This window comes from Sphaeramia orbicularis, chromosome 14, assembly GCF_902148855.1.
Source record: "Sphaeramia orbicularis chromosome 14, fSphaOr1.1, whole genome shotgun sequence".
NCBI classification, from domain to species: Eukaryota; Metazoa; Chordata; class Actinopteri; order Kurtiformes; family Apogonidae; genus Sphaeramia; species Sphaeramia orbicularis.
This window is the reverse complement of record NC_043970.1, coordinates 51,850,056-51,994,234: the sequence shown is the minus strand read 5'-3', so window position 1 is coordinate 51,994,234 and position 144,179 is coordinate 51,850,056. Positions and strand designations below refer to the sequence as shown.

The 144,179-nt window shown below is 37.1% G+C and overlaps 5 protein-coding genes across 9 annotated transcripts in view; 3 read left to right on the top strand and 2 right to left on the bottom strand.

Annotated features, from left to right (window-relative positions):
- The window catches only part of LOC115432516 (E3 ubiquitin-protein ligase TRIM39-like), a 4,577-nt gene extending 74 nt beyond the window's left edge, over positions 1–4,503 (top strand). Inside the window, exons 1-2 of the mRNA XM_030153385.1 lie at positions 1–45; positions 2,141–4,503. The exon at positions 1–45 is cut by the window's left edge and continues 74 nt beyond it. Of these exons, the coding sequence (XP_030009245.1) occupies positions 2,143–3,783 (1,641 nt within the window). The 5' untranslated portion in view covers positions 1–45; positions 2,141–2,142 and the 3' untranslated portion in view covers positions 3,784–4,503. The remainder of the gene's footprint in view (positions 46–2,140) is intronic.
- Positions 4,504–15,697: 11,194 nt separating this feature from the next.
- Positions 15,698–20,012, top strand: LOC115432517 (E3 ubiquitin-protein ligase TRIM39-like). 2 transcript variants are annotated; one of them, XM_030153386.1, is made up of 2 exons: positions 15,698–15,828; positions 17,901–20,012. In XM_030153386.1, the coding sequence occupies exon 2, from the start codon at positions 17,903–17,905 to the stop codon at positions 19,541–19,543; it is 1,641 nt and encodes a 546-aa protein (XP_030009246.1). In that variant the 5' UTR covers positions 15,698–15,828; positions 17,901–17,902; the 3' UTR covers positions 19,544–20,012. The 2 variants fall into 2 exon arrangements, with proteins under 2 accessions (XP_030009246.1, XP_030009248.1); XM_030153388.1 differs by lacking the exon at positions 15,698–15,828 and adding an exon at positions 17,145–17,817.
- A 10,895-nt stretch (positions 20,013–30,907) lies between these two features.
- Positions 30,908–47,420, bottom strand: ei24 (EI24 autophagy associated transmembrane protein). The gene is made up of 11 exons (XM_030153397.1): positions 47,308–47,420; positions 46,622–46,758; positions 43,519–43,664; positions 40,493–40,553; positions 37,876–37,942; positions 37,656–37,780; positions 36,222–36,341; positions 34,681–34,792; positions 34,483–34,594; positions 33,240–33,314; positions 30,908–31,922 (listed from the first exon to the last, which is right to left on the bottom strand). Exons 2-11 carry the CDS (start codon positions 46,661–46,663, stop codon positions 31,760–31,762), a joined length of 1,023 nt encoding a protein of 340 aa, XP_030009257.1. The 5' UTR covers positions 46,664–46,758; positions 47,308–47,420; the 3' UTR covers positions 30,908–31,759.
- A 2,301-nt stretch (positions 47,421–49,721) lies between these two features.
- Positions 49,722–77,675, top strand: LOC115432514 (beta-galactosidase-1-like protein 2). 2 transcript variants are annotated; one of them, XM_030153382.1, is made up of 19 exons: positions 49,722–49,842; positions 51,527–51,712; positions 53,093–53,161; positions 54,403–54,498; positions 58,523–58,631; positions 58,726–58,818; positions 60,754–60,835; positions 60,915–60,979; positions 61,250–61,334; positions 64,389–64,526; positions 64,653–64,733; positions 69,194–69,300; positions 69,991–70,137; positions 72,313–72,384; positions 72,519–72,597; positions 72,696–72,783; positions 72,877–72,988; positions 75,923–76,039; positions 77,282–77,675. In XM_030153382.1, exons 1-19 carry the CDS (start codon positions 49,751–49,753, stop codon positions 77,366–77,368), a joined length of 1,905 nt encoding a protein of 634 aa, XP_030009242.1. In that variant the 5' UTR covers positions 49,722–49,750; the 3' UTR covers positions 77,369–77,675. The 2 variants fall into 2 exon arrangements, with proteins under 2 accessions (XP_030009242.1, XP_030009243.1); XM_030153383.1 differs by lacking the exon at positions 75,923–76,039.
- Positions 77,676–84,048: 6,373 nt separating this feature from the next.
- On the bottom strand, positions 84,049–114,268 carry b3gat1b (beta-1,3-glucuronyltransferase 1 (glucuronosyltransferase P) b). Of its 3 annotated transcripts, none has more exons than XM_030153401.1 (7): positions 114,033–114,268; positions 101,322–101,411; positions 97,806–97,957; positions 95,963–96,474; positions 92,642–92,938; positions 89,189–89,294; positions 84,049–85,016 (listed from the first exon to the last, which is right to left on the bottom strand). In XM_030153401.1, exons 3-6 carry the CDS (start codon positions 97,915–97,917, stop codon positions 89,208–89,210), a joined length of 1,008 nt encoding a protein of 335 aa, XP_030009261.1. In that variant the 5' UTR covers positions 97,918–97,957; positions 101,322–101,411; positions 114,033–114,268; the 3' UTR covers positions 84,049–85,016; positions 89,189–89,207. The 3 variants fall into 3 exon arrangements, with proteins under 3 accessions (XP_030009261.1, XP_030009260.1, XP_030009258.1); XM_030153400.1 differs by having other exon boundaries at positions 97,806–97,944; XM_030153398.1 differs by having other exon boundaries at positions 97,806–97,948; positions 114,033–114,267.
- Between the last annotated feature and the right edge of the window lie 29,911 nt (positions 114,269–144,179).

The window sequence follows — 144,179 nt, the reverse complement described above, 5'->3', positions numbered from 1 at the left end:
TCATCAGATCTGTTTCCAGTCTCAGCAGAGTCTCTACAGACAGTGGTGAGTCCAACTGATCTACAGCTTTAACAGCACACTGCAACTGCAAACACACAAACACTAGTTCTTCTGTTCATTTCACACCAACTCTCCTGAAATGGTTCCTCTCACTGAACCACATGGAGAAACCAACAGGATTTACATGGATTCTAGATGATTCCAGCCCATGTCCTTTAGATGGTCTGGACTTGGACTGTTGGTCTCTTCCTGGTTTTGTCACCACTAACATTTTCTACAGTTACACTTCAATGAACTTCCTGAACATTTCAAAGTCAAAGGGTCTGATTTACTAAGATCGCACAAACCTTTAGGAAATCAGACCCAAAGGATTGGACTGACGTCATGGATTTGAAACATTGCTGTAGAGTCATGTGACTGACCAGTCACACTTATATGAAGACCTAAACGACTTTTATGACCTTATTGTAAATGATCACATTATGATAAACACTGATAATAGAATTAAAAATATTTTAAAGTTCAAAGTTCAAGGTTCACTTTATTTTCTCCCATGGGAGAAATTTGGCTGAAACAAAGACAAAAAGCAGCGGCACTGCTACATAAAACAGAACACATGCTGCAAAAAACACATAACACATAAACAAGTTAGAATATTATAAAGAAAAAAACCTAAAATACACACATACATACATACATACATACATACATACATACATACATACATACATACATACATACATACGTATGTACATACATACATGCATACACTACTGGTCAAAAGTTTTAGAACACCCCAATGTTTCCAGTTTTGTCTGTAAATTCCATCAGTTCCAGTCCAGTGAACAGCTGTAAATGGTCCAAAGGTAAGACTGAACTGCCAGGGGTAAAAAAAAAAAAAAAAAAAGGTAAGGTTAAACCAAACTGAAATATAATGTACATTTCAGAATTATACAAAAAGGCGAACAAGAAATGTTTTAACAACTGAAAGCAGTTCTGCAGCAATGGAGGTTGATCGAGTCTGGAAAGTTGGTGGTTCAATTCCTCCAGGTGTCCCAACGTTTGTGAATTTCTTCAGCCCCCTGTGTCTGCAGAACAGGAGTGTGGAACACACTGTGGTACCATACCCATGGAGCATTATTGGAACAGGACTGGACTGAAGAAAGGAGTGTGTTACTATAAAAATGGAAAAGAGGAAAAGGAATGAACCAGAGAAGAGAGACAGAGCATCAGAAGAGTGAAAACTGTAGGTGTGTCCTCCAGAGAAATGTCCAAGAACGTCCAGTTTTCTTCAGCATCCAAAGGCACTGAAACTGGACTGGAAATGCAGACAGAAGAGGTCTGGAAGAAGCAAAGACACAACAGAAGCAGAAGAAGAGTTTAGGACAGAAAACAGCTGAAAGAAGAGAGAAGAGAGAGGAGGAGGAAGAGAGGAAGAGTTTCCACTGGGAACACTGGACTGAACTGGTGCAGGTGTGACCAGTCCAGAACCCCTTCTTCCAGTCTTCAGTAGTTCCACTGGTGCTGGTTCATGGCCCAGGAAAGCCTCTTTTTCTGATTCTGAAGCCTCAGCAGTGGCTTTAGCTGAAACTGGACCCATCCAAACAAACAGACTCAAAAACAGATGTTATCCAACAACAATAACCACCCTCAATGCCATAAAAAGCACAGTTCAGCACAACACATATATACAGTAATGGAGATCATGCAGTGATAGAATGAATGGCTGTGTGTGTTTGATTTTTATAATTATTTATTTACTATTGTGAGGTTTGTGTCTGTTGTTTTTATTTTGCACTGACTGGTTGACACTTTTTAATTTCGTTGTACGTTTCATGTTACAATGACAATAAAGACTCTTCTATTAATAACCTTGATTGAAAGGAGGATAAAAGAATGTTTAAACCGGTTGAACCTGCACAGCAGGACTCTGTACCTTCTGTCTGAAGTCAACAGAACACACTCTGGAAACAGGACATGTGATGGTGGTCTGTATTTAAGCCTTGCGTCATGAGTGGACCAGAGGTCCCCATGGTCTTCCTTTCCATCTTCACCAGGTTATGAATGTGAGTTTTGGATTTGACTGTCAGAGCCCAAACCTGCAGCTGATTTCACTGATGTGTGTTCTGTTGGTCCACAGATATGGCTGCTGCCGGTCGGGTCCAATCTGAAGACCAGTTCCTGTGTTCCATCTGTCTGGAGGTCTTCACTGATCCAGTCAGCACACCATGTGGACACAACTTCTGCAGATCCTGCATCTTTGAACACTGGGATAAAAATGAAATCTACCAGTGTCCCATGTGTCAAAAAGCTTTTGACCCACGACCTGAGTTGTACGTCAACACGTTCATCTCACAGATGGTGGCTCAGTTCAGACTTAAAGTTCAACACAAACCAAACATCTCCAGCTCAGACCAACAAGCTGCCAAACCAGGAGAAGTTCCCTGTGACGTCTGCACTGGAACCAAACTGAAGGCCCTGAAGTCCTGCCTGGTGTGTCTGACCTCCTACTGTCAGACTCATCTGGAACCTCATCTGACACTTTCAGGACTGAAAAGACATCAGCTGATCCACCCTGTGGAGAACCTGGAAGGCAGGATGTGTAGGAAACATGACAAACCTCTGGAGCTGTTCTGTAAAACTGACCACACATGTATCTGTCACCACTGCACCTACTCAGACCACAGAAGTCATGATGTTGCTGCTCTGAAAGAAGAACATGAAGAACAGAAGCCAGAGCTGAAGAAGACAGCGGCTGAAATTAAACAGATGATCCAGGAGAGACGACTGAAGATCCAGGAGATCCAACGGTCAGTGGAGCTCAGTAAGAACGCTGCAGACACAGAGACAGCAGAAGGTGTGGAGGTCTACACTGCTCTGATGGAGTCTGTTCAGAGAAGTCTGGACCAGTTCTTAGAGAAGATCCAAGAAAAGCAGAGGAGCACCGAGAAACAGGCTGAAGACTTCATCAAAGAGCTGGAACAGGAAATCTGTGAGCTGGAGAAGAGAAGCACTGAGGTGGAGCAGCTCTCAGGCTCTGAAGACCACCTCCACTTTGTCCAGAGGTTCACATGTGTCAAAGCTGCTCCACCCATGAAGACCTGGACCAAGGTCAGTGTCCGTCCACCATCATATGAGGGGACTGTGGTGAGAGCTGTGTCTGAGCTGAAGGACAAACTCACAGAAGACATGAAGAAGGTGGTTAAAGCTGAGCTGAAGAGAGTCCAACAGTATGAGGTGGATCTGACTCTGGATCCAGATACTGCACATCCTAGACTCATCCTGTCTGATGATGGAAAACAGGTTCATACTGGTGATAAATGGAAGAACCTTCCAGACAAACCACAGAGGTTTTCTGAAGGTGTTTGCATCTTAGCGAAGCAGAGTTTCTCTTCAGGCAGGTTTTACTTTGAGGTTCAGGTTAAAGGGAAGACTGGCTGGGATTTAGGAGTGGTCAGAGAGTCCAGCAACAGGAAAGGAGGGATCACAGTGAGTCCTCAGAACGGATACTGGACCATTGGTTTGAGAAATGGAAATGAGTACAAAGCTTGTGCTGGTCCTTCTGTCCGTCTGTCTGTGCAGTCTGGTCTTCAGAAGGTGGGGGTGTTTGTGGATTATGAGGAGGGTCTGGTCTCCTTTTATGACGCTGGTTCTTCAGTTCTCATCTACTCCTTCATTGGCTGCTGCTTCAATCATCAACTCCTCCCATTGTTCAGTCCAGGTCTGAATGCTGGAGGTCCAAACTCTGCTCCTCTGATCATCACTCCTGTCCACACTGAGTAAGAAACTCATCAGATGTACAGATTTTCTCTGATTTACTGGAGTCACCAAACTTAGTGATGATGTAAACTGTCTGAACGTGTATGAATCTGGATCCAAATGAACTGAAATATGAACATTAGTGCTGAGAAGAATCCTGGTTTGACTCATTCTGATGCCTGTGATTTAATCCAATGATAATGATGGTGTTTGAATGTGAACTGGAATTCAAGTGTTGGGATTGGGAACGTGTTTCCATGATGGGATTGATTTTAAACATTTAAATGATAGAAGTGTTCAGGAGAATTCACTATTCAATAATAACAGTAAAGATTCTGTTCATCAGCTGTAATAAATACACTCATATACTGTCTTCATTTGAAATCAGAAAAACCATTAAATATTAAATGTTTGCTGAGTTGTTTTCTATTTGTTCACAGACAAACACATGTAATTATTGTAAACACTGTAATTATTTTCACATCAGTTCAGACGGAGGTTATACGGTAATATTTAAGATATTGAAATGATTCATCAGTTCTTCAAATATTTTCTGATTAAATTGACTGAGGTTGAAATTCAATCAATCCAATTTGATAAATCACAAACCTTTGACTTATTTGGATGATTCTGCTCAAATATCTGAACTATGGATTTACATGGAAACGATGAAGAAATAGATGAAAATATTCACATTATTTCCTCTTTGTCTCTGAAATGTCAAACTTCAATAAATATATCAAACTGTAAACAGATTTGTCTGGAGTTTCTTCTTTTTTTATCTTGAAATATATTTTTAATTTAGATATTGAAGTTTTAGGATGAATGGTTTTAGTATTAAATAGTTACTGTTTTAACACAGGATTCTTTTGTTTAATCTGTTTTACTTCTATAATGTTACGTATTACATCTGCCCATTTCAACTGTGCAGTTATTTCCCCAACAGAAATCACCAAAATAAAATTAGTTCTTGTAGACCATGGATGTCAAACTCATGTCAGTTCAGGTGCCACATACAGACTAATATGATCTAAAGTGGACCAGACCAGTAAAATAATAAGAGAAGAACCTGTAAATAATGTCAACTCCAAAGTTTTCTCTATGTGTTAGAGCAGGGGTCGGCAACCTTTAACACTCAAAGAGCCATTTCGACCCGGTTTCCACGGAAAAGACAACACTGGGAGCCGCAAACACTTTTTGCCATCTGAAATGAAGATGTTAGCCTATATATACCATAAATTCCGGACTATAAGCCGCTACTTTTTTCCCACACTTTAAACACTGCGGCTTATACTCCAACGCGGCTTATACAACGATTTTACCGGTACCATGGCTTGGTGCTGCGGCGCACCTCGGTGGTGCCAACGCTAGGTGCCGTTGCACCGCCGTACCATGGCTCGGTACCAGGTGCGGTGCCTCGGCTCGAGGTGCCGGTGGTGCCGCGGCACCGGTGGCACCCAGTTGTGGCACCGCGGTGCCATGGCACCTGACACCGAGCAGTGGCACTGCGGTGCAACGGCACCCGGCACCGAGACCTGGTACCGCGGTGCCACGGCACCTGGCACTGAGCCGTAGTACTGCAGTGCCACGGCACCTAGCGTTGGCCCCGAGGTGCAATGGCACCTGGCGTCATTAAATGTTCTATTTTCTTCAGATATTTTTCTTTTCTTAGATTTCTCCATACTTTGCCTACCTGGGGTTTGAAAGTCTCGATAAATGTACGGCGTTTTGGCGGGCTGTCGGTGAGTGTGACGCATATTTTGAGCGACGAAAAATACTATATATACATATATATATATATATATATATATATATACACACACATATATTTATATATATATATATATATATTTTTTTTAATATATATATATAATTTTAATATTTCGAGATCACAATAATCTTACAATTTACAACTACAATTAAACAAACGAACAAACACAGATAAAATACTTTGTTCAGATATTGTGCAGTTTTGGTGTCGCAGGGCATTCCGCACATGCCGGCTGCCGGCTGACACGTCAAGTGCTGTCAAACATCTCTGAAGAAGGTGAATGCTTATCACCGAAATTGCACAAGGTCTGAAGAAAAGTTAAAAACTTTGACTTAATAAGAAGACATGATACACGTTTTTGAGACAAATAACATACACTTCAATCGGACACTTATAATTTATTTTCCCAAGCCACGCAGAGCCGCAACATAAGGATGAAAGAGCCGCATGCGGCTCCGGAGCCGCGGGTTGCCGACCCCTGTGTTAGAGTGAAAAAAGTAAAATTACATTATGAAAATGTTTACATCTATAAACTGTACTTGAACATAACACAGACAACCTGAAAAATAAGTGCAGTTTTAATAATATTTTGCCTCCTTTTATAATTTGCACATAATACAACTTACAAAAACATGTAATAAAAGACAGAATATTGTTAAAATTCCACGTACTTCTCTTAAGACATTTTGTGCTCTTCATATTTGTTCAGGTTATTCATGTTTTTTGTGCAAGACTGGTTTGTAAACATAAACACTTTCATGTCATTTTTAGGGGTGTAAGAAAATATTGGGTCTGCAATATATTGCGATATTGCATTTCACAATACTGTATCGATATTAAAAACTACTGTATATATATTTTAAGGTATTTATTCAAATGTAGATATTGTGGAGGTTAATTTATGTTTTTTTGTTTTTCTTTTTTGTTTATATTTTATTTATTATTATTCAACAGTCTTTTATTAAATAGTATTAGTTCCTTTGCTGGGATCGCACAAAAATACTGTTCTGATGTTAGTTCTGAACTAATAGAATCTGAACATTTGAACAGGATCTGAAACTGTAATGTCTGTAAAATATAATTTGAGTTTGAACACAGGAACATTTTGTGATAGAACATTAGATCCTGTTGGGATCAAATAAAAATGTCTAGTATTTGTGCAGATTTCTATTGTAATTCAATTCTTCAGGGAAATAATCATTTAAAAAAAAAAAGAAACAAAAAAATTGCCCTTTTAACAGTATCATGATATATATGTATGGTGATCCTAGTATTGTGATTCATATCGTATCGCCAGATTTTTGCCAGTACACAGCCCTAGTCATTCTACTTTCTTACAATAAAACAAAATCCACTTAAAAAGATCGAACTGTTCTGTATTTGACCTGAACTAAAATGATTTTGACATCCTTCCTTGTTAATATCTTCTGTGTAATTTTTCCAGTTCACAGATTCATCGAACAGGTCGGATTGGACCCTGTAGAAGCCAATAACGTAATAACGACCCATAACGTAATAAATTTGCCATTTTTAAAATGTAATGGGCCAATAATGTAATAAAAGTCCTGAACTGATAATACTGGTCTACAATTTTTTAGAACTGATTTGCTTCAGAGATTAAATGTGCTAAATGCTACGTATTTTAAAAAGATTAACTTAATCTGTATTTAATCAATTAATCCTCCGGTATCCCGTCCAGCAAGGCCCTTACTAAGCACCAAGTGTGCCTTCTTGGCACACTTGTGGAATAATGTCAAAAAATTTTTCATACAGTTTGTTTTTAATTCTTTTACACTTTTCTATTTCATCGACTTGAGCCGTAAATAAAAATACCAAATACTCAATAATTATCACATTTTTTAACCCTTTAAATGCTGTGTTTGTAATGTAAACAAACCATTTTTTTTTTGATGCAAAAAACAAAAAAACAAACAAACATTTTTTCAATATACTACATTGTAATGGGTCTGGTACAAAGGCTGAACCCAAATGCAAGACCAGAAGACAGATGTAAAGTCGAATGTGTTTATTGAACACAATTACAAAGGTTAAAGCACTGCACAGAATGAGTAATAAATCTGTGAGGACGCTGAGTTCGGAACTAGACGTCTGGGCCGTGAGCGCGGTCAGCGGGCGGCCAGCGTGGCCGAGCTGGAAAAATCCCAACGGCAACCCGACTAGGAGACAACAGAGGGATGTCAAACAACAGACCAGGTCATACACGGGAAGGCAATACAGAAGGCAACGGGACATGAGGGACAGGCTAAACTCACGGTCAGTAATCCAGGCGATGGGTCGAACACACAGGTAAACGTTGGAGGCTGAGGTACACAGGGGTTAGGCAGAAACGGTAGTCGGGAACACGAACCAGGTCACAACAGACGAGCAGGCAGAACAGGAACAGGCAGAATCGGTGGTCGGTAGAAAAAACGGGTCACAACGGGCAGACAGACTGACAGGATCCAAGAAACACTGGTGAGTAAGTACATGAAGGAGCAAACAAACTGGGAAAGAAACAGGGGAAGACACAGGGTTTAAATACACAAGAGGGAGGGAAGACAATTAGACACAGGTGGAACCAAGGTTATAATAGTTTTGGATTTTTAATTATAGTTTAGTTTTAATTAGTTTTGACTTTTTTTTCTCTTATTCAGTTAGTTTTAATTAGTTATTAGAGCAGGTTTGTTCGTTTTTATTAGTTATCGTTTTTTTCTGAATGCTTAGTTTTAGTTTTAGTTTAGTTTTAGTATTAGTTTTAGTTATTTGATATATTTTATCTTCCTCATCATCCTATTCAAAGAAATTAGTGAGGCGTGGATATGGGTTACCCTGGACACTTTATTTGGGGGTCGGGTTAGGGCGGCTCATGGACTGAGCAGAGACACAATGTACCGTACAATGTATAAATTCCCTATAGCAGGTTGAGGGGGGGTGCAATCCATACACAACGTCACTTACGTGAAACAATGCGAAGATGTGCAAAGCATGAGAGGAGATGCACAAAGCAGCCAGCAGTTAAACCAGATAGAAACATATATAACCAGCTAACCAGCAGTTAAACCAGATAGAAACATGTATAAACCAGCTAACCAGCAGTTAAAGCAGATAGAAACATATATAACCAGCTAACCAGCAGTTAAAGAAGATAGAAACATATATAAACCAGTTAACCAGCAGTTAAAGCAGATAGAAACATATATAAACCAGCTAACCAGCAGTTAAAGCAGATAGGAATATATATAAACCAGCTAACCAGCAGTTAAAGCAGATAGGAACATATATAAACCAGCTAACCAGCAGTTAAAGCAGATAGAAACATATATAAACCAGCTAACCAGCAGTTAAAGCAGATAGAAACATATATAAACCAGCTAACCAGCAGTTAAAGCAGACAGAAACATATATAAACCAGCTAACCAGCAGTTAAAGCAGATAGAAACATATATAAACCAGCTAACCAGCAGTTAAAGCAGATAGAAACATGTATAAACCAGCTAACCAGCAGTTAAAGCAGATAGAAACATATATAACCAGCTAACCAGCAGTTAAAGCAGACAGAAACATATATAAACCAGCTAACCAGCAGTTAAAGCTGATAGAAACATGTATAAACCAGCTAACCAGCAGTTAAAGCAGATAGAAACATATATAACCAGCTAACCAGCAGTTAAAGCAGACAGAAACATATATAAACCAGCTAACCAGCAGTTAAAGAAGATAGAAACATATATAACCAGCTAACCAGCAGTTAAAGCAGACAGAAACATATATAAACCAGCTAACCAGCAGTTAAAGCAGACAGAAACATATATAAACCAGCTAACCAGCAGTTAAAGCAGATAGGAACATATATAAACCAGCTAACCAGCAGTTAAAGCAGACAGAAACATATATAAACCAGCTAACCAGCAGTTAAAGCAGATAGGAACATATATAAACCACGTATAAACATATATAACCCAGTTCCTCATCAGTAAACCACACCTTAGCAGATCTCTCATCTCTTAATCATCTCCAGTTCCATTATTAGCTAACTTTGCTTCAGTTCAGTTCAGCTAGCTGTAGCTAGTACCATCAAACGTTTTTGAACATTCTAACAGGTTCCATCCCTCTGTAATTGGATTAGTTTTCATCCTCCTCTTTTCTCCTCTTCTAAACTGTGCAGTTCAGGGCTTGGAAGGCCTCTTCATGGTGATAAACTGTCCAGTTTTAACCTGGATGCTAGTTCAACACTGACTCTGTCCTTTAGCTCTGCTCTGTCTCTGTCACTCGCGCGCACACACACGGTACGCCAAAAAAAAAAAAAAAAAAAAAAAAAAAACAGACCCATGTATCACTCCAGTAAACCCCAGACAGGACTGTGCTGCTGTGTCCCAGCTTTAGTCTGTATGTTCCAGGTAGAGTTAGGACCAGAAGACCACTGGAAACCACAGTGACCACACATGACAGACTGGGAAGTGTCACCAGCTCAACCTGCTGGAGCCAAATAAATTAATTTCATATCAATCCGACATTGACAAAGACGAAAACGAAGGGAATTGTATCCATAATTTTTATACGTTTTAGTTAGTTTTGTAAGCTCACGATACAGTTTCAGTTAGTTATCGTTTTTTTCTTTTAATTAGAGTTTTTATTTATTTCAGTTAACGAAAATATTTTTTCAATTTTAGTTTTCGTCATTTCGTTCGTTTTCGTTAACGATAATAACCTTGGGTGGAACACATCAGGGCGGAGGCAGGTAATCAGGAACAGGTGGAACAATCAAGGAGGGGAAGTAAAGACACCAGACACGACACATGAGGGAAACTTAACAAAATAAAACAGGAAATGACAGCTGAAACAGAAAAGACAGACAAGACAAACAAAATCCAGACACCGTCTGGGAGCCGACATGACATACATAAAAAGTGGATCACATATTATTTGATTTTTTCCTCCTGGCATATGTCAATGATTAACTCCAACACTGGTTAATTTGCATTATTATTTTTGGCACTAGGTCAAATGTTCAAAAATACGGGCATCTGTCACCAAGTGTGCGTAAAATGCACACCTATAAATCAAACTATTAATAGAATAAGAATTTTAAAGATCATGCAAAAATGAACAACTTTTGAATTCTAACCTTATTTAAATTGTGAAAAATAACATGAAGCTTTTTTTTAAAACGAAGTGTAAAGTGTGCCTAAAAGGCGCACCTGGATACTGGAGGGTTAAACCCAAATCTACAGCTGTTTTTATTGGGTTAACAAATAAAGAAATGACATTGAATTCATTTTTAAGAGGATTGTTCTGTAGAAGAATAAATACTCTATATCAGGGGTGTCAAACTCATGTTAGTTCAGGGGCCACATGAAGCCAAATTTGATCTGCACTGGGCCGGACCTGTAAAATAATAACATAATAATATATAAATAATGTCAACTCCAAACTTTCCTCTATGTTTTAGAGTGAAAAAAGTAAAATTATGCAATCATAATGTTCACATCTATCAACTATCCTTTAAAATAATGTGAATATCATGAACAAACTGAAATTTCTTAAGAAAACTAAGTGCAATTTTAACGATATTATGTCTCAGTTTATTATTTACACATGTAAATTACAACTTACAGATCACAGTGGATCTACAAATTCACAAAACATTTAATAACAGGCAGAATATGGCAAAACTTGCACTTCAGACATTTCAAAATGCTCATATTTGTTCAGGTGATTCGCATTTTTGTGAAATGGTAGTTTGTTTTAGTGTAAATACACTAAAATGACACGAAAATTTTTACATTTACAAAGACAAAAATTTGGAGTTGTGAGTATTTATAGGTTATTCTGACAGTATTTTACTGATCCGACCCACTTGAGATTAAATGTGGAACCTGAACTAAAATGATTCATATCTTAGTGTCATTTTTGCATTTCACAAATTCGTCCCAGGGGCCAGACTGGACCCTTTGGCGGGCCCGATTTGGCCCCCGAGCCACATGTTTGACACCTGTGATCTATATCAGTGGTGTCAAACATGCAGCCCGGGTCCAAAACCGGCCCGTCAAAGGTTCCAGTCTGGGCCGTGAGATGAATTTACAAAGTGCAAAATGCAAAAATTACCCCGAAGATATTAACAGTCAAGGGCATCAAACTCAAAAATAACAGCATAATAACTGAGAAATAATGAGTCCACATTTTCTTCTTGGTTTAATGTGAGAAAAATAATATGACATTATGCCTCTAAATAATGGCAACACCAATTTATTGCAAAGAACATTAAATTCTGATATCCTTTAACAATAAAACATCAATAACCTGAACAAATATGAACAACCTGAAATGTCTAAAGAAAAATAAGTGTAAATTTAATAATATTCTGCCTGTTTTGTGTCTTGGTAGATATGATCTGTAATGCACATGTAGAAATCATAAGTTCAGGCATAATACTGATAAAATTGTACTTACTTTTCTTCAGAAATTTCATTTTTTTCAGGTTATTCACATCTTTTTTGTTTTGGATAGTGTGTAAAATGAAAATAGTTTAATCATTATTTTTTGCACTAAAAATCTGCACTTCATATCTGTTGTAAATGATTTACTTTTTCATTTAACTAAATTTGTTGGACAGCTCCATTTCCTTTTTCAGATTTACAATTCCCCATCTTTTCTGTCAAGTAAAAACAGCTCTCTAAATTACTTCAAATGTTAATAAACTGGATGTTAACGTGTTTAGGAAAAATCACAACAGCGTATCCAGGCTGTATCCAGGAAATGAGGAGACTTGAAGATATTTTTTTATTGTAAATTTGAGAAATTTTTGTTTAATCTCAAAGAATAATTAAGTTGTTTTCCTAATAAATGTATAATTTCAATCTTAAATTGATGATTTTTTCTAGTAAAATTATGACTTCATAATTTTGGAGTATGTAATTTTTTTTCTTGTAGTTTTGGGGGATTTTTCTATCAAAATCTTTCAAAGATGTTTTTCTAATAATGTTACAACTTCAATCAATATTTTTTCTTGTAAGTTTATAATTCTATAGTGTCGAGGATAGGTTTTTTTTTTTCTTGTAATTTTGAGTTTTCATCTCAGAGAACATCATGTTTGTCTTTTTTGTAAAATTAATGAGTTTAATCTCTTTGAACTCTTTCCTTTAAATATTACCTGTCTTCCCCAACTCTTAGTTTTCTTTAGTTTGATCTAAAATGGCACTAATATACCATTGTATGTCATAAGAGTGTTGAATATTTTTCTGCAATACAAGGAATTCAATGACTTATCACGGGTCTGGACCCTTAGTTTGGGAAAAATGAGTCCCATATGATAAAACAAATGAACCAAAGATGATACTAAATTATAAGGTTTTTGCAGAAGGACCTCCGACCTCCAAGAATCTAAGTCACAAATAAATATAAGGTTGGAACCCAAACAGCCTCTAAGTGTCTGAAAATAAAGAAAAAACCCCGTAAGTTAATTCAACTAATCAAAGGAGTAGGTTTGATTTGGACATTGGTGTGGACGCTAAAGTGCTCCAAGGCAGCACTCACTCCTGAAAGTTGATATTTTTTTGCATTTGCGATCATAATTTCACGTCTTGTTGAGCTGATCAAACAAGTAAACAATCATAGTCAGAAAAATAATTCAGTAATTGACATGTTTATAATGCATATCTGAATATTTAAAGACAATGCAAGAATTTAATGCATTCTGCAAAGTTATTCTAATGACGAACATATCCATCATTATTTAACCTCAACTGTGAGTTTACAGCCTCTCCTCTTCTACCTCCTCCTCTTCCTCCTCCTCTTCCTCCTCCCTCCTCTCTACTGTCTGTCACCTGACATAAGTATGTTGATTCATGACATATGAACAGATTATAGATACAATGATCATAGAGTTTGATGGTACAGTTATTTCAAAGGTTTTTACTTTCAATCATTATTATTGTAATTTATTCCCCAAAAATACAGATAAAATCACATGAGCATCTAGAACCTGAGGTTTTATTGTATTTTCCCCACAAATTTTCTTTATTTGTGTTTTTTTATACAGTTGCTCTCTTCTCAATATATGAAAATAATAAGTAAAAGTAACTTTAAAAAGTGTATCTGTTTGGTATTAAATATTATCTTTTATTCAGTATCTGTGTTGTTAAGCCTCTACAGTTCTAGACCCTTGAACTAACTTACACTTTGACTCCTAAAGGAATGTCTTATGTCCAGTTTTGTGCTTTGTGCTTGTGCTTTATCACCTCACAGGTTTTCCCAGGATCATCTCTGGTCCTGCTGCTGTGGTCCTGCCTCTCTCCACCTTCATTGCCATCACTCCCTTATCCATATAGTTATGATAGAGTTTATTATATATTCCATAGATGTTCTAGTTCAGTTATCTGTGCATCAGCTGCACCCATGTGTCTCCCCCTACCTCCCCCCTCTCCCCCAGTCTCTCTCTATCTCTATCACTCTCTCTTTTCTCCTCCTTTACTTTCTCTCTTTAACTCCAACTGGTCCAGGCAGACGTCCATCCTTCAGGAGTCTGGGTCTGCTACAGGTTTCTGCTGTTAAAGGGAAGTTTTTCCTTCCACTGTCACCAGTCACTAGTGTTTGCTCCTGGAGGATTCTGCTGGGTTTCTGTAAATTGGCTTAAAATTTGATTTGATTCGATCTCTCTCTCCTTTATGTGAAGCACTTTGTAACATGTTGTTTTAACCCTTTCATGCATGAATTATGAGAACCTTAATCAAGATTTTTTTCCTGAGTGTTTTTATTCCTCTTTAGGCATGAAAAAAACAATGCGACTGAAAAATTTCTTATGAAAAATAAATAAATAAAAAAAAAAAAAAAAAAAAAAAAACATTTAAAAAAAATAGTAATAATAATAATAAAAAAATTCTTAGGAACCTATTTTTCATAAAGTTGCAAAAATGTCTAATATTTGTCAAATGTCAAATATTAAATGATTTAACTAGTAGTATTGTGACTGCCTCCACCACTACCGCTGCCACAATAATTCTAGCAAATTAGGCTACTGGTATTATTAAATATTTTTGTATTATTACAATAATTATTATTTTCCCCCTCACTCCCCCCCTCTCTCTTTCTCACTTTCATTTACACCCCCGTCTTCCCCTTTTCCCTATCACCCCTAACCAAGCGATATGGTTTAGTTGCTATTTACATTTATGATCTTTTTCTTTTTAATATGACTTTGTTGTTGTTGTTTGTCAATACTCTGTCATTATTGTTGTTTTTGGTTTGTTTGTTTATTTGTTTGAGTTTCCCTTTGTTTATGTGTTGTTTTTGTTTTTCTGTCCACATTGTCTTGTTAACTATCACTAATAAAAAAAAAGTTGCAAAAATGTCCACTCAGCTGGACACCATGCATTTAATTTTTGAAGCGAAGAAACATGCATTTACTGATAATTGTGTGAAAACTATAAGTTTTACACTCAGGGGAGATCTACACAATGTTACCAATTCATGTCAGAAACAATATGTAATGTCTTAAAACTTTAATAAAGATATGTGTAAAAAAAAACAAAACAAGAAAATCCATGAATATACAAGAGAACAGCTGTAGGATAAGTGTCCACTGTAGTGACCAGTATACATGAAAGGGTTCAAAAGTGCTGTATAAATAAAGTTTTACTTACTTACTTACAGTTTTCTTTTCTTTGACATCCTTCACATCCTAATTACCAAGCACACACACGAACACACAAAATCAATTCGCGACCCCTGTTGGCATCTCATGACCCCCTGGGGGGTCCCGACCCCCACTTTGGGAACCCCTGAGATAGACCACAACCCAAAGGAACAACAGACCTGAAGTCCATGAGAGTCACACAGAGCCAAGTCATGTGACTCCACACTAATGATGACAGACAGTCATGGAAAACCAGTTCAGTACCAGACGTGTTCATTCATGTGACCCGCCCACAAATAAATGGATCCTGTGAATATTTCAGACCCTAACCTGCAGGTTCAACAGCTGACTGGGCAGATCATGCTCTTCCTGCTTTTTCTAAACATCCACACTTCCACACATGTATTTACAGAACCAGAACCCTTCTACATGTCGTCTGTGCTCTGTGATAAAACAACACACACTTGGATTTCACCATCACATCAAACAGGAAACAGATCAGAGGTGGAACCACATTCCAACAACAAAGATCATTTCCCAGAAATGAATGTGACAGTAGTTCCCAGTGTGAGCAGAGCTGCAGACGTGTGTGTGGAACCGTTGAACAAACCTTAAACCCACTTCATCAGATCTGTTTCCAGTCTCAGCAGAGTCTCTACAGACAGTGGTGAGTCCAACTGATCTACAGCTTTAACAGCACACTGCAACTGCAAACACACAAACACTAGTTCCTCTGTTCATTTCACACCAACTCTCCTGAAATGGTTCCTCTCACTGAACCACATGGAGAAACCAACAGGATTTACATGGATTCTAGATGATTCCAGCCCATGTCCTTTAGATGGTCTGGACTTGGACTGTTGGTCTCTTCCTGGTTTTGTCACCACTAACATTTTCTACAGTTACACTTCAATGAACTTCCTGAACATTTCAAAGTCAAAGGGTCTGATTTACTAAGATCGCACAAACCTTTAGGAAATCAGACCCAAAGGATTGGACTGACGTCATGGATTTGAAACATTGCTGTAGAGTCATGTGACTGACCAGTCACACTTATATGAAGACCTAAACGACTTTTATGACCTTATTGTAAATGATCACATTATGATAAACACTGATAATAGAATTAAAAATATTTCAAGGTTCAAAGTTCAAGGTTCACTTTATTTTCTCCCATGGGAGAAATTTGGCTGAAACAAAGACAAAAAGCAGCGGCACTGCTACATAAAACAGAACACATGCTGCAAAAAACACATAACACATAAACAAGTTAAAATATTATAAAGAAAAAAACCTAAAATACACACATACATACATACATACATACATACATACATACATACGTATGTACATACATACATGCATACACTACTGGTCAAAAGTTTTAGAACACCCCAATGTTTCCAGTTTTGTCTGTAAATTCCATCAGTTCCAGTCCAGTGAACAGCTGTAAATGGTCCAAAGGTAAGACTGAACTGCCAGGGGTAAAAAAAAAAAAAAAAAAAAGGTAAGGTTAAACCAAACTGAAATATAATGTACATTTCAGAATTATACAAAAAGGCGAACAAGAAATGTTTTAACAACTGAAAGCAGTTCTGCAGCAATGCAGGCTGATCGAGTCTGGAAAGTTGGTGGTTCAATTCCTCCAGGTGTCCCAACGTTTGTGAATTTCTTCAGCCCCCTGTGTCTGCAGAACAGGAGTGTGGAACACACTGTGGTACCATACCCATGGAGCATTATTGGAACAGGACTGGACTGAAGAAAGGAGTGTGTTACTATAAAAATGGAAAAGAGGAAAAGGAATGAACCAGAGAAGAGAGACAGAGCATCAGAAGAGTGAAAACTGTAGGTGTGTCCTCCAGAGAAATGTCCAAGAAAGTCCAGTTTTCTTCAGCATCCAAAGGCACTGAAACTGGACTGGAAATGCAGACAGAAGAGGTCTGGAAGAAGCAAAGACACAACAGAAGCAGAAGAAGAGTTTAGGACAGAAAACAGCTGAAAGAAGAGAGAAGAGAGAGGAGGAGGAAGAGAGGAAGAGTTTCCACTGGGAACACTGGACTGAACTGGTGCAGGTGTGACCAGTCCAGAACCCCTTCTTCCAGTCTTCAGTAGTTCCACTGGTGCTGGTTCATGGCCCAGGAAAGCCTCTTTTTCTGATTCTGAAGCCTCAGCAGTGGCTTTAGCTGAAACTGGACCCATCCAAACAAACAGACTCAAAAACAGATGTTATCCAACAACAATAACCACCCTCAATGCCATAAAAAGCACAGTTCAGCACAACACATATATACAGTAATGGAGATCATGCAGTGATAGAATGAATGGCTGTGTGTGTTTGATTTTTATAATTATTTATTTACTATTGTGAGGTTTGTGTCTGTTGTTTTTATTTTGCACTGACTGGTTGACACTTTTTAATTTCGTTGTACGTTTCATGTTACAATGACAATAAAGACTCTTCTATTAATAACCTTGATTGAAAGGAGGATAAAAGAATGTTTAAACCGGTTGAACCTGCACAGCAGGACTCTGTACCTTCTGTCTGAAGTCAACAGAACACACTCTGGAAACAGGACATGTGATGGTGGTCTGTATTTAAGCCTTGCGTCATGAGTGGACCAGAGGTCCCCATGGTCTTCCTTTCCATCTTCACCAGGTTATGAATGTGAGTTTTGGATTTGACTGTCAGAGCCCAAACCTGCAGCTGATTTCACTGATGTGTGTTCCGTTGGTCCACAGATATGGCTGCTGCCGGTTGGGTCCAATCTGAAGACCAGTTCCTGTGTTCCATCTGTCTGGAGGTCTTCACTGATCCAGTCAGCACACCATGTGGACACAACTTCTGCAGATCCTGCATCTTTGAACACTGGGATAATAATGAAATCTACCAGTGTCCCATGTGTCAAAAAGCTTTTGACCCACGACCTGAGTTGTACGTCAACACGTTCATCTCACAGATGGTGGCTCAGTTCAGACTTAAAGTTCAACACAAACCAAACATCTCCAGCTCAGACCAACAAGCTGCCAAACCAGGAGAAGTTCCCTGTGACGTCTGCACTGGAACCAAACTGAAGGCCCTGAAGTCCTGCCTGGTGTGTCTGACCTCCTACTGTCAGACTCATCTGGAACCTCATCTGACACTTTCAGGACTGAAAAGACATCAGCTGATCCACCCTGTGGAGAACCTGGAAGGCAGGATGTGTAGGAAACATGACAAACCTCTGGAGGTGTTCTGTAAAACCGACCACACGTGTATCTGTCACCACTGCACCTACTCAGACCACAGAAGTCATGACATTGCTCCTCTGAAAGAAGAACATGAAGAACAGAAGCCAGAGCTGAAGAAGACAGCGGCTGAAATTAAACAGATGATCCAGGAGAGACGACTGAAGATCCAGGAGATCCAACGGTCAGTGGAGCTCAGTAAGAACGCTGCAGACACAGAGACAGCAGAAGGTGTGAAGGTCTGCACTGCTCTGGTGGAGTCTGTTCAGAGAAGTCTGGACCAGTTCTTAGAGAAGATCCAAGAAAAGCAGAGGAGCACCAAGAAACAGGCTGAAGACTTCATCAAAGAGCTGGAGCAGGAAATCTGTGAGCTGGAGAAGAGAAGCACTGAGGTGAAGCAGCTCTCAGGCTGTGAAGACCACCTCCACTTTGTCCAGAGGTTCACATGTGTCAAAGCTGCTCCACCCATGAAGACCTGGACCAAGGTCAGCGTCCGTCCACCATCATATGAGGGGACTGTGGTGAGAGCTGTGTCTGAGCTGAAGGACAAACTCACAGAAGACATGAAGAAGGTGGTTAAAGCTGAGCTGAAGAGAGTCCAACAGTATGAGGTGGATCTGACTCTGGATCCAGATACTGCACATCCTAGACTCATCCTGTCTGATGATGGAAAACAGGTTCATACTGGTGATGAAATGAAGAACCTTCGAGACAAACCACAGAGGTTTTCTAAATGTCATTGCATCTTAGCGAAGCAGAGTTTCTCTTCAGGCAGGTTTTACTTTGAGGTTCAGGTTAAAGGAAAAACTGACTGGGATTTAGGAGTGGTCAGAGAGTCCATCAACAGGAAAGGAGTGATCAGACTGAGACCTCAGAACGGATGCTGGACCATCTGTTTGAGAAATGGAAATCAGTACTATGCTTGGGCTGATCCTCCTGTCCGTCCTTCTGTGCAGTCTGGTCTTCAGAAGGTGGGGGTGTTTGTGGATTATGAGGAGGGTCTGGTCTCCTTTTATGACGTAGGTTCTTCAGTTCTCATCTACTCCTTCATTGGCTGCTGCTTCAATCATCAACTCCTCCCGTACTTCAATCCAGGTCTGAATGCTGGAGGTCCAAACTCTGCTCCTCTGATCATCACTCCTGTCCACACTGAGTAAGAAACTCATCAGATGTACAGATTTTCTCTGATTTACTGGAGTCACCAAACTTAGTGATGATGTAAACTGTCTGAACGTGTATGAATCTGGATCCAAATGAACTGAAATATGAACATTAGTGCTGAGAAGAATCCTGGTTTGACTCATTCTGATGCCTGTGATTTAATCCAATGATAATGATGGTGTTTGAATGTGAACTGGAATTCAAGTGTTGGGATTGGGAACGTGTTTCCATGATGGGATTGATTTGATACATTTAAATGATAGAAGTGTTCAGGAGAATTCACTATTCAATAATAACAGTAAAGATTCTGTTCATCAGCTGTAATAAATACACTCATATACTGTCTTCATTTGAAATCAGAAAAACCATTAAATATTAAATGTTTGCTGAGTTGTTTTCTGTTTGTTCACAGACAAACACATGTAATTATTGTAAACACTGTAATTATTTTCAAATCAGCTCAGACGGAGGTTATAAGGTAATATTTAAGATATTGAAATGATTCATCAGTTCTTCAAATATTTTCTGATTAAATTGACTGAGGTTGAAATCCAATCAATCCAACTGTCACATCAGTACCGGACTCTTTTATGTTTTGTCTGTCTTGTTTGTCACTTCCTGTTTTATTTTGTAGTTTTTCCTCATGTGTCTTGTCTGGTGTCTTTACTTCCTTTTGGGTTCCCCTTTCACCTGATTACCTTACTCCTCCCTGAGTGTCTCCACCTGTGTCCAATTGTCTTCCCGCCCTCTTGTGTATTTAAACCCTGTGTCTCCTCTTGTCAGTTGCCAGTTCGTATTCCTTCCTAGTGTTGTGATACCTACCAGCGATTCTCTGAACCTGTTCGTCTGCCTGTCTGTTCGTTCCTGACCCGGTTTGTTTCCTCGTTTCCTGAGCCTGCCTGATCCCCTCTTGATACCTCTGCCTGATTCTGCCTCACTGGTTTTGACCTTTTGCCTGGACTCACGGTTAGTACTGTGCCTTTCCCCCATGTACCGTTGCCTGTTTTTTGGACCTTCTGTGTATGACCTGGTTTGTCCCCTGACTCTTCTCTGCTTTATCCTAGTCGGGTTCCCCTCGTGTGCTCCCGACCCGGGCAGAGAGATTCCCTTGCTGGTTTCAGACGCCGTGACGAATTCACACAGTCTAACCTGCGAAGACTCCTTAAGGAAACCTTTTGTGAACTGTTAATTTTGTCCGTGTTTAATAAACACTCTTTAACTTTAGTCCTGTTTGTTGGTTGTGCATTTGGGTCCAAGTCTTGTGTCTCTGGTTCTAACAGTACGAACTGGCACAGCATGGACCCAGTCAACCTAGACCAGGTTAGGGAGGCCATCCGCTCACAGGGGCAACGGTTGGGGGGGCATGAGCAAGTACTACACTCCCTCATGGACAAGATGAACCAATTATCAGTCCAGATGTCCCAGATTTCCAATACCCGGTTTCCTGAACCTAGCCTCCCTGTTGAACCAGTAGCGGCGGCGTCTACGGTTCGTTCCGCCGACGAACCTAACATTCCCCCGCCTAACAAGTATGCTGGAGATCCAGATACCTGTAGAAACTTTTTTACCCAGCTCCAGCTGGTTTTTGAGGCTCAGCCTCGCCGTTTTTCTGGTGACGCAGCTAAAATAGCTTATGTGGCAAGTTTACTGGAGGGTCCCCCATTAAGCTATTTTAACGCTTTGTTTGAAAGTGGTTCCCCGTCCACACGCTCTTTTGACAGTTTATGCTTGGAATTAAAGCGTGTGTACGATCACCCTGTACGGGGGCAGCAGGCGGGGCAACAGCTTATGAGGTTAAGACAAGGAAGTATGTCTATCAGGCAATATGTAAGCCGGTTCCGTTCCCTGTCTGTCGAGGCTGGGTGGAACGAACTATCTCTAATAAGTGCTTTCCAGTCTGGTCTTAATCGCACCCTCGGCTGGGAAATGGCTCTCCGGCAGGAGCTGCAGACGCTGGAGGAGGTCATCGCGGCGGCCATCCACACCTTGGACCAGATGTCGGTTTGGCAGGCTGAACCCGCAGACGAACGACCGGCTGCCAGTCCCTCATCCTCACATCTCCCTCTACCGGCGGCTGGGGCCGGTGACGGCGCCAAAGGAGAGGCCATGCAGTTAGGTCGCACCCGGCTTTCGGCGGAGGAACATCGGCGCCGACTGGCAGCGGGTCTCTGCCTCTACTGTGGTCAGGAGGGTCACCGGGTGAGAAACTGTCCTAACAAAAGAGAACCCTCTTCAGGTGAAGATAAGCTGCTTAGTCGGACCCTGTGTATGTCCAGTTTATCCCGTCAGCTTCCCCTGGTCTGCCTCTGCTCTGAATCTCTGTCTTTACAGCACCCAGTTCTGATAGACTCCGGCTCGGACGCCAACCTGATGGACGATCAACTCGCCCTTAAACTGGGCCTCTCCCTATCGTCCCTCGAGCGACCACTAGAGGCATGAGCACTGGATGACCACATCATCTGCAGGATAACCCATCAGACCCAGCCTGTGACTGTCCGTTTTGCCGACGGACATACGGAGTCCCTCTCCTTCCACGTTTATCACTCTGCGGCTCACCCGCTCATCCTGGGTTTCCCCTGGCTCCAGCGACATAACCCCCAGCTGGACTGGAGTACGGGGGAGATCCAGTCCTGGGGTAAAGACTGTTTTTCTTGTGGGATTGAACACAATGACTCTGATTTTTTGTCCCCAGCTGATTCTGTCTCGGTGGCTCCGGTTCAACTGGTCACTGAAGAAGTGACGGATTTTCCAGCGCTGAATAAGGTACCTGTACATTACCATGATCTGAAACAGGTATTCAGTAAATCCAGAGCCACGTCTTTACCCCCGCACAGACCCTATGACTGTGCAATAGACCTTCGCCCTGGTTCCTGTCCCCCTAGGGGAAGATTATATTCTCTGTCTGGTCCTGAGACTTGCTATGCAGAAATATATTGATGAATCTTTAGCAGCAGGTCTAATTCGGCCCTCCTCGTCCCCGGCGGGGGCGGGGCTCTTTTTTGTGGATAAGAAAGACAAGACTCTGAGGTCCTGTATTGATTATAGGGGACTCAATGATATTACTATTCGCAACCGGTATCCACTTCCTCTGATGTCATCGGCATTCGAGCTGTTACATGGTGCTCGAATCTTCACCAAATTAGACCTCAGAAACGCTTATCACCTGGTTAGAATAAGGGAGGGGGATGAGTGGAAGACCGCTTTTAACACCCCTAGCGGCCACTATGAGTATTTGGTGATGCCTTTTGGCCTGACGAATGCTCCTGCTGTTTTTCAGGCTCTGGTCAACGATGTCCTTAGGGACATGTTAAATCAGTTTGTTTTTGTATATCTGGACGATATTCTAATTTTTTCCCCAGATGAAGAGACACATGTCCAACATGTCCGACAGGTTCTACAAAGGCTCCTGCAAAACCAGCTTTATGTCAAAGCTGAGAAGTGCGAGTTTCACCAGACATCGGTGTCTTTTCTGGGATTCATCATCAGTGAGGGAAGCGTCCAGATGGACCCGGACAAGATCAGTGCGGTGAGGGACTGGCCGACTCCTGCTTCTCGAAAGGAGGTACAGAGGTTCTTAGGATTTGCTAATTTCTACCGCAAGTTTATTCAGGGTTTCAGCAATGTGGTGGCCCCTTTACATGCCCTCACCTCTCCCAAGACTGATTTCAGGTGGACCCCGGAGGCGGAAGAGGCGTTTGTCCGTCTCAAGAGGGTTTTCACTACGGCTCCCATCCTGTCCGTTCCTGATCCTGCTTTGCAGTTTGTGGTTGAGGTTGATGCCTCTGATGTGGGGGTGGGGGCCGTTATTTCTCAGAGATCCCCGAGTGATGGCAGACTTCAACCATGTGCCTTCCTCTCACGAAGGTTATCTAAACCGGAGAGGAATTACGACATTGGTAACCGGGAGTTGCTGGCCATTAAGGTGGCGTTGGAGGAATGGAGACACTGGCTGGAGGGAACGGAGATTCCGTTTTTGGTGTGGACGGACCACAAGAACTTGGAGTATCTGCGGTCAGCTAAACAGCTGAACTCTCGTCAGGCCAGGTGGGCTCTTTTTTTTTACCCGGTTTAATTTTTCTCTTTCCTATCGGCCGGGCTCTAAGAACGGCAAACCGGACGCTCTGTCCAGGAGATTTTCCCCCGCTAAATCTGTCTCTGAACCTGTCACCGTTCTACCTGATTCCTGTGTGGTGGGGGCTTTTCACTGGTCTATTGAAAAGACTGTTATGGAGGCTCTTAAGGACGGTGATGTGCCGGTGGGGGTACCTCCTGGTCGGCTGTTCGTCCCTGTGTGTGTCCGTCCTCAGGTGATCCACTGGGCTCATACCTCCAAGATGACGTGCCACCCAGGGGTTCAGCGCACCATGTTCATCATAAGGCAACGTTTCTGGTGGCCTAGCATGGAGAAGGAGGTTTCTGAATATGTGGCGGCGTGTCCCACCTGTGCGTTGTGCAAAACGTTGCATTCGGCACCGGCGGGCCTGTTACAACCCCTGCCGGTCCCCAAGAGACCCTGGTCGGCTATCTTGCTGGACTTTGTTACTGGTCTCCCATCCTCAGATGGCAACACTACGGTACCCACTATAGTTGACAGATTCTCTAAAATGGCTCATTTTGTGGCTATGCCCAAACTCCCCTCCGCTAAGGAGACGGCGGAGGCGGTCCTGTATAATGTCTGTAGGCTCCATGGTTTTCCCAGAGACGTGGTCTCTGATAGAGGACCTCAGTTTGTTGCCCGCTTCTGGCGAGCCTTTTGCGCCCTCATCGGGGCATCTGTTAGTTTGTCTTCTGGTTATCATCCCCAGACCAACGGCCAGACGGAGCGGGTCAACCAGGTGCTGGAGTCCGGTTTACGGATTTTGGCCTCGCACAATCCAGCGTCCTGGAGTCGCCAGCTCATGTGGGTGGAGGTTGCGCACAATACTCTTCCCAGCGCCTCCTCAGGGCTATCTCCGTTCCATGTGGTCTACGGTTATCAGCCACCCCTGTTCTCTGCCTCTGAGAGGGAGGTCAGCGTTCCCTCGGCCCAAGCCCTCATCCGTCGCTGTAGGAGGACCTGGTTACAGGCCAGACGGGCTCTGTTAAGATCAACCGGCTACTACAAGACCATGGCTGACCGACACAGAACCCCGGCACCGCCCTACTGCCAAGACCAGCGGGTGTGGCTTTCTACGCGCCATCTACGTCTGAGGGTGGAAAGCCGTAAGCTGGCGCCCAGGTTTGTTGGACCTTTTCCTGTCTCAAAGATTATTAACCCTGTGTCTGTCCGCCTAAGACTACCTAGGACCATGAAGATCCATCCTACGTTCCACGTCAGTCAGGTCAAACCTGCCAAGGAGAGCCGACTGGTACCCCCCACCCAGCCTCCACCACCACCCCGGATCGTCGATGGAGGACCAGCATACGCCGTTCGGCGACTCCTGGCGGCCCGTGGCCGTGGTTTCCAGTACCTGGTGGACTGGGAGGGCTACGGTCCGGAAGAACGGTCCTGGGTCCCAGCGTCCTTCATCTTGGACCCAGACCTCATTAGGGACTTCCATCGGCGCCATCCTGAGGTTCCTGGGCCGTCTGGAGCCGTCCCCTAAAGGGGGGGGTACTGTCACATCAGTACCAGACTCTTTTATGTTTTGTCTGTCTTGTCACTTCCTGTTTTATTTTGTAGTTTTTCCCTCATGTGTCTTGTCTGGTGTCTTTACTTCCTTTTGGGTTCCCCTTTCACCTGATTACCTTGCTCCTCCCTGAGTGTCTCCACCTGTGTCCAATTGTCTTCCCGCCCTCTTGTGTATTTAAACCCTGTGTCTCCTCTTGTCAGTTGCCAGTTCGTATTCCTTCCTAGTGTTGTGATACCTACCAGCGATTCTCTGAACCTGTTCGTCTGCCTGTCTGTTCGTTCCTGACCCGGTTTGTTTCCTCGTTTCCTGAGCCTGCCTGATCCCCTCCTGATACCTCTGCCTGATTCTGCCACACTGGTTTTGACCTTTTGCCTGGACTCACGGTTAGTACTGTGCCTTTCCCTCATGTACCGTTGCCTGTTTTTTGGACCTTCTGTGTATGACCTGGTTTGTCCCCTGACTCTTCTCTGCTTTATCCTAGTCGGGTTCCCCTCATGTGCTCCCGACCCGGGCAGAGAGATTCCCTTGCTGGTTTCGGACGCCATGACGAATTCACACAGTCTAACCTGCGAAGACTCCTTAAGGAAACCTTTTTGTGAACTGTTAATTCTGTCCGTGTTTAATAAACACCCTTTAACTTTATTCCTGTTTGTTGGTTGTGCATTTGGGTCCAAGTCTTGTGTCTCTGGTTCTAACACCAATTTGATAAATCACAAACCTTCGACTTATTTGGATGATTCTGCTCAAATATCTGAACTATGGATTTACATGGAAACGATGAAGAAATAGATGAAAATATTCACATTATTTCCTGTTTGTCTGTGAAATGTCAAACTTCAATAAATATATCAAACTGTAAACAGATTTGTCTGGAGTTTCTTCTTTTTTTATCTTGAAATATATTTTTAATTTAGATATTGAAGTTTTAGGATGAATGGTTTTAGTATTAAATAGTTACTGTTTTAACACAGGATTCTTTTGTTTAATCTGTTTTACTTCTATAATGTTACATATTACATCTGCCCATTTCAACTGTGCAGTTATTTCCCCAACAGAAATCACCAAAATAAAATTAGTTCTTGTAGACCATGGATGTCAAACTCATGTCAGTTCAGGTGCCACATACAGACTAATATGATCTAAAGTGGACCAGACCAGTAAAATAATAAGATAAGAACCTGTAAATAATGTCAACTCCAAAGTTTTCTCTATGTGTTAGAGCGAAAAAAGTAAAATTACATTATGAAAATGTTTACATCTATAAACTGTACTTGAACATAACACGGACAACCTGAAAAATAAGTGCAGTTTTAACAATATTTTTGCGCCAGTTTATAATTTACACACAATACTACTTACAAAAACATGTAATAAAAGGCAGAATATTGTTAAAATTCCACGTACTTCTCTTAAGACATTTTGTGCTCTTCATATTTGTTCAGGTTATTCATGTTTTTTGTGCAAGACTGGTTTGTAAACATAAACACTTTCATGTTATTTTTAGGGGTGTAAGAAAATATCAGGTCTGCAGTATATTGCGATATTTCATTTCACAATACTGTATCGATATTAAAAAGTACTGTATCGATTTTTTAAGGTATTTATTCAAATGTAGATATTGTGGAGGTTCATTTATGTTTTTTTGTTTTTTCTTTTTTGTTTATATTTTATTTATTATTATTCAACAGTCTTTTATTAAATAGTATTAGTTCCTTTGCTGGGATCGCACAAAAATACTGTTCTGATGTTAGTTCTGAACTAATAGAATCTGAACATTTGAACAGGATCTGAAACTGTAATGTCTGTAAAACAGAATTTAAGTTTGAACACAGGAACATTTTGTGACATAACATTAGATCCTGTTGGGATCAAATAAAAATGTGTTTAGTATTTGTGCAGATTTCTATTGTAATTCAATTCTTCAGGGAAATATTAAATTTTTAAGAAAAAGAAACAAACAAAAAAATTGCCCTTTTAACAGTATCATGACACACTATATATCCAAAAGTATTCCCTCCCCCATCCAAATAATCAGACTCAGGTGTTCCAGTCCCTTCCATGTCCACAGGTGTATTAAATCCAGCCCTAGACATGCAGACTGCTTTTACAAACATTTGTGACAGAATGGGTCTCTCTCAGGAGCTCAGTGAATTCCAGCGTGGAACTGTGATAGGATGCCACCTGTGCAACAAATCCAGTGGTGACATTTCCTGGCTCCTAAATATTCCACAGTCAGCTGTCAGCTGGATTAGAAGAAAGTGGAAGTGTTTGGGAACGACAGCAACTCAGCCACCAAGTGGTAGGCCACGGAAACTGACGGAGCGGGGTCAGCGGATGCTGAGGCGCAGAGTGCGAAGAGGTGGACGACTTTCTGCAGAGTCAATGGTACAGACCTCCAAACTTCATGTGTCCTTCAGATTAGCTCCAGAACAGTGCACACAGCTTCATGGAATGGGTTTCCATGGCTGAGCAGCTGCATCCAAGCCATACATCACCAAGTGCAATGCACAGCGGTGGATGCAGTGGTGTAAAGCACGCCTCCACTGGACTGTAGAGCAGGGGAGGAGCCTTCTCTGGACTGACCAATCACGCTTCTCCATCTGGTGATCTGATGGACAGGTCTGGGTTTGGCGGTCACCAGGAGAACGATACTTGTCGGACCACATTGTGCCAAGTGTAAAGTTTGGTGGAGGGGGGATTATGGTGTGGGGTTGTTTTTCAGGAGCTGGGCTGGGCCCCTTAGTTCCAGTGAAAGGAACTGGGAATGCTTCAGCAGACCAAGACATTTGGGACAATTCCATGCTCCCAACTTTGTGGGAACAGTTTGGAGCCGGTCCCTTCCTCTTCCAACATGACTGTGCACCAGTGCACAAAGCAAGGTCCATTTGGACATGGAGGACAGAGTCTGGTGTGGATGAACTGGACTGGCCTGCACACAGTCCTGACCTCAACCCCATAGAACACCTTTGGATGAATTAGAGCGCAGACTGAGAGCCAGGCCTTCTGTCCAACATCAGTGTGTGACCTCACAAATGCACTTCTGGAAGAATGGTCCAAAATTCCCATGAACACACTCCTAAACCTTGTGGACAGCCTTCCCAGAAGAGCTGAAGCTGTTATAGCTGCAAAGGGTGGACCCACGTCAGACTGAACCCATAGACTAGGAATGGGATGGACCTGAAACTCATATGAGAGTCAAAGCAGGTGAGTGAATACTTTTGGTAATATAGTGTATATCGTATGGTGATCCTAGTATTGTGATTCATATCGTATTACCAGATTCTTGCCAGTACACAGCCCTAGTCATTTTACTTTCTTACACTAAAACAAAATCCACTTAAAAAGATCGAACTGTTCTGTATTTGATCCGAACTAAAATGATTTTGACATCCTTCCATGTTAATATCTTCAGTGTAATTTTTCCAGTTCACAGATTCATTGAACAGGTCGGACTGGACCCTGTAGAAGCCAATAACATAATAACGACCCATAATGTAATAAATTTGCCATTTTTAAAATGTGATGGGCCAATAACGTAATAAAAGTCCTGAACTGATAACACTGGTCTACAATTTTTTAGAAATGATTTGCTTCAGACATTAAATGTGCTAAATGTTACGTATTTTAATCAGATTAATTGGAAAATAAATGACAAAAGTACCGGTTTGCTGATGTTTTCAAGGTATATGACTAAGTGTTATTACACATATATATTAGTTTATGTACATTTATATAATAGTTTTATAAATCTTCCACTAAATAGAACCTGTAAAGTGAATGTATTCTAATGTGCAGACAGTGTTTTGAAGTAGATCTTGTAGCTCTGAGACAAATATTCCTTTGGAGTCAAACCCATTCTCTCGTTAATTCTTCAGTTTCACATTTTGACCCAAGGCTGTAACTTGGAAAGTTCAGCCAACCAGCATTTTTGACTGGATTTTTCTTTATCAGTGACTCTCATGTGGTAAAACTTCATTACTTTCATTCTGGAAGTATTTTCCTTGTAGACCAGTGTAACGTAATAACTTTTGGACAATAACATAATAACTTAAGAATTTTTTTTTTACCATGCCAATAACGTAATAACCAAAAGATATTACGTTATCGGTTCAGGATTTTTATTACGTTATTGGCCTATTATATTTTAAAAATTGCACATTTATTACGTTATGGGTCATTATTACATCATTGGCTTCTACAGACCCTTTGGCGGGCCGGGTTTGGTCCACGGGCCGTATGTTTGGCTCCCCTGTTGTAAACCCTTCCTCTTCACTGTTTGATCCTTAAGTGGCAGCAAAACCCTGAACGCAGTGATCCAAATGTTGAATACTGATCAATTTTATTGAAATAAGATGTACCAGTATAACTTTTACAAAACCTCACTCACAAACATCAGTATCAGTCTCTGCACAAACACTGTGCTCTTCTTGCAGTTTTTTTTTTTTTTTGTTAAACACACAAAGTGGTGACCCCTCCCTGTGGTCGGGGGCTTCGTAGAGTGAACGTCGAGGAGGTGAAGAGTCGGGACACGGTCTGGGGTTTGTGGCAGAACATTCAGAATGTTTTAATGGAACAGACGCTTAGAGACCTTTTTCTATTCACTGAAGCTCCAGAGGAAAAGCGAGAGCGAGCAGGTTAAGGAAACTCATATCCTCAGCCTCATACGCTACACGGACAAAAGTATGTGGACACGTGGAATTCAGGTGTTCCTTTTCTAACAGGGGTCTAGGATACAAAACGATAATGATAAATATGATAACAGTTTTATATTGGGATAAATATCATTACATTAGACTGGTTTAAATTGTTATCTCGAAGATGGTTTTTACTTAATCTCTCTCAACATTGATTTTTATTTTTTTACCCATGACTCTGATTTTAAGCGTTCTTCCTCTAAATTTCTAAAATATTTCTTGTACTCTGACTGTAAATAATAATTTTCTACCACAACTAACCATCTACTTTCTTCACATCTCACTGAGGACCCATTAAACTTGAAGGAAATATTGATGTTTTTATCTCAAATCATCACGAACAGGACATCTTACAGCTGGATATTACATTACATTACATTTATGCATTTGGCAGACCCTTTTTTCCAAAGCGACATACAGGGGGAAAACCAAAATAAAAGAATAAAATACAAGAATAGGTTAAAGACATAAAGCAGCTGTACAATTAAAAACAGTGTCGCACAGAAGAATAAAAAAAACTAAATGACAGACTAAAATACAAGAATAGATTAAGAAGGCATGATGTGTCCCAAAACTTTTGTCCATACAGTTTATAAATGATGTGAAGACAGTAGATAGTTAATTGTGGCTGAAAATTATTATTTACAGTCAGAGCAGGAAAAATATTTTAGAAATTTAGAGGTAGAACATTTAAAATCAGAGTCATGGATTAAAAAAACAACAAAAAACTAAAATCAATGTTGAGAGAAATTCAATAAAATCCATCTCTGATGCATTTGGAAGCAAAGGTAACAATTTAAACCAAATGCAGTGATATTTATCCCATTATAAAACTATATTATAACATTAGTCATAATTGTTTTGTATCCCAGACCCCTGTTAGAAAACAAACACCTGAATTCCACGTGTCCACATACTTTTGTCCACATAGAGTATGACTTTTCTGCTATGAGGCTAACGATATGCGTTTCCTTAAAGGTCTGAACTACTGTGAATACGTCCCTACGGAGTTACAGCTGAACGTGGTTAAAGTGAATTAAATAAAAGCAGCAGCAGTTTGGCAGTGTCGTCTCGTCTCCTGTTCATCCACACCCACTGAAAACTCTTCTCCTTTACTGGTTTCAACTTTTTTTTTCACAACATCTGCATCAAACCAGACAGCAGAGCGAGGTTTCCATTAAAGTAGACACACATTATTATCTTTTTTTGTCTACACATGACAAGATTTCTGTTATTTGGTTTTCAGTACTAGGTCACCAATCCTTTTTAAAGAGCAGCTCCTGAAAAGATTTAAAAATTCTATTAAAAATCAAACTCTTCCACAATAAAAAAGCATTTCTTTGTCAGTTCTAGTGCTGCGAGGACGCCACGAATCGACAGAGAAATATATTTATCTGCAAGAAAGCATTCAGACGATGAGGAATGAATGTTACTTGCAACACAGAGGAAACATGTACTCCAAGTCAAACCAACAAACAAAAGAAATGGCGTCGTTTCTGAACGCACTCAGGCCTCTTCAGAGTAAAATCCTCCATTTTTCTTTTTTTTATAAAGTTTGTTTCAACATATCAAACCTCTGTGTGATTTCTTGTGCTGTAATTTATTAAAGGAGAGTCACTCAAATGGCACATTATACAAAAAAAAACAATCAAATAAAAGAAAACAAGTCACGAACTGTGTATATAATGTGTTTGAGTGTGAGGCACAGGGCAGTCGATGGTTGCGTCTGGTGGGCGGGGTCAGTGGGGTGGGGGGGTGGGGCTTCGGGGGCTGTGGACAGGCTGAAAACATGTAAACGTTCCTCCTAAACTGCTGTTCGTCTTCATTAAAGAAATCCTTCTGAAACACGTGTTCACATCGAGTGAAGCCGTTCGTCAGTTGTCGTCTTCTGCGAGGGGGCGGGGCGTCACTGGATGGGCGGGAGGCGCTGGCGGCTCGGCGAGGTGTGGGGGGACGCCAGCCTCTCGGACGACGCAGACGATGTCAGGGTCGACTGCAGGTGGACCGTCTTATGGAAAAGTTTGTTGCTGATCAACACGACCAGAGAGAAGAGACGCAGCTGGAAGTGACTGAAAAAAAAAAAAAAAAAGAGAATGAGACGAGGAAAAAAAAAAACATCCAGATCGGGATATTTATTTATTTAATCTGTATTTAATCAATTAACCCTCCGGTATCCCGTCCAGCAAGGCCATTACTACGCACCAAGTGTGCCTTTTTGGCACACTTGTGGAATAATGTCAAAAAATTTTCATATATTTTATTTTTAATTCTTTTACACTTTTTTTCTATTTCATCAACTTGAGCCGTAAATAAAAATACCAAATACTCAATAATTGTCACATTTTTTAACCTTTTAAATGCCGTGTTTGTAATATAAACAAACCGGTTTTTTTTGGATGCAAAAAACCAAAAAAAAATGTTTTTTTCAGTATACTACATAAAAAGTGGATCACATATTATTTGATTTTTTCATCCTGGCATATGTCAATGATTAACTCCAACAGCGGTTAATTTGCATTATTGTCTTTTCAGCTTATTTTCGCATCAAGATAAAGGGGAAAAATACCTTAGAAATAATAAATTTTACTGTTCCTAATATAATGGAATTATGCAAATTATTTCATTGATATGTTTGACTTTAAAACAATTTTTGTGAGTTTATTTGGCCTAAATTTCATGTTTTACTAAAGATAATGTGTTGAGTTCATTGAATGCTCTGTTCTATTTATGTGACTGTACGTGAGGGTTTGGGAAATTCAATAAAACTCATCTATTTTATTCTATAAACGCCTAATTTTGCAAAAAAAGGTGAAGAGTTCATGTGATTAGACTAGTTGTTTTTCAAACTTCCAAAAAAAGAATCCATTTCATGTCCCCTCAGGCATAAACCTGCAAAAATGTGCCATGAATTGACATAATGTTGACATTTTTACTGAGTTTTTCACCGTCAAAACAAATTTGAATTAAATGCATTTACTGGGATGTCAGACTATCATCTATAAATAGAAACGTAACACGAAAAATCAATTCTGACACTGAAACATGAGGGCCTGTGTCATCAGTCTTAACTAACAACGTGCTAATAAACATCTGACTAACTTCTCTGTTTTTTCCATTCCATCATTTTTGTCTTATTCCATCCTTTTGTGTTTGTTTTTGGGTCATTTTCATCTTCTACCGCTGACGTCTCATCTACATTTCACATGTACTAACTCCTCTACAGAACCATCTTCTTGCAGATTAATTCAGCTTGTATTTTTGTCATGTTTTTAAAACATAAAACCCATTAAAAACAGCCCTGTAACCCCACGTTTGGCAAATCCAGAATTACAGAATCTGGAACTACAAAAAACACAGCGATGCTAAGTGTTTTAAGGTGGACTTACTACAGCTTGGTTGGCGTCTTGGCCTCGTTGGCGCTAATGATGAACAGAGGGAAGAGGATGGAGAACAAGCAGCCGCTGAGGACGAAGAAAACACAGAAGAGGACATAGACGATCAATGATTTTACTCACACGATGATCTTCACATTAAACTGGACGACCGGACGGGTCAAGGCTCCTGCTATTATACACTATTTCTGTGCTTTCCTTAACACATGGAACCAGGGACTCAAACCCTCAACCTGTTCACCTAAAGAGTTCTTGGCTTTATTTCAGTTTTTTTTGTGGTAGAAAATTATTTACAGGCAGAGCATGAAAAATATTTGAGAAATTTAGAGGTAGAACATTTAAAATCAGAGTCACAGACAGACACTTTGGAAGCAGAGGTAACAATTTAAACCAAACTAACTAACGCAAGGATATTTATCCCGATATAAAACTGTATTATGCCATTTGTCATAATTGTTTTGTATCCCAGACCCCTGTTAGAAAAGAAACACCTCAATTCAACATGTCCACATACTTTTGTCCACATAGAGTATGACTTTTATGCTATGAGGCCAACGATATGCGTTTCCTTTAAAGGTCTGAACTACTGTGAATACGTCCCTTCGGAGTTACAGCTGAACGTGGTTAAAGTGAATTAAATAAAAGCAGCAGCAGTTTGGCAGTGTCGTCTCGTCTCCTGTTCATCCACACCCACTGAAAACTCTTCTCCTTTACTGGTTTCACCTTTTTTTTCACAACATCTGCATCAAACCAGACAGCAGAGCGAGGTTTCCATTAAAGTAGACACACATTATTATCTTTTTTTGTCTACACATGTCAAGATTTCTGTTATTTGGTTTTCAGTACTAGGTCACCAATCCTTTTTAAAGAGCAGCTCCTGAAAAGATTTAAAAATTCTATTAAAAATCAAACTCTTCCACAATAAAAAAAGCATTTCTTTGTCAGTTCCAGTGCTGCGAGGACGCCACGAATCGACAGAGAAATATATTTATCTGCAAGAAAGCATTCTGACGATGAGGAATGAATGCTACTTGCAACACAGAGGAAACATGTATATAATGACATTAATCCTTATTGTTTTGTATCCCAGACCCCTGTTAGAAAAGAAACACCTGTATTCAATGTGTCCCAATACTTTTGTCCATATAGTCTTCACTCTTCATCAGTAATAGTAGTTGTTATCTGACAGTTTTTACCACAGATATGAGATGATTCCTCTGTGATTTATCTACGGTACCTGATGATGTAGGAGGACGGCAGGGCGGTCAGCAGAGCCATGGGCAAACCGAAGCCGAAGTAATAGGGCCAGTTCCTCTCGATGTTGGACAGACGTTGGTGCATCTCGATGCCTTCGACACACGGGAAAAAGAAACACATGAGTGGGTTTTATTCCTATAATTCAGAGGGTTTACGTTCAGGAGGGGAAGCGCCTCACCGTGGTTGAACCAGCGATACTCGAAGCAGTAGAGGGAGTAGAGCAGAGACATGTGCAGCAGACTGACCATCTGTCCAATGGCGTCGATCGGGAACAGGCTGACAATCATACCCTGAACCACGAAGGCGAGACGGCAAACATCAGTCAGACGACGACAGATTCAACGACTTTAAGGATCAGTTAAAGCAGGGGCGTCAAACTCAGTTTAGTTCAGGTTCCACATTCAGACCAATATGATCTCAAGTGGGTCAGACCAGTCAAATAATAACAAAATTACCTATAACCAAATAAACTTCTCTGTATGTTTTAGAGTGAAAAAAGTAAAATTACATTATAAAAATGTTTCCATCTACAATCTATTCTTCAAAAAATGTGAATAACATGAACAACTTGATATTTTTGGAGTAAAACTAGAAGCACTCGGAGCACGCAGACCTCTGCCAAGGCAGATCAGTGGGCCCCCGTGGCCCCCCACCCTCGATCACCACCAAAATTTAATAATTTGTTCCTTGTGCCAGTATCAACATTTCCTGAAATTTTCATCCAAATCTGTCCATAACTTTTTGAGTTATCTTGCAGACAGACAGACAAACCAATGCCGACAAAAACATAACCTCCTTGGCGGAGGTAATAAGTGCAATTTTAACAAAATTCTGCCTCAGTTTATCATTTACACATGTTCATTACAACTTACAGATCACAGTGGATCTACAAATACACTAAATATTTAATAACAGGCAGAATATTGATAAAATTCCACTAAATTCTCTTAAAACATTTCAGGTTGTTCCTATTTGTTCAGATTATTTGACCTAAGAACCTCATAGGTTGTTGATCTAAAAAGAGCTCATTTAGCTCAAAAGTTTGGACTTTGAACTGCTTACAATTAAATTCAATGACTTTTCCAAAACTTCAAACAACTTTCCTTAATTTCATGACTTTTCTGTTCTGTGGGAACACTGCACAATCAAGTGGGAATCTCAAAAAACCATCAACTGTCACAATCTGATAAACAGGAGTTCTGTGCAGTTCTGTGGTGCTATGGTGTTTATTGTTTATTCCGTTGTACAATGTTTGGTTGTTGTCGGTAATTTAGGTTTTTTTTACTGCTACTTATTATTATTATCATCATCACTATGTATCATCACCAATGTTCATACCAATATGTCGGGACTGCAGGAGTAAATGCGACGTTCTTGTTATTTTCCTGTCATGCAGCATGGTACTGCGCTTCTGGAATTGTACAGCAGTTGGATTCCAAAATGACCAATATCTCTGAAAATATTGGTCCTATCAACTTGCTGAGATATTTAATGTGGAGACGGGACTATTCCTCAACTGTAGGTACCAAACTGGCCTGTTAAAAACGACTCAGTTTGTCAGAATCATGCAGATATTTGTACATTCGATGTTGTGCTGCTACTGGAACCTTAATTCCTTGAGGCTCTGCACAAGGGATCGATAAAGTTGTTTCTAATCTAATCTAAATAGAATGAAATGACAGTGAAAACGTACAGATGTGATAGTGTTCACAGACATACCTGAATGAGGAAGAGCGCCTGGAGGAGGAGGTTGAAGAGCATGTCTGCGATGATTTTACTGACGCTAGGGAACGGCTGAGCTTTACATCCAGACACTTCGAAGGCCAAGTCAGCGATGTCCTGCAGAAGAACGGCACCAGAGGAGCTTTATTAGTCATGTACACATGCAAATATTAAAAGTAGGGCTGCAAAAGTAACTGTAAGTACAGATCAGATAAAATCATTAAAATGAGAAGAAAATGAAGAAAATATGGAAAGAAATTAACAAAATGAAGAGAACAATCAAAAAAATGAATAAAATAATGAACAAAATGAGAACAATAAAGGAAACTAATAAAAAATAATCAAAAAATGGGGACAGTAAAAAAATGTCTAATAACTCTATACTATAGACATCGACAACATCAGAAAAACAGCACTTTGGTCATTAGTTTACCAGTTCATCTTATTAAAGTATGTTAGATTTTGCACATTTAATCTCTGGGGCAGATAATTGATAAAGAGAAACGTAGATCACTGAATTGTTAGTACTGTAATATTTCCATAGACTTCTACACTTAAAAAAAAAAAAAAAAAAAAAAAAATTGCAAAAATGAAAAAAAAAATACTTGGCAAAATAAAGAGAATAATCAAGAAAATTTATAAAATAATTTTAAAAATGGGGAAAATTATCAAAATGAGAATAAAATAGAGAAAAAATGAACAAAAGTGACTAAAATAATGAATAAAATAAGAATAATGAAATAAATTAATAAAAAAATAATCCAAAAATGGGAAAATAATCATCAAAATGAGCCAAAAAACTATATAAATTTCTAATACCTGTTATATACATTGGAAACATCAGATAAGCAGCACTTTGGACATTTGTTTCCTTATTAAAGTATGTAAAATTTTGCACTTTAAATCTCTGGGACAGATCATTTATAAAGCAAAATGCAGATAATTGAATTGTTGGTATTGTAATATTTTCATAGACTGTCAGGGTTAATAAATCAAACAAACAAAACAAAATTCACAAAAAATGAATAAAATACTTGACAAAATGAAGATAGTAGTCAATAAAATTAATAAAATAAATGTAAAAATGGGGGAAATCATTAAAGTGACAATAAAATAAAGAAAATGTCAAATAAAATGATGAGAAAAATGAAATAAATGAATAAAAATATGGGAACATAATCATCAAAATGAGCCAAAAAAACTATATAAATGCCTAAGAACTCTATCATATATATTGGACACATCAGATAAGCAGCACTTTGGTCATTTTGTTTCCAATTCATCTTATTAAAGTATGTAAGATTTAATCTCTGGGGCAGATAATTTCTAAATAAATTTCTAGACCAGTGACATGTTTGAAGAGTCAGATGTTTAGAAAAAGCAGTGAAGGCTCTTTATCGTCCAATCATCTGGTTACGTCTCATTTCTGACCTGGAACCAGATGGCGTTGACGATCTTGCTGAGGACAAACAGAGGCAGAACCCACAGAGCGCTGAAGACCGAAGTCAGGATGAACTCCAACCAGGACCAGACGCTGCCGTGGAGGGAGGGGTCACCTGGAGGAACAAACACAAGTCAATGAACGACCGGTCCATCCACAATCCACAGAACCTGCTTCAGCGCCACAACAGACACACACATACATACATACCGATGATTTTTGCTGTCAGAGTCTGGAGCAGCGGGATGAAAACCCGGTAGAAGAGAAACAGACTGAGCTGGAGGGAAGAAGGGAAAGTCGAATGAGTCTGTTTAAAACAACAGGAGGTTTCATTTGATGATAAATTCATACCAAAAAAATTTGATGACAGATTTAAAAGTTGGGCTGATAAAGGAATTACAGCCATATGCACTATTATTACAGTTTTTCCCAACTGCTAAAACACAAAAGCCAATTCTCTAAACCAAATGACCAGTCCTCTAAACACATTTAATAAAAGTAGCCCCCGTTTACCAAAACCATAAACACATTTCACATGAAGACACAATTCACAAAACACAATCCTCCTTTTTCATAAATCTAAACACATTTTGTCTTGCTAAAACACAAGTTGCAAAAAAACTGCTCAATTTCTCAAATTAAAGCTCGTGTGATGCAAAGTACTTGCCACAGTCAGCAAAATTTGAACACAGTGAACACACCTGGCTTCATTCATTAAACACAACGACTCAAAATTGAAGACACTTGTTGCAAATGATGTGATTCCAGCTATAAAAGCCAGTTCAGAGTGCACAGTTTACTGAAGGTTCAAACAAACACAGTGGACAGAGTCAGAGGAAGAGGAGTGCAACGACGTGATGCAGCATAATACATGTATGTGTGGGATAAACACTGTAAATAAACAAGAAAAGAACTCGGAGAGCGCAGACCTACGCCAAGACAGATCCCCCCTTATTTGCTTGTTTGTTTGTTTGTTTGTTAGCAAGATAACTCAAAAAGTTATGGACGGATTTTCGTGAAATTTTCAGGAAAAGTTGATACTGAGGTCTGCGCTGTTTTTTCTAGAAAAGCACTCGGAGAGCGCAGACCTCCGATCAGTGGGGCCCCCCCGTGGACCCCCCCCACCCCCGATCACCACCAAAATTTAATCACTTCTTCCTTGTGCCAGTATCAACATTTCCTGAAAATTTCACGAAAATCCGTCCAAAACTTTTTGAGTTATCTTGCTAACAAACAAACAAACAAACAAACATGCACACACACAAAGCAAAGCGATCACAATACCTCCTGGCAGAGGTAATAATATCACACCCTGAACATTGTTTTCAGTGAGTATTGTTGTGTGTACTGGATCCTCTGTAGTGTTTGCATAGAGTTATGATACAGTACAGTAGTGCACAGACTGTATTTACTGTAGATTTACACACTGTTCATATGAAACACACATCTATGAAGGCCCAATACTTTACAGTGACATATTCTGAGAACAGATATGCTTTGGCAGTTGTGGAAAAAAAGAACATTCTCACACACTGAACACTGTGTTCTCAGTTGTTTTTTTGTAGTGTGTAATGATGTGTACAGTGTTTAAATTTTTGCAGGCTTTGAGCAGCTGTTTTGGAGTGAAAGTTTGAATTTTGAAGAGAGAAGGTGTAGTTTTGTTTATGTAGCTTTAGAAAAGTGTGCTGTGTTTAGAGTTTTGGAAAACTGGAGGAAAATTTTGTGAAATGTGTTTCAGCAGTTGAGAAAAACTATAAAAAAGGAGAAATGAAAAGCTTCCAGGAGTTAAAAAAATACATATAAATTAACTAATCAGGACTTCTTTAGATACCTGCAAATGAGGGACTATTACATCAAAGATATTAAAACAAGTGAGGATAAAATACATCCTATCATAAAGCTACTTATACAAGCGTATGGTAATGCTGTCCCAAAAACTGTGTCCGTTTTGTAAGGTTGTTTGATGGATTCTAGAAATGATTCAACATTCTATGTTAAAATCAAATGGGAAAGAGAGCTGGGTGAGGTGATCCCAGAGGGGATGTGGTTCGATATGTGGGAAACACACCAATCAACATCACAGTCACCTAAATGGAGAGAATTTAATTGGAAAAATCTCATTCGTTATTTCATCACACCTAAAATTAAACATAAACAACTGAATACTCAACAGCCGTGTTGGAGACGATGTATGGTAATCACATGGATTCAGATCACACACACGTTTTGGAAATGCTCAAATATCCAACCCTTCTGGGGGAAGGTTCACTCAGCTCTCTGTCATGTGTTGGGATATCCAATCCCAAATTCTTGTCTTGTTCTGTACCGGGAAGGTGGCCGGGAAGAAGGCCAGAACAAAGAACTGGCTTAAGACTGCTGCTCCGTCTTATAAACAATGGCTTCCAATCATAGATGATGGATTTGTCATGGAACATCTGACACATAAACTTAAGTTACAAGAAGATCTCGTTATGAAAAATGGGAAAATGGCGGACATTCAGAGACAAATGTATCTATTAAGGGTCCTTAATATTCTGACACCAACACAGGCTGTTCTTTTCATCCATTTGTTTTTCTGTTCTTTTGCTCTTTTCCCGCTCCTCAATCTGAGGAGATTGTATTGTACTGTTAAAAAATTGAGAAATAAAAATTGTTAAAAAAGAAAACAACAGGAGGCATGTGGTGTTGATGAATTAACTGGTGATAGTGAATAAAAGATCTACATGACATTTCAACACAGCTTTAGGACCACGATCTAGATGTAACATTACCAAAACTGTGTTAGTAGGTGATGAGTAAAACTGTAACAGCAGGTTGAACATCTTACCCAGAACACTCCTCCATTCCAGGCACAGCACTGAAAGATCCTGCTGGCTACTTTGGGTTCACTGAGTGGAAAAAAAAAGAACTCATTACTGGTTTTAGACAAAGACAGAGATAAAGAGAGTGTATTTGTCATGTGCACAGGTACACTTACAGTACAAGTACAATGGAATTTCTGTTGTGTTAGGGTTGAGTTCAAGGAAAGGAAAAAAAAAAAGAAAGAAATGCAAATAGCATAGCATTGTATGGTGTAGTATAGGGCCTATATTGATGTTTATAAACTATATGGACAAAAGTATTGGGACACATCATGTCTACAGCTGTTAGATGTCCTGTTCATGAGGATTTGAGATAAAAACATCAATATTCCTTCAAAGTTTAATGGGAGATTTTTCTTCCTCAGTGAGATGTGAACAAAGTAGATGGTTAGTTGTAGTAGAAAATTATTATTTACAGTCAGAGCATGAAAAATATTTTAAAAGGTAGAGGTTTAGAGCTAGAACATTTAAAATCATAGTCATGGATAAAAAAACAAAATCAGTGTTGAGAGAAATTAAATAAAAACCATCTCTGAGACATTTTGGAAACAAAGATAACAATTTAAACCAAACTAACCCATGCAATGATATTTACAGTCAGAGCATGAAAAACATTTTAGAAATTCAGAGGTAGAACATTTAAAATCATAGTCACGGATAAAAAAAACCGAAAAATTAATGTTGAGAGAAATTAAGTAAAAACCATCTCTGGGGCACTTTAGAAGCAAAGATAACAGTTTAACACTTTCAGTGCCACGGGCCGATCAGATCGACTTTGGAGAACACGCCATATTTGTGTACAAACAAACCATCCACCCCCATTTCTTTCTCACATTTCGATGACGTTCTTTCTGTGTCCCCCTTTTGAGACCAAGCAGACGGGAATTTGAGGTCACGCGACCGAATAATATTTTTTATATCTTTTTAATGTTTCTTATTCTCCGGTGTTTCATCAGAGGGAGCCCTCCATGCCGGGGGGCGGCTGTGGACTCCGGGGGCTGTGGCGCCTTCTCTCACTGGGGTCCGCTCCTTTCTGGTGGGTGGGGGTCCCAGTTGGCCCTCTCCCACTAGTTGGGATGCGGGGCTGTGTTGCTGGTGCCTGGTCGCTGGGGTCGGCGGCTGCATCCTGGTGCGGATGGCTCCCTGAGACAGCGCCTCCTAAATTGATGTTTTACTTTTACTTGTACATTTTTGTTCTGGTCTACCCGTGCTCAGTCAGTCTTCTTAAGTATGTGTGAGCTTGTGGGTTTGCATGTATATGTGTGTGTGTGTGTGTGTGAGTGGGTGGGTGTGGGTGAGTGGGTGGGTGTGGGGCGGTAATGATTTTTAAACTGATATGTAAAGCACTTTGTGCTACAGTTTTTAATGTATGAAAAGTGCTATATAAATAAAGATGATGATTATTATTATTATTATTATTATTATTATCATTATTATAAATTATGCAAATTACGATCAATAATGAATCGGCTGCGTCCGGTGCGTTTTGGATCTAATCAGCAATCGGTCGGATGTTACCGAGCGGTTTCCTGCAGGATTCTTCAAATATTATAAAAACGACGCGAAATACTGAAAAACGGCCAAATTCTGTGGCACTGTTAAGGCTTATTATCCCCTTAACTGTCTGGCACTTAAAGAGTTAAACCAAACTAACTAATACAGTGATATTTATCCCAATATAAAAATATATTATGGCATTAGTCATTATTGTTTTGTATCCCAGACCCCTGTTAGAAAAGAAACACCTGAATTCAACATGTCCACGTACTTTTGTCCACTTTACACATCTGACTGGTTAAGTAGACGTGTTAATTATTTATCCCATTTTTTCTGTTATTGTGGCTGCCTCCACTGCTGCCACAGCAATAACTAATAAGACTAATAGTATTATTACTATATATTTTTGTGTTGTCATTATTATAACTATTGATTGATTGATTGATGTATTTATTTCAAACATGAACGTCAAACAGAAGAAAATAAATAAACAAAACACTTAAACATAAGACATATAATACATATTCGAAAAGGAGTGAGAAGAAGTACAACTTATAAACTCCCATCCCTTTTCCTTATATAATTAATAACAATAATAACCTTCCTCATCTAATCATATCTATACACTATGCCATAATTTGACTGATACTTACTAGTAAATAATTAGGTTTCTGGCTTCATATTATTATGAACAAATATAATATGATTTACATAAACACATAATAACACATATATGTCGATACATATTCATACACAGATCTATACACACATATACACCTACATATATACACACACACATACACACCTATACATACATTTACACACACTTACCACATACTTGTACATCTTTATCACACCCAGTGATCCCCCTCCCCTCCCTCATCCCTGTACCTCTGAAAAACTGTGTCTTTGTACCTCTTTTTAAATTCTTTCATGCTTGGACATTCTTTAACTCTATATTAAATCTGTTCCACAGTCTCACCCCGCTGACAGAAACACTAAAACCCTTCCTAGCCGTGCGTATTAAGGGAATTTTAAAGTTAATTTTCCCCCTTAAATCATACCCCCCCTCATGAATACTGAATAATTGCTGTATATTTGTTGGTAAAAGATTATTTTTAGCTTTGTACATTATTTGAGCTGTTTGATAGTCCACAATGTCTGTGAACTATCATTATTATAATAATTATTTTGCTCTCTCACCCTCTCTCTCTCATTTTCATTCACTCCCCCCTTCCTTTTTCCCGATCACCCCTGATCAATCCATATTGTTAAGTTGCTCTTTACATTTTTTATCTTTTTCATTGTAATATGATGTTGTCATTGTTGTTGTTGGTCATTATTTTTTGTGTGTTTGCTTGTTTACTTGCTTGATTTGTCTTTTATTTGTTGCTTTTTTTTTCTTTCCACTATGTCTCATTAACTGCATCAGTAATAAAAAACAAAAGTAGACGTGTTGCCCCCCTGGTAGATAACCCCCTTCCTTCCATCTTACTTGTCTGGTTTGCGCTCTTCACTCTGTGCCCGCCGCTGTGCCAGGGCGCCGCCGGCCCGTCTCCTCCGCTGCTCTTCTCTTTTCTGCTGGATGCGGGCATCCAGCTTGGAGATTGTCCCAATCCCCAATATGGAGTCCTTGATCCCCTACAAAGACCAATGTGACACAGATAAAGCATACATGACACGTCTGGTTTAACTTGATAATAGGGCGTAGAATTAGGCCAAAAGCTCATATGTCAATCACCTGATGTAGAATCAGAATCCACCATGTCAATCACCTTTATTCTCACCTCTGTAGATGCACTGCAACCTAACCATATCAACTTTTCCATGTTTTCCCTAAGATTCTGGAGGGTTCAGGCTGTGTGTGATGGTGTTTCTGTTCTTATTTCATGAAAAACATCTGATTTTTTTGAGCATAATTTAGGAATAATATCACTGCAATACTGTGGACACTAGCTGGATGAAACAAGTATAATGATGCTCAGTCCATGTAAAATGAATATTAGTTTCGGACTGAGTGCTTTTATTTTTCCACTGATATAATCTGTTCAACTCCCTGGAAAAAGAGACCAAATGACGAATTATGATCATGTGATAGAAAATTGTGAAATTCTCCAACCCTGCTTGACAACAGATCTGAGTGTAACCAAATGATATTTTATGACTTAGTTCACTTTGTTTCATACATCTTATTCTGCCTGAAAAACCTCTGAAAAGGCAGATAAACCCCCCAAAACAAAGGGTCGTAAAAGGCCAAATAGAGATTTTACACTACTCTTTTTATCATACTGTAATGGTTTCTGTCCAGCCTTCATAAATACAACACAATATTACAACCAGACAATGGACTGGAGGCAAGACAGAGGCTGAATAATGACTGGATATTATGCTGAAATCCAATCTGAAATCAAGGTGGCTCTTGACCTACGATTGATCAGTGACTGTTGTAGAGCCATTAGCAAAGAGAGAAAACAACCCATTACCCCTGGAGCGCAGGAGATACATACAACTGATCCAAAGACAAACATTATCTCTGGTCTCTTTTGGACTTCATCCAGGTCAGGCTAACTGTGATAAACAATTATGTTCAACCGTTCTCATTTGCCCTTGAAACAATACACAAACAGGATCTTTGAATGTCAGGATAAGGGCTTCTGTTCGTCATCATCTTGGCACTTTCTATTTAACGCTTTACAAATAAGCTTATACAACAGTGGATATGACTTTGACAAATACTGCAGCTGTGATATGAGTCACACTTTTACAGGACACGGTTACTTTTGCATGTCACTTCAGCTGAAAAAATATTAAAATGATTTGATTTTTACAGCTGCAGATTAACTTTATAAACACTTAGTTGCAAATACATAAATATCAAAGTCTTGTTCATCATCAGATCATACCAGCTTCAAGAGTTTCTGCCAGTTTCAAAGAACTGCATTGAATTGTGTGTGTACCAAAGAAGCATTTCAAGCCTTTCAGCTTGATGGAATATGATTGCTACCTCACTACATCTCTACACATCCCAATGTCCATTTTATAACAGAATATGTGACCACTTTTAACCTGCTACTCCTGCAATATGAATGTTGCGCTTCATCATATCTCTATTTAAATAATACTATTAAACAGAGAGACATGTACAACTGATCCAAAGACAAACATTATCTCTGGTCTCTTTTGGACTTCATCCAGGTCAGGCTAACTGTGATAAACAATTATGTTCAGCTGTTCTCATTTGCCCTTGGAACAATACACAAACAGGATCTCTGAATGTCAGAATAAGGGCTTCTGTTCATCATCATCATCAGCTATGATTCTGAAACATAATGCAGCTGTGATATGAGTCATACTTTTACGGGACACGGTTACTTTTGCATGTAGCTTCAGCTGAAAAAATATTAAAATGATTTGATTTTTAGAGCTGCAGATTAACTTTATAAACACTTAGTTGCAAATACTTAAATATCAAAGTCTTGTTCATCATCAGATCATTCCAGCTTCAAGAGTTTGTACCAATTCCATAGAATTGCATTGAATTGTGTGTGTACCAAAGAAGCATTTCAAGCCTTTCAGCTTGATGGAATATGATTGCTACCTCACTACATCTCTACACATCCCAATGTCCATTTTATAACAGAATATGTGATCACTTTTAACGGGCTACTCCTGCAATATTAATGTTGCACTTCATCATATCTCTATTTATTTAATACTATTAAATAGAGAGATATGTACAATTGATCCAAAGACAAACATTATCTCTGGTCTCTTTTGGACTTCATCCAGGTCAGGCTAACTGTGATAAACAATTATGTTCAGCTGTTCTCATTTGCCCTTGAAACAATACACAAACAGGATCTCTGAATGTCAGAATAAGGGCTTCTCTTCATCATCATCATCAGCTATGATTCTGAAAAATACTGCAGCTGTGATATGAGTCATACTTTTACGGACATGGTTGCTTTTGCATGTCACTTCAACTGAAAAAATATTAAAATGATTTGATTTTTTACAGCTGCAGATTAACTTTATAAACACTTAGTTGCAAATACTTAAATATCAAAGTCTTGTTCATCATCGGATCATTCCAGCTTCAAGAGTTTGTACCAATTCCATAGAATTGCATTGAACTGTGTGTGTACCAAAGAAGCATTTCAAGCCTTTCAGCTTGATGGAATATGATTGCTACCTCACTACAGCTCTATACATCCCAATGCTCATTTTATAACAGAATATGTTACCACTTTTAACCTGCTACTCCTGGCAGGTTAAAAGTGGTTAAAATCAATCACTTGCTAAACACCTTTAGCTCCTAATGTACAGTATGTGCACCACCTGTTGTTCACACTGTACTGAGACAAATTTAGATACACTACCGGCAATATCACCTCCCTATTTATACTTTTTAAGGGGATATAACATATGTAAGTGCAATAAGTAAGATAAAATTATTATCACTGCTAAACAACAAGCATATAGAGACATAAGGGCCTCCTGTCTCAGATATCATGTGCATAACTTTCAGTGATCACCCACTGGTTTTGAGCTTCATGTGAAACAGTAAGTGTGACACAGCTTGTGTTTTGTCTGCTGACCGTCGCAACATTGCGGAGGAAGGCCCTGACGCTGTCTGTCATCTCTGGACCAGCTGCAGATCCATCAACTGCAGAAGGAAGGGGGGGTGGTGGCCTGGTGGTCAGCTCTCATGGCAGGAAGAGGCTCACCCAGTGACCTACAAGGGACCCAACAAAAGGAGCACATGGATTCTTTAATTACTGTTCCCACTGAAGTCGAGATCTGATGTGACTGTGTTAATTACATGTTAATATCTGTCTGAACTCGTATTTATCTGTAGTTAATTGTGATTCTAAGGCGTGTCATTCCTATCGTTGTCTCTCAGTCCTTTACTTGAAACAAAAGAAATGTTAATGTCGCCCCTGTTTGTCTGTGATACTGTTTGTTAACGTTAGCAGCTGACTCAGTGTTAGCTCCTATGGCTCATATCCTACTGTCCCTATTCACTGGTTTTCTCAACTTTACTGTCTTTTAACAGCCTCCTATGGACCTACATGTGTGTTCGTGTTAGTGTGTCGTCTGTGCTCTCTTCATGTGAGACTCGGTGGTTTGTTTGGTGTCCTCTTAGCTCGTCTGTTTCTGTTGCTAGCTAACGCTGGACAAGTAACTTAGCTGTTAGCTAACTTGTGTTTTTTACAAGACATTTCCTTAAACATGCGCTTCAAATAAAAAACAGAGAAGATATGAGATAAATGATCCTTCTTACCTCATGCGACAGGTTCGGGGGTTTGTTGATTTCGTTAATGCTTTCTTTTGCTCCTTGCATATAATAACAACAACACCAAGCAGCCACTACCAGCAGCCAGGGCCGAGAAAAACATATTGCGCAAGCTCCGACCAATAGGGATTATGGGTAATGTAGTCAAACCGGAAGCACTCACATCTATCGTGTTACACTTGAAATTAACATGAATAAAATATCAAAACACAGTAAATATTAGTGTTTCTCGATATATAATAAGTTTATAATATATAAAACCATAATAAAACTTTATAAAAAAGACAAAACTGCCGAAATAAATGATTCACAAATACCAGGATGACAACAAAGCTGACAAAAAGATACAATATTAAAAGATTATATGGATTTAATTTCTGAGAGATAGTTATTGTATGTTTAGAGAAAAGGAAAAGTCCTTAAATAACAACAATAAACTCATATTATGTTTAGAATAAAGTCAAAATTAAAAATCCGTAATATTCCTAGAACATGGTTGTAACAGTTTGAGGAAAAGCACAATATTTTTGGGACAAAGTTGTACTCTTAGGAGAGTAAAGCTGAAATTTTATCTGTACAAAATTCTTAATTGAAATAAATAAATAGGAATATTATATATCAAATGAGATAAACACAATCCTTTTATTGGATTAAATCTTTGAATAAAAGCTGATTTCTAACTGATTTGTGATTTATAACTAACTAAAATTTTTTTTTTTCTATTTTTATTCATGTAATCATTATCATATCTACATATATATCCCTTAATGTTACCGCTTTTATGATCATGACTTAATCTTATAATTTGCTATTGTTTTCTCAAAATGCAATGATGTTATTGTCATATTTTGACATTTAACATTACAAATCTATTCTCGTAACATTATGAGATTTTCCTCAAAATATTACGACTTTATCTGTGAAATAGCAGATTTGTTTTATGTTATGTGGGGACTTAACAACCCTTCGTATGAGCTCAAGTAGTTTTTATCAAAAGTCACTTAGAATGAGTTCTTTTTACCAGATCTTTTAAAGTCATAGGTGTTGTTCCCTTGTTTATTTCACTGCAGCCAATTCAAATGAAAACAAACCCTGTGAGTGTGTGTGTGTGTGTGTGTGAGTGTGTGTGTGTGTGTATACACTTGTCTTTATCCCATTGTGGGAACTGCATCATGGACGCCCACTCATGGTGTGGGGACCAAAAATACTGCGGGGCCCAAAGCCAAGATCCCCACAAAAATAACCTTAGAATCAGTAAAAGGATGGTTAAAATAATGAGCTGTCAAATTTTCAGGAGTTACCCCACAATTCACATTTACCAGTGTTTGTGTGCTAGTGTGTGTATTCTACATGTAACTCAGTGCTGCCCCCGATGGCGGAAAATGGTATTGCACTCATGCACACTTTGATACGCACTTGACTAAAATAGACATACAAGCAGTCATCTGAAGGAAAGGCCAGCTTCTTTTAACTTATTAATTGGTAAAGATAACCCTAACAGTTAAGGTCCCGGCCTGGGACTCTGTCCTGCGGTGTGCCCCCGGTCACAGGAGACACATATGCTACAAAAACCAGACAGTTCTTGACTGCTATAGCAGCCATTCAATTAATATTTATATGCACAGTGTAACGCATAACACAAATCAGCATCATTATCAAAATGGTCCAATCCAGCAGCACTGCACTGTGTTAAATGAAAAATACAGTTCAGGCATCCAAGAGAAAGGAGAGTACTTTGTCCCCAAAGAAAAATTCCAGTGCACTTGTAGGAAAGATGCTTCCTGTGAACTTTGAAGGTATACCAGGGCAGGTTTGACAGTAAATTGAGAGACTAATATAATGATAATTATAATGCCTAGTGCCTAAGATGGTCTTGTAATACTTGGAGGAAATATGCTGTTCAAAATCTGAGCATGGCACAAAACAGGCCAAAGTTTCTAGGCTTCAGGTGCTAAATATGATGTTGGATCTTGGTTCCATGGCACTTTGCTGCACTGGCAAGTGTTCAGTGGTCCCACAATGTAGGACTGGCCTGAGTTCTGTGTAAAGTATTCCCAGGAAGAGAGAAAAGCCAGACCGTGTGGATGCACTGAGCCCAGATGTTGTAAAACAGGGAACTCTACTTTGTCTAACTGGTAACATGAAGTGATTTCCCTGTTCACCTACATTCCAGGATGCTGCATGATTTTTGTCAGTGCTGTTGAACCTTCAGAAAGGCTGGTTCCCACAAGTGACGGTCTGTTCATGTGTCCTTACAATAGCACAAAGACATGTGTGTGTGTGTGTGTGTGTGTGTGTGTGTGTGTGTGTGAGGTGTGTTGAATTTCCATGGGGGCATCCCAGGAGGCGGTGACTACCAGCATCAGGCGTCCACTGAGCTCAGATGCTGCTGTGAACTTCATCACACTGGAAGGGAAATCACTCCCCGTCGATGGTTGTGTTCAGGATCAGAAATGTACACAAACGGAAATACACCCTGGTGTGCCTCTGCATTGTTGGTTTCATCATGTACAGATATTTTGGGTAAGTTAAATCCTTGTCCTTATAGATGTGCAACAAGTTTCTGATCATGCAGCTACATTAGCAACTCTATAAGTTTCTTTATGAAGTGTGATTCAAACTAGCACTAGTGTGTATTTAATGGACAAATACACTTTGATATGTGTGAGTATCAGTGTAAATATACGTGACCGTTGCATTCATACAGTCTGTCTCTAATGAGGAAATGAATGAACAAGGCCTTTCTGTGTTACTTCACATGGATGTACAGGAACATGCAAATATAATAATCTGTAAGGACCCAGTGTGACTTCTGTGACTGTTACCAAATGAATTTTTCCCTCTACACTGAAAAAAAAATCTGTAATTTAACAGAATTTTCACTGTTTATTTTATAGATTTTTTCTGTATTTTTAAGATACAGGAAAATATCAGTGAAATGACAAAAATAGACTGTGATTTTACACGTCAAATGTAAGATAATACGAAAAAACTGTAACTGAATAACTATTTATGATATTATGTTTATGTTTATGTTTATGCATTTGGCCAACGCTTTTTCCAAAGCGATTAAATTGTTAATTTAAAGTTTAATACTGTAAAAAAATAAATAAAATGAGATAAAATTACTGACAATTAAACGTAAAAGAAGTATTTGTTCTGTAAGTCTAGCCAGACTTGTTTGTTAATTGATAAATATCCTGTGTAATTATGGGAGGTTTCACAACAAAAATGTTGAATTAATATATTTTTGTGAATGTATAACATGTATAAGCACTGATAAACTGTCCAAATACAGTTTTAATCAGTGGATTGTACAACTGAGTCTCATTGAAAATTATATACATATATATATATATATATATATATATATATATATATATATATATATATATATATATATATATACATATATATACATATATATATATTTATTTATAGGTAATTTGATTGTTTTAATACATGAAAATATTCTTTATTAAACATTAAAAAGTCAAAAAAAGTCAAAAAAAGTCAAAAAAAAAAAAAAAAAGCAAAATCTCATGTAAAGTTAGGGCAAAAAAACTGTATTTTAATTATGGATTTTAATTATGGAACTGTATTTTCATGAGATGGTTATTTTCCGTTATTTTACAGAGTTTTTTGGCACCCCTGCTGACTGAATATTATGGTTTTTTTACGGGTCTTTTTTTACAGTGTATTTAATGATTGATTTATAACCATTTATTATAATGTTATCCTCTGAATTTTGCATTTTTTCCAGTGAAAATCATCCATTTTCCTATGTTTAACTGACATTGATTATGAAGACGTTCATAAAAGTTTTACTGGTGAATCAATGTTGTAGAAGATGACGGTGTTTCCATGGTAACTACGGAGCCTCTGAACGTCCAAATGGGTCATATCTGATGACCATGAAAAGACGACAAACTATTTTACACCAATTATTTACATGGATTGATAGGATTAGCAGATCAACAGTTTAGATCAGTAGATGTTTTTGTTCGACGGTGGATGTTTGGGTCTTTATGGGTTAAAATCAGTGAGTTTTACGTCTGACTTTGCTCAACACGCTGCTGCTTTTTGCAAAAACAAGACATGTGCACATTCCTATCCAGCGTGTCATGTGGTCAGTTCAAGCACAATAGTGTGTGTCAGGATTATGAGGGGAGGACACCAATAACAGGCAGCTTCTTTCCTTTCCCAGCATGCCCTCAGGCCGACGCCGGATGAGCAGGAAGGTGGGCCTGAGCGCCAACACGTCCCAGTTCACCCTGGAGGGGGAGCCCTTCACCATCCTGGGGGGGTCGGTGCATTATTTCCGGGTGCCGAGGGCCTACTGGAGGGACCGGCTGATGAAGATGAAGGCCTGTGGCATCAACACCGTCACCACGTAAGAACAACACCTGACAATCAGCTGGAAGAGGAGAGAAGAGGAATAGAAAAGAATAAAATAGAAGAGAATAGGATAACACCTGACAATCAGCTGGAAGAGGAGAGAAGAGGAATAGAAGAGGAATAGAAAAGAATAAAATAGAAGAGAATAGGATAACACCTGACAATCAGCTGGAAGAGGAGAGAAGAGAAGAGAAATAGAAAAGGAATAGAAAAGAACAGACTAGAATAGAATAGAATAGAACAGAAACAGAAGAGAAGAGAACAAAATAGAATAGAATAGAATAGAACAGAAACAGAAGAGAACAAAATAGAATAGAATAGAATAAACTAGAATAGAATAGGATAGAATAGAATAGAATAGAATAAACTAGAAAGACTAGACTAGACTAGACTAGACTAGACTAGAATAGAATAGAATAAGATAGAATAGAATAAACTAGAATAGAATAGAATAGAATAAACTAGACTAGAATAGGATAGAATAGAATAAACTAGACAGACTAGACTAGACTAGACTAGACTAAACTAGAATAGAATAGAATACAATAGAATAGAATAAACTAGAATAGAATAGGATAGAATAGAATAAACTAGAAAGACCAGAATAGACTAGTCTAGACTACAATAGAATAGAATAGAATAGAATAGAATAAGATAGAATAGAATAAACTAGACTAGAATAGAACAGAATAGAATAGAATAAACTAGACTAGAACAGGATAGAATAGAATAGAATAAACTAGACTAGACTAGACTAGACTAGAATAGAATAGAATAGAATAGAATAGAATAAACTAGATTAGAATAGACTAGAATAGAATAGAATAGAATAGAATAACCTAGACTAGAATAGACTAGAATAGACTAGACTAGAATAAACTAGACTAGAATAGACTAGAATAAACTAGACTAGAATAGATTAGAATAGAATAGAATATCTTTATTGCCATTGTAACAAGTACAACAGAATGTATATGTTGAACAGATTTCCATCCAATCTGTACATCATATAAAAGACCTACAATAAAAATATAAATAAAAGCAGCAAAAATAACCTGGTTTTGGATCATATAAGTAGGTAAACAAACCAAACCAAACCAAACCAAACCAAACCAAACCAAACCAAGCAGATGCGCCTTCACTCCCACACAGGCGTACCTTCTGTGTTTGCACTGGTTCCTTTTATTGCATCTGTAGTGAATGTGTGTTGCTGTTGGTAAAACCTGCTGCTGAATCGGTTTGTCTTTGTTGTCCTGTTTCTTCTGCCTGACCACAACAGTTCAAACAGAGTGTGCACTGTCCTTAATTATGTTCTGTCCTTTTCTGCGGCAGCGGGAACTTCAGCGTTTCATGAAAACATGTTGTATTTTTGCAGATATGTGCCGTGGAGTCTGCACCAGCCGCAGAGAGGGGTGTTCAACTTCCACACTCAGCTGGATTTAGAGTAAGGGGAGCTGGAATGGTCCTGCACATGTAAACAAAGCACTCAGACCAATGTGTTCCCTGTGGGGCTGATGCACAGAGCGTCTCCATAGCTCTGCTCACTCTATTACCTGCTTTAAGCCCTGATGGGAGCTCTCATTGAAACCCGACGGCTCTGGGGAAAAGGTAGAAAGGCAGAGTCCCACCTAACAACGGCAGCATCTGCAAAACAAAAACAAATGAACAAGAGCAAAAGGACAAGAGCAAATAAACACGAGCAAATAAACACGAGCAAATAAACACGAGCAAATAAACACGAGCAAATAAACAAAAGTAAATGAACGGCACAGCAGTGAAAACTGGGGAGATACAACAACATTCTGCACCTGCAAACATCAGGACACAGAGTCTGATAGACCTACACTGAATAGAATAGAATAGAACAGAACAGAACAGAATAGAATAGAACTGAATAGAATAGAATAGAATAGAATAGAATAGAATAGAACAGAACAGAATATAATAGAACTGAATAGAATAGAATAGAATAGAATAGAATAGAATAGAATAGAATAGAATAGAATAGAACTGAACTGAACTGAACTGAACAGAATAGAATAGAATAGAATAGAATACAATAGAATAGAATAGAATAGAACAGAACAGAATAGAATAGAACTGAATAGAATAGAATGGAATAGAACTGAACAGAATAGAATAGAATAGAATAGAATAGAATAGAACTGAACTGAACAGAATAGAATAGAATAGAACAGAACAGAACAGAATAGAATAGAATAGAATAGAATAGAACTGAACTGAATAGAATAGAACAGAACAGAACAGAATAGAATAGAATAGAATAGAATAGAACTGAACTGAACAGAATAGAATAGACTGAATAGAATAGAACTGAACTGAATAGAATAGAACAGAACAGAACAGAATAGAATAGAATAGAATAGAATAGAACTGAACAGAATAGAATAGACTGAATAGAATAGAACTGAACTGAATTGAATAGAATAGAATAGAATAGAATAGAATAGAATAGAATAAACATCCCTGTTTAGACTGTTATCCCCATGACACGGCCCCGGAAGAAGCAGAAGATAATGGATGGATGGAGAACAGAACAGAATGGAGTAAATATAGTAGTAAAGGGTGATAAATTAGTTAGGAAAGGTTAAATGTAGAAAAAGTTGACATGAACATGTTCTAGTTCTTAAAGGGTTAATGATGATGTTTTGTGTTTGGTTTCAGAGCGTACGTCAGTCTTGCTGCTGAGTTGGGATTGTGGGTGATTTTACGCCCAGGACCCTACGTTTCCTCTGAACTAGACTTAGGAGGACTGCCGAGGTAGGAGCAGCTGAAAAAGGATCTATCTATCTATCTATCTATCTATCTATCTATCTATCTATCTATCTATCTATCTATCTATCTATCTATCTATCTATCTATCTATCTATCTATCTATCTATCTATCTATCTATCTATCTATCTATCTATCTATCTATCTATCTATCTATCTATCTATCTATCTATCTATCTATCTATCTATCTATCTATCTATCTATCTATCTATCTATCGTAGTTATAGATATATAATTCAATCTCACATTTGTCTGCCAGTGAAATACAATCATAATAGCTTATAAATAATGACAACTCCATATTTTTATCTTTGTTTTATTGTTAAAAAAAATCTCTTAAACACTCTTCTAAATATATATATATATAGTCATTAGAGTTTTGTTCTGTAAGTTGTAATGCACATGTGTAAATGATAAACTGAGGCTTAATGTTGTTAGAATTACACTTACTTTTCTTCAGAAACTTCAGGTTGTTCATGATATTCACAGTTAAAAAAAAAATAGTTTGAGATTGAAACCATTTCCTAATCTAATTCTACTTTTTAAAACATAAGAAAAGCTCAGAGTTTTCTTTATTTGTAGTTTATTATGCAATTTTATTTGACTGGTCAGGTCCACTTTAGTTCATACTGGACTGAATGTGGCCCCTGAACGCCCCTTTGACGCTCCTGGTTTAGTCTGGTTTAGTTTGTTGAAGGAACTTTGACTCGCAGATGTTCCAGGACATATTCAATAAACTCCATAATCAATTTCAATCCAACAACACAAAGGCTTCTTGATCCACATGAACACAGAGTTTGGCCAGTTTGGTTGAATCCAGGGTGAAAATGTCCCGTCTTGCCATGGGGGGGGGGGGGGGGGGGGGGTTTCTTGGGTAACGTGAACCTTTGTGCAGTTTTTGCCTCACTGTGACTCTGCTGTTCATCCTCTCTTTGGATTTAGTTGTAACTCAGCGTCTTGTTTCTTTCTTTTTTTTTTTTCCATTAAATCTTTATTGAGTGACAAAAGAAAAGAAAAGAAAATAACATCACAAGTTTTCCAGGGGGAATACAGTACAATACAATGTCCAAATCAGAGCAAATACTGATGGGTTTTATAGCTTTTTTGTTTCCAGATTTATCTAATAGCTTTAAATAAAGTTCAACACCTTTCAAAAAATAAACAATATTTGGTTTGGTGTTACAGAACTTACATTTGTGAATGAAAAATTTAGCAAGTAAGAGAAATAAATTAATTCTAAAAAAAAAACGTTTAGTTTGTTTTGTTTTTTTTTCCTTTCTGGGGTATCTGTAATAACAAAGTAGTACATTTTTCCACGATATGACAAAGTTTCTGAAAACATGGTCGATTTTTTTTTTTTTTTTTTTTGTTAATGGAGAAGGTTGGTGTACTTGTCCTCAGGTTTGTTGCATATATATATATATAAAAAAAAGGAAATTGTGCAACAAGGATTCTGTTGGGTTTCTGTAAATTGGCTAGAGTCTGGAGTCTTAGAGTCTGGTTTTGACCAACTCTATATATAAAGTGTCATGAGATAACTTTTTTGTTGTGATCTGGCGCTATATGAATAAAATTTGATTGATTGAGTGATTTGATTGGTTTTCCCCTGTAAGTCGCTGTGGAAAAAAGCGTCTGCCAAATGCATAAACATAAACATAACAATTTATTTTCAATTGATGTGTCATATATGATACAGTGTTTGTATTGTTCAATTTTTTTTTACAAAACTCCTAATAAACAAAGGTTGGAAAAAAACAAAAACAAAAACATGGTCGATAAGAATAGAATAGAATAGAATAGAATAGAATAGAATAGAATAGAATAGAATAGAATGCCTTTATTGTACACATATGTACAACAAAATTAACCTGTTTAACCCTGACCATATTTTCAGGGGAAAAACGCCTAAACAGACATACCCAAAGTAAATGAAGAATTCCTTCACAATAATAAGGTTCATATGGATGTTCTTGGTGTCTGTGGACATTTACAGACCTCACAGAATCTATTCCCATTGTCTAAAATATTGTATCTATTACTCTGCCTGAGTAAACTGGAACAAACTAAAAGAGAAATTGGAATTTTTTATCCTCGCCCGTTTTTTTTCCGGCTGGATTGATGATGATCTGCATAAATTAATTGTTCGTGTCGGAGATTTTTAATAGCGTATATTTCACCCCACGAAGATTAAAAATCATGTTTGAACATTAAAGTTTGCACTAAAATACACTTTTGATGCACTTTTATTAACATTAGGGTCTAAACTTTGAGCAATAGTTGAAAAAAAAAACATCCATTGTCCTGATTTATTAGATTTTTATAGTAGATGAATATTAATATAATTTTTTCAGCCCACGGGCGGGCCGATAGGGCTGAAGGGGTTTAAAAGAGACAACTCTCTAGTGGTGCGTAGTGCAAAACAGTTTAAAAGAAGAACAAAGAAAAGTGTACATTTATATACAGAATAAAAACAAGCATGTCACCAACCAAGAAAACAGTAGTGATAAATATATATTGCACTTTGACCCTGGCTGGACACTGAGGATATATGTTAAATATATTTCCTTATTTGAGGTATTGCATTTCATTGCATAAATCTGCTGAAGTCCTTGCACAGTTTGTTGGTGTATGAATGACACCAGAGGAGCTGCAGCACAGTCTGTGGATGGTCCCCACAAAAAGAACAGTTTATGTCTGTGTCTTTTTTGAATTTCAGTTAACAGGGTAATATTTGTGAAGAATTCTGAAGGATCCATCTTTAACCTTGTTGGTGATAAGGTATTTATGGGGAATCATCCAAACTTTGATCCAATCATTACACTGGTCAACAACAAATTTATTGTTGAAGTTTTTTGAGCTGATTTAGGATCATTTTGGTGCTGAATCCAAAAATCACATTAATTTTGCTCAATCAGGTCAACTTTCTGAACTATGCTACATATTTGCTTTTTAACATTTGTGCTTACATTTATGGGCATTTTCACATCATATGATACAAAATTCTTTCATATTTCTTGCAATAAACGAGTTCTGAAGATTTTACTTTTGCCAATTTATGATTAATGTTTTTTTTTAATATTACAGGTGAATGAAATGGCTTCGACTAGAAGATCTTGCAAAAATAAGCCTGACGTATTCTGCTCCATCTGCGCTGAATACACCATTGTACCTAACAGGAATCCTGTTAGAAAATGATTTTTTTTCTCTTAAAACCTATTTTGGGTGAGAACTATATAAAAAATCAACTGATAAAGTCACAAAAATGTAATCAATTTTATGAGAAGATCAAATTTTTCAAAATCAAATTAGCAAAAAAACCTGACCTGATTGAGAAAAACAGACGTCATTTTCGGATTTAGCGGTGCAAAATGGTCCTAATTCAGTTGAAAAAACCTAGACAACTTGCAAAAAACATTTTTTTGTAACCCAGTGTAATCGGTCTTAGTAGATTCCGCTGTCTTGTGCTATGGTGATGAATGTCTGAGTTGAACAGGAAGAAGCCTTTGTATTGATCAGGTAAACATGAACTGTTATTAACAATTTTATGGACAAATAAGGCAATCTGAAATTTGTTGATATACACACAGTCATAACTTTTAAGTGGTGAAACAGACCTGTTCAAAGTTCTTACAACTGTGAATCAAGTTGGCTCAACATGGAGTACATAACTGATACAATTTGCAATTTGATGACTCAACTTGCCGTGTCAAGTATTAAGGACTTCAAAATATTACTTAAGAGAACTAAAAAAGATGCTGCTTGAACTTATTTTATCAAGTTACAGCAACATTATTTTTTTGCTCATGCTCTATTGCCAGTCTGCTTGGTGGTGTCATGTCACGGTGTCCAGCTTTGCGTACAAGTTCAAGAAATATGGCTTCATAAAAAAAAAAAAAATGGTGCAAAATGGTCCTAATCCAGTTGAAAAAACCTAGACAACTTGCAAAAAACATTTTTTTGTAACCCAGTGCTATCATCATCAAAACTCCGTCTTGTTTCTGTGTCTGCAGCTGGCTCCTCCGAGACGACAACATGAGGCTCAGAACCACGTACCCCGCCTTCGTTCACGCCGTCAACACCTTCTTTGACAAGCTTATTCCAAAAATTGTTCCTCTGCAGGTCACTTTCTGTTGATGCAGACAAAAAAACCCCATGTGCAGATATAGTTCATGTAACTTGTCCTGTTTATAACGTCACAAATGATCTTTTTCAGTTCAAAAAAGGAGGTCCTGTAATTGCAGTGCAGGTCGAAAACGAGTATGGATCATTCGCAAAGGATGAGAGTTACATGGTTTTTATTAAAGAGGTAACTGACCACGCTTCAGTACACTATAATTATATACACAACCTGAAATAATTATTGAACTACTGTGACTTTTCCTGCAAAACACTTGAACATATTCACTGTGCAAATTTAATAAGCTCTATCTAAACGAATGATGAAAAACCCAATTGTGAATAGCAAGTAGCTGAGTTGAATATCCAAAGGTTGTATTAAAGGGCTGTGATACTGGATTTATATAGAAAATCACAAATGGACTAATTATGTCCAGAACTGCAGAGATTTTTATACAAATGTTGGAGTCAAACATTTGGTCCGGTGGCCAAAACCAGCCCCCCAAAGGGTCCAATCTGGCCCCAAGGATGAATCTTTCTGTCAGATTTGCATTAATATTCACTATAATAAAGAATCATTACATTTACAATATCTTTCACCAAAGACAGCAGAAAATCAGCAAAGATTTAGGTTTACTTGTCATTCTAATGCACAGGTGTCAAACATAAGGCCCGTGGGCCAAAACTGGCCCACCAAATGGTCCAATCCGGCCCACGAGATGAATTTTTCAAATGCAAAAATTACACTGAAGATATTAACAATCAAGGATGTTAAAATCATTTTAGTTCAGGTTCCACATGCAGACCAATATGCTCTCAAGTGGGTCAGATCACTAAAATACTATCACAATAACCTATAAATAATCGCAATTCACAATTTGTATTTTTGTTTTAGTGGAAAAAAGTGAAATTACATGTAATGGTTTACATTTTCAAACTTATCCTTTCACAAAAATATGAAAAACATGAAATGTTTTAAGAGGAGTAAATGCAATTTTAACTATATTAAGCCTGTTATGCACTGTAAAAACAAATCTGTAATTAAACAGAATTTTCACTGTTTATTTTATAGATTTTTCCTTTATTTTCAAGATACAGGAAAATATCAATGAAATGACAAAAACAGACTGTGATTTTACACATCAAAGGTAAAATAACACAAAAAAAACTGTAACTGTGAATAACCCAAAAAATTTAATTTCTTAAAAGAAATTTCTTTTTTCACAGAAAAAGAAAAGAAGTATTTGTTCTGTAAGTTTAACAAGACTTGTTTGTTAATTGACAAAGATCTTGTGTAATTACGGCAGGTTTCACTACAAAAATGTTGAATAAATGTGTTTTTGTGAATGTATAACATGTATAAGCACTATATAATATATAGTATAAACTGTCCAAATACAGGTTTTATCAGTGGATTGGACAACTGAGTCTCACTGAAAATTTTATTCATATATGTATATATATATATATATATATATATATATATATATATATATATATATATATATATATATATATATATATATATATATATATATATATAATATGATTGCTTTAATACATGTAAATATTCTTTATTAAACATTAAAAAGTCCAAAAAATATGCTAAATCTCATGTAAAGTTAGGGCAAAAAACTGTATTTTTAATTATGGAAAATTACCATATTTTTATGAGATGGTTATTTTCTGTTATTTAACAGTAATTTTTCAGCACCCCTGCTGCTAGAACAATACCTTTTTTTTTTTTTTTTTACAGTGTGTGTATTTGTAGATCCACTGTGATCTGTTAGTTGGGATGCACATATGTGCATAATAAGCTGAGGTATAATATTGTTACAGTTGCACTTATTTTTATAAAGAAACTTCAGGTTGTTCATGTTATTCACATTTTTTTTTAAAGGATAGTTTATAAATGTAAACATTTTCATAATGGAATTTTACTTTTTTCACTCTAAAACATAGAGAAAGTTTTGGAGTTGACAGTATTTATAGGTTATTATGTTATTATTTTACTGGTTCACTTCCAATCCCATTGGTGTGAATGTGGAACCTGAACTAAAATGCCTTTAACGTCTCTGGTATGAATCTGTTCTGTTGTGACAATGTGATGTGTGTGTTTCTTCAGGCTTTACTGTCCAGAGGCATCAGCGAGCTCTTGTTTACATCTGACGGACACAACACGTTAAAAGCCGGGGGTGTCGATGGAGGTACAGTGTTTTATTAACGCACAGATAAATGAAAGAACTCCATCCCAGACTGGTGTTCAGGAGTTCTGCTGTGTTTCAGCCATCAGAACAGTGAAGCTGCAGAAACTGAACCAGAAGGACATCCAGGACCTGAACTCATTACAGGTATAGATAGATAGATAGATAGATAGATAGATAGATAGATAGATAGATAGATAGATAGATAGATAGATAGATAGATAGATAGATAGATAATAAAAATAGAATATAATATAGAATAAAAATGAGTAACGAATAAGTAAGTACATAAAGAAGAAGTAAATAAATAAGTAATGAGTAAAGACAAGTAATATGTTCTATGATGGATCAGTGTGGGTTAACAGTGACGGCCTGTTTGTGTTGTTGTTGTCGTTGTTGTTGTTGTTGTTGTTGCAGCCCAACAGCCCGTCCATGGTGCTGGACTACTGGACCGGGGGGTTTGATGTGTGGGGTGACCTCCACCATGTGCTCCCCCCTGAGGGTAAGGACCGCTGTAGTTCTGGTGTTCTAGGTTTGTCCTCCTCAGTGATGGAAGAACCTCTCAGATATGAACTTAACCCTCCGGTATCCAGGCGAGAATTTCATTTTTCTATATTTTGTTTTTTATTGTATTATTTTTTTCTTCAGTTTTGTTCAGTTTGTGGCTTATTTTGTTCATGTTACTTATTATATTGTTATTTATTCTTCATTTTTGTTCATTTTATGGATCACTTTAGATGTTTTAGTTCATTGTGTTGCTTATTTTATTCATTTTTTGACCGTGTAACTGCTTTTTGGAGTTCAACCAAGTGTCAAAAAGCAGCTGGACTGATTTAGAAAAAAAAGAGTCCAATACAAAAACTCCTGGGCCCAAATTCAGATCTTTGTTGTTGTTCAGTGTGTTCCAGTTCACATTTCATGTTCAACATCCTAAAGCTCTTATCCATGTCCATTCTAGTGCCTTATTTAGTCCAAATCTGTCAAACTTCAATTCCTCTTTTTGTCTGTTTCTGTTCTTCCGCCTGTTTTGCCCCTAAAACACACAGTAAAACACAACCACTGAAGAAAAGGAACACAAGCACAAACTCACAGCAGCTTTAATGAACCTGAAACAGACGACAGTTCACAGCAGAAACAATGTCTCAGGGCTTAAATCAGTGGTTTCCAACCTTTTTTGGCTCGTGACCCCATTTTAACATCACAAATTTCTGGCCACCCCAGACATTTTTTTTTTGCTAAAATGAATTTGTTTTTGACCTCGGGTCACCTTTAAGTGCCGCTCATGTCACTGGTTTTGCTTGTCAAATACTAGTTCCATGTAAATGTGCATGTAAATGTCAGGTGTGTCCGGCTTTGCACCTGGCTGAGGTCAGCAGGTGTTCACACATGTCCGGTGATGCGTTCAATGCCACAGGGATGTTCTTGTGTTGTGTGTAAATCAGGGGTCTCAACCTCATGTTCTTTCAGGTTCCACATTCAGCCTGATTTGATCTGAAGTGGACCGGACCAGTAAAATAATAACAGAACAACCTATAAATGACAACTCCAAATTTTTGTTTTAGTGCAACCCCCCCCCCCATTAAATGATGAAAATACTTACTTTTATAAACTATCCAAACAAAAAAGATGTGAATAACCTGAAAAAACTGAAATTTCTTAAGAAAAATAAGTACAATTTTAACAATATTCTGCCTCAACTTATCATTTCTCCATGTGAATTATGGATCAGATCTACAAAGACACTAGACACTGAGGAACAGGAAGAAAAGAGTTCAAATTGTGCTGAATTTTCTTTAGACATTTCAGGTTGTTCATATTCGTTCAGGTTATTCACATTTTATTGTTACAGGATAGTTTGTAAATGTAAATATTTTCATAATTTAATATGATTTTTTGCACTAAAACAAAGACAAATATTTGAAGTTGTCGTTATTTATAAGCATAGTGTAATATTATTTTTTTCACATCAAGCCAAGAAGAAAATATGAAGTCATTATTTTTGTAGGTTATTATGTTATTATTTGACTGTAGATCAAGGCTCTCAAACTCATTTTCTTTCAGGTTCCACATTCAGTCTGATTTCATCTCCAGTGGGCCGGACCAGTAAAATAATAACAGAATAACCAATAAATAATGAAAACTGCAAATTTTTGTCTTTGTTTTAGTGCAAAACTCCCCCATTAAAGTATTAAAAAAAAACACATACTTTTATAAACTATGCAAACAAAAAAAGATGTGAATAACCTGAAAAAAACTGAAATTTCTTAAGAAAAGTAAGTGCAATTTTAACAATATTCTGCCTCAACTTATCATTTCTCCATGTGCATTATGGATCAGATCTACAAAGACACTAAATACTTAGTAACAGGCAGAAAAGAGTTCAAATTTAACATTTAATTACAGACAGAATATTGGTAAAATTGCACTTACTTCTCTGTAGACATTTCAGGTTGTTCCTATTTGTTCAGGTTATTCACATTTTATTGTTACAGGATAGTTTGTAAATGTAAATATTTTCATAATTTAATGTTATATTTTGCACTAAAATAAAGAAAAAAAATTTAAAGTTGTTATTATTTATAGGCATAGAGTAATATTGTTTTTTTTTCCGCATCAAACCAAGAAGAAAATCTGCAGTCATTCTTTTCTGTTGGTTATTCTGTTGTTATTATTTGACTGTAGATCATATTGGTCTGTATGTGGAACCTGAACTAAAATGAGTTCCACAGCCTGGACTGTGGAATTTTTGTACTTTGTAAATTCATCCTATTGGAACTTTTGGTGGGATGCATTTGACCGCCGGGCTGCATGTTTGAGACCGCTGGTGTAAATTCAGCTTCCTCCTGTTAAATCAGGGATGTCAAACTCATTTAGTTCAGTTCCACATTCAGCAAAATTTGATCTGCAGTGGGCCGAACCAGTAAAATAATAACATAATAATATATAAATAATGTCAACTCCAAACTTTTCTCTATATTTTAGAGCGAAAAAAGCAAATTTACATTATGAAAAGGCTTACATACAAACTATCCTTTCAAAAGATGTGAATAACATGAACAAACTGAAAAAATAAGTGTAATTTTAACAATATTCTGCCTCAGTTTATCATTTACACATGTACATTAGAACTTACAGATCACAGCGGATCTACAAACACACAAAACATTTAATAACAGACAGAATATTGGTAAAATTGTATTTACTTCTCTTAAGACATTTCAGGTTGTTCATATTTGTTCAGGTTATTCACATTTTTTGCGAAATTATACTTTGCTTTAGTGTAAATACATGAAAATATTTACATTTACAAAGAGAAAAATTTGGAGTTGTCATTATTTATCTGTTCTTATGATAGTATTTGACTGGTCCTGCCCACTTGTGGTTGAACTGGTCTGACTGTGGAACCTGAACTAAAAGGATTGTTAACATCTTGTTGTAATTTCTGCATTTCACAAATTCATCCCATGGGCCGGACTGGACCCTTTGGCGGGCCGGACTTGGTCCCCGGGCCGCATGTTTGGCACCTGTGTGTTAAATGGTCTCATGTGAATCTCAGATATGGTTTCCAGTGTGAGGGAGATCCTGAGGCGAGGCATGTCCGTCAACCTCTACATGTTCCACGGAGGCTCCAGCTTTGGTTTCATGAGCGGCGCCGTGGCCGACCCAACCTACCGGGCTGTGGTTCCCAGTTATGGTCAGTTCCTCGTCCTTCAAACAAACGATGGCCTCTCTGATGCAAATCCCGGCCTGGTTGTGACCCTGTAAGTATGTCGGTGTCCAGCAGGAGGCAGTGTGTGAGAGTTAAAGTGATGTGTTTCAGATTATGATGCTCCGCTGTCTGAGTCTGGGGAGTACACGCCCAAGTACCACCTCCTCAGGGATCTGCTGTCACGGTACAACAGTAAGTCACACACTCAGCTCAACACAATGATGCCTTCACTGACCTCTGACTCATGTTCTGTCTGTTTTAGAACTGAATGTATGTTTGGTATTTATTTTTTAGGTCTATTTTCAGTCAGTATTTCATTTATTTTACGTCAGTATTTCACTGTTAATCACTTTTGTGGCTGAAGTTTTCTGTCATTTAACACCAGATTTTAATACTTAAAGGTTCAGTCTCATGCACATGCTGCTTTTATGCATTTTTATAGTTTGATATTATGTGAACAGACAACTTCAAGCCATGTTAATTCTCAAAGGTATGTTTTTATGTTATAAAACTGCTTTAAGTGGAGAGTTTTTTCTTTGTAAACATAAAAAAGAAGCGCTGGAACAGAAACATTCATGGTAAATAGATAGTATGTGTTTTCTTTTTGAGTGAATAAAAATGCAGAGCAAGTTATAGACGAGAGCTGAAGATTTATACCATTCTGTTTACAGTTCAGTTTAATTCGATTCAATTCAGTTCAGTTCAATTCAATTCAATTCGATTCGAGTCGGTTCAGTTCGATTTGATTCGATTCAGTTCGATTCAATTCGATTTGATTCAGTTCAGTTCAGTTAAATTCAATTCAGTTCAGTTTGATTTGATTTGGTTCAATTCAATTCAATTAATTTCAGTTCAGTTCAATCCAATCCAATCCACTTTATTTATATAGGACATTTTAACAATAAGAACGTTTCCAAAGTGCTGCACGTCATAAAAACAATAAAACTACTTAAAGAAATACTAAAGACAATAAATAAGTACATAAAACTACAACAATGCCCTAAATAAAACAATAAAAATCAAACCGTTAAAAGTAATAAAATCAATAAAAATAAATAAATAAAAGACACAGACGACCACACAACTCATGCTGAGTTAAAAGACAGATGATAAAAGTGAGTCTTAAAAGCAGATTATTCTATTATACTCGAGTCAAAGCCAGAAAAATACTTTCATACAGAGAAAAAACAAATACTAATTCAAACAATATATTGTTTTACTAAAATCAGTTTTCACTGTGTTAGATTTCCTTGTGTTATTTTATTGTTACTTGCATCAGGTTTATTGATTTGTCTGTAAAGTACTGTACATATACAGCTCCACAGACTGAATGATTGATCCTGATGTTTTGTGAAAGAGAAGGAGGCTATGATTTACGTAGAAAATTAAATTTAAAGATTCATAAAGTACACACTACATTAAAAAGTTTCTGTGTGGAGTAAAATTGTGGAACAAACTGTGTGTGGAGATAAAACAAATATCTAACATAATTCAGTTTAAAAAAAGATATAAAGAATTGATTCTTGTGAGGTACAGTATTTAATAATGGCAATGATGGATAATGTTGTATTGATAAATCTGCTGTAATGATTGAAGAAAATGGCTGAATTGTTGAGTCTGTTTGTATGACTGTACTGTCATGATCATATTGTTGTGTATAATTCAATTACTGCATTATGTATTAGTTGTGGTTGAATGCTGAAATTTGGAAAAATGTATTGTTTGATTGTTGTATTAAGTTAATGATAAAGGTGTAAAAGCACTTGGAGGGGTTGGATTAAACCAGTTTATACTTCCTCCTACTCCTTTTGCAAAATTCAAACTTGCATGTACTTGAAGTCAGATTCTGTTCATTTAAATGTTATTTTGTTTTTGTCTTAATTTGCTTCGTTTTGTTTTATTTTGTTTCTTTGCATGTTCGAAATCAGGGGTCTCAAACTCAACTTCCCTGGGGGCTGCTGGGTCAGGCTGGGCCGCATTAAGTATTCCACAAAAAAGGGTTTCTTTACTTTACTCGCAACTAGTAACATGCACTTCTTGATGAACTCGCCTACTTTGAAAGGATTTCTGCCCCTAGCAATCATCTCAATCACCACGTAACTAGTTTCAAGGTTCAAGGCTTCGACTGCTGCTTCATTCTCTTTGTTTGCTTTCTTGAATAAATCTTGTTTCCTCAACAGACATTTTTTAAGAAGGCGACCCGGTTCTTTCTCTCAACGCCCTGGTACTTTGTATACTTCTCAGGATGTCTAGTTGAATAATGACATCAGACGTTGTATTCCTTACACAGCACAACTGTCTCAGTGCAGATGAGACACGTGGGGTTGTCCCTGTGCTCAACCAAAAAATATTCTGTGTCCCACGTTTTCTGAAATTGCCTGTACTTGTTGCCAACCTTTCTCTTCACGACATGTCTTGAGAGAGACATGACTAGAACCGGGTGATGGCAGATATTTTGCATCCACTTGGTGTCGCTCTGGAATATGTTTCAACTACAGTAGGGATGTAACGGTTACCGGTATAACGATAAACCGCGGTAAAATTTCCGACGGTTAGTATTACCGTTTAAATTCTAATTATTGTGATAACCGTGTTCGATTACCGTACTTTGAAAATCACGGTGATGCTCTTTGTTTCCTGGTCAAGCAGCGGCACTCCAGGTGTGCGTATGCAGTTTGTAATGTTTGGCCTCTGAAAACACGGTGGAAGGCACCGGCATGGACAGAGCTCCAGAGTTTGGAGATAATGGGCTCCCGCAAGGACCCGGTCCGTCCGATTACGTGCGCACGTGTAATGGTCTGAGTACGGAAACTGAACCCACATGCAAGACCCAGAGACAGACGTAAAAGTATACAGTGTTTATTCAACACGAGGACACAGAGTCCTGGGTTCTTCACAGGGTTCGTGAAGTGGACCGGAGACGGAACCCCACAGTTTGGACCGGAAAAACACGTCGGGAATCCGACTAGGGGAGAGCAGAGGGAAGTCAGTAACAGAACCAGGTCATACACGGAAAGGCAACAGGACATAGGGAACAGGCAAGCTCACGTACCGGTAAAACAGGCGAAAAGGTCGAACACACGTTGAATCATTGGAGGCTGAGGCACAGACAAGGGTCAGGCAAAAAGGCAGAAGTCAGAGAAGGCAATCCGGGTCAAAAACAGGCAAACAGACAGACAGGATCCAAAAAACGCTGGTAAGTAACACACGAAGGAGACTACAAACTGGCACAGGACAGGGGAAAACACAGGGCTTAAATACACTAGAGGGAGGGAAGACAATGAGACACAGGTGGAACAAATCAGGGAGGAGAAAGGTAATCACACAGGTGAGACAAACTAGAGACAGGAAGCAAAGACACCAGACATGACACACGAGGAGGACTTAACAAAATAAGGGGGGTTCTTATTTTGTTAAGGGGTGTCCCTGTGTTGAGCACAGCGTGTCTCATCTGCACAGAGACAGTTGTGCTGTGTAAGGAATACAACGTCTGATGTCATTATTCAACTAGACATGCTGAGAAGTATACAAAGTACCAGGGCGTTGAGAGAAAGAACCGGGTCGCCAATCTTAAAAAATGTCTGTTGAGGAAACAAGATTTATTCAAGAAAGCAAACAAAGAGAATGAAGCAACAGTCGAAGCCTTGAACCTTGAAGCTAGCTACGTAGTGATTGAGATGATTGCTAGGGGTGGAAATCCATTCAAAGTAGGCGAGTTCATCAAGAAGTGCATGTTACTAGTTGCGAGTAAAGTAAAGAAACCCTTTTTTGTGGAATACTTAATGCGGCCCAGCCTGACCCAGACTCTACCTCCAGCGGCCCCCCAGGGAAACCCTGTAAAACCCTCCCCGGCCCCCACTGCTTCAGATCCCCATCCAGCAGACAGACCTGTCCAACCCCTTTTTTTCCCACTCAAAAAAACACTTGGGAATCAATAGGAGACTTGATAAGGAATTGGACTGGTAAACAGAATCCACAATAATATTAATATTGATAAAATCCTATTCATTTCCACCCCTGGTGCAGATATCTCTTATGGCCATCAGGTGCTATCTTTAATGCACATTTGTATGTTTGATGTTGACATGTTAATATTTTAATGTTTCTGCTACAGAAAGTACATTGTGTGTTATTTATTTGTTTTGGTTGTTTTTTTTTTTTTTTTAAATACAACTTGGTTACATTACTTCAGTGTGTGTATAAGTAGTTTTTGAACATTTTGAACACATTACAACAATACCGTGATAATAATGATAGCCGTGATAATTTTGGTCACAATAACCGTGATATGAAATTTTCATATCATTACATCCTTAGTTTCAACTACGTGACTAACAGTCATACTTCCCCAAGTACTCCACGGTTGGTTAGCTTGACAATTATTGACAACAAATGATGCTAGAGGGTGTCACCAGACTATCTATGGTAGCCCTTAAGTGATAAAAATAAATAAAATAAAAGTGTGGCAAGACTCACCAAAAAAGTACGTTTGAGAACTTGGTGTGGTCCACACTAACACTGAACTTTGATGTCAAGTAGGGGGCCACAAAATATCATCCTGTGGGCTGTATTTGGCCCCTGGGCCACAAGTTTGAGACCCCTGTTCTAAATAAATAAATAAATACATACATAAATAAATCCTTTCCATGCAGACGGTGAGAGTTTTCCAGACATGCCGGCCCTGCGTTACAGAGAGGCTTATGAACCAGCCATCATGTACCAACACCTGTCCTTATGGGACGCTCTGAGCTTCACAGAGGTGCTTCAGTTTTACATTGTTACTAACTGAGCATTTGTTTGATTACATTTGGTTACAAAAAAATGTTTTTTGCAAGTTGTCTAGGTTTTTTCAACTGAATTAGGACCATTTTGCACCACTAAATCCAAAAATGACGTCTGTTTTTTCTCAATCAGGTCAGGTTTTTTTGCTAATTTGATTTTGAAAAATTTGATCTTCATCACAAAATTGATTACATTTAATTATATTAATACCAAAATAAGACTGGTAAGCACACTTTATGAAACTTGTGACTTGATTCCTGTTAGGTACAATGGTGTATTCACCGCAGATGTAGCAGAATACGTCAGGTTTATTTTTGCAAGATCTTCTAGTCAAAGCCATTTCATTCACCTGTAATATTAAAAAAAAACATTAATCATAAATTGGCAAAAGTAAAATCTTCAGAACTCATTTATTGCAAGAAATATGAAAGAATTTTGTATCATATGATGTGAAAATGCCCATAAATTTAAGCAAAAATATTAAAAAGCCAATTTGTAGCATAGTTCAGAAAGTTGACCTGATTGAGCAAAATGAATGTGATTTTTGGATTCAGCACCAAAATGATCCGAAATCAGCTCACAAAACTTTAACAATAAATTTGTTGTTGACCAGTGTTATAATCATTTTATTTTCAGTTCAGGGTGTTTACATGATGTTTCTCCACAGTCCTTCAAGTCCCATAAACCAGTAAACATGGAGAAGCTCCCAGTGAACAACGGTAACGGACAGGCTTATGGATACACTCTGTATGAGACCAGCATCACCTCTGGAGGATCACTGAAGTCTGGAGACAACGTCCGAGACCGAGCTCTGGTGAGTCTTTAATGAATGATGACGAGACGCCTCCAGTCGACCCACTTCTATGACATGAACTAGTTCTGTGCATTATGACGCTTGAGTTCTTTGTATTAAGCACAATAAATGTCAGTCTGGGCTGGAGATGCTCACACCAGACTCTATTCAGGGCTGGAAAAATGTGGGACATCACTGGTTTGATTAAAATGGACTGAAAGCTGTTCTCAATAAAGCTCCATGAGGACGTCCGATGCACGACACAGCTCACATAAAAGACGACGAGAGGATGTTATTACTCTACTGTAAATGATTATAGCATCGAATTTAAAAAAAGCGAGATCAAATGTAAAAGTGCACAGGCTGATCTCATGAAATGGTGTTGTATGTCACACCAGTTCTTATTGCATATATGTGTGCATTTTTGAGCTTTTGCGTGTTATTCAATGCCATTTGATCAAGTGTCAATAGACGCAAATATCTCCGGTTCACACAGTGGTGCAGTGCTCTCTGGAGACAATAAATGAGGTACATTTCAACCAAAACTAAAAATTGCACAAGGATGACAATTATAAGTGCAGTTATTCACTTATTCAAGAATTAAACGCACTGAGGTTTTTGTTCTCAGCGTTGGTAAAACCATATCTGATGCAGTCATTGTCATACCTGAGTTTCTCCATGATGTCAGTAGAAACTTTTGGGTGTTTGTTTGCATGACAACGTATTATGTTTATGTTTATGCATTTGGCAGATGCTTTTTTCCAAAGCAACTTACAGGGGAAAACCAATCAAATCACTCAATCAATCAAATTTTATTTATATAGCGCCAGATCACAAAAAAGTTATCTCATAACACTTTATATATACAGGGTGGGGAAGCAAAATGTACAATGAACATTTAGTTGTTTTTTCTCAGCAGGCACTACGTCAATTGTTTTGAAACCAAACATATATTGATGTCATATTCATACCTAACACTATTATCCATACCTTTTCAGAAACTTTTGCCCATATGAGTAATCAGGAAAGCAAACGTCAAAGAGTGTGTGATTTGCTGAATGCACTCGTCACACCAAAGGAGATTTCAAAAATAGTTGGAGTGTCCATAAAGACTGTTTATAATGGAAAGAAGAGAATGACTATGAGCAAAACTATTACCAGAAAGTCTGGAAGATACTATTAAAGAAGAATGGGAGAAGTTGTCACCCCAATATTTGAGGAACACTTGCGCAAGTTTCAGGAAGCGTGTGAAGGCAGTTATTGAGAAAGAAGGAGGACACATAGAATAAAAACATTTTCTATTATGAACATTTTCTTGTGGCAAATAAATTCTCATGACTTTCAATAAACTAATTGGTCATACACTGTCTTTCAATCCCTGCCTCAAAATATTGTACATTTTGCTTCCCCACCCTGTATACACCTACATATACACACACACATACACACCTATACAAACATTTACACACACTTACCACATACTTGTACATCTTTATCACACCCAGTGATCCCCCTCCCCTCTCTCATCCCTGTACCTCTGAAAAACTGGGTCTTTGTACCTCCTTTTAAATTCTTTCCTGCTTGGTCGTTGCTTTAACTCTATATTAAATCTGTTCCACAGTCTCACCCCGCTGACAGAAACACTAAAACCCTTCCTAGTCGTGCGTATTAAGGGAATCTTAAAGTTAATTTCCCCCCTTAAATCATAACCCCCCCCATGAATACTGAATAATTTCTGTATATTTGTTGGTAAAAGATTATTTTTAGCTTTGTACATTATTTGAGCTGTTTGATCGTCTACAATGTCTGTGAACTGGAGTAATTTTGATAAGTTTGATATCTAAATCAAATTCTCACTTTGTGCAGTAATCTACACCTGGCTTTTCTGCTTCCGTCCACAATAATATACATTATATAGACTACATGTTGTCTAAAATTAACATTTATTTGAAACATACAGTACTATAGCGAACTATTACATGATCAAAAACAAATTAATTTTAGCAAAAAAATGTCTGGGGTCGCCATAAATTTGTGTTTTTAAAATGGGGTCACAAGCCTAAAAAGGTTGGGAACCACTGCATTAATTCATCTCACAGGCCGGAAAATGGACCCTTTGGTGGTCTGATTTGAGCCTGTATGTTTGACACCCTACTTTACTTTAATATTTATTTGTGTGTGCACCTGTCTTTGTAGGTTTTCGTTGACAGAAGCTACATCGGGCTGTTGAAGCGGCGGACTGTGGAGCTGGCAGTTCCTGATGGTAAGGTACGGCATGGAGGTGAACAATGGACGGAAATATGTGATAAATGTCAACGACAGCATTTGTCAGGAGTGATGGATGGTACACAAGACTGGCTGTTAAAAGTTGCTGGAGGCATAAAGCAGATGATTCCCCACAGGGACGGCGAACTTTAAGTCTATTGGTGGAAAACTGTGGGCGGGTTCACCAGGGAAGAGACCTTGACAAACAACATAAAGGTGACTGACAGACAATATGCACTTTATTGTTATTCCTCATATTAAATCACTGTGTTCAGTCCAAGTGTAGGAGTCAGCTCTGATTTGTGTTCCCGCAGGTCTGGTGGGAGACATTTTATTAAACAATATACCCTTACGAGATTTCACAATCTACAGCCTGGAAATGAAACCTGGCTTTATTGATAGGTTCGTACACTTTATTGAATCTAAAACGCTGCAAAACCATTTTATTTCCCTCTGATGGGATTTAAATCCAGTGTGTGTTTTTTTTTTTTTCAGTCTTTATCAGGCTCCGTGGAAAACTCTGCAGGAAAACCCCAGTTTCCCAGGATTTTTCATGGGGAAGTTGTTTGCGTACGGGTATCCCAGTGACACATTTGTGAAATTACCAGTAAGTGGAACAAAACAGTGTCTAGTGCACAGGCGTTAAACATGTGGGGGCCAAATCTGGCCCACTGAAGGGTCCAATCTGGCCTCTGGAATGAATTTGTGAAATGCAAAAATTACACTGAAGATATTAAAAATCAAGGATATTAACCCTTTCATGCATGAATTGTAAGAACCTTAATTTAGCCCTATCAGCCTGCCTGTGGGCCGAAAAAATTAGATTAATATTCATCTGCTATAAAAATATAATAAATCAGGACAATGGATGTTTTTTTCCACTTTTGCTCAAAGTTTAGACCCTAATGTTAATAAAAGTGCATCAGAAGTGTATTTTAGTGCAAACTTTAATGTTCAAACATGATTTTTAATCTTTGTGGGGTGAAATATACGCTATTAAAAATCTCCGACACCAACAATTAATTTATGCAGATCATCGTCAATCCAGCCGGAAAAAAAAAACAGGCGAGGATAAAAAATTCTAATTTCTCTTTTAGTTTGTTCCAGTTTACTCAGGCATAGTAATAGATACAATATTTTAGACAATGGGAATAGATTCTGTGAGGTCTGTAAATGTCCACAGACACCAAGAACATCCATATGAACCTTATTATTATAAGTATAATAAGTAATTCTTCATTTACTTTGGGTATGTCTGTTTAGGCGCTTTTCCCCTGAAAATATAGTCAGGGTTAAACAGGTTAAGCAAGATTTTTTCCCTGAGTGGTTTTATTCCTCTTTAGGCATGAAAAAAAGACAATGCGATTGAATTTTTAAAAAAAATTTTTTATGAAGCCATATTTCTTGGACTTGCAAAAATGTACGCAAAGCTGGACTTCATGACATGACACCACCAAGCAGACTGGCAATAGAGCATGAGCAAAAAAAAATAATGTTGCCATAACTTGATAAAAATAAGTTCAAGCAGCATCTTTTTTAGTTCTCTTAAGTAATATTTTGAAGTCCTCATTACTTCACACAACAAGTTGAGTTAGCGATTTGCAAGTTGTATCAGTTATGTACTCCATGTTGAGCCAACTTAATTCACAGTTGTAAGACCCTGATAAAATAAATTCAACCAACATCTCTTAAAGTTACCTCAAATAATATTTTCAAATTCAGCTTACTCGATACAGGAAGTTGAGTCAACAGACTGCATGTTACATCAACTTGTGTTTTAAAGTGTGATGAACTTGACACTACAAGTCAACTGAAATTAATTCAGTCACAGCAACAAGATGACTTCACTTAAGTTCAGGCAACTTATCTTTTTTTTTTTTTTTTTTTTTTTTGTACAGTGCATGCATTTAATTTTTGAAGCAAAGAAACATGCATTTACTGATATACTATGTAAAAACTATGACATACCAACATTTTAATGCAGCTAATCTGATGTTTTCTCACATTTTAACATACTCTAATACTAGTCATTACTCACTTCATGAAGATAATATGCAAAAAAACAAAACAAAACAAAACTTTCTGTTGTTAATTACAGTCTAATAACAATAACAAGCAATTGATTTACACTCAAACATGTTGGTACAGATCAGATTTAACAGCAAAGTTACAGTAATGTCATGAATGTGAGTGTATGGGATGAAACATAAGAATCTAATGTGTCGGCTGTTACGAAACTAAAACAACAAAATCCATGAATATAGAAGAGAACAGCTGGAGAAGAACTGTAGTGACCACCATGCATGAAAGGGTTAAAATAATTTGAGGTAAATTCAATCTAAAATGGGTCAGACCAGTAAAATACTATCATAATAACCTAGAAATAATGAAAACTGCAAATTTGTCCTCTGTTTCAGTTTTTAAAAAGTTAAAATTACACAAAAAACGTTTACATTTACAGACTAGCCTTTTACAAAAAATGGGAACAAACTGAAATGTCTTAACAGTACTCTAATTTTACCAATATTCTGCCTGTTACTAGAGCCACTGGGATCTGTCAGTTATAATGCACATGTATAAATGATAAACTAAGGTGTAATGTTCTTAAAATTGCACTTATTTATTTTTTTTAAAGAATTTGCAGGTTGTTCATATTTGATCATGTTACGTTCAAGTACTGTTTGTAGATGTAAACATTTTCATTATGGAATTTGACTTTTTTCCACACAAAAACATAGAAAATCTTTGGAGTTGACATTATTTATAAATTGTTATCCTATTACACTGGGTTACAAAAAAATGTGTATTGCAAGTTGTCTAGGTTTTTTCAGCTGAATTCGGACCATTTTGCACCGCTAACTCCAAAAATGACGTCTGTTTTTCTCAATCAGGTCAGGTTTTTTTTGCTAATTTGATTTTGAAAAATTGGATCTTCTCACAAAATTGATTACATTTTTGTGACTTTATCAATTGATTTTTTTATATAGTTCTCACCCAAAATAGGTTTTAAGAGAAAAAAAAATCATTTTCTAACAGGATTCCTGTTAGGTACAATGGTGTATTCAGCGCAGATGGAGCAGAATACATCAGGCTTATTTTTGCAAGATCTTCTAGTCCAAGCCATTTCATTCACCTGTAATATTAAAAAAAACATTAATCATAAATTGGCAAAAGTAAAATCTTCAGAACTCGTTTATTGCAAGAAATATGAAAGAATTTTGTATCATATGATGTGAAAATGCCCATAAATGTAAGCAAAAATGTTCAAAAGCCAATATGTAGCATAGTTCAGAAAGTTGACCTGATTGAGCAAAATGAATGTGATTTTTGGATTCAGCACCAAAATGATCCTAAATCAGCTCAAAAAACTGAAACAATACATTTGTTGTTGACCAGTGTTATTTATATTATTTCACTGGTCCGGCCCACTTTATAAAATATTAGGCTGTATGTGGCCCCTGAACTAAAATGAGTTTGACAGACATACAGTACATCAGACGAGCCTTCTGACTTACTTCATTTTATGACTTTGTGCTTTCAGGGTTGGGAAAAAGGTGTAGTTTTTATCAACGGCTTAAATCTGGGCCGGTACTGGACGATTGGCCCCCAGCAGGCGCTCTACCTCCCCGGCCCTTTTCTCAACAGTGGCATTAACCAGGTACAGACTGTGACGACACAGACTGGTACTTTATATTCCATTAGATCAGAAGTGAGGACTCTGAACATAGATGAACACTTGTACAGACATAAAATATACTAGCTTAAATCCCCACGGATAAATCCACTCCTCTGGCTGTGGGAACATTTCTTTATGGGAACTTAAACACCAAGATATGCAAAATATCCTGAATGATTACACTGGGTTACAAAGAAATGTTTTTTGCAAGTTGTCTAGGTTTTTTCAACTGAATTCGGACCATTTTGCACCGCTAAATCCAAAAAGGACATCTGTTTTTCTCAATCAGGTCAGGTTTTTTTGCTAATTTGATTTTGAAAAATTTGATCTTCTCACAAAATATAATTACACTGGTCAACAACAAATTTATTGTTTCAGTTTTTTGAGCTGATTTAGGATCATTTTGGTGCTGAATCCAAAAATCACATTAATTTTGCTCAATCAGGTCAACTTTCTGAACTATGCTACATATTGGCTTTTTAACATTTTTGCTTACATTTATGGGCATTTTCACATCATATGATACAAAATTCTTTCATATTTCTTGCAATAAACGAGTTCTGAAGATTTTATTTTGGCCAATTTATGATTAATGTTTTTTTTAATATTACAGGTGAATGAAATGGCTTCGACTAGAAGATCTTGCAAAAATAAGCCTGACGTATTCTGCTCCATCTGTGGTGAATACACCATTGTACCTAACAGGAATCAAGTCACAAGTTTCATAAAGTGTGCTTACCAATCTTATTTTGGTATTAATTACACTGGGTTACAAAAAAATGTTTTTTGCAGGTTGTCTAGGTTTTTTCAACTGAATTAGGACCATTTTGCACCGCTAAATCCAAAAAGGACATCTGTTTTTCTCAATCAGGTCAGGTTTTTTTTGCTAATTTGATTTTGAAAAATTTGATCTTCTCACAAAATATAATAATTAATACCAAAATCAGATTGGTAAGCACACTTTATGAAACGTGTGACTTGATTCCTGTTAGGTACAATGGTGTATTCACCGCAGATGGAGCAGAATACGTCAGGCTTATTTTTGCAAGATCTTCTAGTGGAAGCCATTTCATTCACCTGTAATATTAAAAAAAACATTAATCATAAATTGTCAAAAGTAAAATCTTGTGTACCATAACGGTTCAGTATGTGTACATTACAGGCCTATAATACAGTATTTGCAGGTCATTATTATCCCTAACTTTCTCTGTTGATATTAAACAGGTCATTGTGTTTGAAGAACAAGAGGGCGACTACAAGGTCCACTTCGAGGACAGTCCTGACCTCGGCATGGCAGCAGAAATCCAGTGAAACCACATGATGTCCACGGATTTATTCTGTAAAAACTGTCTCAGTCTGAAACCGAAGCAGAAAAACAGAGCTCATCAATAAAAGACAGAGACATGATGATTTCTATGGGAGCGTTTTATATTTATATACATACAGTACCTGTAGTTACAGTGACTCGACATATTAAACAGAAACCCTCCGTCTCATGGATAAGTTAAAGAGTACTTTGTTTCTGTCAGTTATGTGTTTCATTGTTATACACTATACGGACAAAAGTATGTGGACACGTTGAATGCAGGTGTTTCTTTTCTAACAGGGGTCTGGGATACAAAACAATAATGAGAAATGACATAATATAGTTTTATATTGGGATAAATATCATTGCATTGGTTAGTTTGGTTTAAATTATCTTTGTTTCCAAAATGCCTCAGAGATGGTTTTCACTTAATTTCTCTCAACATTGATGTTGTTTTGCTTGTTTTTTTAAGCCATGACTATGATTTTAAGTGTTCTGCCTCTAAATTTCTAAAATATTTTTCATGCTCTGACTGTAAATAATAATTTTCTACCACAACTAACCATCTACTTTCTTCACATTTCACTGAGGAAGAAAAATCTCCCATTAAATTTTAAAGAAATATTGATGTTTTTCTCTCAAATCCTTATGAACAGGATATCTAACGGCTGTAGACATGATGTGTCCCAATACTTTTGTCCATATAGTTTATAAACATCAACTGAACTATTAATAATAATTATTTTTGCTTCCAAAATGCCTCAGATAGTTTTTACTTAATTTCTCTCAACATTGATTTTGTTTTTTCGTTTTTTCGTTTGTTTGTTTTTTAAATCCATGACTATGATTTTAAATGTTCTACCTCTTCCCTCCACTAAACTCTAAGGAAATATTGTTTATAAATTATATGGACAAAAATACTGGGACACATCTTCAGCTGTAAGATGTCCTGTTCATGATGATTACAGATAAAAACATCAATATTTCCTTAAAGTTTAATAGGAGATTTTTCTTCCTCAGTCAGATGTGAAGAAAGTAGATGGTTTGTTAAGGCAGAGAATTATTATTTACAGTCAGAGCATGAAAAATATTTTAGAAAGTTAGAGGTAGAACATTTAAAATCATAGCCATGGATAAAATCAACAAATCGATGTTGACAGAAACTAAAAAATAACATCTCTAAGGCATTTTGGAAGAAAAGATAACAATTTAAACCAAACTAACCTATATAATGATATTTATCCCAATATAAAACTATATTATTATGTGTCAGTATTGTTTTGAATCCCAGACCCCTGTTGGAAAAGAAACACTTGATAAATATATAGTGTATGTGTTTGTGTTTGTGTGACTGTGAGTGAATGGAAATCTTGAAGCTGAGGTAAATGAAAATACAACACAAACAGCATCAGACCCTCAACCTGCATTAAAAGTTTAGATGCAGACATTTGTCACACTCAAAACTTTCAACATTCCCATTTTCCACATTAACATTTGTGAGTGCTGCTGCTGCAGCTCAATGGGGTATGAAATCGTCACTTGCGAAGCAGCCGTCCATGGTGAGAATAATTACACTGTGTTCTACAGCCATTTGAAAGGGAAGCACATCCGATCCCATTCTTACAGTAATAGCCTCATATCCCATTGACTTTCACACGCACCGCTCACATACAGCCTCCATGTGAACACAACCATTTACTCTGGACAATAAACACTGGTGACAACCTTCAGTGGGATGTAGAGGAACTTATGGGTGGTGAGTCTTCAGGACCACTTCACAATCAGACATAGATTTATGAATGGTATACAGGCGGTAAAAGCTTTAGAAATGATTAAAGGTGCAGGAGACTTTTGTGACCGATTTTTCCTCAAATCTGTCAAACCTCAGTCATATCCTCAGTATCATGAATCTGTCAGTCTGTGTCATTACTCACCTGAATCTCTTCCATTACGGTGAACAGTTTCTTAGTTCCATCCATCAGAAACAAACCATGTGTTTACAAACAGAGCCGGGAGGGAACTCAGGCAGTCTTAAATGTAACTTTATTAAACCTGTAGGAACCCAGCTCTGGTAACACACCCAGAGAAGCCTGCAAAGCACCGTAGTAATGTCCTCTTTTTTTGTTTTTTAATACTGTTTTTAGCTTTTTTTTAATATTTCATTAACTTGAGACAAACAAAAATACCAAATACACAATAAGTGTCCTGTTTTTTAAGCCTTTAAATGTAAACAAACCATATTTTTTGATGCAAAAAAAAAAAACCTACAAAAATTGTTCTTTTTTTTTTTTTTTTTTTTTTTAAATACTACATAAAAATTGGATTACTTATTTATTTTTATTTGTGCGCCTGGCCAATGATTAACAGCAGCATTGGTCAATATGCATTATTATTTTTTGTGTTAGGTCAAATGTTAAATGCTAAAATGTGCATTTTTTTTTTACTCTATGCTAGTGTAGAAGTGTAGTTTTCCAGTAGTTTATTTAATTTAGAATGTGCTGATTTTAGTGGCTGGATCAGGATTTAAAAAATCATGCAAACAAGAACAACTTTTGAATTCTAACTTAATACAAATTGTGAAAAAATAATCTGACCTTTTATAACATAAAGTTCGAAGTGTGCATAATATGCTCACCTGGATACCTGAAGGTTAAACTGCACATTATGCAGATTTCCTCCTCTTTGTATGTTGGTACCACTGTTATTATGGTAGTAAAGGCTGGATCTCTATTTTTTTTATTTGACTGTTGCTGTTTTATACGTTTCCTTTTCTCCAAAGTTCAATCTAATTCCAGGCTCCATCCCTTTTTATGGATCTGCTTCATAGGATCATTTTTGTGTTATCCTCACATTTTTACCTCCTTGTCTGAGATAAAAAGAGGACAATACTGACCTGTCGCTGCCATAATTTACTACTCAGACTGAACTACCCAGACTTTACCAACCTTTTATCAGTTTTGTTCACATGTTATTGGACAAATCACCCTTTTTTCCCGCCCTCATATGATCATATTTAGTCCCTTTTAAGATAAAGGTCAAGGTCAGGACAAAGAAATCCCAAAACCATAATGACATCTAAAAAAAATCATATCTATTCTGTTCCAAGGCTGCAAAGTGAAACCAATGTTTTAGGAACAGACATGACGCGGAAACGGCAGGAGCTCCCTTCCTTCTGTGCATATTCCTCCAGCCGTTTCCGTGTTGTTTGTTTCATTCATATAATACATGGTTGCGCTGCTGCTGTCTGGCGGCTGCGCAAACCTCTCTTTCCCACAATGCACGTCGCGACAAAATTCTGAAGATGCCTGAGTTCCCTCCTGGCTCTGTTTGTAAACACATGGTTTGTTTCTGGTGGATGGCACTAAGAAACTGTTCACTGTAATGCAAGAGATTCAGGTGAGGAATGACAGACGGACAAACAGATTCATGATACTGAGGATATGACTGAGGTTTGACAGATTTGATGAAAAACTGGTCACGAAAGTCTTCCGCAACTTTAAGAAACAGCTAGAAAAGCACTTGGAGAACACAGACCTCTGCTAAGGCAGATCAGCCCCCCCCCCCCGATCACCACCAAAATTTAATCATTTATTCCTTGTGCTAGTATCAATATTTCCTGAAAATTTCATGAAAATCCGTCCGTAACTTTTTGCGTTATCTTGCTAACAGACAAACCCTGATGAAAACATAACCTCTGCTGTTCCACTTGGCAGAGGTAATCATAATTAAATATTCATACATATATTCCAGTGTGTGTGTTTATTAGGATGGGATTAGTAAAGCATGTTAACCTTAACCTAACCTTTTAGGCCCTATATGTGGTAAAATTATTTTTCAGTTTTTATCTGACTATTACCTCTGTTCTTAGACGGAACAGTTTAACTTTAGTTTGTGCCAGCCTTTGCTGATTCACTTCTATTTAATTATTCAAGTGCAGCCTGTTTTTTCAGTACTGCAAAGACTTTAGTGCATGAATCTGTTATTTTGTCGATACTATAATGTGAATACGTTGATCAAAGTTTAATTCTGTAACCTTTTTAAAAACTAGCGAGCGTTAAAAGAGTACAAACCTTCACCAAGGCAGCTAAAAATGCTGACGACAACAACAACATCATACTGTACCATTCACAGCAATTAGCTCAATCATCCGAAGATACCTCATTTAAAACAGAAAAGACAAAATTTTCACATGAACTGTCTTTTTGCGGCACTTTTACAGGACTGTAGTTATTTAGATTCAAGTATAGATCATACACTTGGCTTTTTAAGCACTCTTGTTGGCTGTATGGACCCAGAAGTGACCATATTTGGGTAAAAAGGGTGGAGCTGCTGAGACAAGAAGGGTCAGATATGAGCTACTGCTAAATGCTAGCTCACTGACTTGGAAAAACTGTAAACTTCATCAAACATTTGTATAAAGTGTCATACTATATACACTCAAGCTGTCTGGATTAATTTATTAAATAAAGAATAACAAATGAGCTGTCAATCACACCTGTCAATCAACGTCAAAGACGTCACAGTCTTCTACTCATCCTCAAATCTGATGATGGACCAGAACATTTAGAAGATTCGCTGAAAAATTAATGACTCCTGAATGAGCAGTGAAAGAAAACTGTTGAATTTTTAAAGAAAATTTCAATGTAAGTCTATGGGAGACATGGGTTTTGGAGCAGCATCTAGTGGCTGTCAGTGGTATTACACTTGAAGATACTCAAACACTGGTTTCATTTTGCAGCCTTGGAATAGAATAGATATGATTTTTTTTAAGATTTCATTATAATTTTGGGATTTTTTTTTTCCTGCCCTTGACCTTTATCTTAAAATGGAAAAAATATAATCATATGTGGGCGGGAAAAAAGGGGGATTTGTCCAATAACATGCGAACAAAACTGATAAAAGGTTGGTAAAGTCTGGGTAGTTCAGTCTGAGTAGTAAATTATGGCAGCGACAGGTCAGTATTGTCTTTTTTTTTTTTTTTTAACTCGAACAAGGAGGTAAAAATGAGGATGACACAAAAATGATCCTATGAAGCAGATCCATAAAATAGGATGGAGCCTGGAATTAGATTGAACTTTGGAGAAAATGAAACGTATAAAACAGCAACAGTTAAATAAAAAAAATAGAGATCCAGCCTTTACTACCACAATAACAGTGGTACCAACATACAGAGAGGAGGAAATCTGCATAATGTGCAGTTTAACCTTCAGGTATCCAGGTGAGCATATTATGCACACTTCGAACTTTATGTTATAAAAGGTCAGATTATTTTTCACAATTTGTATTAAGTTAGAATTCAAAAGTTGTTCATGTTTGCATGATTTTTAAAATCCTGATCCAGCCACTAAAATCAGCACATTCTAAACTAAATAAACTACTGGAAAACTACACTACTACACTAGCATAGAGTAAAAAATGCACATTTTAGCATTTAACATTTGACCTAACACAAAAAATAATAATGCATATTAACCAATGTTGCTGTTAATCATTGGCCAGACACACAAATAAAAATAAATAAGTAATCCAATTTTCATGTAGTATTTTGGGAAAAAATAAAAAAAATTCTGTGGGGGTTTTTTTGCATCAAAAAAATATGGTTTGTTTAACATTTAAAGGCTTAAAAATACATGACACTCATTGAGTATTTGGTATTTTTGTTTATGTCTGAAGTTGATGAAATGCAAAAAAATGTAAAAAAAAAAAAAAAAAAAAAAAAAAGGCAAAAATGGTGTGGAAAAAAAAGAGGACATTACTACGGTGCTTTACAGACTTCTCTGGGTGTGTTACCAGAGCTGGGTTCCTACAGGTTTAATAAAGTTACATTTAAGACCTTTTTAAGAATGCTTAGAACAGAATTTAATGCCTTTTTCACAGCTATACTGGCAAAAATTCCTGACTCCTAGAATTTAGGAAAATGTATTTATTTACTCCACTGCCTTGATTCCCACCGTTCAAAGTCATTTGTTAGTGGGGGGCTGCAAAGTCAGTGATAATTGATTCCTAATTTCAATATAAACTGACAGGTAAGAACGAGGGGAACTGAATCGACTAATTTGCAGTTTGGACATTTAACAAACACATTTAAACACATTTACGGTAACATAACTGAAGACAGTGGTCCCCAACCTTTTTTGACTCATGACCCCATTTTAACATCACAAATTTCTGGCGACCTCAGACATTCAAAACTGAGACTTTTTTTTTTTGCTAAAATTAATTTGTTTTTGATCATGAAATAGTTTTCTAGACTATGTTTCAAATAAACATTAATTTTAGACACATTTAGTCTATATAATGTATATTATTGTGGACGGAGGCAGTAAATCCAGGTGTAGATTACTGCACAAAGGGAGAGCTGGATTTTCCTTGGTCAGGATCTGTCCAGTCAGTCCAGCTGTGATTTACAAGGAGGACAATTAATACTGAACAAACAAGAACTGAAACTATGAATTCTGAAAGAGCTGCAGCATCTGAAACTGACCACAGTGAACATCTGACAGATGAACAGAACCACAGTGCTGCAGTTTCACACTCAGTTTATCATGTCTTATGGATTTTGATGATCTCTCTCAATTCACCATATATTTATTATTAGTACATTTTTCTTATTTTTATCAGTTACTAGAAATTTCAGACAACCCCATTTGAATTCCAGGTGACCCCACGGTTGCACAACACTGACTTAAGACGTACCATAACAAATGTAATACCCTTTAAAGACTTTTTTTATGGTATTAAATGCAGATTTGTAAATTCAAGACTGTTTAAGACCCTGCAGGAACCCTGCAGAGGGTTAATAAAGCGTTCGATCATCTTACTGATAATTTATAGAATGTTTACGACCTCATTAATACCCTGGTTATAAGCCATTACTAATAAATCCCTCATAAATATAGCCTGGTTGTGAAGTGGTGCTGAATCTCCTCTTAAATATGGATGTCGTCGTGTAGCAGCAGATGACGAATAGGAGCTTAACATAATTCGCTGTGAGAGATGACTCTGCTAGTGGATAATGAAGCGCTGTGGTGTGTTTTCGTGTCCGTGTGTGCGTCGTGTGTTGACGGCTGATGTGTGCTGGAGTTACAGGACTCCTAATTAGTGCTGGGTCTGGGTGCTGTGTGAATAGCTCAGTGTTGTACAGTACAAACGGGGGGGGCTCAGATCCCCTCGGTGCAGTCTGTCAGTCAGCGCTGACTCGCTTTAAGACAAGGACCCCTTTTATTGGGCTGTGCAGCCCGGTGCCCAGAACAAAAGGGCCCTATTTAATGCTGATTGGATGGTTGGCTGGTGTTGTCTGCGCTCAGAGGGCTCTTTATTGCTCTCCGTGCCATCTCTTCCTGCAGTTAAACCGCCTCATATCCTTTGTTTCAGCTCCTGTTGGCAGCTCCTACCGGGGTCTCGCATCAGACCGGGACCGCCGCTGCCTGGTGGTGCAGTTGTGCTTTGATACTCGACGGTCGGTGCGCACACACACACACACACACACGGCTTCTCGGCGCCGCCTGGGGAGGGACAGGTGTGCCTCTAGTTCTAAGCTGTGGGAAGGTACAGCTACTGTGCTGTGGTAGAATATCTGACCCCCGTCCGTGGCTTTGTGGAGCACTGACGTCCCTTTAAACTCAGGTGAAAGCCCACGGAGAAACGCCTCCACTGGAAAAGAAGAAGACTCAATTAATAAGGACTGACTCTAGATTTGTATTAACCCTTTCATGCATGAATTATGAGAACCTTAATCAAGATTTTTTTCCTCAGTGTTTTTATTCCTCTTTAGGTACACTACCAGGCAAAAGTTTGGACTCACCTTCTTATTTAAATGACATGAGATGGACCACAGATGGCCAACAAGTGCACAGCATCATTTGGAACTCCTTCCAGACTTTTGGAAAACATTTCAGATGATTACCTCATGAAGCTCATCAAGAGAATGCCAAGAATGCACAAAGCAGTAATAAAAGCAAAATGTGGCTATTTTGAAGAATCTAAAATATTAAACATGCTTTGAGTTTTGTCACATCTTTTTTAACTACATAATTCCATATGTGTTCATTCATAGTTTTGATGCCTTCAGTGAGAATCTACAATGGAAATAGTCATAAAAATAAGGAAAAACCAGGTGAGTCCAAACTTTTGCCTGGTAGTGTATGAAAAAAGCAATGTGACTGAATTTTTTTTTTTTTTTAATTAACCTATTTTTCATGGTGCTACAAAAATGTCCAGTCAGTTGGACACCATGCGTTTACTGACATACTGTGTGAAAACTATGAAATACATTTTTTAAATGCTGCTAATCTGTTCTCACATTTTAACATACTAGAACCTCCTGAGACCCAGAGATGCATTTTTGTCCTCTGTAGGGGACAGGAGTTTTACAGCTTTATTATAAAAAAAAAAAAAAAGCTATCCACTGCAAAGGACATTCCATAAATTAAAAAAAAAAATCTATCTGAAAAAAGTGTTGCATCATGCTGTTTCCAATCAAGACAATTATTCAATGTAAAAAAGCCAAAACTTTTCCTTTCCTAGGTCTCAGGAGGATAACACCACTTATTACTCACTCAGATATGCCAAAAAAAAAAAAAAAAAAAAAAAATTGTTTAAAAAAAACCCTGTTAATTACAGTCTAATAACAATTAGCAATTGATTTACACTCAAATATCATACTGCAGATCAGGTTTATCAAGAACAGGAAAGTTACAGTAATGGTATGAAAGTGAGTGTATGGGATGGTGCATAAACATCCACTGTGTTGGCTGATGTGGAACTAAAACAACAAAACCCATGAATATACAAGAGAACAACTTTGAACAGCTGTCCACTGCAGTGACCACTATGCATGAAAGGGTTAATATTCACTAAAATACACATTGAACAGTTATCAGAGTCATTACATGTACAATATCTCTCAAGAAAATACATGTGAAAAAGTCTGAAAATCAACAAAAATTTAGATTCGCTTCATGGATGTCAAAACTGGCCCACCAAAGGGTCCAGTCCGGCCCGTGGGATGAATCTGTGAAATGCAAAAATTACACTGAAGAAATTAACAATCAAGGATGTTAAAATTAGTTTAGTTCAGGTTCCACATACAGACCAGAATGATCTGAAGTGGATCAGACCGGTAAAATAATAACATAATAACTTATAAATAATGACAACTGCAACTTTTTCTCCTTGTTTGAACAAATATGAACCTGAAATATCTTAAGAGAAGTACACTTTTACCAATATTCTGCCTGTTACTAAATGTTTTGTGTATTTGTAGATCCACTACATGATAAACTGAGGTAGAATATTGTTAAAATTGCAAATATTTTTCTTAAAACATTTCAGGTTGTTCGCGTCATTCACATTTTTAAAGTTGTGGGAGACTTTTGTGAGCACTTTTTCATCAGATCTGTCAAACCTCAGTCATAGGGAAAGGGAGGCTCGTGCAGCCACCTGCAGCGGTGGCATTTCCGCTGCTGCTGCTGTCGGGTGGCTGCGTGAACCTCCGTTTCCCACAATGCACTTCGCGACATAATTCCGAAGATGCCCGAGTTCCCTCCCGGCTCTGTTTGTAAACACACGTTTTGCTTCTGGTGGATGGAACTTTGAAATTGTTCACCGTAATGCAAGAGATTCAGGTGAGTAATGACAGACAGACTGACAGATTCATGATACTGAGGATATGACTGAGGTTTGACAGAGCTGAGGAAAAATTGCTCATGAAAGTCTCCCGCACCTTTAAGGAAACTTTGTAGATGTAAACATTTTCATAATGTAATTTGAATTTTTTCACTGTTTTTATGTCACTGGTCCGACCCACTTCAGATCATACTGGGCTGAACGTGGAACCTGAACTAAAATGAGTTTGACAGCCATAATGCATCTCTAAAATATACACTTCATTTTTTTTATATTGTCTCATAGTGTTGTGGTACTAATGACTGAGCTCAGTTTTATGATCTTTTGTAGACATGTCTTGGTTGCAACCACATATACTCAGTGCCAATGAAAACGCAACACTTGAATGCGTTTTATTGTTCCTGAGCTGCATCAGTGTTTCAGTTTCACCTGGATAAGATAATCCCAGACAATTTCTTAACAACCTGAGACGGGTTGAGCTATTGTCACGCTTGAATGAACTTGTCTGCATTCATAAGACTTGTTTTTCTCATTGCTCACCAATGAACTGCTCAACTTAAGGAACTGTGGTCAGTTAAGGAGTGGTCATGTTCTGTATGTAAAGGCAAGCTGAAAAGCACCAAAATCATTTGCAATAACTCAGCGATGCCCAGACTGACACGTGACCACAGATGCCATGCTATGGGGCTCCTGGAGGCCGGAATCTCTGCTCGGCAGGTGGCGCGCCGTTTTGGATGCAATGTGTCCACCATAGTCAGGATGCAACAGAGGCATGAAGAAACTGGCTCAGCTGCAGACAGACCTGGACCTGGACGAGCACGTGTGACCACGCCACAGCAGGACCGCTACACTGAGCTGCAGCACCTCCAGGACCGCTGTGGGACTTTTGGTTTTGGGGGTCCTTGAGTTTCTTTCTTTATCCTTATTTTTTGTCAACAAATTTGGATGTGATTTTTATTTTGACTGTATAGAAATGGCCTATGATTAATTCCAAAGAGCTCATGGAATAAAAATCCTCATCGATTTAAAAAAATGTAAGAATCTTCAAGTGTTGCGTTTTCATTGGCACTGAGTATAATTACTCAGTTCTGTCTGCGGCTTAAGAGCACAACTGCAACTCGTTTTTTTTAGATTCAGATTTATTAACTGTCATTCAATAAAAACATCCCAGATGCTGTTAAAGAACAAAATAGCAAAATGCACTGCACGAAATAAAAACACAGAAAAAAAAATCCTAAAAACACCAACTAAAAACAACCCCTACATATGATAAAATATTAAAAACTGCACTAAAATAAATAAATAAATAGTTAATAACGATAAAAAATAAATATTGCGTGATAGAGGGGTCACTCTATTAGTTAAACTAAAGGTGAATTTGGAGGTGAACTCACTTTATTGTCGCCCGTAGGGAAAATACTTTATGTATCTACAGGCGGCACGGTGGCACAGTGGTTAGCACTTGGTTAGCCTGGGTTTACATATTCTGTCCATTCAAGTCCATTAAAAAAGCAGGTGCATACAGGCTAATTCTCCTGATCATGGTGCTAATGAAGATCTGGAGCATTAGCATTTTAGAAGCTAATTAGAGCGCTAATGTGAGCTACTGCATTTATGAGGATGGGTAAAATGCAGAGACAGAATTCTCACTAATAAAGTTCATCTTTAACCTTTCACCCATCCTAATGCTAACAGCATCTACACTGTCAACATTAGCAATTAGCATTAGCATCACATTAGGAGCTAATTAGAGTGCTAATGCCAGATTGTATTTAAATACAAAAGTGAGACGTAGCTGTTTAATCTGATTCCTTTATTCTGTGGAAAGTGGCTTCGCTTTCAGCTTTTCAGCCCATCTGATCAAATGGAAATGAAAAAATAAAAGCCTTTTCTTTGTATCTGTGAAACCGTGGAAGTTCATTTATCATCCAACCAGCCTTTCACTGTTAATTAATCACATTAACTCATCATCAAATAACATTTCATGACGTGTTCTGCATTAATTCCTGCCATTAAGCGCTACTCGTGCATTAGTTACACATTACTAAATAACGTGTTCTGCGCTCGTATTAATTCCCATCAGGTCGGATGTTTGTTCTAAATAAAGTCCCTGTCGTATTGGACCACCCCCCCGCCCCCCCTAAAATTATCACCCCGTGGAAACGCAGTCATTTGCATTTCTAAATCTCTGCTATTACCTGTGGTGGATGAGGAATGTCATATCTCCACGTTAGAGTCTGTAAATCCTTTCTTGCCCTCATTTACCAGAACCGGCTTCTCGGTCCGTGTGTGCCATACTAATACCTGCAGGTAAGAGGACGGAGATGAGCACAGATCCAATGAATAACAGCACACACACATGCACACAGTACACCTCATTATGCTGGTGGGCAAACATGCGGCCTGCGGGCCAAAAACAGCCCACCGAAAGGCTCCGACCCGGCCCATGGGCCAAAAACAGCCCACCGAAAGGCTCCGACCCGGCCCATGGGCCAAAAACAGCCCACCGAAAGGCTCCGACCCGGCCCATGGGCCAAAAACAGCCCACCGAAAGGCTCCGACCCGGCCCATGGGCCAAAAACAGCCCACCGAAAGGGTCCGACCCGGCCCATGGGCCAAAAACAGCCCACCGAAAGGCTCCGACCCGGCCCATGGGCCAAAAACAGCCCACCGAAAGGGTCCGACCCGGCCCATGGGCCAAAAACAGCCCACCGAAAGGCTCCGACCCGGCCCATGGGCCAAAAACAGCCCACCGAAAGGCTCCGACCCGGCCCATGGGCCAAAAACAGCCCACCGAAAGGCTCCGACCCGGCCCATGGGCCAAAAACAGCCCACCGAAAGGGTCCGACCCGGCCCATGGGCCAAAAACAGCCCACCGAAAGGCTCCGACCCGGCCCATGGGCCAAAAACAGCCCACCAAAAGGGTCCGACCCGGCCCATGGGGTGAAAGGCAAAAATTAAGTAAGTAAGTAAGTAAATTTTATTTATAGAGTACTTTTCACAGACAGAGTCACAAAGTGCTTTATCAAATCAAAATCAAATCAAATTCACAGAAACCCAACAGAATCCTCCAGGAGCAAACACTTGTGATTGGTGACAGTGGCGAGGAAAAACTTCCCTTTAACAGGCATGTTACGGCTACTCTTGCATTCAAAAAGAAAATGGGTAAAAAATAAAAAATAGCGGAGTAGTCTGAGGAGGAGGTCTATGACTCACTAAATTCCTTAATCAGCACTCACGGAGATATTTCTATATCAAAAATGATCAAAATTTATTTTCTCCAACAAAAATATTCTCCGTGGTTGACTTCTACTTCACAATAATCAAACAAAAAAAACTTCCTAAGCAGATATAGTATATTTAGTGGTAGATAAACTGTGTCACTCCTCACTCCTTCCTTATGACAGTCAGACAAAAGGCTTGAACCAGCTGTCCTCTGTCCCTAATCACAGGAGGAGGACGGTCCGATCAGGAGGAGGGCGTGAGCAGCTGAAAACAATATGAAATCAATCATAATTCATTAATCAATATGACCATTTGCCTTATTTTGATTTACCATTATCCAAAATATTAATAAATAATATAAGTGGCTCCAACAAGGCAGAAACCTGGAGCAGAGCCAGACTCCTGGAGGATGGCCGTCTGCCTTGACCAGTTGGGGTTAAAGAGCGAGAGTAAAGGAGGAGAAAAGAGAGAGTGATAGAGATACAGAGAGAGACTGGGGGAGGTAGGGGGAAACACATGGAGTACATGTAACACTGTAAAGTGGCAACTTTACACAGCGAAAAACTAATAAAACAGTGCAAGTAGAATACAGTTAGAATGCCTGTGAAACCCAATAAAGTACCATTAAGACAGTTTAAAACATGATGAATACATAAAGTGTAATCAGTTTGTGATGGCTCTGAGTCAGGTGGGAAACTAAAAAGCCTGTTTGAACAGGATTACACTAAAGTTACACTAATTACACTAAAGATAATTGTTACCTGAGGTTGTGGACCGAGGTAAGATGGGGTACCCTGTACATTCTGTCCTTCACGTAGATCACTATTAATGATGTGACGTTCATGAATGAATCGAATCTTTTAAATGGCTCTTTGAAATGAAAAGTGAGAACAGAGTCTTTGTAAAGAGCTGTTCATTTTTTTTTTTTTTTTTTTTTTTAAGGAGCTAGTGTCCAATTGCCTGTCAATTTACCACCATACTTTTCTTGTTCTGGGAATTGCGCTACAGTTCAGGTATTTAAGTAATTGCAGTGATTAATCACTGTTGTGTTTTGTTCAATTTTTTCTGTATGTTTACACACATTTATTGTTCTTGTTTTGAGGAGAATAAAATGTTATTTCATAAGAAAATGTTTTATTTTCTTCTTCATTTTAAGGCTACAGACTAGTCCACATAATGTACCGTGATGTTTTTGGTCCAGTTCCATCACTTGTCTAATGTCACCTCTCATGTCATGAATTTAGCCCACACATTTGAACTAATGATTCTTTTTTACGGTAAGGTAATATTTACTGTCGCGCCAATTAAACACCTTTAAAATGTAATGTCAATCATCACATGTAGCCTATTTAGTCATTAAAAAATTGGTGTTTCAAAATAATGCCAAAAACATAAAAGAGCCAGTTTTGAACGGCTCTTTTCAGTGAACGGCTCCTGATTGAACGACTCTTTTCAGTGAACGGCTCCTGATTGAACGACTCCCTTCAAAGAACCATAAGTCCCATCACTAATCACTATTGTCTAGACCAGGGGTGTCAAACTCATTTTGATTCAGTTCCATATTTAGCCCAATTTGATCTCAAGTGGGCCAGACCAGTAAAATAATGACTTAATAATCTATAAACAATGACAAATCCAAGTTTTCCTTTTTGTTTCAGTAAAAAAAAAAAAAAGAAACAATTAAATTATGAAAATATTTACATTTTTCAAAAAAAAAAGATGTGAATAACCTAAAAAACAGAAATTTCATTTGACAAATTAGTGCAAATTTAACAATATTATGCCTCGACAAATTTATTATTTGTACATGTACATTACACACAATGTAACATAAACATTTGGTAACAGGCAGAATATTGTTAAAATTTTGGAGTTTGGAACTAAAATTTGAACAATTTCTACAAAATTCCATCCCTTATTATTATTAACACAACTACAGATCCCAGTGGATCCATAAATGCACAAAACATTTAATAACAGGCAGAATATTGTGAAAATTGTTAATGCTAATGCTAATGTTAATGTTAATGCTAATACTAATGCTAATACTAATAGTAATACTAATACTAATGCTAATACTAATACCAATGCTAATACTATGACTAATGCTAATACTAATACCAATGCTAATACTGATACTAATGCTAATACTAATGCTAATAATTATACTAATACTAATACTTACACCAATACTAATAATTATACTAATACTAATACAACAAGCAACAGGAAGCTAATGGAATTCTTGTTTCCTGAATTGTACACACTATACTTTTAATGACCCACTTGATTTCATAATGGGCTGTAAATGACCCCTGACCTAAAATGAGTTGGACCCCCTGGTCTGGAGGTAAATAACATCATCTAAAGGATAAAGTTCCAGTACATAAAGTATAAGAGGCATCTTTTCCAGTGTCGGTCCTTACCTTGGTGCAGTTGGAGGCTTTCGGCTCCAGGTCGTTCAGGGTGACCAGCTCCTTTAACAGACTGCTCTCCTGATAACCTCCCTTCACGCCGCGTAGTTTGAAATAAGCCTGAGGTTTGGACAGAATGAGGCGCAGGTTCACTGCGAACCCCGCCATGTCTATGGCAAAAGGCCGGTGGGGGTCGAACACAGTCTTCCAGCCGTACACTTTACCAAAGGTGTTGACTTTAGGGGACTCGTAACGGAGGCCGCCGACAAATGCCACAGGCCACACTGATACTTTCTTAGTGGATCGCATCTGGTGGAAGAAAACACAAGATCTGAATTAGAACAGGTTATACCTACAGATACGATATTCAATGAGAAGGTCACAGAGGTACTGAACATGATAAACTAACTATACAGGGTGGGGAAGCAAAATGTACAATGAACATTTAGTTGTTTTTTCTCAGCAGGCACTACGTCAGTTGTTTTGAAACCAAACATATATTGATGTCATAATCATACCTAACACTATTATCCATACCTTTTCAGAAACTTTTGCCCATATGAGTAATCAGGAAAGCAAACGTCAAAGAGTGTGTGATTTGCTGAATGCACTCGTCACACGCCCCAAAAATTATCTACTAGCCCAAAAATGTATCCACTATAAGAAAAAAAAGTGATCAGCCCAAAAATTATCCACCATAAAAAAAGAGAACAGCCCAAAAATTTTCCACTATAAGAAAAAAAGAGAACAGCCCAAAAAATTATCTACTATAAGAAAAAAAAGTGAACAGTCGAAAAATTATCCACCATAAAAAAAAGAGAACAGCCCAAAAATTATCCACTATAAGAAAAAAAGAGAACAGCCCAAAAAATTATCTACTATAAGAAAAAAAAGTGAACAGTCGAAAAATTATCCACCATAAAAAAAAGAGAACAGCCCAAAAATTATCCACTATAAGAAAAAAAGAGAACAACCCCAAAAATTATCTACTAGCCCAAAAAATTATCCACTATAAGAAAAAAAGTGAACAGCCCAAAAATTATCCACTATAGGGTGGGGAAGCAAAATTTACAATGACCATTTAGTTGTTTTTTCTCAGCAGACACTACGTCAGTTGTTTTGAAACCAAACATATACTGATGTCATAATCATACCTAACACTATTATCCATACCTTTTCAGAAACTTTTGCCCATATGAGTAATCAGGAAAGCAAACGTCAAAGAGTGTGTGATTTGCTGAATGCACTCGTCACACCAAAGGAGATTTCAAAAATAGTTGGAGTGTCCATAAAGACTGTTTAGAATGGAAAGAAGAGAATGACTATGAGCAAAACTATTACCAGAAAGTCTGGAAGATACTATGAAAGAAGAATGGGAGAAGTTGTCACCCCAATATTTGAGGAACACTTGCGCAAGTTTCAGGAAGTGTGTGAAGGCAGTTATTGAGAAAGAAGGAGGACACATAGAATAAAAACATTTTCTATTATGGACATTTTCTTGTGGCAAATAAATTCTCATGACTTTCAATAAACTAATTGGTCATACACTGTCTTTCAATCCCTGCCTCAAAATATTGTAAATTTTGCTTCCCCACCCTGTATATATATATATATAAAATATAAATAACTATGGTGTGAGATTAGAATAGAATAGATTAGATTAGAATTGATAGAAATTTATTGATCCCATTGGCAGAGCCATCAGGAAATGGACATTCTAATAGCAGCACAAACACCAAATATATACATAAGAAATATTACAAGAAAATAATTTTAAAATTATTATATTTTACTAATAATATACTATTGAGCACTGATAGGAAGTCATATATGGACTTTGATTTGGGTCTGTGACCTTTGACCTTGAAGGGTCAAACTCAAGGTCCACAATGTCTACATTTCAACAATCTGTTTCTCCAAAACTACAGGTCGGATTCACTTCAAATTTTTTATGTACCTTCCTTGGGACAATGTCTACAAAATTTGTTCACAGTTTTTTTTTTCTTTTTTAGAAATTTAGATTTTTACATTTTTGACACATCTTTGAAATATTAAAAACTTGCCTTTACTTATAACAGTCCATATTTTGATGGTTTACAACATTAAATGGTTAGAGATATCAATATAATTCCTATTGATCACTGATAGAAGTCATATATGGACTTTGACTGAATTAGTCGAGTTCTCCTCCAGTGAAAGTACCATCCACTTCTATAGGGAGTAGGGATGGGAATCGATAAGAATTTAACAATTCCGCTTCCATTATCGATTTCGATTATCGATCTGATTCCTTATTGATTCTCATTGGGTGAGGGAATAAAAGAGTACAAACAGGTGTGCTTGCATTAACTGTCTTTTATATTTCCATCTGCACAGAAAATATAACATATACAGAATGTACAAATAATAAGAACAGATGACGCTGCACCCAGTTTCGGGGGGGGGGGGTACAGTGATAGTGAAACTAAAGACGCTTTACTAATTCCTCCATTGCCGCATGTGGAACCGGTTCCACTCTGCTCGTCTCCCGTTGTTGTGCACCTCATTTTCTTCCCCCTACCTTCATAAGCTTGTATTTGAGGGGGTATGACGTTTGTTGCCCGCACCGGAACTGGAACTGGGCCCAGATGACGGCCTGGTGTTCACTCTGCCGCTAGATTCACAAGCGCCGCTGAGTAGAGAATCAAATGAATCACATGTGGACAAATGTTTGAGAAGATTGGAGGGATTCCACCCTTTAGAAGAAATGGAAGCTTTGACAGAGTTCAACTGGACCTGGTGTGGTCTGTTTGGACCTGGTGTGGTCTGTTTGGACCTGGTGTGGTCTGTTTAGACCTGGTGTGGTCTGTTTGGACCTGGTGTGGTCTGTTTGGACCTGGTGTGGTCTGTTTGGACCTGGTGTGGTCTGTTTAGACCTGGTGTGGTCTGTTTAGACCTGGTGTGGTCTGTTTAGACCTGGTGTGGTCTGTTTGGACCATTTCTGCCTCAACATCATGTTGGCTACGTTCGGACCAAAACAATGCAGCATATGTGTGACGTCATCGCGCATGCGCAACGAAGACAGAATCGTTAAGCAGAATCGTTAAGCAGACAGGAAACGATTCCAAGTAATCAAGGTACTGGGATCCGATTCTCAAAAAGAACCAGTTCTCGAGTCCCATCCCTAATTGTCAGACAGATCCCTTCCATCCAGACCACAGGACTCTAACGTAGAAACAAAACCTGACAACCTCCCAACGTCACTGTGGTATTGATTTTTGATAGAACATGACTCAGATCCAGGGACACTGGTCTTATTTTGTTGTTTATAAAAGGAATCTCACTGCGTCTCACCTCCTCAAACAGCTCCAGACTGTAGGTGTTGTCATCGTCTGCGAAGTAGACGATCCCGGCCTGGCTGTTGTTGATGTTGAAGGTTTCCCGGAGCCAGCGAAGGGCCAAGTTCCTCTGTATGGTGCCTCTGGGTATCCGGGGGTCCCTGGTGTCCCCTCGTACCTTGTAGTTCCTGGGCGTCTCCACGTTGAGGTGCGTGTAGTTGAGGCCAGTGTCGCGGAGAAGCCGGCTGACCAGAGGCGTCCTCTTCTGGCCGTCCTCCACCAGGATCCAGTGCAGGTTGGGGACGTGGAGCAGGGTGTTGGCCAGGCGGGTCAGCTCCGCCTTCTGCACCGGACGGCTGTAGGTGGGGGTGATGACGTGGATGGCGGGGAGGATGTCGGACCACGGCGGAGGGCGGCTGTACACATACTCGGTGCGTACCACCTCCACGATGTCCCGGTTCTGAGGCGAACAGGACTCCTTAAAGGCGAACGTGTTCCTGGAGTTGGATCGACCATCACCTCTGTCATCTGAGCAGAAGAAAAACCACCACAGTCACCGATAGAGCTTCTGCAGTCACATGTGGATGGACAGATGCAGTTTACCGTTTTAAATGAGGGAAATATATTCAATTTAATGTCATTTCCATCATACACTATAAGGTGTTTTATCAAATCATAACTCAGGGATACGATGATAGGGTCAATGTGTATTATTGTTATCATTAGTAGCAGTAGTATAAATCAATCTATCTATCTATCTATCTATCTATCTATCTATCTATCTATCTATCTATCTATCTATCTATCTATCTATCTATCTATCTATCTATCTATCTATCTATCTATCTATCTATCTATCTATCTATCTATCTATCTATCTATCTACCTATCTATCTATCTATCTATCTATCTATCTATCTATCTATCTATCTATCTATCTTCTTCATTGTGCAACTTATTTGTGTTTGTTTTTGTCCATTTTCTTGCCTATTTTGTTGTTGTCTCTTTTATTATTATTATTATTATTATTTTGTTTTGTGTCATTTTATTCATTTTTCACAAATTTTTCTGTTTATTTTTTTGTCTTTACTCATTTTGATGCACGTTTGTCCATTTTCTTGCCTATTTTGTTGTTGTCTTTATGATTATTATTATTATTATTATTTTGTTTTGTGTCATTTTATTCATTTTTCACACATTTTTCTGTTTATTTTTTTGTCTTTACTCATTTTGATGTACATGTTTGTCCATTTTTGTCCGATTTTTCCCTCATTTTGTTCACTTTTTAAAAAAAAATTGATCAGATGTTTTTATTTGTGGATCTATCTAAAAGATCTATCTATCTCATTGTGCTACTTATTTGTGTTTGTTTTTGTCCATTTTCTTGCCTATTTTGTTGTTTTTGTCTCATTTTATTAATTTTTCTGCTTTTTTTTTGTCTATTCATTTTTATGTTAATTTTTGTTCACTTTTTTCCCTCATTTTGTTAACTTTTTAATCTATCTATTATTATTATCCTCACCATCATTATTATTAGTAGTAGTGGTATAAGTCTTTATCTATCTATCTATCTATCTATCTATCTATCTATCTATCTATCTATCTATCTATCTATCTATCTATCTATCTATCTATCTATCTATCTATCTATCCATCTATCCATCTATCCATCCATCCATCCATCCATCCATCCATCCACCCACCCATCCATCCATCCATCCATCCATCCATCCACCCACCCACCCATCCATCCTTGGGGGTACTTCACTAAAAAAGTATATTTTCGGGGGTAATCCACTGTAAAAAGTTTGAGAACCACTGCTGTATATGTACACTGTACATCATTAGTTAGTTTTTACCTTTCCTTGTGGCGAGCAGCGGTGTGATGGCGCTCTGATGCCAAACGGTGATGAGCAGCGTCCACGGCAACACGATCAACACGATGGCGACGATATCTCGTCTCTTCGGCATCTCCAGGGTCAGACCGGCGTCATGTCACTACCTGAGGAACATATGACACAAAACACAGCGCAAAAAAGGTTCAAATTCAGGAAAAATAACAAGAAAGACTGTTTATTTATCTAATACATGACTTTCATTTACTCTTTCATACATGAATTATTATAAAACTGAGTAGGCTGTGTGTCCAATTGGATTATTTTATGTGAGATGCATATATTGCATGATGAAAAATACATTCTATGGACAAAAGTATGTGGACACATTGAATTTAGGTGTTTCTTTTCTAACAGGGTTCTGGGATACAAAACAATAATGACAAATGTTAGAAGTTTAGTATAGTTTTATATTGTGATAAATATTTAAATGGTTAGTTTGGTTTAAATGATCATCTTTGCTTCTAAAATGCCTCAGAGATGGTTTTTATTTCATTTTCCTCAACACTGATTTTTTTCCTCTATCCATGACTATGATTTTAAATGTTCTACCTCTGAATTTCTAAAATATGTTTCGTGCTCTGACTGTAAATAATAATGTTCTACCACAACTAACCATCTGCTTTCTTCACATCTCACTGAGGAAGAAAAATCTCTCCCATTAAACTTCAGGAAAATATTGATGTTTATAAACTATATGGACAAAAGTATTGGGACACATCATGTCAACAGCTGTAAGGTGTCCTGTTCATGAGGATTTGAGAGAAAAACATCAATATTATTATTTCTAGTCAGAGAAATTTAGAAGTAGAACATTTGAAATCATAGTCATGGATTTAAAAAAAAAAGAAAAAGAAAATCAATATTGGGAGAAATTAAGTCAAAACCATCTCTGAGGCATTTTAGAAGCAAAGATAATTTACACCAAACTAACCAATGCACTGAAATTTATCTCAATATAAAACTATATTATGACATTAGTCATTATTGTTTTGTATCCCAGACCCCTTTTAGAAAAGAAACACCTGAATTCAACGTGTCCACATATTTTTGTCCATATTGTGTATTTTTCAGCATTGTGTCCAACAGCCGCTCTCCGTAAAGACGACATACGATTAATTTAGGAAAACTTAATCTAAAATGTAACTGTAGTGTATGTTACACATATGTGTTAATTCCAATGATAATGTAGAAAAATATATTAATTAATCAAACAATCCATGCAGTAATTTAAGTTTTGTACTGGAGGATAGTTTTAACTGAAGTTTCAATAATCATCTATATGTATTTTCTTCATTGTCAAATAAAATAAATAATTCAAGGTGTTTTCTTCTAATCATACTGAATGTGAGGATGGGTCATTTCATACTTGTATATTTTTATGCTGTATAACTGGACAAACCTTAGTTTTTGGTATTTTTTTGCATCAGACAGACATATATTTCCAGACTAATATGCATTATCTCTGACTCCATTTAGTGATTTGATTTCTAAAAGCCTTTCTTTGCTTTCAGAGTTATATTTAGCATCATGTCTTTAGCTGGTGAATGGATAAAGTGGTTCACTGAGTCTCTAATGGCTCATCAGGTTATTACTATGTGAAGTGCAGTATCTATAGGAGGAGGCCTCTGTGTGGACCGTCAGCTCAGTGTAGCTGAAAGGCACGTCCTCCCAGGAAGGAGGCGTTTGGTTAAGGAGCAGTTTCAGGCTGCTGGAGCTGGAGCACAAGAGAAAATAGGTCAGAAAGTGCTGCGGGCTTGTCTTTTTGTCTGGTTTGAGAGGCTCCTGTGTTCTGGAGCTGGAGATGAGAGGGGGCCGAAGGGGTCAGGGCCTTTAGGGAAGCATCATAAACACAACAGAGTCCCTTTTCAGTTTGGGTCATGGTTAATCAAACCAACAGCGTCATCTGTGGCTTAAATGATTTTCCAACCACTGATCCACACATATGCTTTAAAACAGTGACGTAAAGTGGAATTCGTCAGCTTTTCAGTGACATTACATTGTTCTGTAGAGGCTCCATAGTGATTATCATATATGCTCGACCCAATTTAACCCATAAAGACCCAGTGCTATTTTTGTGGCAGTTCCCAAATGATTTTTTTCTATATTTTTAACTTTTCTGAAGTGATTTATCATCATTTATTCTAATATTATGCTCAGTATTTTGAGCTTGAACTTGAAAAATAAAAACAATAATAATAATAATAATAATAACAATAATAATAATAATAATAATAATAATAATAATAATAATAATAATAATAATAAACATAATTATAATTATTTTCAGGTTCATATTTGTTCATGTTACGTTCAAGTACGGTTCGTAGATGTAAACATTTTCATTATGGAATTTGACTTTTTCACTAAAAAACAGAGAAAAAAACTTTGGAGTTGACATTATTTATAAGTTCTTATCCTATTATCTAAATTATTTTACTGGTTCGGCCCACTTTAGATCATATTAGGCTGAATGTGGAACTGAACTGAAACGAGTTTGACAGCCCTGCTGTAACGTCTGAACTCTTAAATCACTGACAGAAAATTCTTGTTCTTTGAAACTGGAATGTTTATTGGTCCATCTGAACAACCCCCAATTTTTTTTTCTAAATATCAATTTCCATATACGAGTTTCAATTTTGTATCATATTTGATACATCAGGTCTCAATGCTCAAATGGTCCCAGTTCTTCCTCCTTCCTCATTAATGACAGTCTTGTAGTGTCACTGGAAAGGCCTCTGATGAATAAACTCCTCCCCCTGGTGGATTATCTGTGTATTGCATGTATCTAATTGTATACATCAGGTTTTTCAAGAACATAAATATTACACTGATCATGTAGAGGGCTTCCAAACTCATGTATCAAATGTGATACGTTCAGTGTTATAAGGTTAATTTAATTTAATTTTTTTCTACATGCTTCTTAACTACTCCATGTACTATGTTTGGACCAAACCATAGAAACAAATTCCTGGTAGTTAAAAAAAAACAAAACAAAAACTCAGTGACACACATGACTTTGAATGTCTTCTGGGTAATTTTTAAACTTGCAAATTCATCCCATGAGCTGGACTGAACCCTTTGGAGGACCAGTTTTAGGCCACGGGCCGTATGTTTGACACCCTTTGTTTAGACCAAAACATTGTACAAAACTGATTGATTAGATTTTCCTCAATGAATGGATCTGAATTGTTTCAGAAAGGCATCAAATTAGAGCAGAGTCATTTATGTGGAAGGCTAAAACATCTACATTACAGCTCTTCAACATGTCATGTCCAGTTGTAAATGTTTTGGTTGAATAGGCAATTTCTAAAACTGTATTTATTAATTTATTTTTCATATTTTACTTGAACATTTTCATTTTGTTTTTTTAAAATATGTATATTGGCAAAACTCTTTTTATAGTAGAAACTGGGGACAAAATGGAAATGGAGAAGTTGAGAATAAATCAGTATGAGGTGATCTACAGTACGATCTTACCTTTGTTTTTGGCACATGGTTCTGCAGACTTTGTATGAAGAAGCACAAGAAAGAAAAGAGCGTTTGCACCAGTGGTTGAACTGATGATTCCTGCAAAAACAAAACAGAAATAGGACCAGTGTCAGGTTTTTCACTGCTGTTCCTATCCATGACATTTATGCTGTTCACAACAGTTTCAGAATGAAAAAATGTCAAATAAAAGTATAAAAGTGTGTTTCTTTTCTTTAATATTCAAAGTGCTGCAGGTTGCGACCACACCGCCGCTGCATCAGCCTTTGTTTCCTTTTTCTTCATGAGACAGATCCTGCGCCGGTTAATCACACGTCTTTAGGCATAATTAATCCTTGATTAAAAGGGATCAACTCCAGCCTGAGATCAAATGTCATGGCGGCTAATTAACCCATCAGGATAGGTTTAATAGGGTCATGTTTAAACAGCACATCGCTGAAACTGACAGGCTAATTATCTATGCACGAAGTAGTGAAAAGCACCGGCTCAGTCTGAGCTTCAGCAATTTGCATCACAATCTGGAGGGAAGTCACACGGATCTACTGAAAAGCACAATGATGTGAAGAAAGGTGAGAGGATGTGGGATCATGAGTGAAAAAGAAAGTGGAAAAAATGAAACAAAGCTCTTCCATTAGTCTGTTTTCAAAGTTCAACTGGACTGGTTTTTCCTCCATGAGGCTGAATCTGGTTAAATAAAGATGAAAGAAAACAAGTGTTCAGAGAACGCAAACCTCCACCTAGCACCCCGAACAGTGTGCATGTGTGGATCGACTATTTCTGTTTAAATTCAACAGTTTCCAGGTTGTTCCATACAGCAGAAAAAGCTGAAGCTTGGTACCAGTCATGTGTCTGTCCAATTATATTCAATTCCAATCAATATTTGTTGAGTTCAAATGAAAAATGTGTGGTAAATGGGATTTTCAGTGTTAAATGTAAATGTCCACAGAGTCCACATTCCACAGTGGATGTGGACAATTTAGTTCCAGGTACAAGATATTGTTCTAAGCTACAGGTGGATCAACTTGGAGGTTAATCGGAGTCGTTTTGAATTTTTGATGAATTTTGGAAAATTGTTCAATGATGACAGATGGAAAATTGTAGATGTTGTGACCTTGAACTCTGGCCTACTTGCCCCAAAATTGAATGGGTTGGTCCCAGGGCCTAGGCCTATCTGTGGGGAAGATTTGGGACAGATGGGTGGAAGAGTTTTCCTGTAAAGTTGCTAACAAACAAACAAACAAACAAACAAACAAACAAACAAACAAACAAACAAACAAACACACACGCAAAGCAAAGTGATCCCAATACCTCCTGGTGGAGGTAATAAATAAAACAACCTTAAATCTAATACCATACTCAGACCAAACATGAAGTCAGTTTCTTAAAGTCAATGTAAAAATGTTAAGACATACTAATTCCCATGCCTAGTTATGGTTGCTAACATACGATTGGACAGTAGATATAGCTATAGTTCCTTTATTACTTGTATATATTTTTAAATACGTTTTTTTTTTTTTTGTAGTATAGAGTTAGTTTTTTCTATATTTAGTAGTATTTAGTATTTTAAAAGTATATATATTTAGTATTTTATCTTGTTTTTGTATATTGTCAATATTTTTCCATATTTTGGGTGATATTTTTAGTCTTTTTTGCACTTTAAGTGTTTGCTGCTTAACAGATTTTCATTGTTCCTGTAACTGTGACAATGAAATTCTATTCTATTCTATTCTATTCTATTCTATTCTATTCTATTCTATTCTATTCTATTCTGTCTGAGTCTGTTCTACCCCTAATGCTCCTTAAAACTTCATACATTATTTGAGATTATTGATGTTTATAAAAGAAAGACACTTCCTTGAAGACATTTTTAGCTTCTAACCTCCACAGATCAATGTCCAAACATTTTTAAATGTCTTTTTAGATGTTTATACAGTATGTGTAAATAAACAAATAAAAATCCATCCTTTATAAGAATATTTTAATGCTTATATTTACATTATGATGTTTATAAGTGAATATTAAAGGCTTCTGTTCTGTAATGGTATTAGCAAAATAAATCCATTTCTTATTTTTCTCTTTACGTTTCATTTTTCAGTCATTTGTGGTTTTTCTATCTGTCTTTTTTTCTGCACTTGTTTGTTGTTGATTTTGAAATTTCCCCATGGTGGGATAAATAAAGTCTCATCTTATCTTATCTTATCTTATCTTATCTTATCTTATCTTATCTTATCTTATCTTATCTTATCTTATCTTATCTTATCTTATCTTAATTGTGATTAAAGTATATTTATTCTATGATATTCTTTAATTTTCAGAGAATTCACCTTTAGCTTCTTTCTCGTAGAGGCTCTTTGTGCATAGAATGAATCAGACGGTCCATTTTCAGGGGCATTTAGGACTGAACTCCTCATTAGTGCCTCTGAGTGTGTGTTCTGCAGTTAAAGGTCATGCTCACAGTATCATTGGAAAGACGACGAAACATGATAAAGCATGATGTCCTTCTCCTGCTGATTTAATTTAGGTGATTTGGGTGGAAACTCGGGTCCATTCAACCTGTTGAAATGGGCAAGTTCAGCCTTTTGTTTCGAAGGTTTGAAGAAAATCCAGGTTTATGAGCGACCTATGGGGTAAATGTTATCGATCTGTGTAGGACAGCGGCTTGTGCATCTGACCTAGACTAGAATTCACTTGAAACTGCAGAACAGGGCTGTCAAACTCATGTTAGTTCAGTTCCACCTTCAGCTAAATTTGATCTGAAGTGGGCCGAACCAGTAAAATAATGACAAAATAATATATAAATAATGTCAACTCCAAACTTTTATCTGTTTTAGAGCGAAAAAAGTAAATTTACATTACGAAAAGGTTTACATCTACAAACTCTCCTTTCAAAAGAGGCGAATAACATGAACAAACGGAAAAAAACAAGTGTAATTTTAACAATATTCTGCCTCAGTTTATCATTTACACATGTACATTAGAACTTATAGATGACAGTGGATCTACAAACACGCAAAACATTTAGTAACAGGCAGAATATTGTTAAAATTGTACTTACTTTTCTTAAGACATTTCAGGTTGTTCATATTTGTTCAGGTTATTCACATTTTTTTGTGAAATTATTCTTTGTTTTAGTGTAAATACATGAAAATATTTATATTTTGGCTAAAATTTACTTAGGGGGTCAAATAAGTGACCATTTTTGTCTAAAAAAAAAGTTGTCATAAATGCATAGAAGTGTGTGTAAATAATGCTAATCCATTTGTGCACAGACTACTGATATTATTTGACAGTGGAAGCTCTACGTATTTTCAGAAATATTGGATTTGGAATAGCACGTGTATGTGAAAACTTTTGCTGGTGGACGGATGTGACATTACCCATGATGCTCTGGTCAGTACCAGTACTTTATTAGGAATAAACTGATAGACTTACTATTGATAATTCTGCTCTTCTTCATAAATGTTAGTATTGTGGATCTAAAACAATCCCAGCTGACACAAAAACACTAAATGTGTCAGTGGACGGATGTGACATGGTTGTTGTGGATCCCATCATACTGATGCTCTGCAGCCATGTCAGCGTTTACACTAATGATCCCTGTGCAAAAACTAGGAGCACTATTATTTATTGGATAGTTTATCATCAGAGTAAAGAGGAAAGAACAATATAGAATTGTTATTTCTTTATAAAAATGCTTATTATTAGAAAACTGTTGATGTAAACAGTGCTGTGTGCCATTCTTCATGTATGTATTGGTGGAACAGAAGCAGGATGGATCAGCACCATACTCCAGACTGAACCTGTACAAATAAAACATGTGATATGTAGAAGAGAATCTGGGAAGAAAAACTGGGGAATCTGAAAGAATAGAAGATTTGTTTTTCAGGTAAATTCAGTTCAAATAGAACTTGTCCATTTGTGACATGAAAATATAGCATTAATTGTGCTGAAATTGGACATTTTTGAGCTAAAAACATAGTTCATATGAGCATCAACATGTTGAACAGAACTGAAATCCTGTAAATTTGCAGAACTTGCATTTACCAACACAAAGTTCCTTTGGATTCACTGAGATTGATTTCTTATGCACAAAGACAGAAATAAGACCTCTAAGCAAATTTTAGCTGATTTACAAAGAGAAAAATTTGGAGTTGTCATTATTTATATGTTATTATGGTAGTATTTTACTGGTCTGACCCACCTGAGACTGAATCAGTCTGAATGTGGAACCTGAACTAAAAGGATTGTTCATTTCTTCAGTGTAATTTTTGCATTTCACAAATTCATCCTAAGGGCCGGACCGGACCCTTTGGTGGGCTGGATTTGGCCCCCGGGCCGCATGTTTGACCCCTGTGCTGTAGAAGATCTCTGCACTTTAAGACAAAGAAACTATGACTGCAATACTTAAACAACCGGGGAGGAAAACAAAACCTGATGCTCTATACAGTTTATACTCGACCAAATTTATTATGTATGAAACGATAAAGTGGGAGCTTACAGGCAAACAGATAAAGCAAAGAAAAAAAGAGACAGGTAATTATTGATAAAAATAAAACCTCCAATTGGACCGTCTTCCTGACAGATGCTCTGCAACACAATTATCCCTGTCAATCAAACTGCAGCTTCCAGCCCTGAAGGCTGGGATGAGTTTGCACATCATACATCTGCATTACAGATTTTTACTGTGGTCCACGTCCTGCACAAGCCGCTCACTGAATAATATAATGACTGGATGGGCCTTTTCCCAGCGGTGTTTATCAGTGTGGCAACGAAGGAGATGATTTCAACTCATTTATAAAATATAATAATAATAATAATAATAATAATAATAATAATAATAATAATAATAATAATAATAATAATAATACATTTTATTTGTATAGTGCTTTTCATTGTACTCAAAGACACTTTACATACAGCAGATAAAAACAGAAACTAAGCAAACGACAAGCACCGGATATGAAGCAAGAAAGTATTAAAAACTATTACAGAAAGGCTAGGATTGATAACATTTCTGGTATTTACAACATATACACTATATGGACAAAAGTATTGGGACACGTTGAATTCAGGCGTTTCTTTTTTAACAGGGGTCTGGGACACAAAATAATAATAACAAAAATAATGAAATTCAAACTTAGAACCCATCTGCCTAGGACCGCTTTCTCTTTGTGATCACAATTGCATTGTCCAATTTCTTAACTTGCCTTTTACTTTTTACTCTATGTTTTATTGCTTGTCTTATGCTCTTCTTGTTTATTGTACAGTGTCCTTGAGTGCCAAGAACGGCACACATTAATAAAATTCATTCTTCTTCTTCTTCTTCTTATTATTATTAAATGTCATAATATAGTGTAATATTAGGATAAATATCATTTCATTGGTTATTTTTGTTTAAATTGTTATCTTTGCTTCTAAAATGCAAGAAAATATTGGTGTTTATATGCCACATCAGCATGAACAGGACATCTCACGTGTCCCAATATTTTTGTCCATATAATTTATAAGCACCAACAAATCAGAACAAATCAGTTACAGCTAACAGTTTTTTATCGGGCCGTGGTCGCATGAAATGGATTGCCAGGGTTTCTGTTATTGGAAAATGACAGAAAATGTTTTCAAAAGAAATTTAAAATTTTCTTGTTCACACAATAGACATGATATTGAAATAGTATTGATAATATTGAAATGTGTCTTATGGTTTGTATCAGACAGCTATTGTTTGGTGAATAAGCAGTTTGTTTATTTTTATTGCATTGGTGTGTGTGTGTGTGTGTGTGTGTGTGTGGGGGGGGGGGGGGGGCTGAATGGTGTAAAATTCACAGAAATAATTAAACTTGTAATGTAACGTAGAGGAGACCCCAGGAAGAATAGCAACTGATGTTTCACTTTCTAATGGGGATCAGAATAAATGAAATGAAATAAAAAATATTTTTAGAAATTTAGAGGTAGAACATTTAAAATCATAGTCATGGATAAAAATAAATAAATAAATAAAAAAAACCTAAAAAAAAAAACTAAATCCATGTTTGAAGTAAAAACATAAATGAGGTATTTTGGAAGCAAAGATAATTTAAACCATCTACTAACCATCTACTTTCTTCACGTTTCACTGAGGAAGAAAAATCTTTCCCATTAAACTTTAAGGAAATATTGATGTTTATAAACTATATAGACAAAAATATTGGGACACCTCATGTCTACATCATGTCTCCTGTTCATGAGGATTTGAGATACAAAAAAACCCCAAAAAAACCATCAATATTATTAATATTAATTTTAGAGGTAGAACATTTGAAATCATGGTCATGGATTAAAAAAAAAAAGAAAATCAATATTGGGAGAAATTAAGTCAAAACCATTTCTGAGGCATTTTGGAAGTAAGGATAATTTAAACCAAACTAACCAATGCAATGATATTTATCTCAATATAAAACTATATTCTGACATTAGTCATTATTGTTTTGTATCCCAGACCCCTGTTAGAAAAGAAACACCTGAATTCAACATGTCCCAATACTTTTGTCCATATAGTGTACATATGAATTGCTGTATTTTAGTGGCTGGTGTAACACATCCACACTTGTTCTTCCTGTGTTTCTGAAGCTAAAACAGATTTTCTAACCCTTTGTTCATGGAGGAATTCCTTTGGATCCACGTGGACAATGCAGCATTGTTTTCATCAGCTGTTAATGTCACAGTTTTACTGTATGAAAGCGCTGAACAATAAAGTCGATTTAAGCATCCAACAAACCAGCCGACAGTTTTTACACCCACCAGGTCCAATAACGACCCTCATAAAAGTGATCGATACAGATTTACCCCCACTGGAATATTTTCCTCTGACCGCAGTGCAAGCTTGCATCTATTTGTGAACAACGCTTCGTTAGCGTTCTCCAGACGACACCGCTACTAACTCTGCAGACAACCGACATGTTCCACTCCCAAACAGGTTCTAATAGTTTGGGGTCATTCCATGTAATTTCATGAAGTGGTCCCCACCTGACCCTCTCAGATTTTTCTAAATTTTTACATACTTCTAGTACATTATATATGATGGGAAAATCCAAAATTTCAAGGCTTAATTGTAAATAGTTCCAAAGTTCTGACCATTTGAAGTAGGTAGGGGTACCTGAAAACAGCGACCAAAATTGTAACTTGAAATTTTCATCTATTTTCAGGCTTCTATAACTTCTGAACAAGAGCTAGAGGTCTGAAATTTTCAGAATCATTTCACAGGAATCTATAGTCCTAAGAAATGTGACAATATTTACTTAGAATTAATAACTGCATGTTACAGAGAATGACAAAGTTGAGATTTTATCCATCGCAAACTTCTAAAATGCTACTTTTGGCCACTCATTACACAAAAACTAATCATCATCTTCATTAGAAATTTGATGTGCTATAAGTAGACCAGATATAGCACATCAAATTTCTAATGAATATGATGATTAGTTTTTGTGTAATGAGTGGCCAAAAGTAGCATTTTAGAAGTTCACGATGGATAAAATCTCAACTTTGTCATTCTCTGTAACATGCAATTATTAATTTTATGTAAATATTTTCACATTTCTTAGAACTATAGAGTCCTGTGAAATGATTCTGAAAATTTCAGACCTCTAGCGCTGGTTCAGAAGTTATAGAAGCCTGAAAATAGATGAAAATTTCAAGTTACAATTTTGGTCACAATTTTAGGGTACCCCTACCTACTTCAAATGTTTAAAACTTTGGAACTATTTACAATTAAGCCTTGAAATTTTGGATTCTCCCATCATATATAATGTACTAGAAGTATGTAAAAACTGAGAAAAATCTGAGAGGGTCAGGTGGGAAATTTTCTTAAAATCTGTTGATTTCATATGGAATGACCCTTTTGGATTATTCATTATAGTTTAGTTTTATTTAGTTTTGACTTTTTTTTTCTCTAATTCAGTTACTTTTAATTGGTTTTTAGAGCAGGTTTGCTAGTTTTTATTAGTTTTCATTTTTTTTTCTAAATGCTTAGTTTTAGTTTAGTTTTAGTATTAAGTTTAGTTTAGTCGTCTCTTTTCTCTTCTTCTCTGTCGTCGTATTCAAATAAATCCCAGACAGGACTCTGCTGCTTTAGTCTCCATGTTTCCAGGTAGAGTGGGGACCAGAAGACGACTGGAAACCACAGGTGAACACAAGTGACGGACCAAAAAGTGTCGTATGGTGCCGCTAGCTAAAATTGCAAGAGCGAAACAAAACGATTTTGTATCAATCCGACATTGACAAAGACAAAAACGAAGGGAATTTTATCCATAATTTTTATATATTTTAGTTAGTTTTGTAAACACACAATACAGTTTCAGTTAGTTATCATTTTTTCTTTTAATTATAGTTTTCATTTATTTCAGTTAATGAAAATGTTTTTACAATTCTAGTTTTCGTCATTTCGTTAGTTTTCGTTAATGATAATAACCTTGGTTTGTACCGTATAAAATCTGATCAGAGTAGCTTCACATGTACTCAGTTACTCTGGCTGAAGTCGCTCTTTGGTCTCTATGACACACCTGATGTCGGCACCGATAACAGATCAAAGGTGGCACCGTCCTCACTCTGCACCACTCGAACAAACATCCTCACATGTGGTTGAATATATGTCCCAGCCTGTGAAGACTATAAATAGGTCCCTCTGATATCAGACGTCTCTTTAATTCTGGTCTCACTTGGGAAATCCATACTAATGTTGTCCATGCTAATGGCGGCCAAATGGCATGAGCCGCTGGAGGCTACGAGGCAGGCGGCGAGCGGCCTGATGAAAACTCTTCAAATGAAGGGTAACGAGGATGGAGAAGAAAAGAATGACGGGTGGGAAACAGACACTGTCCTGCAACCTTTGGATTGTGTCTGAATTCAGCCCACGGGGTTTTAGAAAAGAAAACTACAGGCGTAAAGCCTTCTTCTAGAAACACCACAGGCTAATTAGAGCCAAAGAAAAGACGAAAAACAGAACCAGGAGTCAACGTCATGCAAGCTTTCATCCTACTCTTCAGCTTTTCTTCTCCTAAATACTAAAACTGGTCCATAAATTATACTCCTAATGCACCTGGAAAACTCACCCGATATCAAAAAAGAAAAATAATAATGAAAAGTTGTCTTTAGTTAGTGACCCAGATGACGCAAAGAATGAAAAGTTAGAAAGATAAGATATGATAAGATATGATAAGATAAGATAAGATAAGATAAGATAAGATAAGGTTAGGTAAGGTAATATAAAATAAGGTAAGATAGGATAAGATAAGAAAAGAAAAGAAAAGAAAAGATAAGATAAGATAAGATAAGATAAGATAAGATAAGATAAGATAAGATAAGAAAAGAAAAGAAAAGATAAGATAAGAAAAGATAAGATAAGATAAGAAAAGATAAGATAAGATAAGAAAAGATAAGATAAGATAAGAAAAGATAAGATAAGATAAGATAAGATAAGATAAGATAAGATAAGATAAGATAAGAAAAGAAAAGATAAGATAAGAAAAGATAAGATAAGAAAAGAAAAGAAAAGATAAGATAAGAAAAGATAAGATAAGATAAGATAAGAAAAGATAAGATAAGATAAGATAAGATAAGATAAGATAAGACAAGATAAGATAAGATAAGATAAGATAAGATAAGATAAGATAAGATAAGATAAGATAAGATAAGATAAGATAAGATAAGATAAGATAAGATAAGATAGTCCTTTTTTCGTCCCACACAGGGGAAATTCCAGATTTCCAGCAGTGATAGTGGAGTATGAACAAAGCACACAAGAGTAAAAAAAAAGCAAAATCAAAAATAAAGACAAATCCAAAAAGCTCTAAACACTATTTACAGCTGTGCACATGCTGAACATGCCACAGGTTGGACACGTACACCTATACACACAGAATTCTACATATAGACATGTATCCAGATTCTACATGTGTTTATTGCTCAGAATTGTTTGTTGCAGTTTGTGCTGTGGAGGCTGACAGCTGCAGGACAGAGCTGCTGTACTGTCCTCTACTGCACACACTGTGGACACAACAGCCTGTCACTGATGGAGCTGCAGAACCTATGAAACCCTTCAACCTAATGAACACACACGGAAACAACGACTTTTACATCCATGCACATACATGAAAACATGTCAACTGTGAAAGAGGACACAAAATGACATGGAAGTATCAGCTGAATGGACTTTGGTTGTATTTATACAAACCAACAATAAAGTCATTCTAATGTTACTCCAAATGGAATAGAACTATAGAAGTAGTCAGAGTAAAAGTAGACTTCTTCTACTACTACTACTACTACTACTACTACTACTACTACTACTAGTACAACAACAACTACTGCTACTACTACTACTACTACTACTACTACTACTACTAAACTACTGCTACCGCTGCTACTACTACTACTACCTACTACTACTCCTACTACTACTACTATAACAACTACTGCTACTACTACTGCTACTACCACTACTATTACTACCTACTACTACTTCTACTACTGCTACTACTACTACAACTACAACAACTACTACTACTACTACTACAACAACAACTACTGCTGCTACTACTATTACAACTACTACTACTACTACTACTACCTACTACTACTTCTACTACAACTACAACAACAACAACAACAACTACTACTACTACTACTACAACTACTGCTACTACTATTACAACTACTACTTCTACTACTACTACTACTACTACAAGTACTACAACTACAACAACAACTACTACTACTACTACTACTACAACTACTGCTACTACTATTACAACTACTACTTCTACTACTACTACTACAAGTACTACAACTACAACAACAACTACTACTACTACTACTCAGACAGTATAATTCCTCCTCATAACCACATAATTATAATTACACATAATATTTTGCACACTTATTCATGCACACACACACACACACACACACACACACACACACACACACACACACACACACACACACACACACACACATATATATATATATATATATATATATATATATATATATATATATATATATATAATATTAAGTTGAATGAATAATTTATGGACTAAATTTTAAACAGGTGTAACTGAAAAGTGTTTATATGAAATGTCTTTAGTTTTTATTTATTATTTTATTTCTCAGTGGTCAGACTTTTTTCAATGCACAGATCAAGACAAACAACTGAATTGTTTACGATGTTAAATATTATAATGCTACTGAATGGATTTTAGAGTGAAACTGATTCATTTTGCTCTTAATAAAAAGATTGTAATACATTTTGCGCAGGCATTCAGTAAACATAAAATATGAATATATTATTGAATACGACACAAAATGTTATTTACAAACGTTTTTTACACATATTCAACAAGTTTGACTGTATTTTTCCTGTAGAATTAATTTGTTTACATTAAATATTATACAGGATGCACTGAGGACACTTGTAAATGCATGTTAATTATAATATTTTACAACTCGTTATGAAGCAGTGACTACATTTTTACAATGCACAGATAAAGACAAAAAGCTGAATTATTGTTGCGTGTTACTGAATGTCTTTTATAATGACATGGACACAGTTTGTTCATTTTTAAGTCAGTTATTTAGAATGTCATGCTGTTTTTGTGCCTTTTATTTTGTGAAATAACAAAAGTTTAATGATACTTTAGTTAAACAGTGCTAATGAAGTGACACAAACAGGTTTAGATTTCTTGGAAAACTTTAAAATATACTTTTATTTTAAAAAATCGAATACATTTTGTGCAGGCGCTCAGTAGATATAAAAACTGAACCAATTGTTTATGAAGTATTTACACATATTCAACAAGTTTGACAGTATTTTTTCTGTAGAATTAATTTGTTTGGATTAAATATTGTACACGATGCATTGAAGACACTTGTAAATGCATGTTAAATGGGATATTTTTGGACTCAGTGGTGCTCAGCGGTGACCACGTTTTCATGATGCACAGATAAAGACAAACAGCTGAATTATTGTTATGTGTTACTGAATGGCTTTTATAATGAAATGGACACATTTTGTTCATTTTTAAGTCACAAGTTTAGAATATTCTACTCTTTTTGTGCCTTTTATTTCATGAAATAACATAAAAGTTTAATGATACTTTAGTCAAACAGTGCTAATGAAGTGACACAAACAGGTTTAGATTACTTGAAAAACTTCTCTTTACTTCTCTTTTTACTTATTTATGTTTTTATTTTATTTTATTTTTATTTGATTTTTTATCTAAAGAGAAGAAAAGATAGAAAAAAAAGGGAAAAAAATAGAGAAAAAAGATTACTTGAAAAACTTTAAAATGTAGGCTACTTAAATTAAAAAATACATAATACATTTTTGAAGGCATTCAGCAGATATAAAATCTGAATCAATTTTTTGTGAAATATTTACGCATTTAACAAGTTTGGCTGTATTTTTCCTGTAGAATTAATTTGTTTACATTAAATATTGTACAGGATGCATTGAAGACACTTGTAAATGCATGTTAATTATAATATTTTTGGACTCAGTGGTGCTCAGCGGTGACCACGTTTTCACGATGCCCAGATAAAGACAAACAGCTGAAGTGTTGAAGCTGATTAAATATTCTACTGTTCTTCTGTTCAGACTCCTGTTCACACATTAATAATCTCCACGACTGCGTTACATCTGTGAGAAAAGCTGTGATCGTTACTTACAGAAACAGATAACGACTCTACCTCCTGGGTTTATCGGGCCCGGGCCTGTGACGTCCTGGTCCAGGATAAACCCGGCATGTGGGCAGCAGAGTTGGGTTGGGATGACGACTGTCCCGTTGGGTCCCGTCGGGTCCTGGCGTCCGGCGGCTGCTATCCAATCCTCGGGTCGGGTCGCGTCCTCAGTGCCAGCCCCTGCGGAGACAGCGGAGGTCATCCCTCTGAAAGAATGCTGCTTCTCATTGCAAAAACAAAGGCCGGGATTGTCAAAGCTGACGGCAAGGGGATGAGGCGGAGGGGCGGCCATGGCCGGAGGACGGGGACAATAGAATAAATCACATAAAAAATGTCACAGCCCCACAAATGGAATTCTGGCTCCGAGATGAAGCAGGACTTGAAAAACTGAGAGAGCCAAGCATAACGTGGGGTTTGTTTATCTGCGGCGTAAACAGCTGTGGTCACATGGTCCAGTAGTCAATAAGACAGTAAGCACACTTCTGTTCACTTCCTGACAGAACTCATACACTGCATCTGGGCTGTAGGGAGGAAAATGTCATATCACAGTTATTGTGGCCAAAATTATCACAGTTATCATTATTATCGCGGCATTGTTGAAATGTGGTCAAAATGTTCAGAAAGTACTAATACGCACACTGACATAATTTGAAAAAAAACAAAACAAAAAACAAAATAATCGGCACAATGTACTTTCTGTCGCAGAAACATTCAAATATTAACATGTAAACATCAAACATACAAATGTGCATGAAAGATACGTATTTATGTGTATTTTTGCACATCTTTTGTCTACTTTAGTATGTTTTTAGTGTGTCTTTGCATATTTTTTGTTTACTTTAGTATATTTTTTGTGTATTTTTGCATATTTTTGTATACTTTAGTGTATTTTTGCTTATTTTAAGTATACTTTAGTATGTTTTTAGTGTATTTTTGCATATTTTTTGTACACCTTAGTGTATTTTTGCATATTTTTGTGTACTTTAATATGTTTTTAGTGTATTTTTCTATATTTTTTGTATATTTTAGTGTATTTTTTTTACATATTTTTAGTGTAGTTTTGTATATTTTTAGTATATTTTTGCATATTTTTTGTACACTTTAGTGTACTTTTGCATTTTTTTTGTACTTTAGTATGTTTTTACTGTATTTTTCCATATTTTTTTATATTTTAGTGAATTTTTGCATATTTTTTAGTGTAGTTTAGTATATTTTAGTGCATTTTTGCATATTTTTGTATACCTTAGTGTATTTTTGCTTATTTTTAGTGTACTTTAGTATGTTTTTAGTGTATTTTTACATTTTTTTTGTACACTTTAGTGTATTTTTGCATATTTTTTTGTGTACTTTAGTATGTTTTTAGTGCATTTTTCCATATTTTTTTATATTTTAGTGTATTTTTGCATACTTTTTAGTGTAGTTTAGTATATTTTTGATGTATTTTTGCATATTGTTGTATACTTTAGTGTATTTTTCCTTATTTTTAGTATACTTTAGTATGTTTTTAGTGTATTTTTGCATATTTTTTGTACACTTTAGTGTATTTTTGCATATTTTTTGTGTACTTTAGTATGTTTTAAGTGTATTTTTCCATATTTTTTGTATATTTTAGTGTATTTTTGCATATTTTTAGCGCAGTTTAGTATATTTTTCGTGTATTTTTGCATATTTTTGTATACTTTAGTGTATTTTTAGTGTAATGGTGTGAGAAACATTTGTATTTATCATTATTTCTAGTTCATTCTGTTCTTATTTGACTGATTCTGATCCACTTTAGCTCATACTGGTCTAAATGTGGAACCTGAACGAACATGAGTCTAACACAGTGAATGCCAAACATACAAATGTGCTTTAAAGATGGCACCTTATCACCATTGTTGGACCATTTTCCATATCAAGTTTGTGTTCAAAGTGCTTTAAGCAAACATGGTTATCATGATAATTAGAATTTAAACGGTAATACTAACCTTGGGGAATTTCACCGCGGTTTATTATTATACTGGTAATCGTTACATCCCTACAGGGGTGTCAAACTAATTTTAGTTCAGGGGCCACATTTAGCCCAAATTGATCTGAAGTGGGCCGAACCAGTGAAATAACAGCCTAATAACTTGTAAATAGGGATGTAACGATATGAAAATTTCATATCACTGTTACTGTGACCAAAATTATCATGGTTATCATTATCGTGGCATTGTTGAAATTGTGCTCAAAATGTTGAAAAAGTACTGATGCAAACTCTGAAATAATTTAACTAAGTTGTATTAAAAAAAATAAATAAATAAATAAAATAAAATAATTGACACAATGTACCTTCTGTTGCAAAAACATTCAAATATTAACCCTTAGTGGTCTGAGTCCATTTTGTCCATTTTTCAGTACTTTTCATTTTGCCTTTATATACTATATAAATGAATGTTTACTATACCCATGTTTGGGATCTTTTTTTTCAGCACAACATTTATATCAACAATCTATTATTTTTTCTCTTTAACCTACTATATCAACACAAAAGGACAAAAAACACAAAAAATATATAAAACCTGATTTGAAAAATGTATATAATTTATTGCATAAATAACACACAGATGCTTAACGAACCTTTTCAAAGACTTTAAAAGTGAATATTGGTTCCAAATATTAGGTATAGACAATTAAAATTGTAATAAATTAAAACTATACTCAAATATTTGACATAAAAGCAGATCTGTACATAGAGTTTTTTTCCCCTAAAAGTGCGGTAATCAAACATGGTTATCATGATAATTAGAATTTAAACGGTAATACTAAACCATTGGCAATTTTACCGCCGTTTATCGTTATACCGGTAATCGTTACATCCCTACTTGTAAATAATGATGACTCCAAATTTTTTTCTTTGTTTTAGTGCAATCCAAACTAGAAGCACTTGGAGAGCGCAGACCTCCACCAAGGCAGATCAGTGGGCCCCCCTGACACATTTTTATTAAAAAAAAATGTAATAACATGGTTCATTAGGTAATAACAATCCAAATTAATATAATTTCAGAGCAATTTAGAAGAAATTAGTCACAGGAGCTACAGGTAATGGAATCAGAACTTTAACCACACAGTGTAAAGATTAATTTAGCACATTACATTTTCCTGAAAATAAAAATGTGTCAAGTGCATTTTGTAATAAATTTCTCAAATTGTAATAACTTACTACATAATGTGAAAAAATTTACTACATAATGCGTTGACGTAGTTTATTACAAAATGCGTCAGTTTATTACATAATGTGGCTTTATTACAAGATGACGTGACATTCTTATTACATTTTGAACTTTTATTACATAATGGGAATTTATTACATAATGCGGCTCAACAAGGGTTAACATAATTTGAACTTTTTCTCTGTTATTATTTTACTGCTCTGACCTATTTGAGATCATATTACGTTGAATGTGGCCCTTGTTTTATACAATCTGTGCTTTGATAAGACTTTCAGAGAATTCTTTGTTTTTGCTAGACATCTAACATGTTTTTCTGGTTTGGTGATTGTGTAAAAGCAGCAATAAAAACCTCCAAACTGTACGTGAGGGTTCAGTGTTGCCCAGTTCGGACCATTTGTTAGAAAATAAACAGTTGCTTGTTCGATTCATGGACTCCGATGCAGAGGTTTCAGCTGTGACCAGAGAACGTCCACGTGCTCAGAGCTTGGACTGTTACTCAAATGGAGTCTTTCTTCAGGGTTTGATCCTGGATTCAGATTAGATGTCGAGTATAAACAACCATTCATGACCGATGGTATTAGCGGCGTTATGATCTGACGAACCCACTGAAATAATGCGATAATAAATAGACTCATTGTAGCTTCGGGCGCATTTCCTCTGAATGTATTTATGTCCTGAAGAAGCACAACACTTGTATGGATGCATCTGCTGTAAGTCCTCATAAGGTCTTCATGTTTTGGCCTCACATGACTTTTGATGATCGGACTGAGACAAAACGCAGTTTTCTAAATCAGGGGTGTCAAAAGATTCAATCAGAGGATTTCAAAGGGATCAAACCTGCTCGTGGGATGAGTTTGTCAAATTTGTTAAATATTTCTCGAGTTTTTTTGTGCGTGTTTTGTTTTTGCATAATTTGATCATATTTGTTGGCTTTTGTTTTGTTTTTTTTTTTCATTTCTGTTCATGTTTCTCTCATGTTTGTTAAGTTTTGTTCTTGTTATTCTTTATTTTGTTTATATTTGGGGTTTTTTTTTGTTGCTTTTTTTAATGTTAACCTTCCTCTTGTGTTAGGGTCAGCACCGACCCATTTAAGATTTTAAATGCATAAAAGAACCACATAAAATTTGTTTATTGCATCAAGGCTTTTTATTTTTGTAAGGAACCTCTATTTCAACAAAATAATAAAAAAAAAAATGTTTTCACTAAATTATAAAATGCTCTGGTTGAAATTATGACCTTTGTTTTGTTAGGGTCGATTTCCACCCAGTTATAAAAATGAAATAATAAAGCAGAAATTAGAGCCAAAACTGAAACCCTAAGTGCACTGTCAGCCAGCTCCTCTCCCAGTCATGTGAGCTTTTTGGGGTTCTCATTTGGCCTCGTTATCCAGTTTACCTGCACAAAAACAAAACAAGCACAGATGGGCATGTCCACACATGTGAGGTCAGTTCAGTATAGAGCTGGTGACTGACAAAGCGCACATCGAGGGGTATACTGACAAAAAAAAAAGGCCGAGAGGCCCACACCAAAAATATTAACCCTTTCATGCACGAATTATGAGAACCTTCATCAAATTTTTTTCCTGAGTGTTTTTATTCCTCTTTAGGCATGACAAAAACAATGTGATTGAAAATTTTCTTCTGAAAAATAAATTTAAAAAAATAAATGAAATTAAAAATATTTAAAAAATTTTTAAAAATACATAAAAAAACAATAATGAAAAAAAAAAAATCGTATGAACCTATTTTTCATGAAGTTGCAAAAATGACCACTCAGCTAAAACCCATCATCAGAAAGGGATATACTGTGTGAAAAATATGAAATAAAAACATTTTTAATGCCGTTAATGCCATTTTCTCAAATTTTAACATACTCTAATACTAGTTGTTACTCAAGTCATGGTGATAATATGCAAAAAAAAAAAAAATCCTTTTTGTTCAAAAAAACTGTTAATTACGGTCTAATAGCCTAATAATTAGCAATTGATTTACACTCAGCCATGTTACTGCAGATCAGGTTTATCTAGAACAGCAAAGTTACAGTAATGGTATGAACGTCAGTGTTTGTGATGATGCATAAGTATTCACTGTGTCGGCCGATATGGAACTAAAACAACAAAATCCATGAATATGCAGGAGAACAGATGGACAATAGCTGTCCACTGTAGTGACCAGTATGCATGAAAGGGTTAAAGGAGTTTGTAGATTTAAACTTTTTCATAATTTCACTCAAACATAGAGAAAAGTTTGGAGTTGACATTATTTATAGGTTAGAATTCTATTTTAATTCTATTTTATTTTATTTTATTGAACCAGTTGACATGAAGTTGGGCTGTATGTGGTCCCTGAACTACTTTGTTCTAAATCGTGCTGTAAGTCCATCAGTATTCTGCCGCCATCGCTGTACCGCTGTACGTGTGGAGGTTTTGAGAAATGCCATTCATCATCTGACAGATAAGTGATTAATGGGACGGCGATGCAGTTTGAGAAGTGCCACATACAGAAAGACGTGTAGGTGTGCTATTAAAATGCAAATCTTTTGTCTCTGGTTCAATTAATAGTTCCTTAAGCTGTCTGTTGTGATGCCGGCGTGTACGCCATGACAACACTGTGAAGCAGAACACAGCCGGTGAAATTATCTGAGAGGTAATTAGTGGCTTTTTGCTGGAACAACTCTATCTCTGAAAGAGCCATTTGCTTATCACTGGGTTTGCATGTTTTTTTTTTTTTTTTAACTTGGTGTTGACAGTTTGAGGAGGATTAAAAAAAAATAATCTGCGCTGATGAATAAATGACAGTCAAAGTCACTGGATCAATCTGTTCAGGAAGTTTACTCATGAATATTCCAAAGATTAAAAATTATTAAAAAGAGCTACTTCTGGTGAGAAAATTCAGAGGAAATTCTTAAAATCATGAGATCAGACCCTGAGACTGGAGACCAGTGAGTCCCTACTTGGATCTTTTGCCTGAATCCTACTATATAATGCAGGTTTCCATCCCGACCCGTGTCCCCGTGAGCCATCGATATGTGATCAATGTTTGTTGCAGCACGGGAGGGCGTACGGGTACAATGCCACTGTTGCACCACAGGAGGGCACTATCGTACAAGGCACCACGGGTACAATGCCGCTAGTCCATAAAATACAGGGTTTGTACACATTCTTCAAGGTCAAATTCAAGCACTTTTTGAACATCCTTAAGGGTCATTTTCAAATTTTTTCAGTATAGCACCTTATCGCTGGAGTATCTACAAGAACAAGGAACAAATTATGAAATTTTGGTGGTGATTGGGGGTGGGGGGGGGCACTGATCTGCCTTGGTGGAGGTCTGCGCTCTACGAGTGCTTTTCTAGAAAAGACAGCACAGACCTCCGCCAAGGCAGATCAGTGCCCCCACCCCCCACCCCCAATCACCACCAAAATTTCATCATTTGTTCCTTGTGCCAGTATCAACATTTCCTGAAATTTTCATCCAAATCCGTCCATAACTTTTTCAGTTACCTTGCACACAGACAGACAGACAGACAGACCAACGCCGACAAAAACAGAACCTCCTTGGCGGAGGTAATAACATGAAAAAAATTTGCATAAAAAACTTGACTAAAATGAAGTGAAAAGAAAAAAAAATTAAATAAGCAACAAGTATTTGAATTTGGGTCCAGTATCAGTCCAGCTGCTTTTTAACACCTGGTTGAACTCCATAAAGCAGTTACATGGTCAGAACAGAAGCAAAAACATAAAGGAAAATCACGACAACACTACAAACACCAGCAAAAGCAAAAAAAAAAAAAAAAGATAAGAAGAGGAGTGTAAAAAAGAAAACTTTTTTAGCGGGTCGGTCTCACTGACTGGGGCGCACTGAGCATGCTCAGATGTCTGTGGAAGGTCTATTCTGTCAGCATGTTTAGAAAATGTTCCTGTTGAATTTTTATGAATATTTAAAGTAAATCATACATTCATGAACGCTCACCAGAGACACGTCAGGGGTTAAAGGGTTAAAATGACAGACATTAAAAGTTGAAAGAAAAGATTTGAACGTTTGAGAAGAAATGAAGGACTTCCACGGCTGTAGTTGACAACACTGAAGAAATTCTATTAAAAATGTCAAATATAAAACCAACCTTGAAATGTTCTGCCGCAGCTGCATCTTGTTGATTCACAAAATACAAAAGCACGATGCATCTGACCTCTGACCCGCATTTAACCGACTGATGAAACATACATCCAGCAACATGGAATCTGTATTTCTGAAATCATGTCTTATTGATGAGTTAGAGAACAGTGTTTGAACAGGCAGCAGGCTCTGGAGAAAAGCTGGTTATTACAAGACAAATCAAAGATAGCTGAAGAATTTAATATGTGGGTGTCTGAAATTACAGCCTTCCTCCGTGAAGATGTTTACAAGTACAAATGGTGCGAAGTCTAACATTTCAGCGAAAGCGTTAATGAGTACTGGATAACACTGTGCCAGCCATGCATTTCACACTCCACCAGGAGAGAGTTCGCTCCTACAGCAGCGTTGGCTTCTGCAATAAGGTTGTTTTGTGCTGAAATATGTTTCTAAATCCCTGCATTAGGACTACGTGACATTAGAACGGTTAGGGTTCTTCACAAAAAACAAAAACAAAAAACAAAACCTGTGTTTTGAAGCTTTTGGGACTAGTTTTACAAAGAGGAAAGCTGTCAGTGTTATCTAATCTGATCAGTCACTGTCTACCATGAATGAACTGCCAACTATCAGCCACAAACACACACAAAAAATACTGGTATAAACATCCACAGTCTGTTAAAAAAGAGACTGAACATCCAGACCATCCAGGGAACATAATAAACACTACAGGTACTTTGAACACAAATACGTGAACATTCTGCTGTTCTTATTTTACAAACAGCCTCATTCATTTAGTTTAGGGATACGTGTTCAAGGTTCTAATAGTTTTGGATTTTTCATTCTAGTTTAGTTTTATTTAGTTTTGACTTTTTTCTGTAATTCAGTTAGTTTTAATTTGTTTTTAGAGCAAGTTTGCTAGTTTTTATTGGTTTTCATTATTTTCTAAATGCTTAGTTTTAGTTTAGATTTAGCATTGATTTTAGTTTAGTCGTCTCTTTTCTCTTCTTCTCTGTCGTCGTATTCAAATCAATCCCAGACAGGACTCTGCTGCTTTCTCCCAACTTTAGTCTCCATGTTTCCAGGTAGAGTGGGGACCAGAAGACGACTGGAAACCACAAGTGAACACAAGTGACGGACCAAAAAGTGTCGTATGGTGCCGCTTGCTAAAATTGCAAGAGCGAAACAAAACGATTTCGTATCAATCCGACATTGACAAAGACAAAAACGAAGGGAATTTTATCCATAATTTTTATATATTTTAGTTAGTTTTGTAAACACACAATACAGTTTCAGTTAGTTATCATTTTTTTCTTTTAATTATAGTTTTTATTTATTTCAGTTAATGAAAATGTTTTTTCAATTCTAGTTTTCGTCATTTCGTTAGTTTTCGTTAACGATAATAACCTTGCATGTGCTATAGTATATTAAGTTGTTTTAAATTATATTTTATTATATTATATTATATTATAATTTCCTTTTCTTTTTTGTCAGACAGATGGAAAAAGTTGATTTTTACCTTGACATGTTTTGGTTCTAACCTGTTGCCTTCCTCAGAAGGGTCACTTGATGTTCCTTAATGTTCGTCTGGTGAACCTGGATAAAACAGCTGACAATGACACGCCACAGTAACAACAAGTGACCGTCTGAGGAAGGCTACAGGTTGGAACTGAAACATGTCAAGGAAAAAAACAACTTTTTCTATCTGTCTGAAAACAGAAAGGAAACTCTTGATATTTTCAGTAGACAGTATGAACCTAATCAAACTGTATTATATTATTTTAGATTAGATAGAACTTTAATAAATACCATACCATATTAAACATCATTTATTATAATATTTTCTTCTCTATTTTGTGTTTTTCAGTTAAAATCAGGTATTTTACTATATTAAATTTACTGATCATGTAGATGTTCATAAAAGAGACTGAAGTTGATGGTTATATCAGAAACAGAGAAAACTGAAGAGAAAGGGACTTTTTCAGGAACATATATCATTAATGGAACAAAAAAACCAACAAAAAAAAGAGTGTGTCCATCCACTGTCATTGATCCAACTCCATGGGTTTTACTGGGGAATCAATGTTGTAGAAGATGACTGTTTCCACGGTAACTACGGAGCCTCTGAACGTCCAAATGGGTCATATCTGATGACCATGAAAAGATGAAGAACTGTATTTTATATCAATTATTTACATGTACTGACAGGATTAGTGGATCAGCAGGTATTAGACAGTTTAGATCAGTAGATGCTTTTGGTCGGTGGTGGATGTTTGGGTTTTTATAGGTTCATCAGAAAACTTATTTAGGTTAAAAACCTTGAAGTACAATTAACCAGTTAATAGATATGATAGAAATCCCACATACAGTCCTATGTAAAACTCCATATGTTATTTAAATAAGAGACAATTTTTGGTAATTTCCGTTTATTTTATTTATTTTATTTTTTTATTTTGTTCATATTTGTTCAGATTATTTACATTTTTTGTGAAAGGATGGTTTATAAATGTAAACACTTTCATGTAATTTTACTTTTTTAGACTTAAAAGAAAGAAAAATATTTGTAGTTGTTATTATTTATAGGTTGTTATGTTAGTACTTTACTGGTCTGACCCATTTGAGTTCATATTGTTGTGTATGTGGAACCTGATCTAAAATAATTAACATCCTCAGTGTAATTTTTATATTTTCATCCCGTGGGCCGGATTGGACCCATGGGTGGGTGGGTTTAACACCAATGAACTAAACTAATACAAACAGTCAGACATGCACCATGAAAAGATGACAGACTCTAATTTACTCCAATTATTTCCATGGATTGACAGGATTAGAGGCTCAACACTCAAACATTTTAGATCAGTAGATGTTTTGGTCTTTATGGGTTAAAGAACAGACAGAAGCCCGTCGTCTGCTTCCTGAAGAACCACCACGAGGCTGCCGTTTCAGTTTTTACTACAGTCACACTATAATGTAATTACGACCTCTTCATGGAGTTTGAGAATAATTGGATCAAGCTGCTGCTTCAGTTAATATTCTCCACTTTCAGACGGCTTCGCATAGTGGATTTGTTGACGGAGTAAATAATTATGAGCTTGCTCCCCAAAGGCAATCAACATTCATCAAAATGCACATCTTCTCCCAGTATCAACTCCCTAAATATGATGGTAATCAAAGTCTAATAATTATGTCGAGATGCTTACACGGCCATATCGTAATGGCAGCTTTCTGACGGTAGAATTCAGATCTGCAGCCGGAGGCGCACGGCAATCAGCGCAATCAAACATCAATGCAACACGACTGCAGAGCGTCACTACGAGCTTCTGTTGGGCGTGTAATTAATGTAATCCAATTATTCTCACGATCAAAGCGGGAAACAACAAGTCTGTGTCACGGCTAATGGAGCGGCCTTTGATTTACCCTCAAGTGACATCAGATTACTTTAACACCTCTGAAACGCAGGAAAAAAAACAAGACAGGACATGATGGAAAAGGTGGTTTATGATGCGTTTCCACGACGTGTTACCGACTCGACTCGACTTGACCTTTTTGCGTTTCCATGACGAAAAAGGACCTGGAATCTGGTACCCGGTACTAGTTTTTTGGCATCACCTCTGCTGAGGTTCCAGGACTGGGGACCAGATACTAAAAGGAGACACTGTGTAAACACTGCAGACCTCTGACTGGTCAGAGAGTTGTCTCTGTGACCTGCTGTTTTACGAAAAACAAATGCGGAAGTTGACAGTAAATACAGCGGTAGGTTAATCCACATGATGACAGCCTGTAAAACTACATCATGGTTTGTCGAGGAGGTGCCAAAAAGGCACACTTGGTGCTTAGTAAGGGCCTTGGTGGACGGGATACCGGAGGGTTAGTATACCTGAAGAGTAGTGTGGTGTCAAAAAAACCAGCATTTTAATCAAAGTATTCATTTTATAAACAAAAGTATTCATTTTATAAACAAAAGTATTCATTTGCATGCCATAAGTTAAATTTCAGTACAATGTGATGGTTGTAACAAAGTGGTTGTCTTTTTTCCTGGGAGACCCAAAAAAAGAACAAAAATGTGCAGTCATTGAAGGAACATGTGAATTTATGCAAAGTTACAAAATGGGGCGGGCAGAATGAACATGTGAGCTCATGGAAGGTTCCGGAAAAAGTGGTGTGCAAAAGAAGCACACATGAGTAGAAATTTTTGAACATTCTGGGAAGTGCCGAACATTTTCCGGGAAAAAGTTACATATTTATATATGTTTGACCAATCCTGACCGACACCAAAGAAACCTCACCCTATCGGGGACAAGCTGAGAGGGGGGTTTCCGACGTGACAAGATTAATGCTCAAAATATGATAAAAAATGGGTATGGTTTGTAGCTAAACCCAACCTACTTTTGATGGTATAAAAGTGGTCTCCCAGAGCGAAAAAGTCAGTTGTTTCTGCAGATGTCAACTCAGTGTTTATTTTGTGGATGAATAAACACTATATGTGAATTCTGCTGGATCTCTGAGTTTGTCTTTGGCTCTGTGTGACTGTTAGTCGACAAAGTTCCACTACATAGATGGAGGACAGACATAAATACAACTGAAGAGGAGCGTCAAAGAGAGCAGAGATGTCTCCCACTTACGGTTGTAAATTTTACACGACAGTAGACTGCATTATTTTTTATTGTATATTAGTATATTTGTTCTTCTTGTATTGTTCTTTCCTGCTGCTTTTTATTAGACTTGAATGGAGCATCTGTCAATCACAATAATTCCCCCTGAGATTAATCAAGTATTCTGATTCTGATTCCAGTAAAATGTATCCGTTCATTATTTTTTCAACAGTGGAAGAGTCGGTAAAACGTAGAGATTATTCATGTTCATGATGTTTGAAGAGATGCAACGTTTACCTTATCAGCCTCGAGCCGAAGGCGTTCAGAGAGCTGAAGTACGTGATTGATATTTGATTGATTGATTCTTTTATTGGCTTCATGAACACAGCCCCGAAGACACAAAAACAAAGCTGCAGCGCTCACAATATTTCATCGCAAAACCACAAATTATGTTCCAAACAAAACCCGCTTGTCTTCTCCTCAAAGCTCGACAAATACAATCTGCCACAAAATTTCCTGGAGCACGACTCGAGTTTCCGTCGTCATCATCATCATCATCATCATCATCATCATCATCATCATCATCATCATCATCATCATCATCATCAACAGGAGGAAATCAACAGAAATAGGACAATTTACAACAACAAACCAGTACAGCCCCTCTATCCTCAGGAAAACAAAAAATATACCTCTACTTTCAATTTGACTGCACTTGCACAACAAACAAAGTCTGTCCTGGTTTAGAGCAGCATTAACCCTTTATCAGCCAAGTGACTATTTTTGGTAATTTCCAAGTACATTACAAGACCGTGACAGGAACAGTTCCAGTCAGGACAGTAAGTCAACAACCTCAGGTCCAATGTGGTCTACAGGGTCTATAAGGTCCAATGTGGTCTACAGGGTCTGTAAGGTCCAATGTGGTCTACAGGGTCTGTAAGGTCCAATGTGGTCTACAGGGTCTGTCAGGTCCAATGTGGTCTACAGGGTCTATAAGGTCCAATGTGGTCTACAGGGTCTGTAAGGGTCAAAGGGATCAGGTGGATGTGGTCAGGGGTCTGGATCAGCACTTATGTTGTTGGAATGCTCTAAAAGTGAAGTTCTAATGTTCTAAAATACATGTTCCTTTCACCTTACATGTGTTTTTCTTGTATGTTTTTATATGTACTTCTTGTATTATTTTTTGCCACTTATGGGAAAGGAACCAAATATGGTAACTTCATTATCCTTGATTTTCTACATAACAACAAAACATTTAGAAAATATTCACAAAAGTAATAAAGTCTTATTATGTTGGTTTAATATTTTAGAAGTGATGTTCTAATGTTCTAAAATACATGTTCTTTTCACCTTTCATGTGTTTTTCTTGTATGTTTTTATATTTACTTCTTGTATTTTTATTTTTTTTATTTTTTTGCCACTTATGAGGAAGGAACCAAATATGGTAACTTCATTATCCTTTATTTTCTACATAACAAAACATTTAGAAAATATTCACAAAAGTAATAAAGTCTTATTATGTTGGTTTAATATTTTAGAAGTGATGTTCTAATGTTCTAAAATACATGTTCTTTTCACCTTACATGTGTTTTTCTTGTATGTTTTTATGTTTACTTCTTGTATTTTTTTTTTGCCACTTATGGGGAAGGAACCAAATATGGTAACTTCATTATTCTTGATTTTCTACATAACAACAAAACATTTAGAAAATACAAAAATAATAAAGTCTTGTTATGTTGGTCTAATATTTTAAAAGTGATGTTCTAATGTTCCTTTCAGCTTACATGTGTTTTTCGTGTATTTTTTAATATTTGCTATTATTTGTTACTCTTCCATACTGAGTTTATAAAATACAAGAATAAAGACTGTTTCACTGCTTTTTGGAGTATGTTTTTAAGAGCATATTCTTCATAGTTCAGTGTATTTTTTTACAGAACATAATTTAATTAAAGTGGTGACTTGTTTATTGCTGCATCTAACAATAAACCCCTTCTTTTCCTGCATCCTTTGGGTATAAGTCACATGTACAATAACCTTTAAAGAACATCCTCTGTTATTTTTGGTGCTCTCCTCCGCCATTATCTCTAAATCCTTCCTTAAAAGAGTGAAATAAATGGATGCTAAAACTGTGAAAACTTCCAGCTGGGGAAGTTTACTATGACTCATCTTATACTTTCTTAGGTTAAAAAAAAAAAAAAGATGCACAGGGTTGAGGCGTCGTGCTGATTTTAATTGGCATCGTCAACAGGACACGAGTGAAAACGCAGGGAAAGATGAGAGTCATCATCGCATCAAATGAAAAATGTAGCAGACATTCCATTTTCTACATAAACGGATCTGATTTACAGCCTGCAGGAAATCTGATCCCATCAAGTGTAGGCGGAAACTTCAGTGTCATTTAGGTAAATCTGACTGATGTACGGCAACACAATGAAATACACTGTGGACAAAAGTATGTGGACACGTTGAAGTCAGGTGTTTCTTTTCTAATGTAACACATGTGCGTAAACGACACGTTAAGGCATAATATTGTCAAAATGGCACTTGTTTTTCTCATGAAGTTTTAGGTTCATATTATTCACATTTTGCATGAAAGGATAGTTTATAGATGTAAACACTTTCACTTTCAACACAAAGGGAAAAATTTGAAGTTGTCATTGTTTATAGGTTATTATGTTATTATTTTACTCATCTGACCTGCTAGAGATCAAATTGGGTCGTATGTTGAACTTGGACTAACATGATTTTGACGCCCCTGGTCTATAGTCTAGTTTTTATGACCCACATATGACACAAACTGGACCCATTTGACCAAATTAACAACCTGGTAAATGATCTCAATCGGCTAAAGCGTCCTGTTTTCTAGTGATGTGACGTTCACAAACGAATCGAATCTTTTGAATGGCTCTTTGAAATGAACGACGGGAACCGAGTCTTTGTAAAGAGCCGTTCATTTTTTTTTATTTTTTATTTTTTTTCAGGAGGGAGTGCCCGATTGCCTGTCAATTTAGCGTCACTGGGAGGCATTGGGCAGGAGGAGAATGTTCAAACAGAAAAAAAAGAGTTTACACACATTTATTGTTCTTGTTCTGAGGGAAAATGCACTACAGTTGTTTAGGTATTTAAGTAACTGCAATGATAAGTCGCTTTTGTGTTTTGTGCATTTTTTTCTGTATGTTTACCAACATTCTGTTCTTGTTCTGAGAATGTCACTATAGTTCAGGTATTTAAGGAATTGCTGTGATTAATCACTGTTGTGTTTTGTACAATTTTTTTCTGTATGTTTACACACATTTATTGTTCTTGTTTTGAGTATAAAATGTTATTTCATAAGAAAATGTTTTATTTTCTTCTTCATTTTTAGGCTACAGACTAGTCCACATAATGTACCGTGATGTTTTTGGTCAAATTCCATCATTTGCCTAATGTCACCTCTCATGTCATGTATTTAGCCCACACATTTGAACTAACTATTCTTTTTTACGGTAAGATAATATTTACTGTCGCGCCAATTAAACACCTTTAAAATGTAATGTCAATCATCACATGTAGCCTATTTAGTCATTAAAACATTGGCGTTTCAAAATAATGCCAAAAACATAAAAGAGCCAGTCTTTTGAACGACTCTTTTCAGTGAACGACTCCCTTCAAAGAGCCAAAAGTCCATCACTACTGTTTTCTGTTCCGTTGCTACTTTTCTTGTACAGATGGGAGGAAAAAGAGCTGAGACTATTAAAAAGCAATCGCTCTAAAATAAATTACCTTCAACCTTAAACCAACACTGCAAGCAAATCAAAGATACAACGGAAAAGACATTTAAAGTTCAAATTCCTCTCAAATTTGAAAGTGTATTTGGGCTCAAAACCAGACGCTGTCTTGGGTTCCTCATATAAATGTATGTTTAATGTCCTATTGATAGCAAGTACCAACGCTCTCACCAGGAGATGGACGTCCACTGAAGCTCCTACACTCGAAAACTGGATAGCTGTGCCTGAGAAACTCACATTTTCTTTACGACTTGAACAAGATAAATTTAAAAGTTACTGGGCACACTGGATTACATTTGTAACTAGGGGTGTAAGAAAATACCAGTTCTGCAATATATCGTGATATTTCATTTCACAATACTGTATCAATATTTAAAAGTACTGTATCGATATTTTTAGGTATTTATTCAAATGCAGATATTGTGGAGGTTCATTTTATTTTTTTTTATTTTTCTTTTTTGTTTTTATTTTATTTATTATTATTTAACACTCTTATTAAATAATGTTAGTTCCTTTGTTGGGAATGTTCTGATGTTCGTTCTGAACTCATAGAATATGAACATTTGAACAGGATCTTAAACTGTAATGTCTGTAAAACAGAATTTCAGTTTGAACACAGGAACATTTTGTGATATAACATTAGATCCTGTTGTGATCAAATAAAAATGTGTTTAGTATTTGTGCAGATTTCTGGTATAATTCAATTCTTCAAGGAAATAATCATTAAAAAAAAGAAACAAACAAAAAATCGCTTTTTTAACAGTATCATGATATATCGTGATATATGGTATCGTGATCATAGTATTGTGACTTTGCATTATATCGCCAGATTCTTGCCAATACACACATATATGTAACTTTAGCAAATCTGACTTTGACTGAACATAGAAGATGGTACTAACTCTCTTCCCTCAATAAGATTTATCTCAGGGATTAATTTTGATTAATCACGATTAAATATTCATTTTTAATCCATATTAATCGCATTTCATTTTGCATGAGTGAACAGACTCAAGAAAGAAGGGAATATAGATGCACTTAACATGTTTGTCACAAGCTGGGTGACACATTAGCCGAAGTGCCAGCAGAATCCCGACTAACGTATACTTTGCGTTTATTTGGTATTTTAAGATGGAAGTGCTTCGGTGAAAAGAAAACTCCTTCCTGCAGAGTGTATATAATACTTTATGTCGGTCGACGGTTCCATATTGGTTTTTTTTTGTCCTCATATTTCCATCCAGAGGGTCAACGTGTTGTTTAGTGTCGTCCATCTTTATGGGCTGGTTCTGCTGCCTGTCTCTACTGGATCAGCTGACCTTTAGTTCATGTGTGATGCTAACTCTACTTGGAAAAACTGACCCATATGCACTGGCAGAGACGTTCAGAGTCATTCTGCACTGGAGGTGGGTTAATGGGGTTAAAATTTTTAATCAGATTAATCATGATGATGGATTAATCTGTGTTAATTTTGACAGCCCCCTTACTTATTTATTTTATTATTATTACTCCTTTTTCTGCATGTGTACACATCATGGGATCATTCACAGCGTTGGCTACCAGGAACACACAAACTCATTATTCTTACAAAGTTACTCAAGTTCACAGACACTGTGGACGATCAAACAGCTCAAATAATGTACAAAGCTAAAAATAATCTTTTACCAACAAATACACAGAAATTATTCAGTATTCATGAGGGGGGTTATAATTTAAGGGGGAAAATTAACTTTAAAATTGACTTAATACGCACGACTAGGAAGGGTTTTAGTGTTTCTGTCAGCGGGGTGAGACTGTGGAACAGATTTAATATAGAGTTAAAGAATGTCCAAGCATGAAAGAATTTAAAAGGAGGTACAAAGACCCAGTTTTTCAGAGGTACAGGGATGAGGGAGGGGAGGGGGATCACTGGGTATTCTAAAGATGTACAAGTATGTGTATGTATAGGTATATGTTTGTATAGGTGTGTATGTGGGTGTAATATATATGTGTGTGTGTGTGTGTGTGTGTGTAGGTATATGTGTATGTATGTGTACATGTGTGTGTATAGATCTGTGTATGAATATGTATTTACATATATGTGTTATTGCATTATGTGTTAATGTAAATTATATTTGTTCATGTTAATATAAAGCTAGAAACCAAATTATTTAACAGTAAATATCAGTCATATTATGGTATATAATATAGATATGTTTAGACTAGGAAGGTTATTATTGTTATTAATTATATAAGGAGAAGGGGTGGGAGTTTATAAATTGTACTTCTTCTCACTCCTTTTTGAATGTGTATTATATGTCTTATGTTAAGTGTTTTTGTTTATTTATTTTCTTCTGTTTTGACATTCGAAATAAATACAATCAATCAAAATGGGCAAATCCACAGTCATGTTTGTATGTAGGTACATGTGTGCGTGTAAGTAAATGTATATTTGTTTGTTTACATATAATCTTTATTACTATTCTTAGTATTATTATGCAAAAGTAGGGTGGCCATGAAAAACACTACACTAATTTACACTAATTACACTAATTATTACTCCTCTGTTTTGTATTGCACTAGAAAGTCTGTATTTATATGATATACATGCAACAGAGATTCACAGTTTACCCTTTTTTTTCTTTTTCTGTGAGCAATATCAACAGCCCTTTGTTACAATAAAAAAAGAACAGTTGTACACTGTAAACCATGACGTCCTGTGAAACATGTTGAGAGACTGTTCTGAATAAAAATGTGAATTAAAACCTTAAACCAACAACCACTCGGAGCTGAATGTATTTGCTTATCCGTCGACTGCAGATGTAAATCTACTGCATACAGAGTGAAGTCCTGCATTAATTGAACTGTTGGACAGTGGCGCTGCCTCATTGTACGTCTGACGTAAAAGATTAGAGCTCAGGGGGAACTTCAGAGGAGTCAGCATCCTGCTTCGTAGGATGATAGCGCCGCTTTTGGCGAGGACCCACACCGTATTGATCTGCTCATGCGGCATTCCTTCAGCTTCAAGTGTGGATTTGTCTCTGATCTGAACCGGCTTTCAAGTGGGCGAGAACAACCTCAAACGCCGACTCAAAGGCGTTTTTCTGTTCTGTACATCAAGAGCACGGAGAAGTTAGCAGATTAGAAAACCAACCAGGCTGCAGAGCTCGTCCAACGTCTAATGGTTTTCTCTTTAATATCCTTCCTGTTCTGTATAGATTACACACGGAAAAATCAAAACTGTTAGGAAAAGACTTCAAGTGCTCTTCTGTCAAACAAACCAATGAATTTTGATGTTACATCAAATTATTTCAAAAGGGAACAGTTTTAAGCAGTGCGCAGTAAGATTTGGGCTTCACTATTACTACTATTATTGTTATTATGTAATCTGGACTTTTACATGCAGCAGTGGAACTTAAAGTCTTAGTTCTTGGAAAGTGTAAGATTTTTAAGCAGAATTCAATAAGTCTGGTTATTAGCAAGTTTTACAGAAGAGATAAAGAGATAGATGAATAAATGTCAGATCAATTAAAAAAGTTAACAAAATGAGGGAAAAAGTGGACAAAAATAGACAAATATCAAAATGAGTAAAGACAAAATAAGCAGAAAAATGAATGAAAAATGAATAAAATGACGCAAAACAAAAAAGACACAAAAAAGACAACAAAAAAGGTAAGAAAATGGACAAAAACAAACACAAATAAGTAGCACAATGACATAGATCAATCGATCGATCGATCAATATCACATAGACTGTGTTCAAATGGCTACGACAGCTGATGTCATATATAAGTGAATTCCTCTGAATTGAAGCTCAAAGTCGACACTTGAGTCTCGACAGATTCATTTTAGATCTGTTGTGGTGGTGAACAAAGCCGAGTACACATGGACCTGACTGCCTCTCGTAGCTCTTCATGGATCTGCATCTGCCTTCAAATTCAACATGATTGGTTTCATTTGTGGCAGACTGACCAGGAACAGGTCACATGTGAACTGGAAGCTGAGTATCGGACAGATGTCCGGCTGATTCTGATCCTCTGAGTGATGGTTAATGCAATATTTATGTGAAACCCCCTGAAAATCCACACTTCAGTCACATCTCAGTAGATCTATCTTCGACCCACTGTGATGTGAACAAAGGTAAATACATACGGACGGACCCGACTGAAGGTACATACAGCTGTGATCATCCTGTTCCAAAGGAGTGTTATAATGATCTGCACTTGTGCAACTTGGCAGCATGTTGTTAAAGACTGTCAAAAGATGCCAGGAAGACTTTTGGAAGATGGTCCAAAGTCTAATTAGGGGTTTTATTAGGTTGGTCCAAAAATTTTTTTTCAGATTCTCTGGATTAGAACCCTGCATTTGGTTCCATATGTGGCCAAATTACTTTGGTCCAAATTTTATGCAAATTAACTAATATTTAGAGGTGAACAAGACACATGAAGATTGCTCTATATACTCTAACAGAACATGAATAAAGCAGATTAGAATAATTTGTAATTTTATTCTCAAAATCAAACTGCAGCTCATAAAAATATTACTTAGAAAGTCCAGCAACCACTGTTGTTTTATTGAAATGACAAAAAATGTTCCTGTGTTCTTTGACAACTTGTTGCCAGTACTGTTTGTGATCTTCATTTTTTGTTCGGCTACAGTTGAAGTCTTGAATAAGCTCCGCCCCTCTGTCAGTGACATCACTGACAACTTTAGTGGAATGCAGTTTTCTCCTCCTTCTGAAAGTCTGCGTCATCAGCCCAGTCTACTGGAGGAATTCTGAGGAATGTTTGGGGCAGATCCAAAATTTCAAAGAAACGCATCGTGCTGGTTAGGGATGCACCGATATCACTGTTTTCCAGACTGAGTACAAGTACTTACATTTGAGTACTTGCTGATACCGAGTACCGATACGAGTACTTAATAATCCCATTCCAGTTGTTAGTTCCTTTTGTAAATGTGCTTTATTGTCGTTGTCATTAGTCTGACTGGAACAAAGTGCTGCTACTGACATTTAATGTGTTGCAATGAGTGTTTGTCAATTAATCCACCAGGGGGCGCTGCTCTGAATTAACCATACTGGACAAATACCACGAAGAAGAGGAAAGTTTTATGAAGAAGAAAGTCAGTAATAAACATGGAGACAACAGAGGTAACACTACTGTGATACTAATATTGCAGCGTTTTCACTGGTAAGGTTTAAAAGTTTAGCTTCAGCAGGAAGAGAAAAGAGAAATGAGTGAGAAGTTTTATTTTCACTTCCGCTGGCAGCGGTCTGCACCGCTTCGTACCCCTCTCCGTCTGGGTACGCATTCACCAGAACCTGGAAAACAGATGGAATGTACACAGAGGACGCTAACGCTGCGTCTGTATCTGTCTGTGTCTGGAACGTTACTGTCAGTCAGTGTTACTTTTGTCACCGTCATTTACTTGGTTCAATCTCCACACTCTTCACACTCACACACATTATTCCTCCTCCTCGTACCTGCTGCACTGAACTGGGAATGTCACACGGCTGTAAGTGGTATCAATGCATTTGTATCGGATTACTTTTATGAGTACAAATACGAGTACACACACTGAGCATCGGAGCCGATACCTGACACTGGTATCGGAATCGGTGCATCCCTAGCACTGGTGGTGACAAAATCTCTAATCTGCTTCCCTTCATAATCTGATAAATTAAGGGCATCCCAACACTTTAGTGCAGGGGTGTCAAACTCAGATCCAGCACACCTGACGGTTGTTATCAGGCTTCTGCAGAGCTTGATGATAGACTTATCATTTGAATCAGGTGTGTTGGAAGAGGGACACATCTAAAACATGCAGGATACCGGCCCTCGAGGATCTGAGTTTGACACCCCTGCTTTAGTGGAACCCAAAGAACCTTCATTTTCCGTCATGTTGTCAACCATCAGCTGCTTCTGCTCTGGTGTCACACTGGAGTCCCAGAACGCCAGGCCACCCAGTTCTCCGCTCCAGTACCACAGACGTCGGCCCAAAGCTGTTCAGGCTGCTTTATGACAACTGAATTTTCAGACTGTGACAGCTTTTTAAGGAATGCCAAATCATTTGCAGGGGTTTTCACTGGTGATGGGGCTTCAAACCAGGCTCTGATGTACAGGCTTTGTGCAACCTCTAAAACATCTCCTTTTTCTTCCAAATTTTTTCCTAAATCATCTTTTGAATGTCAAAACCTAATGCAGGGTTCGAATTGAGGTTATCTGAAACTTTATTTTTTACCATGATTGTTGGACTACCCTAGGTTTTATGTTCCAGGAGTGCAGATCTGAGCCAACTGAGAAAATGTAACCGTGTTAAAACAGCCTGAAATGACCTGACCTGCAACAGAGTGTGACTATGTGTGCAGCAGGGGCGTAGAAATGCATAGGGACGCTGGAGACACGTCCCTTCCAATATCCAGTCACTGCTGTAAAGTCACTATCAATCCAAACAGCCAAACATGTGAAGCAAAATGAGTGAAGACAAGAAATAAGCAGAAAATTTTGTGAAAAATGAATAAAATGACAAAAAAAAAAAACAACAGGCAAGAAAATGGACAAAAACAAACACAAATAAGTAGCACAATTAGATAGATAGATAGATAGATAGATAGATAGATAGATAGATAGATAGATAGATAGATAGATAGATAGATAGATAGATAGATAGATAGATAGATAGATAGATAGATAGATAGATAGATAGATAGATAGATAGATAGATGTCAGATCAATTAAAAAAGTTAACAAAATGAGGGAAAAAGTGGACAAAAATGGACAAACATCAAAATGAGTAAAGACAAAAAAATAAGCAGAAAAATTACTTAAAAATGAATGACACAAAACAAAAAAACGAGACAAAAAGATGACAACATGGGCAAGAAAAAGGACAAAAACAAACACAAATAAATAGCACAATGAGCTGGATAGATCTTTTAGATAGATCGATGGATAAAAATGTCAGATCAATTTAAAAAAAAAAGTGAACAAAACGAGGGAAAAATCTGACAAAAACTGACAAACATTTGCATCAAAATGAGTAAAGACAAAAAAAATAAGCAGAAAATTTTGTGAAAAATGAATAAAATGACACAAAACAAAAAAATTAGACAAAAAACAACAAAACAGGCAAGAAAATGGACAAAAACAAACACAAATAAGTAGCAAAATGAGACAGACAGTCGGTCTCTGCTAGAAGTCCCGCCTCTAACGTAAATGTCGCTCTCCGATTGGCTCTTTGGTTTTGCTACTGTACATGTGATTGGCCGTCCCTGCTGTCAGTCCATCTACTTGTAAACAGAACCTGCTAGTTGGACCACTAACGTAAGTTTACAATATGGTTTGCATTTGTTCTGCCCGGGTCACGTCAGCTAGATGGATTTGAATATTAGTGGTGTCATTTACATGTGCATTTGGACATGTGTGTGTTTATGTGTGCACCCACCCGTGTGTGTGTGTGTGTGTGTGTGTGTGTGTGTTCGGTAATTAGGATGTAAAGGATGTCAAAAAAAGCAAACTGGACAGAAGACACTTCTATAGGAGTCACAGTGTACGTTAGTTCCAGGGTCTAGAACTGCAGAGGCTCCACACAGATACTGAATAAAAGACACTATTTAATACCAAACAAACACTTTTAAAAGTTACTGTACTTATTATTTTAATGCATTTCCATGGAAGAGGAACTGTTTAAAAAAAACACACATAAGAAAATGTGTGGGGAAAATACAATAAAACCTCAGATTGTAAATGTGATTCTAGATGTGATTTTATCCAGATTTTTGGGAATAAATTACAATAATAATAATAATAATAATAATAATAATAATTGAAACTAAAAGCCTTTTTTGCTCAGGCAGTAACTGAACCATCAAACTGTACGAACAGAGTATACAGAATCTGTTTATATGACATGAACCAACATATTTATGTCAGGAGACAGAGAGGAGGGAGGAGGAGGAGAGGAATGAGGAGGTAAAGGAGGAGAAGGAGGAGGTAGAGGAGGAGAAGAAGGGGGAGGAGAAGAAGGAGGAGGAAGAGGAGGAGGGGAAGGAGGAGGAGGAGAAGAAGGAAGAGGTAAAGGAGGAGGAGGTAGAGGAGGAGAAGAAGGAGAAGGAGGAGAAGGTAGAGGAGGAGAAGAAAGGGGAGGAGAAGAAGGAGGAGGAAGAGGAGGAGAGGAAGGAGAAGGAGGAGAAGAAAGAAGAGGTAAAGGAGGAGGAGAAGGAGAGGAAGGAGGAGATAAAGGAGGAGGTAGAGGAGGAGGAGAAGAAGGTGGAGGGAGAGGAGGAGGAGAAGAAGGAGGAGGTAGAGGAGGAGAGGGAGGAGGAGGAGAAGAAGGAAGAGGTAAAGGAGGAGGAGAAGGAGAGGAAGGAGGAGGTAAAGGAGGAGAAGAAGGAGGTAGAGGAGGAGAGGAAGGAGGTAGTAGAGAAGGAGGAGAAGAAGGAGGAGGAAGAGGAGGAGAAGGAGGAGGAAGGAGGAGGAGAAGAAGGAGGAGGAGGAGAGGAAGGAGAAGAAGGAGAAGAAGAAGAAGGAGGAGGAGAAGAAGGAGGAGAAGGAGGAGGAGGAGGTGTTAGAGGAGCAGAGGCTGTAATTCTCAGGTGCAGTTCAGTCTTCATGCATATGTTCAGAGTATGTGTACAGAATGTATTCAGTTCTTGTCTTTAAATATTCACATTCGTTGTAAACGTGTCAGTTTCTGAACTGTTTTTCTGACTCTGTTGTTTTTATTTGTTTGATCAGCTCGACATGACGGGAAATTATGATCGCAAACGCAAAAAAAAAAAAAAAAAATCAACTTTCCAGAGTGGTGCTTTAGTGTCCACACCAGTGTCAGAGTCCAGCCGGCTCCTTTGGTGGGCAGTCTGTATTTAACCCTTTCATGCACAGTGGTCACTCCAGTGGTCACTCCAGTGGTCACTCCAGTGGTCACTCCAGTGGTCAGGTCTTCTGCTGTTCTATTGTTTATTCCCAGGTTGTGTTGTTTCAGTTCCATATCAGCCGACAGTGGACACTAATGCACCATCCAGTCCTCTGACATTCAGACCAGTCCTGTAACTGCTGTTCTAGATAAACCTGATCTGCACTAATGTGTTGGACTGTAAATCAACTGTTCATTGTTAGATTATAACTTTTTTTATTATTATTATTAATTTATTAATTTATTTATTTAGCATATTATCTCCATGAACTAGGAAGATTATTACTGTTATCAATTATCTAAAGAGGAGTGAGATTTTATAAATTATGCTTCTCACTCTTTTTTTGAATGTGTTATCTGTCTTATGTTTAAGTGTTTTGTTTCTTTATTTTCTTCTGTTTTGACATTCATATTCAAAATAAATACATCAATCAATCCAGTGAGTCATAACTAGTATTAGAATATGTTAAAATGGGAGAAAACCTCAGATCAGCAGCATTAAACATGTTTTTATGTCATTGTTTTCATATCACTTTCTGATATTGGGTTTTAACCCTCTGATGCACGAATTATAAGAACCTTAGTCAAGATATTTTTTCCTGAGTGTTTTTATTCCTCTTTAGGCATGAAAAAAATAATTTGACTGATTTTTTTTTAACCTATTTTTTACAGTTACTAAAATGTCCACTCACCTCGACACCATGCGTTTCATTTTTGAAGCAAAGAAACATGTATTTAAAACGCAACAACAGAAAATGATATGAAAACTATGACATAAAAACATTTTTAATGTAGCTGATCTGATGTTTTCTCACATTTTAACATATTCTAGTACTAGTTATGACTCACTGGATTGACGGATTGATTGTTTTGATTGATTGATGCATTTATTTTCTCACATTTTATCATACTGTAATACTAGTTATTACTAACTTCGTAGAGATAATATGCAAAAAAAAAACAACAACCTTTTTTTAAAAGAAAACTTAATTACAGCCTAATAACAACTAGCAATTGATTTCTGCTCCAACCTGTTAGTGCAGATCAGGTTTATCTACAACAGCAAAGTTTCAATAATGGTCTGAATTACAGTGTATTATGGGATGGTGCATAAATGTCCACAGTGTCGGCTGATATGGAACTAAAACAACCAAACCCAAGAATAAACAATAGAACAGCTGGAGAAGAACTGTCCACTGGAGTGACCACTGGAGTGACCACTGTGCAGGAAAGGGTTAAATACATGTTTGAATAAAATGCATGGTGTGGCCTAGTGGACATTTTTGTAAATCCATGAAAACAAAACAAAACAAAACTTAATTGCATTGTTTTTTTAATGCCTAATGAGGAATAAAAACACTCAAGAACAGATCTCGACAAAGGTTCTACTAACTCATGCATGAAAGGGTTAAAAAACAAACAAAACAACTCCTCTTAGCTTCATCTGTGACTCACTTTTATCGCATCAAACTTCTGCGCGCGCACCCCAGAGCTTTGCGCTTGGACCCATCGTGCACGCGCTCGGACATTCACCCCCACATGCGCCGTCCGCAGAAACCCGCACATGTGCGCACCTCCTGTCTGCTGAATGTGGCAGAAAAAGCCCCGGAGCTCCTACCTTCAGCTGCAGACCGGAGCATCCGCTTCTCCGCCTGTCGCCCTCTCCTCCGCCGCCGCCGCTTCTGCTCATCCAGACGCATCGGACGCGCTCCCGCCGCCGTTAACGTCCGCGCGCACCGTCAGCCCCGCATCCCTGGAATGAACGCGCCGGGCGGACAGGTGCGCATGTCGGTGATGCTGCTCCCGGAGCTCCCGCTGTGCTCCGACTGAAGGACCGGAGGAGGAGTGGGGGGGTGGGGTGGGGGCTGTAGGAGAAGAGAGGGCAGATTATTAGGCTCTAACCCCTCCCTCCTTCCACCCTCCTCCTCCTCCTCCTCTTCTTTTCTCCCTGTCACTCTAGTCGCACTTTCTTTTTTTTCTTTTTTTCTCAGCCCCCCCCCCCCCCCCCCCCCTTTTCTTTGCTCTGCTTCCCCGCCTATTCCCATGCACCAAATGAACACCCCCGACTTCCTCCCTCCCTCTCTTATTATTATTATTATTATTATTATTAATAATAATTCCAGTAATTTTCTGATTCCAGGGGGGAGAGAGGAGGCAGCCTCAGTTTGAAGGGAGACAGACACTGGGAGAGGATTTACAGGGACTGAGGGAGTCCCTGCTCTGCATGGGGGCAGGACCACCCCCCCACCCCCCCATAACCCCCCATCCTCTCTGAAACAACCATCTACTGCACGGATGTCAAAGTCATTTTCTTTCAGGTGCCACAAATAAACCACTTAGATTTCAAATGGGCCAGATCAGTGAAATAATAACATAATGACCTACGAAGAATGACAACGCCAAATTTTTCTGCGGTGGCCCAGAGGTACAACAGCCCAAAAAAAGTATCCATATAAGAAAAAAAAGAATAGCCCCAAAAATTATCCACTATAAGAAAAAAAAGAGAACAGCCCCCAAAATGATCCACTATAAGAAAAAAAGAGAACAGCCCCAAAAATGATCTACTAGCCCAAAAATTTATCCACTATAAGAAAAAAAGTGAACAGCCCAAAAATTTATCCACTATAAGAAAAAAAGTGAACAGCCCAAAAATGATCCACTATAAGAAAAAAAGAGAACAGCCCAAAAATGATCTACTAGCCCAAAAATGTATCCACTATAAGAAAAAAAAGTGATCAGCCCAAAAATTATCCACCATAAAAAAAGAGAACAGCCCCAAAATTTTCCACTATAAGAAAAAAAGAGAACAGCCCAAAAAATTATCTACTATAAGAAAAAAAAGTGAACAGTCGAAAAATTATCCACCATAAAAAAAAAGAGAACAGCCCAAAAACTACCCACTATAAGAAAAAAAGAGAACAACCCCAAAAATTATCTACTAGCCCAAAAAATTATCCACTATAAGAAAAAAAGTGAACAGCCCAAAAATGATCCACTATAGGGTGGGGAAGCAAAATTTACAATGACCATTTAGTTGTTTTTTCTCAGCAGGCGCTACGTCAATTGTTTTGAACCCAAACATATATTGATGTCATAATCATACCTAACACTATTATCCATACCTTTTCACAAACTTTTGCCCATATGAGTAATCAGGAAAGCAAACGTCAAAGAGTGTGTGATTTGCTGAATGCACTCGTCACACCAAAGGAGATTTCAAAAATAGTTGGAGTGTCCATAAAGACTGTTTATAATGGAAAGAAGAGAATGACTATGAGCAAAACTATTACCAGAAAGTCTGGAAGATACTATGAAAGAAGAATGGGAGAAGTTGTCACCTGAATACTTGAGGAACACTTGCGCAAGTTTCAGGAAGTGTGTGAAGGCAGTTATTGAGAAAGGAGGACACATAGAATAAATACATTTTCTATTATGGACATTTTCTTGTGGCAAATAAATTGTCATGACTTTCAATAAACTAACTGGTCATACACTGTCTTTCAATCCCTGCCTCAAAATATTGTACATTTTGCTTCCCCACCCTGTATAAGAAAAAAAGAGAACAGCTCAAAAAATTACCCAATATAAGAAGTTGTACTCAAATTTTCGTGTTAGCATTTGCTTAGCAACAGTGCCCCCTTAACTGAAAAGGTGGATGATGTTTGTTTTTTTTTCCTATAGTGGATAATTTTTGGAGCTGTTCTGTTTTTTTTTTTTTCTTATAGTGGATAATTTTTTGGGCTGCTGCACCTCTGGGCCACTGTATTTTTCTACTTGTTTTAGAGTAAAAAACAAACATTAAATTATGAAAATATTCCATTTACAAACTATCCAAACAAAAAAGATATGACTAACCTTAAAAAAATTAAATTTCTTAAGACAAATAAGTGCAATTTTAACAGTATTATGACTCAGCTGCTCATCTGTACATGTGCATTATCAGATCTCCAAAGACACCAAACATTTAGGCTATACGTTCACACAGCAGGGCTTAACGCACAATTCAGATTTTTTTGGTGAAATCAGATTTTTTGGTGTGCTTGTTCATATTCCACATTAAACGTGACTTCTATCAGTTTTGAGTCTGAACTGAATGTGACCCTGAAGTGACCCACATGTGCAAAACAGGTCCTAACGTAATACGTGACCACACAGGCACATACTGTGTTTATGGAGGTAAATATGTTTTTCCCCTCACTGCTCCTCCTGGGACGCAGAATTGTGACGTTTGTTGCATTTCAATGACGTAAAGATCGGATAAATGCGACCTGGCCGTTCAGACTGAAGTCACACTGCAAACTAGAAGCATTCGGAGAGCGCAGACCTCCGCCAAGGCAGATCAGTTGGCCCCCGTGCCCCCCCACCCCCGTTCACCACCAAAATTTAATCATTTGTTCCTTGTGCCAGCATCAATATTTCCTGAAATTTTCATCCAAATCCGTCCATAACTTTTTCAGTTATCTTGCACACACACAGACAGACAAACAAACAGACAAACCAACGCCAACAAAAACAGAACCTCCTTGGTGCAGGTCAAAAAAAAAAAAAAAAACACCCAAAACTTACAGATAACACAGCAGCACGTTTACCTGAAATGTCTCAGGAGTTGAAGGGAGAATCACTTAAACATGCCCCACGCAACACAAGCACATACTGATGCACTGAACACTTTACTGGTTTTAATTGTTTCAATTTTTATAGTTGATTGTATTATTGCTATTGTTTCCCCTATTCTTATTCTTTTTTAGTGTGTTGTGTTTTTAGGGAGATGAACAGAATAAGAATTTCACTGCATAGTATAACTACCTGTTTTTGCGGTGCATATGACAATAAAAACTCTTGAATCTTAGGGGTGTCCAACTCATTTTACTTCCGGGGCCACATTCAGCCCAATATGATCTCAAGCAGGCTATACTTTTTTTTTTTTTTTTTTTAAATAATCACCGAATGGGCTATAAATAATTTTTCAAATGTATCTTTATATTAGTGCAAAAAGTTAAATGAAACTATGCACTGTTATGTTTACATTTATGAACTATCCTTTCACAAAAAACTGAATAACTAACAACCTGAAATGTATAAAATTATATAATGATATGTACAATATTATACCTTAACATGTTATTTATATATGTGCATCAGAGATCAAAGTGGAGCTACAAATGCACACAACATTTAGAAACAGGCAGAATATTGTTAAAATGTTGGAGATTGGAATTAGAATTAGTTTGATCCCGTGGAAGGATAGTTAAAACTAACTAGAAAAGCACTCAGTGCGCAGACCTCTGCCAAGGCAGAGCAGTGGGCCCCCGTGCACCCCCACACCACCAAAATTTAATCCTTTATTCCTTGTGCCAGTATCAACATTTCCTGAAATTTTCATCCAAATCCGTCCATAACTTTTTCAGTTATCTTGCACACAGACAGACAAACCAGCGCCGACAAAAACAGAACCTCCTTGGTGGAGGTAAATATCAGATACGTATCGGATTTAGGACCACATATGAAAGGGGCCTGGGTCGGATTTTTTTTTTTTTTTTTTTTTTTTTTTTTTTTTTTATAAATCGGACGTGTGCTGTTCAAACTG

What these genes read in the sequence shown, in the direction of transcription:
- LOC115432514 (XM_030153382.1), top strand. Translation starts at nt 49,751, where the DNA reads ATGGTTGTGTTCAGGATCAGAAATGTACACAAACGGAAATACACCCTG. An exon ending in AAACCTGGCTTTATTGATAG is followed by an intron (nt 72,784 to 72,876) that starts GTTCGTACACTT and finishes TTTTTTTTTCAG; the next exon opens with TCTTTATCAGGCTCCGTGGA. An exon ending in ACACATTTGTGAAATTACCA is followed by an intron (nt 72,989 to 75,922) that starts GTAAGTGGAACA and finishes TTGTGCTTTCAG; the next exon opens with GGTTGGGAAAAAGGTGTAGT.
- LOC115432517 (XM_030153386.1), top strand. Translation starts at nt 17,903, where the DNA reads ATGGCTGCTGCCGGTTGGGTCCAATCTGAAGACCAGTTCCTGTGTTCC.
- ei24 (XM_030153397.1), bottom strand. Translation starts at nt 46,663, where the DNA reads ATGACAGACAGCGTCAGGGCCTTCCTCCGCAATGTTGCGACG. An exon ending in GAAGAGCGCAAACCAGACAA is followed by an intron (nt 40,554 to 43,518) that starts GTAAGATGGAAG and finishes TTTTCCACTCAG; the next exon opens with TGAACCCAAAGTAGCCAGCA. An exon ending in TCTGACAGCAAAAATCATCG is followed by an intron (nt 37,781 to 37,875) that starts GTATGTATGTAT and finishes TTGTTCCTCCAG; the next exon opens with GTGACCCCTCCCTCCACGGC.
- b3gat1b (XM_030153401.1), bottom strand. Translation starts at nt 97,917, where the DNA reads ATGCCGAAGAGACGAGATATCGTCGCCATCGTGTTGATCGTGTTGCCG. An exon ending in GCTGCTCGCCACAAGGAAAG is followed by an intron (nt 96,475 to 97,805) that starts GTAAAAACTAAC and finishes TCTTCTGCTCAG; the next exon opens with ATGACAGAGGTGATGGTCGA. An exon ending in AAGCCTCCAACTGCACCAAG is followed by an intron (nt 89,295 to 92,641) that starts GTAAGGACCGAC and finishes TCTTACCTGCAG; the next exon opens with GTATTAGTATGGCACACACG.